The sequence below is a fragment of the Uloborus diversus genome, chromosome 1 (assembly GCF_026930045.1).
Source record: "Uloborus diversus isolate 005 chromosome 1, Udiv.v.3.1, whole genome shotgun sequence".
In the NCBI taxonomy this organism is placed as follows: Eukaryota; Metazoa; Arthropoda; class Arachnida; order Araneae; family Uloboridae; genus Uloborus; species Uloborus diversus.
Window position 1 is genome coordinate 29,944,043 of NC_072731.1, and position 144,179 is coordinate 30,088,221.

The 144,179-nt window shown below is 33.7% G+C and overlaps 2 protein-coding genes across 2 annotated transcripts in view; both read right to left on the reverse strand.

Moving 5' to 3' along the window:
* Positions 1–8,833: 8,833 nt before the first annotated feature.
* LOC129234513 (cGMP-inhibited 3',5'-cyclic phosphodiesterase 3A-like) lies at positions 8,834–112,018 on the reverse strand. The gene is made up of 15 exons (XM_054868518.1): positions 111,973–112,018; positions 70,504–70,883; positions 65,516–65,751; positions 63,354–63,540; positions 63,222–63,323; positions 55,188–55,436; positions 52,637–52,801; positions 49,885–49,996; positions 42,803–42,925; positions 39,129–39,376; positions 36,578–36,781; positions 30,882–31,043; positions 19,284–19,458; positions 11,417–11,479; positions 8,834–9,103 (listed from the first exon to the last, which is right to left on the reverse strand). The coding sequence occupies exons 1-15, from the start codon at positions 112,016–112,018 to the stop codon at positions 8,952–8,954; spliced, it is 2,604 nt and encodes an 867-aa protein (XP_054724493.1). The 3' UTR covers positions 8,834–8,951.
* A 10,200-nt stretch (positions 112,019–122,218) lies between these two features.
* LOC129234336 (uncharacterized) overlaps positions 122,219–144,179 on the reverse strand; it is a 23,328-nt gene continuing 1,367 nt past the window's right edge. Inside the window, exons 2-5 of the mRNA XM_054868328.1 lie at positions 142,825–143,028; positions 137,852–138,082; positions 136,814–136,933; positions 122,219–122,579 (exon numbers count right to left, since the gene is read on the reverse strand). Of these exons, the coding sequence (XP_054724303.1) occupies positions 122,219–122,579; positions 136,814–136,933; positions 137,852–138,082; positions 142,825–143,028 (916 nt within the window). The remainder of the gene's footprint in view (positions 122,580–136,813; positions 136,934–137,851; positions 138,083–142,824; positions 143,029–144,179) is intronic.

The following is a 144,179-nucleotide window of genomic DNA, read 5'->3' on the forward strand; positions in this document are numbered from 1 at the left end:
ATTACACTGAAAGCTTGAAACTCCTCCATTTTATAACATTGTCAATCCCTTTATACGATTCAACGATTCAAAATAAAATTCTTTGATTTTTTTGTTTGAACTACTCTATTACTGGAATTTATTATAAACGACTAAAATTTTGAACTAATAGTTAGAAATAGTGGATGAAGAAAGTACAATAATTTACGGGGGAAACTTTTCAGCTTCAGGGCAACTGTAAGCGCTTATTATTTATCTTGCATAGTTTGTAGCAGTGAAATTTTGAAACTCTACCATTTTATTATGTTGTCATTCTTTTATGCGACTTGAACGATTCCGAGGAAAACTGAATTTCTTAACGAACCATTAACAAAGAATAATTTGCAAAAAAAAAAGTTTCTGGTCAAAGATAACCGTTTGCTATTTATTTTGCATACTTATATTGTAGAAAAATTTACAAATCCGTCATTTTATCATGTAGTCATTTCATTTAGATGACTTCAACGATTCTAAAGAAGAAACTTTCATGACTTTCTAACTGAACCATTCCATTACTGGAACTCATTACCACTGATAATATTTTCAAAATAGTAGTATAAATAGTAGAGATTGTGAGTGCATAATCTGCATAAAAAAAAAAAAAAAAAATCAAATGTACTCACTTTTTTTTATAACGTAAAAAAAAGGTTATTGTGACTGCAATTACTTACGAGAGAAAAAAACATTTTGTGAATTATTTTTCCTTGATGCAAACCCAATGGGTGACTTCTATAAAACATCACATTATGGAACAAGAGGTCCTTTTGGGCTTCAGTCGCTAGTTTCTGCATCATGAGCAATTTTATATGTACAAGAACAACATACATCTGATTTTAATTTGCTAAGTGCCTTTCTTTTATAGGTGCAGAACTGATTTTACGCGTTTCTAAATATTTTAAAATCATTTTATAAGCACTAAATGAGCATACTCTTTCAAAAATTAAAACTCCTGTAAAATTTGCTATACATATTCATCCTCATATCACACGCTAAAAATGTCCTTAAAATAGTTTTGGAAGTTCTTTAAAAATATTGTTAAAATTCGTGCGGTTGATTGCACAAGTATTCTCTCATAGCGTTTAAGTTACAATATCATGCATAGGTACTCACTGAAATCAAACACTCTATTTCGTCGTACAGTATTAAAAGTACTCATTACAACAAAGCTACCTGATACCTTCCTCGTTTAAATATGCATGCGTATAAATTTCTAAAATATGGTGCGTGTAGTTATTTATAAAAACATTTGCCAGTAAAAGAGTTGAATTAAAAGTTCATAATGATGACTTGAAATTCTTTAAACGTGACTCTTGGGGAAAAAAACATCTTAAGCATCGTTTAAAATTTTAAACAAATTGTACTCCTTTGAACTTTAAAACAGTTCATGGCAGCGCTCTAATGCAGGGCGTGGAATTTTAGATCAGAAGAAAAAGCCCTAAGTTAAAAATCGTACATCTTAAAGAACCAGTTAAAAGTTTTTACATGATTTGTGAAAGTAATTTGTATTTTTAACTTCTGATGCAAAAAGGAAGAGAGTAATAAGTTTGGCTTGTATTTGTGTATGTCTGTATGTGGCATCGTAGTTCCTAAATGGATGAACAGATTTTGATATATTTTTATAAAATGGTTTTTAATTATCTGTTAACCTTATTTATTTACTTTCTGTAAGCTCAAACATATTTTTGTCATTATTTACTCAAGGTTTTCTTAATTAATTCTTATACAGTCGAACCCCGCTCTAGCGAACCTGGAATGTAACGATACCGCGGTTATAGCGAACCCTTCAGCCTATAAATGGTCCCAATTGGATCCCTATCAAGTCAATGTATTTTGTAATGCTTGTATGGATCACTAAACGCTGGATAATCGGCTTTAGCTATACAAAAATTTCTAAAATTTTCGGCTTTTCAAAGCACTTGTCTCCTGCTACTTTTTCCATAAGCAACCTCTTTTTCACGAGAAGGACACGATCCAAATCACACTCCTTACCTATTGTTCTTCTGATAATACTGTGAATTAGGCAAGCCAATTTTTTTTTCTGCAGGGGATAAAGTTAAAGCTCTTTTGAAATTGAAAAACACAGCAAAAACCCATTCTCAATTTGCAAGGAATGTTTCGTTTCTAAATTTACTGTAGCCACTAGGTGGTAGAATTTTAATTCTAAGGTAGCTGTTAGGGTTTTGAGCAATTTTTTTATGACAGACACTAGATAAACAAAGTGTAAATTTGTTTACAACAGATGACAGAAAAAGGAACGAACTTTACATAAAATGTAAAAGCTTGCAACCGAAAATAGCATCTTTCGTCCCATATATTAGAGATAAATAAAAAGATGCATTTCTACAGTTTGTAAATTACTGAGTACAATAATTTAATGCTAATATTTTGCATAATTTTATCTTAATTACGAAAAGAAATATCATGTAATATAGACTATTCAAGTGTATTAACAAGTGTGTGTGTGTTTTTTTTTTTTTTGAATTTCTTCGGTTATAGCGAGCTTTTAAGCCAATCCGCTGAGGGTTCGTTATAGCTGGGATTGACTGTATATTCAGTTACCATGTTCTACATCAACGTTCAGAAGAAATGTATTGAACGCAATATATATACTGATGCAAATTTTATTTTCATAAGAAGATACAAAATTTAATAATATTTAGTTTAATTATATATAAAAAAAATATCCTGTCTTAATTGGCAAGGAAAAAAGGTTAGAGAAAAAGTAGTAGATAAATTTACAAAAAAAAAAAAAGCTTAAATAAACTATAAAAGCGGAGCATGAATTAGGATGAAAGTCCAAAATCTGGTAAATGTCAGCATTCGCCGGTGAATATCAACGTACACAGACCAAATGCATCTGCGAAAAAGTGAATATTTCCGCTGAATCACCGGTGAAAGTCGACAGTCTCCAATTTTGGTCTTTAATGGTAAAAGACATATATTAAATTGAATTACAATAGCTGTAATAAGTTGTATGTCTTGCATGCCGCTGCGTTGCATTTGTTCATTAGTTCAATTTCTAACGATGCTAAACCAAAAATTTCACGTCCTGCTCTAATAAAGACTCAAAGTTTTGTTTTAGGTAAAGGGAGATCTCATAAATGTAAAATAGATGCAGAAGTTCATCCATTTAAGAGGTTTTTTCAAAAATTTAAATATAGGAAAAGTTATAATGAATTTCTGATAAAAGCTTGGTCGTCACAAGCGCAGTCTGTCTAAAAAGGCATCATCTGTTCCCGACAGATGTAAAGATATGTGTCATTTCCATTCTACCCACTCACATTTATGTAAGACAGCGAAAATATAGGTTTGGGGGAGATGCTTCAATCCGAGAAGGGAACGAAGAAAAGATAGATGATCCAACAATTTGTACAAAGAACACGCAACATGGAAACTTATCTCGGAAACCCGTAGATACAAAGAGGGGCATAGATTCAGCGATCTGGCGCCTTCCAGTGACCGATCGTAGGTCGGTCAACAGGGCCGCTGTTTTCCAAGACTTCCACCAGACCAATTCTTATACTTCTTGTAACCTCTGTGAGCGTTGCATCTTTCTTGAAAGTTCTTGAAGCTGTGGTAACGTTCTCTGCGAGTGACATAAACAGGAACAGGGTACGTTATTTAACGTTACTCATTCTGAAAGGAATGTGGCCAGAACAGTGAAAATCATGACCGAATATGGCGAATTAAGAGTCTTAATTTTCGGAAACAAGTCCCTTTATATGTGTTAAATTAATTTTTCTCACTTAATTAAAAGTACGCGTTTTAGCGTTCATAATCCAACAACGTCTTTTATTATCAAGAATTTTAATGTTAGCGAGAGAGATAGAATCAAAGTGGGAAGAACATCTGTTACCGTTAAAGTATGAAATCCGTTATTTTATACAATACCTAGTTATTTCATGAAATAACTGATCGTGTCCGTTAAAGTGTAAAACTCTCTTGTATTTCATAGTTTAACTTGTTATTTCATAGAGTAACGATCGGCAGCCCGTTAAAGTGTAAAATAATCTATATTATGTATCTTGTACGACAAACGCATTTACCTTCCACCATTGTGTTACCCCCAAAATGTTCGTGCAAAACCCAGTGTGTCAAGAAAAATGTTTCTGTTTTAGAAATAATGTTATTTGTAATTCCAAGTGTCAATTTAGTAGTCCTTGCTCTAACAAAAGAATTTATGCTACGTTTCTATAAATACCATTTATACGCTGCATAAATTAGATAAATTGCTTCTTTTTCGTTTTAACTGTCTATCACTAGTTTACTTATACAATACCTATATATAAGTATTTCATTTTAGATAAATTGTTTATTTTACACTTTAACTGTCTCTCATTAGTTAATTTATAGAATACCTAGTTATTTCATAGAATAACAAGTTAAAGTATCAAATTAATAACATATTACACATTTTAACGAACACGCTCTGTTATTTCATGGAATAACTAGGTATTCTATAAAATAACTGCATTATATACTTTAACGGTAACATATCCATTAAAGTCGTTGCCAATCAACCCCCTTCGTTACCAATCACCCCAAAAATTCAGATGAAGTAATATTTTTTTAAATACGACTTTTTAAATCATAACTGACCTGCGTTTCTTCTGATTTAGCATATTTTGTTTCAGGACTCGATTCTACTGAAATCCCCCCTTCTTGTCAGAGGTATATGCGACAAGTCGAAGTTTCCAAATCAAAACTAGTAACGTTAAATACCGCATCGTGTATGATAAACAGAAGGTCGATTATCCAATTTTAAACGAATGTAAAGTATCTGATACAAGAAACTTAGTTTTCTGCACAAAGCTTTCTACTGATGGGATGTGTGAAGACCAGTTTTATGACCGAATGAGTTGTTTTTTTTTCTTACTAAAAAAATGCTTATCCTGATTTATAAATTTCATTAAAAAATATTTGAGTAGTTAAAACTACGAAATGTTCCTGGAAAGGAATCCCCATTGCTGCTATTGTTTAATATTCTTTCATTTCTTACGAGGGGGGACCCAAAAGAAACAGGACTAATGGTGCGATGCCAATCCTAGATGTAGTAGAGTGTTCTCCAGCTAGATGGCTCAAGTAGAGACCTTCACAAACCAGCTGTGCAAGTGGCGTCAGTTTAATTGATAAAGTCTGATCGTAGGGTTGGTTTTCTCAGGTGCTGTTTCTTTCCGCCTGCGAACTCATTACATGGCAGATTTAAAAGAATAAGAAAAAATTTGGCTTCTCCTGCTTGAAAAGTCGGCAACGAATTAGCTTACCAAATGTTTCAAAAAGCTTTCAAGACCGATGCTATGAGCCGTACACAAGTTTTCGAGTGGTTTGGGCGCTTTAAACGCGGGTAGCATGAATGTTAAAGATCATGCTCGCTCTGAGCGCCCTTCAACGTCTCGAAATGATGAAAACGTTGAAAAAATTTGCCAAAAATTCAACGAGAGTGGTCGTTTTACGATCGACGAAAATTTAGAAGAAACAAGAATGAGTTGGAACTCGCTAGAGCGATTGGAAGGATGGTTCCTTCACAATGATAACGCTCCCGTACACACAACCTTTACTATTAACCGTTAATTGGCCTCTCAGGGGTGGCCAGTCGTTCTTCGACCCCCGTATTCGCCAGACCTAGCCCCCTGTGATCTTTTTCTGTTCCCGAGGATGAAAAAAAATCTGAAAATGAAGCGTTTTGATGATGTAGAGGCTCTAAAAACTACTTCGCAACGGGCACTGAACATGGTCAAAGTTAGAGAGTTCCAGGGGAGCTTCTAACAGTGGAAAAAATGAATTAACAAGTGTATTGCATCTAAGGGTGAACACTTTAAAAGACAAAAGAAATTTTGTGAATAAACTAATATATAAATATTTTAGAACAAAAATCCGGTTATTTTTGGGTCCCCCCTCGTATGTGTGTTTCCGAATTAAGGTTTTCAGAAAAAAATCAGCATTTCTGGCCAAGGGGATTATCTAACCGTTTTCAAATTGATCTGGATAATCGACATTCTATTTTCCCATTGCTCACGAGTCTTTCGATCAATGGTTTATGTACGCAAACATTTAGACTCTCAAAAGTCCGGAAAGTAAAAGTTCTAAAAAGGACATGTAATAGTATCTGTGTTTCGGATAACATATATAGTTAAGCATCGACCCTTTTTGGATTATCCGGTAACTGAAGATGGATGAGACACTGGGAACTAGGAATCTGATTGCACTGACGGTCTAGCTGCAAATGTTCGGTATCATCATTTTGTTGGAAGACCCTGATGACAAGCGAACCTGGATACGACACTTGGGCGCCACCTCTGCAGGGTTTTGGGTGGGATATCACAGAAAGAATCGAAGAGTTGCTTGGAAATGGATTTTCGGCGAAGTAAGCTCTGGATTGCCTCGCGGAAAGAATTCGGGCGCTCGTGCGCACACTGTCGAGTTCTTTGCTCCCTTGCGCCCGCGCAAATGTCTCGACTGCAAGAATGTCCTCGCAGAAGGGGCTTCACCTCCAAAAGTAGTTTGTTTTAGATATTTACAAGTTGTCTGGTCCCTCAGCAAGATGCCTGAAAGAATAACATTTCAAGTTATGTTAAAAGGAAGGTGTAAAGCTATAGGTATTATTATTACTGATGTTGTTGTTAGTATTACTTTGCTACTTTAAATATCCCACTATTCGACTATTTTTTTAACCTTTTAGTACCTGAACTTGCGTTTTTCGGGCACGGCGAAAGATATTTTGGTCATTGCAATAGCACTGGTTCAATCAACTATTACGAAATCCTTGGTTCATCAGCAGCATTCACAAGGTACTTTTATATCTCACCTATCCCTGCTCCTCGCAAGAAAAAAACCGTTTGCGAATTTTCCGGTTCACATAATGAAATGCGGCGGTGTCTCGGAAAGTGGTTTTACCCTGAGCTATAAACAAGCTTGTAAACTGCATTCTAAGTAGAAACAAGGAAAACTCCAGCTGAAAGCAAGAAACAAGCAGATCCACTAATACGGATAAAAACTGAAATGCGTCATGAGCAGGTTATACTCGGGATGAAAGAGCGTCATATGAAGGTAGCTTTTCGTCATGTAAGATAAAGGTTATTACAGTTCTTTCCATACACAATATTTGCAGTAGATCGACACCTTAAAATGTTCAAAAAATTTTCCCGAGAGTGGGGGAATGTAGCTGTTATGGCTGAGTAATGCTGGTTCGGTAAACAGTTAACTAATTTAAAAAAGTGTTTTCTCATTTTAATTGAGAAAGTTGATTCTAGGCAGAAGTGTCCTCGTTTAATAAAAACAACAGTAAATCCGTATCTGAAGACATCAGATCACAAAATATTAACGATCATTGAGATTCTGAAAAAACGTGGCCGAAAGTTTGGTTAACTATATGGCAGCAATTGAGATTCAATTTTTCCGGACTCTTTCTAGCAAGGGTCCATTTCCTGAAGGCGATCTATGAGAGCAATGAATTGTACATCGGCCAACAATAACCCGAAGACCAATATTACGATTCAACCTTAGCAACCTTGAACATCGAACAGCTGCTAAAAATTGCTTATATTGTACCTTCCCAAGAAGTTGACTACAATTATTGTTATTATGTGTCTAAAATCATGTGATTTGTTGTGTAATCAAAGAATTACGTCATTTATGGCGTAGTTACGTACTTGCGTCACACAGCTTCAGAAGTTCTGAAGTCAGGCTTGCACCCGTACGGAATAATTTTACTTCTGATTGACGTCTCATAACTCCTCCTTCCAAAATATAAAATTCGAAAAATAATTTTGCAAAGGGAGATAGTTGTAAAGCAAATCCGAAATGGAATGTCATCTACTTTTTTCACGAATAGGGGCCTTTGTCTTGGTTCTTGACGTTGCAACCATTGTTGTGAGAAGCGAAAGGATTAAGGTGCAAACATTGTTTGGAGAAGCATAGAAATTTAGAATTGCCTCACACACACACACACACATTTACACACACACCCAGTCACCCAACAAATTTTATTTTACTGAACCTCACTGACATACATCGGAAATGTTCTGATGTTTTCATGTGTAAAGTGTTTTACGAAAGAACAACAAAAGAACAATAATAATAAATAATTGTATTATTATATTAATAGATTTTTTTTCAAAAAAAAAAAAAAGAAGCTATTTTTGAACACGGATTGCTTCCCGACTGCTGTCAAAGGGAATAGTGATAAACCAATAAATAAATATTGAGATTGAGTATCAGGGGTTGAATATCGAGTCTGAATATTTCTGCTTCTTGATTGTTTTTTTGAAAATGAATGTTTATTATCTTCTTTAATAAAAACACAAAAAAGTTTTTCTTCGCCTTATAATGCTCATTCTAATAGTAATCGGGTTCAAATTGCACATTGAATAATGAACTCTAGGGTCTGAGCACTGTAAAAAGTAGAAACCAGTCGAGCTAAAAGTTGGATTTATTATTATTATTATTATTATTATTATTATTATTATTACTACTATTCCGTGACAAATCTAGATTGACGACTACTAGTCTTCCACATGGAACATTTCTTAAGAAAGATTTTTATCGAAATAGCTCCTTTCATTTGAAGCAGTAATCTGCATTCTTCACAACCCACCCGGCGAAAATAAGCATCACAAACGATAAATGTTTTATTCAAGTATCATATGTCTACAAATTCAGTTTCATTCAATTATCCAGTTATCGTTTAAGTTTACTTTTAAATACATCTTCAATACATAGCATCTACTTCAAATTAGATCTTCTCGATAATTCGATAAAGGGCAGCCCAGACTTTGCAATGTGCTTTAAAATGTTTTTCAAAAAACGTTTTCCGCGTCTAATAGATTCACTCGGGAATCGAAAATTTCATTTTCTCTTCGATCAATCAAATTTCATTTCATTCTTTTTCGTTTCAACAATGCTTCGTTTCAATAAAGCTCTTATTTTCTTTATGGTTAAAAGAATTGGGGATATTTTTTTACCTTTTCTTGTTGCTCTTCTTCTCTTCTTAGTACAGCTATCCAGTAGTCGTAATTATCTTGCAAGTTTTTGGTTTGCTGACATAAAACAGCTTTCCGCCGTCTCTGACCTTTTCTTTCTTTACCTTCTGAAAAAGAAAGAGCGATATAAAATACGACGTTTCGTGAACAGGTCGTGAAGCGATGGAAGTTAGCGAAAATTTGGTGAGGGTCATTTTGATCTCTTTTGAGTTCTCCAATCGACACTTTTTTTCTTTCTTTTCTTTTCTGTTTTTTTTTTTTTTTTTTGATTTTTTAAAGTTATAATTTTATACATGAAAATAGAATAAAACTGTTAGTCTAACTATTAAGAGTGCTAAGAGTCCCAACTAAGCTGAGAAACTTAGTTTTTGATTTTCTGCTCTGCATTTGGAAACGATCCTGGGTTTTAAAATAAATATTTACCCATTGTTCGTTCACTTTCTTCAGGGCTTAACTTCTAGCAAAAGAAGTGCAGGATCCTTATGGTCGTCAGAACTTGTTTTCGTTTGGGAATACTCTAAACTTCATCTAATTTGTAAAAACTTTTAAAAATGTGAAAAGAAGGGTTGAGCTCCCCTGAGCTGTCATAAAATTAAGCGTGGGCTGTGTGTACTTATAATGTATGTAACTGACATTTGAAAAGTAAAAGACGCATTGATTCGCTTTTATTTAAAAACAGTCACTGTGTCTAGCTTTCTAAGACTGATACTTTCCTATGCTTACAGTACAAAAAAAGATTATCAGCTTAAAATGTCACCACAATGTTATTTAGATAGCAGTTCAGTGCGTTGTAGCTGCATTAATACAACTACTATTCTAAATGATATTTTATCATATTATTCATTGTTCATTCAGTCGAAACTTTAGAGTTAAATGATTAAATAAGTCTCTTTTAAGCATAGGAAAGCAACATTTTCTTTGTAAACAAATAAGTGACTATCAGGGATTCGCTATCTGGTGTACCTGGGCTTTGTCGAGCTATGCATCCTTGAAATACTTGAAGGATGAAGATAGTTTTAACACAAATGGGGGGATGTCGGATTTTCATCCTTTTATAAAAAAATAATTTTATCACTAATCTGAAATATTTTTAGGAAATGTCTAAGGCCAAATTTCTAGATAGTATAGATGCTGCACTTTTTTCTTGGTTTGCTATCCGCTACTGATGAAAAATGATCGTTGTATTCTGGAGAGTGTATTCTCCACTAGTTTGAGTGATGAAAAAATAGTGGAACATAGAAATATCTTACAGAAATAAATAAGGTGCCTAGGGGCGGATACAAGGAGAGGGTCATGGGAGTTATGACCCCTTCGAGTCAGCCGTCAATATTATCCGTCCACATTGTGCTCAAACAGTTAATAAATAAAATGTGAACGATTTCAGTAACATTTTCAGTTCAATAAATATTTTTAAAAGTAAGTATTTGAAATGCTATTTCTTTTCATTGGTTAGGAAATTCATTAGTACCGTTTATGTTCTATTAGGTGCGCTATTCCTAGCCGATTTCGTGCTTTTTATTGACACCCGTGCAGTTTCAGAAATATTTCGGAGGAAGGGGGCGTTCTTCAGCATGACTCAACACACACACAAAAAAAAAATGTATTCTGCATCAGCCCTTGCCTATATTACGTGTTATCAAATTTCATTGCGTTTTTACGTGGTTTCAATGCAATTTCTGACTTGTGTGAATTCGATGAATAAATTTGTTTAATTAAAAACATCATGTATAATCTCTGGCTTTAAACATGTCCATTTTGTACAAATAAACATGTTTAAAGTCAGAGTTAGGTTTTTGCTGTATAGGACAGTCATTTTTCAGTGTCTTTTATCCGGAATTTCCGATTTACCAAACAAGGTCCGGTCCCAATCACTTCGGTTAGTCGAGTGTTCTACTGTTTTCAGATGCCGAATAGAGCTTGTTTGTTTCAGGTATCACATTCAGGTACACTTGTGAATAGGTAAGTCAAAATCAGTGGCATTTTGACAGAAGAAAGAAATATCAAGACCACAAATAAATTACCGACACGTTGCCATGTCTGTCACCACGGACTGACACTAAATTTCCCACTCAGGTTTCGTCTGTCACCGGTGACTAACGCTAAACTTTCCGTTCGAACAGCGGGTTTCACCAGTTAGTTACATTATAAAATGCGATACTAAGAAAAATAATTTTAAAAAAATGCGTAGTCAGTCACTTCATGATCATTTCATTAATTTACTTAAATATTTTTCATGACTCACTCATAAAACTTAAACTAGTATTGTTAAAACAGTTTTTAAAAAAATAATAAGTGCCGGGATTTTCTCATAAACGTACGTGGCAGCTAACATGTAAATCATGAGTTTGAAACATGTACATAACGTTGTGAAGAAATAATTTAAACATTATAATATTTTTCATTCATTTTTTTATTCTTACCTGTTCTAATTTCTTCCACTCGACGAGGCAAATCCAAATCATCCTCTGATAGCTCTTCCGCACCTGTTTGAGGATTATTAATTCAATGAATATCCTTTTTACATTAAAATTATAGCCTTAAAAACATAAGCAACGTAAAGATGCACAAATAAAAATAAGAATTTCAGGGCTAAAAAGAATCCTTTTATCAGTGCGGAAGAAATGAGCCCATAGACCTTATATATATATATATATATATATATATATATATATATATATATATATATATATATATATATATATATATATATATATATATATATATATATCTTTTATATTGAGAATGGGGCGCTCTTTTAATCCGAAACACGTGCCCGCAATTCTTATTGCTTGTGTACTTTTACGTTACTCTTTTGTTTTTAAATATTTCACACAAAAACCAGCTTAGAATGAAACTTTTGCCCTTCAACTGTTTTTTAACATTAATGTTGCTTGCATTTATTATCAAATACCGATTAAATTAGCTGTCTCTAAGAAATTTACATAAATTATGAATAAAGTTAGGCATATCAATTAGATATAGATATGCACACACACACACACATGTAGACACACACAGATATATCTTAATATATAAAAATCTTCTGTGATGACGTTTGTACCATAAGGATTTTAAACGGCTGGACCGATTTCGATCAAATTGTTTGTGTGTAATTAAGTTGTGGCAAGCATAGTTTCGAAACGCTATGGATCGAATCCAAAGCGTTTTTTTAAATTAATTAATTAATTTAAACATTGGATGATTATATCTCCCAAATGTTTAATATTTATTTAGACCTATTGGTGAGCGAGAACTGAAGTAAATATTTAACCCGTTGCCAAAGGACAATAAGAAATCCAGCTCTGCTTTTTTAATGAAATTTCCTACTGAGTCCAATATGTCAAATGAGAATAGATAAAACACAGAGAGAGTGAAGCTTTCACACACACACACACACACACAAACACATTTCTTGAAAGCAGCGATTTTAGATTTCGTAATATGTTTTGGAGTAAAGCACTGGAAGGTTCACGCAAAACGTGTGTTCTGTCGTCGTAGTTGAACCATGTGCCCGGATCGGTGTTTTGGTTTTCCTAACCAAATGATCAGAAAGTACCGTACCTAGCAACATTTGTTTCTCGGCTGAAATCCATCTAAGTTTTGGCACCAATGTCAAAAATACTTTAAGGATTATCTAACTAGTCAGTACATTATGATTAAGGTGAAAAAGCAACGTAAATAAAGCACAAAAATTCGAGAAAATGCAGCATATAGCTATTTCAAGGCTACAGTGGAGCCTCTTCATCAGTGCAAAAAGCTCACCAACACAACCAGAAGTTGCGAGAGAACTGACAAAAAAAAAAAAAAAAAAAAAAACCAGGTGGATACCGGTATTTATACCAAAGAGAGCCAACCAATAAGAATACAGGAACATGACAACAAACAACCAATCAGCAAACAGCATGTACGCTCCGGACTCAAAGCAAGGCAAGAGACAACCAATCAGAAGCCAGGAGACAAAAAGAGTGCGAGACACCAAAGAAACAGGAAAGGCAATTATAGAAATTGCTTCCAAATATCATGAAAAAATGGAGTGCTGGAAAAATCATTGACAAGAGAATGAGAATTTTTCCAAATATGGTAAGCTTCCCAGAAATCGAGGTCATAAACCGAAGAACATTTGCAAATAATCTTTGCAGATGAAAAATCAAAACAGTGACCAGAAGTCCAGCAATGCTGAGCGATGAAAGAACGAGAGAATTTTTTTTTTTTTTTTTGTCAGTTCTCTCGCAACTTCTGGTTGTGTTGGTGAGCTTTTTGCACTGATGAAGAGGCTCCATTGTAGCCTTGAAATAGCTATATGCTGCATTTTCTCGAATTTTTGTGCTTTATTTACGTTGGTTTTTCACCTTAATCATATTGTAGCACAAAGCTTATATGATAATTTTTCATTTAACTTCGGCTTAAACGGGCCTTTGATTATATTTTTTTGCATTTATTATGTCTGATGTGAATAGGTTTTGTAGTCTTAGACTGAAGAAGTATAGGTTTTTGGATCATTTGTCCTTTCTTTGTTGTTGTAAACGAAAGAGAATTATTCCCAAGTTTATTTCTTTGAAATGTAATCTTTCTTCATCTCCTAAAATTAGCAAAGTGCTTTTCCTCTCCAAGTTAGCTCTGTTAAGAGCTCTTATTCAGGAAACTCGTAGGAAAATTTCTATTATTGAAAATGAGTTGTTTAATTTACATCTCAAGCTTTCTAATTCCATCTCTAATTTTGATTTGATTGACAGTAAAAGTTGGAACAGGGTTCTTCAGTCTACTTCTAAGCATAGGTCTATTCATCGTAAGAAGTTGGAATCTCTTTTCGCAAATTATGCTGATAATGCTTCTGATGTTTTCCCTCAGGTGAATCAGAATGCTGTTCTTAATCTTTCTTCCAAACACTTGACTTCAGATCAGCTTAATGCTCTCAAACTTAATAACAATTTTGCTTCTGGTTCAAAACCTTCTTTTCCTAAGTTGGTTGCTCCAATTGAGAAAGCCTTTAGATTTAGTGCTCTCACTGCTTCTCAAAAGGACTCTATTAGGCATATCATTGCCAATACTGTGGATTTCAATTCCAAATGGACTTCAAATACTTTTAGCAAGCATGCTAATTCTTCCATCAAAGTTTTGTGTTCTGATCCTGATCTTGTTGTTACTAAGGCTGATAAAGGTGGCCAAATTGTTATTCTTGACAAAAGTTCATATTTAGATAAATGTAATGAGCTCATTGCGGTTGGACCTTATGTGACACTTCACAAAGACCCTAGTATTAGAGAGTTTAATCTTATTAAAAATGTTGTGAAATCTTCTCCTATCATCAGTGAGTCTTCAAAAAGGTCTTTAACTCCTTCTGTTGCACATTGTGCCAGATTTTATGCTCTACCAAAGGTCCATAAACCCGACATTCCGCTTAGGCCTATTGTTTCAAACATTGGTACTGCTTCATATAAACTTGCTAAGTATTTAGTTTCCATCTTCTCTTCTCTTTTGGTTAGCAACTCTTTTACTGTCAGAAATTCTGTTCATTTTGTTCAGAAGTTACGTTATTTTAAGCCTCATGGTTTAACGATGGCTTCTTTTGACGTGAAATCACTTTTCACTAATGTACCGGTTATTGGGGCATTGGATTGTTTTAAATTGAGACTCCAAGAGCATCATTTTTCTAGTTTTGAGATTGAGGAACTCGTTTCACTTACTCGTGTTTGTCTTGAATAGAATACTTTTGTGTTCAATGGTACTTACTTTCGAATGTCTGAAGGTTTAGCAATGGGTAATCCTTTGAGTCCTATTTTAAGTGACATTTATATGCACTATTTTGAGACTAAACTTTTTGAAACCATAACGTTTCCGTTCTATGTTCGGTACGTTGACGATTGCTTTGTTTTGCTTAACCAAAACCATGTTGCTAATGAATTTTTACTTTCTACTTTAAATTCTATCGATCCTTGCATCCAATTCACTATTGAAATGGAAACTGATAGTTCTCTTTCATTTTTGGACATCTTTATTACTAAAAGTAATGATGAATTTATGACTTCGGTGTTTCGTAAGCCTTTTGCTGTTACACTACCTCCTCACAAATGTTCTTCTCATCCTCCAAACCAAAAGTTGGCCTCATTCAAGGCTTTTGTGTTCCGTGCTTTGAACATCTGTTCTTCCTCCAATTCTTTAAATGCTGAGCTTTCTTATCTTAAAGCAGTGGCTTTCGATCGTGGTTATTCTCCTAGCATCATTGATTCAATTTATAATAAGTTAATTAAGCCCCCTCATTCTGAAAAGTTTTCTGCTTCTAGTGCTTCGTATACTATAGTTTTGCCTTATTATCCAAAAGTTAGTCATCAAGTTGCAAAGATTTTGAAGAAATTTGGTTTCGATACAGCTTTTTCTCCAGTTAACAAGATAAATTTTACAAACTTAAAGGACCCCATTGATTGCCATAGCAACTGGGGCATTTATAGCATCTCCTGCAAGTGTGGACTTGGCTACGTTGGACAGACTAAACGTGCTCTCAAGCACCGTCTGAAAGAGCACGAAAACTATGTTAAGCATAAAGAACTTGCTCGTTCTTCCATCGCTCAGCATTACTGGACTTCTGGTCACTGTTTTGATTTTTCATCTGCAAAGATTATTTGTAAATGTTCTTCGGTTTATGACCTCGATTTCTGGGAAGCTTACCATATTTGGAAAAATTCTCATTCTCTTGTCAATGATTTTTCCTGCACTCCATTTTTTCATGATATTTGGAAGCAATTTCTATAATTGCCTTTCCTGTTTCTTTGGTGTCTCGCACTCTTTTTGTCTCCTGGCTTCTGATTGGTTGTCTCTTGCCTTGCTTTGAGCCCGGAGCATACATGCTGTTCGCTGATTGGTTGTTTGTTGTCATGTTCCTGTATTCTTATTGGTTGGCTCTCTTTGGTATAAATACCGGTGTCCACCTGTTTTTTTTTTTTTTTTTTGTTTTTTTTTTGTCAGTTCTCTCGCAACTTCTGGTTGTGTTGGTGAGCTTTTTGCACTGATGAAGAGGCTCCACTGTAGCCTTGAAATAGCTATATGCTGCATTTTCTCGAATTTTTGTGCTTTATTTACGTTGTTTTTTCATCTTAATCATATTGTAGCACAAAGCTTATATGATAATTTTTCCTTTAGTCAGTACATTATTAAAGGAAAAGATGATGGAATTTAAAGACGAAACGAATTTTATTTTCGTCCAGATAAATTACAACAGGGTAGTTCTGTAAACAAAAGATCAGTGCAGTGGAAGATCTTTATCTTTGGTGGAAAGAACAAATTAGGCAATATATGAAGTTTTAAAAGTTTTCGTTTAAAAGATCGGACTGCTAATCAGTCGGAGTTGGCTTCGCTCACTAATCGGCTGGATTGCAGTAACTTGGTGGCTTGGCGACTTTGGCTATAAATAATAGAGTTGCGTGATCATTTGTTTACATTTTAAAGCTACTATTAATGTAATATATATATATATATATATATATATATATATATATATATATATATATATATATATATATATATATATATATATATATATATATATATATGTGTGTGTGTGTGTGTGTGTGTGTGTTCCACAGATGTCCTTTAATGTTTAGGAATTAACATGGGGGATTTGACTCCTAGACGGAGGGCGAAAACCTCCACCAGAAAATTCATGAAACGGAATGTTTGTGCCTATTATTAACAATGACTGAATTTTTGGGGGAAAAAATCCAAAGAGGCCTAAATTTAAATTTTAAGTCATAAAATTGCTCTTTATTGCTCATAAACGGGAAATTGAACATTTTTTCTCTTCTTGTATTTTAGTCTAATTGATGAACATGCGTCAATTAAGACAACTTTCATTTTCGATACACTATGGAACGCCAAGCAACGCAGATAGTAAGCAATAAAAATTACTTATGGCTATTTCCATGCCAAAGTACACCCATATGGTCAAATTTAAAACAAAGCTTTTTTTTAAATGTTTCTTCATTTTTTCATACTAAATAGATTGAATTTCATATTATCAATGCAAAAATTGCTTTTTCATGTTTTGCATGTGGCAACAAACTAGCATCAAAAAGACATTTGTAAACACGTGTTGCTGCACGCAAAATTGATCATTTTCACATACATGATAAGTTGATGTGTATCATATTAGTATTTTTTAAAAGTGTTTTTGCAGTACTTTAAGGATCCATACCAGTTTTTTCCAATAATAGCTTAAAGATAGTCAAATTTTGCATTTTTGAATAAGCCTAATGCATGTAGTGTGAGTCACATAAAACATAGAAATTTTATTTTTATTACATAATGCTTATAGTTTCAGCTCTAATATTTTTTATTTTCTTTCTGTAACTTAATCTCAATACTTTTTTACAATTCATTTGATATAATTTTAAATACTGTTAGAAATATAAATATAAATGTGTGTTTAGTGTGAGTCACAGTTTTAGTTTTGTTTTGCGAGTTTTTACACTTTGATGACGAAATCCGTTATCAAAATTATAAAATTCAAACGAACTAATAATTTAAGCGTATTTGCTATAGATACTATGGCTGAAACTCCATCTCAGAGTAAAGCAGAGCAAAGAAAAAGTCTAAAGGAATCCGGAAAATATTTAGATTTTCGCAAAGCTGAGACAGAACGTCAACGAATAAACTTTATTTGGATACCCCAATAGAAGGAAAGTTTTCTGCCATTAGCCATGGCAATGTGCAGTCGATGGCTTAGGTGGTACTCTGAAGCGGCGAGTGAGGAAGGTCACCTTATCTAGAGAAATTTACCCCCATTCTGCTAAAGAGTTCACGTAAATGGCAGCAGAGATTTTTTCGAATATTTATTCCATATATGTTCCACAGGTGTTGATAACATCCAAAATGTCTGAATATGCTGTGAGCACCAAATGGGATTGAATTCAAGCCGATCCCTGAAACAAGGAGGCTGCATTGTTTTGAGAAAGCATCCCCGTATAAGCTAAAAATTTCGTTAATATCAAGGGAGATGAATAAAAATATATTCAATTTCGCAAATGGGTGCATTGAAGAACCAGACGACGTTGAAAACATATATGAAGAATCTTCAAATTTTAATGTTGGAGACTGGATTATTGTTCCTTTTTCTAGCTAAAGACTAGTAAAATATTTTGTTGCTCAAATTATTGACAAGCCAAGCTTAGGTGTCGTGACCGTAAAATTTTTATTGTTGGATGAGGACACCAAACGTTCCTTTTGGCCTAAAGTTGATCACATATCTGATATACATATAACTTTTTCTGATAGTGCTACAAAGGAACTTCCAAAGCCATTTAATCAGCGCATGCATTACATATTTCAATTTTTTTGCTTTAATAATTATGTCGTGGGTTAATTTATATCTTGTAATTCTGCTTTAAAACATGTTTTTTGAGATTTATGTTGTCTAAAATATGTCAATGTTGAAAAATAAATGTGTAGGATTTGTTTTGTGTTTCGAAATTGGTATATGTAGTGGGAGTTACAATCTATACGTAGTGAGAGTCACATATGGAAAAGCCCCCTAATATTTTAAAATAGTATGTTTCAATAAATATTGCATATATATTTTCCTTAATTTTGAACCTTCTGGATACATAAATAGAACAAGTGTTATTTTGAATTTTGCCAAAGAGGAAGATATCCAAAGATACAAACATCACTAAAATATCACTTTCTTTTTCATGTAGTGTGAGTCACATTTGTATTTTAACACTTCCAAATGTCATGTAAAGCTTTTAGTGAGTAATAATAGGTTGAATAGTTTGTTTTAATGCTAATTAGTAATCCTGAGAAAAAAAATAGGAAATACTACTTCAATAAGTTTGAGATAAACAAAGATTTGTATCTTAAAATTCTCAATTTGTAGTGTGAGTCACGCATGGAATTTACCTTCTTTAGATATTTACCCGCCCAGTGAGGACTTCATGGATTCTTTATCAATTGCAATTCTGATCTCCCAGTTGCTGAATTTGGTAGGGAACTATTTCGCACTGAAATACATTTTAAACAAGTGATTAAATCAAGTGAGGGAACAATGAACAAATTCAGTGATAGAATCACCATCCTTAGTCCTTGGGTTTTTGTGTTTTCTTCACACACCCCATGAAAAACATGATGATCAAAATTTGAATTAGTATTTTCTAATTACAAATGTATTTTTGTTTTGCCAAACTCTTTTTATTGTGTCTTCACTGATTTACGTCTGTTAAAACAAACCCTTCAATATAGGGGCAAATAGAGTAACTTTAATTATGAGCCTTGTGTGCTGTTGGTACATTTATTACTCACTGGGATCATCGGCCAGTCTGACCCAAACTCCTGGCAGAAGTGCTGCTTCAGCGTAGGTCCTGCAAAGTGGCGCTACCAGGTGATTTATGAAAGATTCCTGCAATTTGGCTAGTTGAGGACGACTCCGGTCCATGAAAGGAGATATTGGGAGACCCAAGGAACGCTCTTCATCACCCTGCAGGAGAAAAATTTAATGTCAGTTACAACCTACGATGATACTGCATATTTTGAACGAATGCTGTCTTTGTGGATGATATTTTACAATTTAGTGTAGACTTTTCATTCCTATTAAAATTTTTTGTCTTCAAAAATGAAAGTGTAAAACCGTGAAATTCCTATCCAAATGTAAATGATTATGTTGTGATACTGGGTGGGATTCAAAAGTAATGAGCCTTCGCTAAAAAAGACGTATATTTTAAGCTGATCCGTTCAATTGTCTAAAAGTTTTCAAAATAGGCACCTCCAACATCAATGCACTTCTGTAGGCGGCTTTTTCAGGACTCAAAGGCATCCCCGAAGTCCTGTTCCGGGATTTCTGCAAAGGCAGCCTTGACATGTGTTTGGATATCCTCGATGGAGTTGAAACGTTGTCTTTTCAGCGCTGATTTTAATCATTGAAACAAGAAGTCAGGACCTTCTTCAGTCAGAACTCCCGGCAAAAGTTTCGCGCAGACTTTCCTTCGTGTGCAACTGCTCGGTAACACTGAGTTGAACCGCTGCGTCCGATACGGCCAGGGTTTCTGCTACTTGGTAGCGACTCAAACGCCGGACCAGGCTCAAAATTTCACGCACTCGTTGCACATTCACATCAGTACGGGCTGACGACGGGCGTCCAGACTGGGATTCGGCAACCACCTCTTTTTGACCCTCAAAAGGCCTCGTGCCCCTTTTTGATTTGTGAATAGGACAGACACTCAATTCCAAACGCCTGTTGAAGCATTGCGAATGTTTCAGAAGGAGACCGGAAACAAAACTTGATCGCTTTGAGTTGCTCTAACGAACTTTCCATACTGCCGTGTCACGCACCTCCGTATAGGATCTACTGTTAAGGCCGATGCTACCGCTCCGAATGCTGGGAGGCAACAGACCTGCGTTGCACTGTAAAGCCAACCCCCTCCTCCTCCTTCGCTGTCAAGCGCAGCGCGATGCAGGGTACGCACGCGTTAGTATAAAGTAAGGTTACTTTTAGTAACGTTACTTTTGAATCCTTCCTTGTATTTCTCGACATTTATATTTGTACAGAAAACTACCCAACTTAGTAATAGGGTGGGGGATACCCTCAACACTCTTTTATCTCTCTGATGAAGTGTTGATTGAAATTTGATGGCAAATACTTTAAGAGAGGTAACGCAATCGGACGTTTTCCACGTTATTTGTGACTGCTATATCTCAAGAAATAATGAAAGAATTCAAAAGAAATTCAATTAAAAATTATAAACTATCATGCATTTCGAAAATCTTGTGGTGAAAATATTCTCGGAAAAAATTTTGATAACAATGAAAAGAATAAATTTTCCTACGTGAGGTTTAATTTGTTCGGATCTTATAGTGAAGGTTGATTTGACTGTTTGTACAACACTTTACGTCTGAAAGTGCTACATAAGTCCAATATATAATTCTTGAAACAATATATTATTTTTATAACACAACACCTGTTTATGTGAATGCTTATGCGTTTGAAACTATTTTTAACCGACTTCAAAAAGGAGGCGGTTATCAGTTCATACCATATGTATGTTTTTTTTTTGTTGTTTGTCCACTCACAGCGTCTCACCTAGTCAACCGATTTTGATTATTCTTTTTTTAATGGATAGGGGATGGCTCAACTTAGGTCCCATTTCTTTGCTTGACCATATTTGTCCTTTAGAAAAAAAGTTATGCGCAAAAAACAACAAATTTAATGCAATTTCCCTATTAAATGATTAAATATAAAACCCATTGTTATGAAAGTTTGGTGCCATACGACAGTAACATTAATAGTAATTGTAGTGATAATTTTGAATGAAGGCTTCTCTGAAGCAAGCATCAAATTTCTTCAGGGGGATATTTCAATAATCGGGAATCTGGCGCTGACGTCTCATTTTCGGCAAAAATAACTTGATTTTGGTAATCCTGCTGATTTATAGTAAGCCTATGTGAATTATCGAAATCTTCCCTTCTTCAGTGCTATTGCGCCATAGTGGGGGTAAACCTAACCTGGAAGCGAGGTGATGCAGTGATTAGGATCTGCTTAGCCTTCACAATGCTACCATTTGGTTTGCCTCAACTACACAGTAGTATTTTTATCGTTATCATCTACGCCAATAACAGATGATCAGGGATAAATAAGAAAATACAGGATTGCATAACAAGCAACTTGTATGCTGTGAAATGGAAACTAGTTAGGGAAAACGTAATACTTAAATGGTTATAATTAATTTAACTACACATGAATTCCAGAGAGGAACAAAGATAAGTTTTTAGTGCCAATCGCCTAAAGTTTAATGCGTGTTTATAGTTTTTTTTTAGTATGGAATTTTTATGAAAAAAATAAGGCGAAGTTTCGTGATGATAACTTCTTACTATTTCTGAAATACCTACATTTACACTAAAAAGAATGAAATAAAAAAAATTTGAAAAAAAAAAATAGAACCGACTTCAAAATTGCTCTAAAAAGTGAAAAATAATTTTATTCTTTAAACACCATCAATAATGCTTTTGAACACAATTTTTGAATTCCTTTCTGGAGAATTTTGGGGGAAGAAAAATAATTATTTTCCTCAAAATTCAAATTCTACATAGCAATTCAATTGATTAAATTTAATCACATTTTAAAAATTTAAATACATATTGATCGTAAATTTTTTAGAAGACAAACCAATAATGATGATTTGTGAAAATTATTTTTTTTTTTTTGTAAACACATTGATCTCTAATACAGTGTTGAAGAAACAAATAAAATTAAAAAACAAAGTTACCTATGTCGTACTATAAAGTTAAGAGCTGTACCAGGGTTTGGTAATAATCGTGGTGCGAGAAGTATAGATTGTGCTGGCTGAATAAGAAACAAAACGAGCTAATGTGTACCTCACATGACTTCCTTTTTACACTAATTTAATGATAATAGCACCTTAGAGTAAGCAAGGAAACACTTTAAATTCCAAACAAACTAGCCAGTTTGTTTGCCAAGAGTGCCAAACAAACTGGTAGCTAGTACAAGAAATAGCACTGACGAGACGAGTGACCGAAGCAATGGTTCGGTTCAACTCGAAGATTGAAGGCAAGGCAGGTATATTTAGTAAGTTACAACCCTATAGCCAGGGAAAGAACCTCTCTCTCTCATCCTTAAGAGGTTTTCCACCTCCAGCTCAGTCATTCCTATGCCGGGCTGATGAGTGCTAATAAGCACGAAACTGCAGACCTCGGCTGGAATTGACTGAGTTGGCGGTGTATTTCATGTATTTCTGCCTTAGCCCTGGCTATAGGGCTGTAACTTACTGAAAATAAACATTAGTTTATTCTATAATGTTTATAATGATAGGTAAACAACAAACAAAATATTAATAGTTAAACTCAAATTTGCGTAACACCTCGTAATTAAAAAAAAAAAACAGTTTGAAAAATTGCAAGACACGTGGAAGTATTATTATAAATCATTGTTGTCTTTTGAAATTCAATTGCTACAACAATAACATTTTTGCAATGTTACAATATTGAAAACCCTCAAACGTAACAATTAATTTTTATTAGCCACAACAGTTGAAGTCTTCTCATTATTGACAAATTCGTTTCATTTGTTTTAAAGCTGTATAGATTAAAGCTTAAAAAGATTGCTTTCTTTTGAATTGCTGTTTGAATTGTGATTTATTTTAGAACTATTAAAGTCTAGCTACCTCTAAGATGACGAGGATGGTTAGTCTATTTCTTACTCTTGCTCTTTATATCTATTTCGGAGCTAAACTCACCGACTACCTTGGTTATCACGATGTGTCGGGATTCTTATACAGCGTCTCGGCTTTACTATTACTTCATGCATTGGATTGCTTGAGGAAACACCTCAACGTGCTTCTCACGAAGCCTGTCATCAACAAAACAAATGTGGCTACGCAAATAAGTGGACACAAACTCCACGTTATATTTATAATTTGCAAACCTATTTACAACAAAAATACTGTGGCTACTCAAACTCCGCCACCAAAACCGCCAAGAAAACCTGCGGTTAACAAAAAATTACCTTAAAATGGATGGATATTAACTTATTGTGACTGTATATAGTGTAAATAGAATTTTGTACATATTTATTTTTAAATTAGTTGACGCCTTTGAATATGAATTTCTTGAAAAGTGATTATTTTGAAAAACCTATGTAATTATTAAAGTTGATTTGAAAAAGATGAAATGTTTGCTTACTATGGAGATAGTGACACTGTGACTGTTATGTAAATGTTTGATCGATCACCAAACTATTGACTATATGAATATTTGATTACCAAATTATTGACTATGTTCAAGTTTGATAGATTTCAAAACTGTTTTCTATGTGAATATTTGATCGATCACCAAACTATTGACTATGAATATTTGATTAATCACCAAACAATTGACTATGTGAATATTTGATTGATCACCAAACTATTGACTATGTGAATGTTTGATCAATCGCAGAAACTACTGACTATGTGAATGTTTGATCCATCACCAAACTATTGACTGTGTGAATACTTGATCAATCACCAAAGGTCCAATGGGCCGTGAATACTGACAATGACTTATTACGGAACTGAATTGATGACTTTACTGACTGATAGCGACAAGGCAACTACAACGACTATTCTCTGATGTTGATGACTTTCAAGTGACGAAAATGACGACTATTCACTTGTAGTGCCTGGTGATGTTTATTCATGATGATGATTACTGCTGACTACCGGTCGAATGACTCGGAATTTGCTGCTTCTTCGCCTCTTCAAAGCTCGTTCTCTGGTCTAGTTTTCCATTTCTTGCTGCCTTTTCCACAATAAACACACGTTTCGACGACAAAAATAGATCAATTAAAATCAAGATAGACTTTTTTTAGAACGATTTGTAGTGCATCCTATCAGAAATGTGATTGCATAACCGATAAAACTCAAAAAATGTAATACAATGAATTGCTCCAAATAAATTAGTTTTTTGGTCTAAGATTTGTCTCTGTTTTTGTTATAATGTTGTAATATGTGACTTAATAACGATGAAATAAAGTTAATAACTCTGTTTTAGTGTAGAATTAGAAAGGTACATAAGAATTTCTCTTGATAATTTCGTGAATGTTTTCAGTTCTTCAGCATGAAGAGGTTAATTAATCAAGTCTCTTTTTAAACACTTGTTTTATATTTCTTTTTAATCACAAAACATTTCATATTCAAAAGTGGTTTACTTTGTTTAACTTTTATTCTGCAGAATAAACATTAACCCTAATACAGTAATAAACCAGAAGTTCTTGCAAAATGCGAAGAGGCTTCTTTCCCATTCACCAACATTGAATGTGTAAAAATAGCCTTTATATGATTCTAGTCAGTGACCAGGGGGGGGGGGGAGGGCACGCGGACACGTGTCCCCCTGTTATAATTTCGCTTACAGACAAAATCACATACTTCAGCCAAAACACACACACACACACATACAAATTCTTGCTTTCGAGATTCTAAGTTCTCGATTTCAAGTCGATCTATCTGTTTTGGAACATTACTTTTTATCTCAAACATTTTTTGACTGCTGAACCCTATACTATTTAAGAATAGGATAGGTGAATGCATTTTCTAACATCTATTCTAATGCATATTCTAGAAAATGCTGTCTAGCATTTTCTAGTATATTCTCATTGTGGTCAACTACAGGCAGAGCGTAAACCAATACTGTGATTCTCCAAATTACAAAAATTGAAGATGGGGTTTACTGGTAGAAAAAGCTTCAAAAATGAAAATGAAATGACAAAACTACAGTATGTTCCAAGATAAGTAACAAGCAATGCAGTATTGACATCAATTTGCACAAAAATAAAAAAGAAAAAAGCCAAAAAATGAAAAACAATATGTAACGTGTGAACCGATAACAATAAGAAGCAGTACCGATCAGTTTATTTACAGCATCTAATTCGCTCTTAGTTTGGGCTCATCAGTCTGGACTAGTTATATTGGAGCTGCAGGAAATAAGAAACAAGCTCTTATAAACGCTGAGTATGTTTTCAGTAGTGTAGCTGAAATTACTTTAGAAAACCAGCGGAGGTGTCAGTAAAGTAGGTTCGGCTTCACCTTGAAAAAATAAGGATCAAAGCCACGGTTTAGACAGAAATTTGTATGACTTCTGCTAAAAGTATGAAGATGCATTCAGCGTTTATATGAGGTTAATTGCCTTCATCAAGGTTATGGCTATTGTTCCACAATGATGAGCCCCAAATAAGAACGAAACTGCAGTCTCTGGATGCTGTAACTTTAGTCGGGAAAGCCTAACCTTGCAGCGCTGTGAAGGCTACGCAGATCCTGATTACACTATTACGACGTTGCAAGATTAGGTTTGCCCCCACTTTTCGCAGTTCGTAGTTGCTTCCAATTATATCTTAGCTCTGACAACGGGACAATAATTTGTAGCTTTACATAACAATAAGCATCAACTAAAATGACAATGGGGTTGTTTCCTTCAGTCAAAAGTAGTACTTTTTGTCACTGAAATTGATAGAATAAGCAAAAATAAAATAAAAATAACATGAACTCAGAAAATACTTTCATTTTCCCGACAGTTATTTTTTAATTAATTTTTTAAAATGTCCGATTCTTCAAACAAGGCGTGGTCTTTATGACGTCACAAATGATGCACTAAGGCGCATCTTTCTACCGCATTTCCACGTTATGATAATTAAGAAGGGAATTATAATTGCGCTCTACGCTTGCTATCAACCATATCGATGCCAATAGACGTGAGTAAAGATGCGAATTAAATATTTTAGACAGTGAATGGCAACACTGAGTGGCATTTCATCGTTTGTGATGTCATCGGCCGAAGCGTTAAACGATGAAAAAGCGCCGATTTATGTAATTTTTTTAAAAATATTAAACTTAAAGAAATTATTTAAAAATGGTCAGATTCTATGTTTTTAAGCATGCTCGTTCAGAAAAAAATACCTTTAAAATTTTGGAAACGACCCCATTAATAGAAAACATTTTATGACACGTTATTCAAAACATTACGCTCCAATTTGCAATAGAAAAAAGAATGAAATAAAAAAATTTTGGAAAAAGAATAGAACCAACTTCAAAATTGCTCTAAAAAGTGAAAAATAATTTTATTCTGTAAACACCAATGATAATACTTTTAAACATAATTTTTGAAGTTGGCGCAAAAACTGAAAGTGAAATCCAATGTAACCATGCTTCGTTCATATTTTTTTCGGAAAATCATCCAAAGTTAGGAACGAAGCATTTATATAGTTACTCACATATGCATAATGTATGTGGTAGTGAAGAAACTGAGCCCGGTTAAATTTATAATTGCGTTATATAGCTCGCTTTTGCGCCAACTTCAAAAATTATGCTTAAAAGTATTATCGCTGGTGTTTAAAGAATAAAATTATTTTTCACTTTTTAGAGCAATTTTGAAGTCGGTTCTATTTTTTTTCCAAAATTTTTTTATGAACATTAAATATCTAAGTAGGGCTCTTTAATTTCAAATTTTCTACGGAGAAAGGAGAGGATAATAATATTTACTTAACTTTTAATTTTTCAAAATAACTCCATTTATAATATTTCAAAAATTTTATGATAATAATAGAGAAAATAAATACATAACTAAATAAAATAAATTGTATACACACATACAGTGGCTCCCAAAAGTCTTCGTACACCTACGACTTTCAACGAAATAGGCCCCAAATCCATTAGTTAGAACTAATATTTCGGAATAGGTATTTAATTATTAGATCTATGATCAATTTTTAACAAAACTACATGAAAAGTTTTTAAAAAATATTAAAATTTATTATTTTTTTTAAAATCAAAAACCAAAAAGTGCCGAAAATTTTATCTCACAAAAGTCTTCGTACACTTTATAAAATGTCAATAAATTATTGAATAATCTAACTTTTGATTAAGATATTAATTAGTAGAATATCATACTGTATTCACAACAGCTTTTAAACGTCTGAGAAAAGATTTCATTCTTTTTTTTCTTTTTTTTTGCGTAATTTTTTAGTAAGTATTCAACCATACTTCAAGTCTTACTGTTTCTCGTTCTATTTTCGTTTTAAAGCCCTATTTTCGTAATCTAGCCTCCAAATATCTAAATACGTTACATTAAGTTAAAATCTGGAGATTGAAGGTTATTTTCTAAACTTTAGGACAATTTTCGAGGCACTAGACGCAAAAGTTGAAAACCGTGTGCTTCTTATCGTTATCTTGATAAAAAAAACAGAGTTGTTTCCAATAACCAAATTTTTGGCTAATAGTTCAAAATTGGTTCTTAAAACATTTAAAGAAACAGCATGATTAATTTTTTCATCAAAAAATTACGAACTACCAAGTCCTGATGCTGATATGCACCCTCACACTAGAACACCTACACCGTCCTGATTAACTGATTCAAATAAGTTCTTAAGATTAAGTTCCTAATTTTTTCTTCTACTTACAGTTATACAACTATTTAACCAAAAATGTTGAATTAATTTTTATCTGTGAGTAAGACGTGATTCTAAAACATTTTTAGCTTATTTATCATTGATTTTGCGACGAATAGTGTAAGCTTTCTGTTTTTCGCACGACCAAGCAAATTTCTGCGGGAAGAGGTCCCATTTTATCCAGCTAATCAGAGAACTTGGAGAACAATTTTAGGTGAAAATTAAATGTAAAATGTTTCATTTGACTCTGCAGAAACTTTTACAGCACTCAAATGTGTATTTTTCATAAATTTTTTAACTTTAAATCTCCGATCACGTTTTGTCAACTTTGCCGGTTGACCTTTTCTTACCTTGTTTTCGGTCCGATTCTTTTCTTTAAAGCATTTTATCAAGCACTTTACTATAGAATAGAATAAATTAACTAATTTAGAGACATTTCAAACCAATTTACCGCTACTGTGATGAAAAAATTCAAATTTCGAATGGTGTTTGTGGTTTTTTACGAATACCAGCCATTTTACAGTAATAAGTACAATATTAAGAAATAAATAAACAAAAAATAAAGCCAAATGACTTATAAGGGTCAACACAATGCAAAAATATTAATAAAACGGCATATGATAATTTTAATCATGAATTTATTCGAAAATATTTGAGTTTACAATGCCTTTTGTGGCGTGTTATTTCTCTGTCTCTTCGTTTTCTGACCCATTTCAAAAAGAAGATCCGTCAATATTTTGAAAAAATTAATGGGTTGTATTTAGAATGACATAGGAATGATGTGAAAAAATATTGGACTTCATATTCGAATTCAGTTTCGAGTTATTTTGGTTTTACTAAAACATTTCAAAGTGTACGAACACTTTTGGGAGCCACTGCGTAAATGCATTACGTTGGTTTCGCTGCTTTAAACTCATGTTATGTCAATTTTGCGATAACGTCTAAATTAGAAATTCCGCCAAATCAGCTAATTGCGCCAACCTAGAAGTAGTAAAAGACAAATTTGAAATGCATCGAAAACAGTAAAACGAAAGCCAAGTTCTAGCATTCGCAGAACAAAAAAGAAAGCTTGGGCATCGCATCCGTGGCCGAATAAATGACCGTGCTGCCAGTACGCAGCATAGGAGGTTTTAGTTCGATTTTTACCAGTGCCTTGGGTGGAATTTATTGTCTGTGTGCTCTAAATCATTCTTGTTTTGTCTTCTCTTTAAGTAAAATTTGGGACATTGATGTAACTATTTATAAAGAGCAGAGGCAAGGCGCATAGTACGCAGTCCTCTCTTAATTGCATGAATGAATGTCCCGATTGATATAAGAAAGTCGTGTGATAGCTACAGCCCTACTAGTATTTGTTTTATCACTCCAGATATGACTCCAGTTATGGAGAGTAGGGACCCAGTTTCTATTCCTCTAAGCTGAACACTGCGCCTAGTGTGCCCAATAAAAGGAAATATCACTGCTGTGCAACAAAATAAAACTAAAAATGCGATTCGGCCAAAGGGGGCACTGTTCATTTTCCTTCTGCTGATTCTCAATAGTATCCCAGAAAATTGCCTTAAATGCTTCCCAAAGGGACCTTTTGAACTGTAAGAAGCGGGACTGCTAGAATCTCGGTTCATCCTGTCCCATGAGAAAAGTTTTGCTTTTATTTGTGTATTTTTCAAAAAGTATGGTAGAAAAGATAACTATTTATTTATTAAATTTTCAGCTTCAAGCACAAACAGCTATTGTTGGATGCTAGATCAAAAATATAAAAATAGATCATTTAAATGCTGTAATGTAAATCATGTTGTAATTCACACAAAAAATGAAAAATTCCTCAAAATATTATTTTTGTAGTAATAAATTCAATATTTTTTATATGATTTTATACGTTAACATGTCAAAATACAAAAAAGTTTCTATTTTTTTAATTATCGAGCTTGCAAAAGAGTGGTATCGTTTGAAGTTGAATAATTAACGCATTAAGTTTTTTTCCATTGCTTCATTACCTCTATTTGTACTGAACCAGACAATGCAAGAGAACTTTAAATTAAAAATTTCTCAATAAACTTGGAACACATCTTGGGGGGAGGGGCATCTTAGTTGTTTAATAATCATAAATGAAACTTTTTTTTTGCAAATTAAATGAAAACTCTCTGCTCCACATAATGTTGCATTTTAACCGTCGACCTACCTTGATCTTGCACAAAGAGAGTTCTACTGAAGTAGTGATGGAAATTTATTGCAAGCTCAAACTTAACTGTGAATGGTTGCGCTTTGAAGCTGACTTGACCTTCCGTCGAACTTTTCATCGACTTGCGCGCTGCGACTTAATCGTGATATGAAATATTATATTTTTCAAAGGAACACTTAGAGTTCCTTTTTAGCTAATTTAGCAAGATTCCAACAAGTTGTGGTAAGATTAACAGAACTACTGACTTTAAGATTAAAAGCTAACAAATTTGTCCCCAGCAATCTTTATTTTGAACGATAGTGAACATATCCTGATTTAATCTTATTGAGCGAAAAACTTTTTTCTCAAAAAAGCGCATGCCCAAATCTCCTAATTCAAATTCACTAGTTTAGGTTCAAATACTTCCATATCAAGATATGAGGTGGTGATATATTAGGGTTTTGAAATTGGAGTTCTCAGAATATAGAATTCGCTCAAAAAGGCACATATCCAAAACTGAAATGGCAATATCTCCTTGATTTTTTATACGAAAATTTCAAACTCAGGAACAACATTTTTTATGCCTTTGTGATCTATTCTGTACCCAAAAAATATGATGAAACTGTTTTGCTGTTAGTCTAGTTCGTTTTTTCACCTCCTGCACAGTTTTGGAAAATGGGTGGATGGGATGGGGAGGAGGAATTTTTTACCCAAGGGAACATCCATTTTCTGAAGGGCTGTTTCCTTTTGACAAATTAGCCCTCATACTATCAACTTAATAGGCAATGAAAGAGTATGATTAAAAAATTGCAGTAGCCACCTGTTCGTAGAATTCTTCAGCTATCCTGTGCGTCCACTGCACATGTAGCTGCCGGCACTTGCATGGTCCATTGATATCGGCCAACTTGATAGCCATCTGCATCACTAGCAGTCGATCTGCTTCACTGCTCCAATCTAGCATAGGAGACTCCTCGTCTGTGATCTGAAGAAGCAATCACACAAAATAAAACGCTGGCAAAAAATAAAAGGAAGTTTAGTTTTTAAAGAAAATTGATGTTTCAGGAGACAAAAAGTTCTTTCGTCGACAATATAGAGGGTTAGCACAACAGAAGGACCGGATTTTGAGATTTAACTTTTCGAAATTATTGTACATATTAAAATGATTGATAAACGCAATTAGAGAAAAGTACAACAAGCTTTGTTTTCTCTGTTACATACGAGGCAGTGGAGAAGCAAAGGGATGTAAGTGGAAAAATCAAAAATTTGGAGATAATCAGTACAAATAGTAAGGGTACCTCTTCTCTGTCTTGGGGCAAGAGATAGTACTAGTAGCCTGTAGCCCTGGCAGATGCTGCTGTACAGCATGATTTATATAAAAAAAAATCAATGAAAGCGTAGCTAGGAATTTATCTTTAAACGCGTTTTACTCAAAATTTGAAAATTTCCACTTATACATCACTTTGCTTCTCACTGCCTCACATGTTCAATGTACGAACCTTTTGTTACTCGACAGACTTCCGGTCTAATTAAAACTAAGGCTTTAAAAATATGATTTCTTATGTTTTTTTTTACTCCCTTGCAAGAAGTTACTAGGTAAAAAACGAATGGCATTCATGAAAACTTTCCCACTCAAATTTCAACCTGAGTATGATTGGTGAGTATGATTTCATGTCTGTTTGGACATGAGGGCAGAATGTCCATTTTTTCTCGCCCCCTAAATTAACGAGTTTCTTCGTAACATCCGCACGAAATGTATATGCATTGTACAAACATGTATTGCAAACACACCCTTCAATTTTGACCATCTGTGAATCTATTTTTGAGAAGTTTTTTCTTTGAGGGCAGATACACACGAATGTACGTATGTATTTGATTTACCCCAAAAACGGTTAATCGTACAAGTTTAATATTTTTTTGTTAAGGACCTTTCTAGCATCTTAACTTTTGTGTCGCTTATTGTAAAAGTGGTTTATCTCCATATTTTTAAATGCGTATTTGTTTGCTAAATGGGCTCACATTTAGTTGTATCTTTTAGTATAAAAGCAAAGCACTTTTCAAAAGTTAAATATCTAATAACTATTAGTAGCCTAACACTATTCTTTTCCTACGGAAACAGTTGCACGGGGCTTCATATAATAAGGCACAGTAAAATCATTTGCAAAGGTATTCACTATTCTTAAAACCCTTTTTGCACGGTGCTCTTTATTCTGGTTTTGTGGAAAATCAATATGTGTTCCAAGTCATTTTCCGTATCTAAGTATTTTCTCCAAGACCTAAATCAATACATTTCTATAGTTAACACTAAATATTACTGTTCAAAAGAGCGGTCATGAACTCTCGCATTAAAAGCGAGATATTAGAAGAGAATAGCATTAATATATGATATAGAAGATCATATTACCGCTTTTCCGCATTTGACTTCGAGATTTTTTCTAATAATTGTGTACAGTTAACACTTTATTGCTTTCTTAAATTCGTAGTTTGTTTATTTTGAGTAATACTTGCCGCTTACCGTTATCTTCCACAAACAGTTTGATAACGATGCACGCCAACCGGGTTATCTACCACAAGAGGGTATACCAGCTATGTTAGAAATAGGTGTGCATACGTTAGAAATAGGTTGGTGAATTTAATATCAAGTGAGTGCAATTTCTGGAGTTAAATGTTTCCCGCTACCATTTTGCTATTTTATTATATGCAGTTAAGCAAAATTTATAATCGTAAGAAACCGTTTCTCAGATTTTAACGGCAATCTATTTTGATTATTTCGGTAGAAAATAGTTTTAATAAAAATGTAATTAAGAAGTAAACATAAAAACTTCGTTGGTAGCAAAACAATTCGACAGAACATGTTTTAAAAATAATGCTCCGATAGACAAATAAAAAATAACACACATCGCGCTCTATTTTTGATGGTGACCGTGATTAATGATTTTACATTGTAAACAGTTGAACTTACGACCGTATTCACGAGCCGAATTGAACTTCAGTCACAGACTCGAAACGTCAATCGAAGCCTTCTCCAACCGATCAGAAGGCTCCAATTGGGGCAATTCAGGTGTCTGGCTGAGGTTCAAATTGGCTGGTGATTACGGTCGTTATTCCTGTTCGAATCAGTGTTTCTTTCAGACTTTTTGCTGGGGGGGGGAGCACTTTGAAAGTTTGGGGGAGGGGCAAGGCACTTGAAGATTTTGGAGGCGGCAAGGGCGTTTTTCCGGAGAGGACTCCCCCCCCCCCCAGAGGTAAATTCAAAAATTACAAACTCTGAATATTTTATAACTTCAATTTCTTTAGTTACTCTCATGTTTGGCTTGCCCGCGACTCCTCAAATAAATCCTTGCTTGCGTCCGTGGGCGAAACAATATGAAATTTAAAGAACATTCCTATTTCATTATATCGTTCTCATAAAAAGGTAACAGATCAAAAGACTGACAGTACTACAATATTGTGAGAAACAAAAATTTTTATTGAAAAATACAAAAAAAAGTAATGAAAACATTTCTTAATCATTAAAATATACACAAAATTACTCTAAGCGAGAAAAATACTATCTAGTTTCATATTGACGATCCTCTGTGACACTGCAAATGCATAAGAAACTTTTAAATTCATAAAAAAACGCAAGTAAGCATGAATATCGTGTAATAAAATTATTTAAAACTAAGCACAATTACAGAAACAAATTTCCTTGAATTGTTCCTTTTTGAAGTCAACTTTGGTTTCATTAAATTGTCTTACAATGGGGTTGTTTCCTTCAGTCAAAAGTAGTACTTTTAGTCACTAAAATTGATAGAATAAGCAAAAAAAAAAAAAAAAACATGGACCCAGAAAATTCTTTCATTTTCCCAACAGTTATTTTTTAATTAATTTTTTAAACTGTCCGATTTTTCAAACAGGGCGTGGTCTTGATGACGTCACAAATGATGCTCTTCGGTGCATCTTTCTATCACGTTTCCACGTTATGATAATCAAGAAGCGAATTAAAATTGCGCTCCATGCTTGTTATCAACCATATCTTTGCCAATACACATGAGTAAATATGCGAATTAAATATTTTGCTCTGTGAATGGCAACACTGAATGGCATTTCATCATTTGTGATGTCATCGGTAAGAAATGTAAACAATGAAAGCGCACCGATTTAAGTATTTTTTTTTGTAAGTACAACTTAACAAAACAAATAACAAAAACTAAAACAAATTATTTAAAAAATAGTTAGATCCTATCTTTTTCAGTACGTTCTTTCAGAAAAAAATATTTTTAAAGTTTTGGAAACGACCCCATTCCTAAAACTGATAATAACATGTAATAAAATAGAAACTGCAAATAGTGCAGAAAAATAACTCTCACAAAGTTTCACAGGAAAAAAAAGGAGAAGGAAAATAATTAGAGCCCGGATTATGTACACTGAAAAATCATAAAAAAATGCACGCATATTTATGCATTAAAAATACTTGAAATATTCACTAAAAACTAAAAAATATGCGCTAAGAACGAATTTTTTTTTTAAACTTTCGTGAAGAAAGAAGTGAAAAACAATCTTGTGAAAAACGCAGTAAAATGCATTTTTCAAATAAAAATTACCGTTTTTATGCATTTAATGCACTAAAGTCAAAAAGGGGCAAAATACGCGATTACATATGATCGTCACCTCAGAGCAACACTAAGACGTCTTATCCCAGAAATAACACTAAGATATCTTACTATTGCTCTGAGGTGACGATATGCAAAAGACGATTTTGTAAGTGTGCAAAAGTAAATAACTAGTGAAATAAATAAATAAAACTAAAGTAAAAAAAAAATAGGGTTTTTAAAGAAATATTTCTAATTTTTCAAATTGAAAAAATGGGTAATATTACTAAATTTGAACTAAGTTATGAATTGTCAAATAAACACGCATGAGAAACTTTCAAAGAATTATTTCTTTCACTTAAAATTAAAAAAAAAATGGTATGAGGGTAATGTAATGGGACCCCAAATTAGTTTATGCACTATTTCGACTGCATCGTAAACAGAGTTGTACATGTAAGGACTATATTCTCAAGTAGATAGAATTTTTTATTAAAAAAAGCCATACTATGTATATGTATGGAAGTTTATTGTTTTTTAAATAACTACATTTAAATTAGTTTTTATAAATCTGTTAAGCTAAGAAAGCTTGAAGAATGATTTCCGGATACCCTAGTAACTTAAATATTGGAGTTCATTCTTTTATACAATTTTTAAAGCGAACATATTATCACGCTTGAAAATTGTAAATAAATTTTTTAACTAAAGGAAAAAATGTAATAAAAAACAAAAACTTCCCTCAAAATAATTTGTTTTTCCCTCTGATTGCCAAGCTGATCGCTAAAAACAGTAAAGACTTCTGTAGGGACCCTTAAACAAGTTTACACGTTAGAGGGCTTCAAGTTCTAGATGGATTATGAAAGAAAATTGTTCTCTAGAGAAAATCCTCTTAACATTTTCTGAAAGTCTTTTCTGCCTGAAAACTGCGGGATGACGTAAAGGGGGGAGTAGAGTAAAATATGCCGAATTTTTAGACATTTCTTTCGAAAAGAAGACGTTGATGATACCATGTTATTTTTCATATAAAAGAAAAGCGAACTTAGGCATTGTAAGCATTTCCAAAGCCTGCCAAAGATAACTCACAGCCCACTATCCCTTCCCCTCTATACAACGATCCTAATCCAGGAAACTTTTGATTTCCAACGAGATGTACCATGAATGCCCACAGATTACATGTCCTAAGGTTCCGATACAAATCTCAGCAATATATTGTGTGACTTAACAACTAGGGTAACATAGTTCTCCAACCCCATAGGTAACATAGTAATAAACGGACAACAAATGAAAGAGGATAAAAAGGGGGAAGTATACCACAGAGTCCACTTCCTCCCCTCCGCCCCCCCCCCCCCCCGGATGATACAGTTCTTAATTTTCTATAATTTCCTTTTTTTCTCTTTTTAATCTTTACATAGTAAAACAAGTGTAAAACAAATTTTTCTTGGAAGGGGGCAATTGACCTACTCCGGGGGGGGGGGGCACTGCCTGGAGTAGGCCAATTGACCTTGAAAGAAACACTGGTTCGAATGGGTTCGTTCAAGCTTTCGAATTGACTACCAGTAGTAAGTAAAACCATTAAAGATTATTTTCTTCCTTAAGACAAAGAAAGGGCCGTGGTAGCCCGATCGGTAGAGTGTCGGATTCGGGGCCGGAGGGTCCTGAGTTCGAACCTCGATGGTCGAAGACCCACCGTTAATATGCTCGTGGTCTCAATGTCCTCCAAGTGAAACGATACCTTTGGGGGTGCTAGCACCAGGTAGCTATTAGCTCCTGGACTAGTTCTAAATTCTCATTTACTGTTCGATCCGGTGATGGTGCTGCCATCTATCGGTATATAAAAAATAATGGAGGCAAGGCACTTAGTATGCAGTCCTCGACATAAATACAGTTGTAGTCAGTTGTGACTCTGAATAGGAATAGGAAGACAAAGAAATGTTCGACGATTAGTTACCTTGGCACTGAATTCGGCGAGTATATCGAAATGTCTTTTGAGATCGGTGGCCAGGATGCACTCGATGACTAGGAAGCGGAATCGTTTGAACTCTGCCGCATCCAAGTGGCGCAACCAGTTGTACTGCTGGTCGGACAGGAAGATGCTCCACGCTGCTGCCGCGTGGTGGTTCTCCAGCACCGAGCGGTCGTTATACAGCACGGCCTGGCGATGAAACAAACAGTTATGTTACTTGAAAATATTGTGTAAATGTACAAGTTGAACCGCGTCATGGCTGCAAACTTTCGCTGGTGAGATAAATATGCTTTATCTAACAGCTTGTAGGCAGTCTCAGTTTCAATGAAATGACATCTACTTCCAGCCCGGATATTCACTATGACAGACTGATGAATCCACAACAAGGACGAAACTGCAGTCTCTAGATGCGATAACCGGGATGTCGGTACATTACATGTAGTTCTGCCTTAGCCCTGACTTAAAAGCAATAACGCAATGCTGATGGCTTAGTAGGTAACGCATCTGCATTTCAAATAAGTAGGAAACTCATATTTCTTCTTTAATAAGAATGAGAGATAATGTGTTGTGAGCGAAAAAAAATCATTAAGTGATATAAATTAAACAGAGATATGTCAGAAATTAATTTAGGAAAGTGTCTCCTAATACATTTTTTTCTCCCGATAAATATTTTTACAAATTACACTACCGCTCACTAATTTCAATAACACTTGCAAAAATTCACATTTTTATAAATTTCTTGAGAGACCAATTTCTTCGCAACTTTGTTACATAAAATGTATGCTCCAGCTGTCATTTTCCAATAAAAGTTGTGCCAACCTTGCATTTGGGACACCAGTGACAAATTGAAGAAAACGAAACGTTTTTTGATCACCATTCATCGTAAATAGCATGGAATAAGTTGTAAATTTCAGAAATTTTTTTGCTTACTATGAAAATATTTTTTAGATTTCCGTGACAGTATCACTAATGTTCACAAAGATATAAGCATTTCGTTCAAAAATATCAATTTTGTTCGCAAGTTTTTGGCTCATAGTACGCAGAGTGTTCCGTCCTGGCTTACCAAACTTTCAGAAAACTTGAAAGCAGACAAGAGAAACATTATAAGGAAATTTAAAATTTTTTTTTTTTAATTTGATGAAATACGAACATTAAACGCAGTTACATTGTTACTGTGCATGCGCGAAAGAGAGCAAAAAACCCTTTTAACATCTTGTTACCAAAAAAAATTTGGCAACTTATTAAAAAAAATAATTGCATTTCTTGAAAATTTAGAAAGACATCGGTGATTTAATGAACCTCATTTCAATTATTCTCATAGAGCAGACGAATCGCACGAGATGACTGAGGGTGTAAAATTCTAAGAGTAAGAAATTCTGACAAGACCTGCTTCCGTTACCCCTTGCAGCTGGCAAAGCCACTTCTGAGCTCATCTTCTCACCTCCTGGTAAGTGGTAGATCAAAATTTCTACCTCCAATGTCCCCCTCTTTTTTTTTTTTTTTTTTTGTCTCTAGTAGGGGAGTTTTCTTATCCCGGTTTGAAAACAACTCCAATGATTCGACTTTTTGGTTAATGTAAACAGGCTCTTAAAGTTAGCAAAACAGTAGCGTTATCTTTTCCTCGACGCCGCAACTAGACAGAGTCTGTGTCACCCAAAGACGGATCAAGAAAGTTTTAATAGAAGGGGTGGTTGCGTTTTTAATTGACCTCTTACTACATATCTGATTTATACATGTTAGGAGGGAGGGCTGCCACAACATTTTTTTCAAAACAACGAAAATATAGAGAATTAACCAAGGAGATACCCCAATTTATTCCTTTCCTTTGACTTTGAAAAAAGTATCCTAAAATTACGGATCAGAATTTTAGTTTTGTAATAATTCCGCGGAAGCGTTTCGAAACCCTCTTTCTCTACCATTATGGAACGTCGTCGAAAATTGCGCTTTCTAAAACTTCAGTTTCGAAAAATTACCAGACGATAGTCACTAAAACTCATTATTTCTATCTACTATTATTTCTACCACTATCCGAGATGTCTACAATCACTTCATTAAGACGTAAATTTTGCAAAATGACCGGAGGAAGTCTTTCAAATTTTTCCTCCTAACACCACCAAAGATCGTCTCAAATTTCCTTTTTGGAACTTCCGAAATGCTTCCGGAAGGGAAATTCGAACCCTAATTCCTTTCTAAACGTCATGATAAAAGACCTACACTTCCATTTTAGGACTTCAATTCGGGAAAATTGCCAGTACAGGGCTCCTCAAGGGAGGGGTGATCTCTCCCATCACACCTCCCTTGTATCCGGCCTTGGTGTCACTCAAATAGGAGTAACTTGAACGTGCTACCGGAGTATTTGCCGACAGGCGGAGAAACGAGAGACGAAAGATCGACGCCACATAGTTTTTTTTTTTTCGAACACTCGATAGTTTTAATTTAAATGATAGTCACTCTTGTAACGAATAAGGAAAGTGTGCTGGTTCTATTTATGTATCTAAAAGGTTTATGTTCAGAAAGAAGTCAGTGTCATAACTACCTGGGGTGAAAACGTTGCGACGAGGAAAGCGTTCGTCCTTCCTGGATGATCGTAGTCGTGCATAGCCGCAGCTGCATACAGGGCCATGATCTCTAAGGCCGGGAAGTTGGCACCCATGACGCCATAGACGTCCCGTTCCTCCTCGTCGTCGTCCTCGTCGTCATCGTCGTCATCGTCGATGAACGACCGCACCTGGTCGACAGTGCCCTGCCTCGACTGAGGCCACCTCTCCTGAGCTTCGCGACCACCTGCAAAAATGTAAATGTTGAGAAAAGGCGCCAATGCACTGACTTTCGTTTGCTTGCTTATTTTAGGAATGGTTCTCCAGGACACAGATTTTTCAGTCAATGAAGTGGAAAAGCGGGTAGATCGACCAGTGAATAAACACTTCCCAGTGAATGAACTGCTCCTAATATTTTCAGAAACAAGTAACTAAAATTAAAAATTAAAAAATAAAACGACTGAGTCGCAATTGTAGAATTAAGAGGAAAAATCGAAAATCCTTTTAAAAGCCTTATATTATTAAAAATCCATTTCAAGTATTTTATTTACTAACAAATAGAAACTGGCTACAGATAAAAATTTTAAATCATTGCGCTTAATTTCCTTGTCTCCCACCAATGACTTCGGTTATCAATCGCTTGAATAAAGGCTTAGCCAATATTAAAATATGATTAAAAAAACGTTATAATTCGAATTCTATGTAACATGGAAGTTCTAAACACATTCTATCAGACGCGGAAAAAAAATACTTTTTATTTTAATATTAAATTTTTAAGTTTTTAGTATGTTTTCACTGCAAAAATCGCGAAAACCTTTTAGAGGTTTTAAATGAATATATTCGGTAATTAATGTCATCCAAAGAAGCAACCTAGCTAAGAACACTCTCGATCAATTCTCCTTTTGAAAAAAATCTTTTTTCAAATTCGGTCCATCCGTTTAGGTGCTAGAGTGCCACAGACATACAGATACACAGACACATCAAACTTATAACCCCTTTCCTTTGTGTGTCGGGGTTCAAAATAACGTTTTAAACGATTTTTCTTAGATGAATGGACAGTAGTAACATCCTCCCGATCATTTCCAAAACGAAAACCATTAGGAAATGTTGTGTTTGCCCACTGGTTGGAGGCGTTCATTCACTGTGTTGAGGAACCTTTTTTTTTCATTTCATCCCCCCCCCAAAAGAAAAGAAAAGAAAAAGAAGAAGAAAAGGTTCTCATGCTAAAGTGCTCGTAACAAAAGCGTGTTTTGTAATTTTCAAAAGTTTTTGCAGGCAAGTTTTTAATACTAGTACACTTGTGACTTGAACATTGATGTTAATCATAACATACACCTAAGAAAGCATACATTTGGGGCAGTGAAAAACAAAGGGATGTAAGTGGACATATTCAAGTTTCAAGTTTGAACGCGTTTTAAAGATAAGGTCCTGGGTAGACTTTCATTGATTTTTTTTAAATCATGCTGTATAGCAACATCTACCAGAGCTACTAGTACAATCTCTTGCCCCGAGAAAGAGAAGAGGTTCACTTACCATTTGTACTGGTTACCTCCAAATTTTTAATTTTGTCACTTACAACACTTTGCTTCCCACTGCCTCATTTGTCAGAGTCAAGGTCGTACTTTAGTTAACAATGTTTTGATTATCAGCTTAAATATTCATTTTCCAATATAGCGAGTAAGGTATACTAAAACTGTACTAGTGGAGTAATAGATATTCCCTAATCTTCAAGTCCTTATGCAATTGGCCCTGATGAGTCTAAGTCAACAAATGTTGTTTTATCCATCCATATACCACTTTCTCCAAATATACAGAAGACAAAAAGGCGAGAAATCTGCATCTTCTTTTTTACAGCTTAATTCTATAGAATGAACAAAAAGCTTCAAAAAAAAAAGAAAGAAACAAAAAAAAAGAGAGAGAGAGGGAGAGAAAAAAAAATCTGGCTCTCGAAGTTTTTCAATGTTTTAAACTACGGGTTTCACATATACTGCTTTACTCTTTCTTACTAACCTACATTTATAACTGTTATCTTTTTTTTTTTTTTTTTTGACAAAAAGTTAGTAGTTTTTTTGCAAGTGAAAATTCATTGAAATGGGTTATTGTATGAGCTCATGGTGATTAGGGAAGTTTTATCCAAAAACCTGTTAAGTTATTTATATAAACGTATTCCATAATACTATCTCCTCATCTATTTTTATTTCTCCACATATGAAATTTTAAGCCAGCTTCTCTTTTGAAATAATTTTCAGTCATTTCAAAAGTATGTGTATACTATCCTAGAAGATCAGGCTTTAAGGAATGAGCACTGAAAACGCGATTCCATACTACCAACCACAATTTGTGAATGAATGCAGCAAAATCAATCAATACGGCAAAGTCTTTAAAAGTTCAATTTTGTTGTCAGTTACTGATCAAAAAAGACTAATGAATTTCTTATTTAAGGGTTCACATTTAAGAAATTTCATAATAATAAAACAACATTAAAAAATGCCACTGCTTAGCAAGAAAAGTGACTTATTCATGCGCATTATGTCTGTTTGACCCGAAACAACTTAGTTGAATCAGCTTTCTTGCTAGCGGTTATTAAGTTTAACCAGGTAGGAAAATGAAGGAATAGCCTCTCATCCTTCACACAACAATCAACTGTGCCGCTACGATTCTTATCTTAATGAGTTGAACAAACTTTTGTTGTTTCAGTTCATTGGTACATTACTAAGCGTTTGCTCTACGCGTTGGTAACTAGTTGAATCAATTCGTGTCAGTAAACTCGTTTCCTCCTCGAATAAAATCGGTTTATTAGAAGAAAATATTATTCAACTAATTTGACTCATGTGAAGATAACGAAAACGCCAGTCAACTATTTGACAGGCAACTTTTTCGAGAAGTTGATTCCTCTAACCGCCTCGTGTGTAGAAAGCCTCTTTATAGTAAATTAGTAGGTAAACATTTGCCCAGCAATGCAACTTACTACGTAGTTCGATAAAAAATGTCGGTGAAAAGTTATATAAAATCATACCTTGTATAGTTCACATCACCGAAGCTCGTCTACCTTCAAAATAGTCACCTTGAGCGACTACGCACTTCTGCCAACGCTCGTATAACTTTAGGAAGCACTCCTGGAAGCCATTTTGCCTCTTGCGATGCAGTTTTCACTTCAACGTGGCTAAGCAAGCGACTTCCATGTTGAGAATGCACGCTTCGATTGGATGTCAAACAAATAACACCACGTTTCGTCGGACTTAGTCCCGTGTGACTTTTACCTATTCTCAGCAGTCAAAAAACATCTGCTGGAACGCCGCTTTCTTTCGTCAGATGAAATTAAGCTGCGTCACAGGAAGCTTTAGAGGAGGTTGCGAAAAATGACTTCTAGAAGTGCTTCCTAAAGTTATACGAACGTTGGCAGAAGTGCCTAGTCGTTCAAGGTGACTATTTAGAATGTGGATGTGCTTTGGTCACGTGAACTATTCAGAATACGGTTTTATAGAACCTGTCCCCGAACTTTTCGATCGTACTACGTATAACTACATAAAAATAAGCTCAAGACTTTCACTTCAATTGTATACTATAAACAGTTTTAGTGAAATGATTCTTACACTTGAGGCTTAACTTCTTCATTTTAGTAAATACGCAGGTTCTTTAATTAACTAAATTGAAAAAAGGAATGCATACTTACTGAGTGTTCTGTGCAATGGCGAATCGGTTGATTCCGATGATACTTGGCAAAATCCTGGTATGGGTTGAGAAATTAGAAAATATACTCCATGTAAGACATCGCTGGCATGCATACGATTGTGATCTGTAACAAAATGTTATTCAAATATAAATGTATAAGAAATACTAGAGACCCGACAGATGTTATTCTGTTTAAACTTTGTAAATTGAAAAGTTAAAAAATTTCAATGAACTATCAAGCGTTTGAAGAGTTTTGTTGAAAAAAATAAGTAAAAAGAAAATGTTTTAAGCTGCTTGCTGTCAGAATGCGTATATTTATTACAACTTGATTTATATAATGCCCACTGAGCAGTTGTTTTATCAACTATTTTTTCTCCCGTACTTGATGGTTTCTTCCTTCAGACATACTCAAAGGATAAAAAGCGTCCTCAGATGTTAAGCGTAACAAACTAACTATCCATTTAGAACAATCGGGAAATCCCGCTGCAACATCCCCATATAAAAAAGAATAAAACAATCGATAGGATATCGTTTAAAAAAAATGATAAAGGTAAAAACAGTTCTCTGAATAAGCGAAAATAACTCATTCCTCCCCCCTCCCGATGTAAAATTAACACATTCTTCAACTAAAATGACTAAAAAATCTTTAAAAATGAAAAACAATTTTTTGCAATTTGAAATATTTCGCCAAATAAACAAAAAGTACAGTAAATTACATTATTAGCAGCTTTAAAATGTAAACAAATGATCACGCAACTTTATTGTTTATAGCCAAAGCCGCCAAGCCACCAGTTACTGTACCAACGTACCACCAGCGTTACTGTAATCCAGCTGATCAGTGAGCGAAACTAACTTCGACCGATTAGCGATCCGATCCTTTTAACGAAAACTTTTAAAACTTCATATATTGCCTAATTTCTTATTTCCACCAAAGATAAAGATCTTTCACTGCATTGATCTTTTGTGTACAGAACTACCCTGTTGTAATTTATCTGGACGAAAATAAAATTTGCTTCGTCTTTGAATTCCATCATCTTTTCCTTAAAAATGTACTGATTAGTTTGATAATACTTAAAGTATTCTTGCCATTGACGTCAAAACTCAGATGGATTTGAGCCGAGAAACAAATATTACTAGGTACGGTACTTTCTGATCATTTGCTTAGGCAAACCTAAAGCACCGTTCCGGTCACGTGGTTCAACTACAACGACAGAAGACACGTTTTGCGTGAACCTACAGAAAGAAACCCGATTTCTTCCAGTACTTTATTTTAAAAAGTATCACGGGACCTACAATCGCTGCTTTCAAAAATGAAGGATTCACTCTCTCTCTACGTTTTATCTGTTCTCAATTGACATATCACAGTAGGAAATTTCATTACAAAAAGTAGAGCTGACTTTCTTATTGTCCTTTGGCAACGGGTTAAATATTTTTTTCAGTTCTCGCTTAACAATAGGTTAAAATAAGTATAAATCATTTGGGAGATCCATCCAATGTTTGAATAAATTAATTAATTAACAAAAACGTTTCCGATTCGATCCATCGCACTTCAAAACCATGCTTGTCACAATTTAATTGCTCACAAAAAATTTAAACAAAATCGGTTCAGCCGTTTGAAAGCCTTAAACGTCAGCACAGAAGATTTTTATATATTAAGATATTCAAATATATAAACATGACATTTATTGCACCTTCTGCTGTTGGTTACTGTGAACCAACTCAGTGTATTGATTACTGTGAACAGGTGAGAAATGATACCCGTTGGTCACTGAATCGGTAGAATTACGGTAACCGGGTCGCGGCGATAAATATTTCAATCTTGCAACCCGCTACCTTACTTTGGCGACGGAGCAATTTCAGCAACCCAATATCAAAGCTTATTTGCTATTCGTTTGGCCAATCATAACCATTTCAGAGCTCACAACACAAAATTGTAATTTACTTGTATACTAAATATTTTTATTTTAATTCCATAGAACAATATTTTTGATTTTCTCAAAGGTGATTCTTTTCTGAAAACTGGCAACATATATTGTGTTTCTTCAATTTTTGCATCTTAAGAAACATTTTATAAAATTTTACATCGCGGAATGTTTTTCACTTTTAACTGTTTTTAGTTATAGATTTAAAAACTAGTTATTCATATCTTTGGATACTTTTTTGGAATATGTATGCAGTAAGTAACTTCCTTCGTATTCCTTCATCTTCAATTTAAAATTCATTACTTATCGTAATTCGCAACTCCAGCGCTCGAATACGCTACTTTGCTTTAATTTACAAAACTGCCGAAAAAACTAAAACATTGCCACAATGCGTTCCACGTATGTCTGTTGACTTAAAAATAGGCAGTTTGTTCTGAGTATTTATTAACGCATTCGATGTGTCTTGGATTGCTTTCAGCAATAGAAAGTGTTCGAGCTCCTCAAAATAATGTTAGTTTTCATTATTTCCCTCTAAAAAGTGATTTGATTGAGAAATGGCGAAAGCGCGTTAACACCAGAAAACTCTGGATTAGCAAACTTGGATAACGTTATACCAAGTAAAAAATTTTTGTGTGAATTTGTAAGAATATGGGTTTTTTTTAAAACTTAAATTAATTTAACAAACCATATTTTACAGCAGCATTTAGTTGGAATAGACAGTATGCAAAATTTTTTCTTGAACATATTATCGTAGAACGAAATGAAAAATGTTTAACCGAGAAAGAATTTATTTTGTTGCTTTTATTCTCAGCTGAAAGGTTTCGCCAAATTTGTTTAGGGTTATAGTTTTAGTATTGTGCGAGCTAAGTATCCTTGGCGAGATTCCGCCCATGTTAGTTAAACCATTTTTATTTTTTATCATGAGTGGAATAAAATGGTAGAAAGATTACGGAATTCGATAAGTAAAAAGAATAATGGTAGATCAATTGAAAAGAAAACTACCACCATATATCCGTGAGAATTTTGTTGATGATTTGTATGGCATGACATAATTAAATCATAACTCAGAAATTAGAAACATACCAAACAGAAAAATTTAAAATGAACCGATTCGGCAATTTGAGAAAAATAACTCAGCTGCAAATGCAAAACAATTAGCACTAGCCAAGCAAGGCAAAGAAGTATAATATTCTTTTGACAATAATTCGTAATGTCATATAATTAAATTTTCTAGCATTAATTGTTATTCTTGCCAGGTTACAATTATTATTTAGTTTTATCAAGAATTGAGAAATATCGAATTCAACATCGTGGAAATGGCTGCTTAGAACTACGAACTGCGTATTTTGCATTAATTTCTAACGTTTAGTAATGCTTCTTGAATTCTCATTTCTTTCTACGTGGGCCAGAATATCAACAAGACTTTGAAAATTAATTTCAAAAGAATAAAGCGAAAAAACCATGCATACGAACAAAATTTACTAGACTTATTAGCATTTTCTTCGTTACCACATGCGTTTGTTTTAGTTTTTTCGTCCGCCATTAGACAGTGACTGCAGTGCCCCCTATAGTTAGTTGGAGTTGCGAATAACTTATTCAGTAAGTTTGAATTAAAATTTTAGTTCTAACGTTCTCTGGATGGATCTTTTGATGTGATTTAATTTATTTAGTTGATCGTTTTAAGTTTTAATTGAACATTGCATTTACTTAAGGGCTCTTTCTATTTATTGACGAATTATTTCTGACTAATGTTATTTTCTATCCAACTTTTAATGTTGTTAATTTGCTAGAAATGTATGTTTCATCTTTATGTTCCTAAGCAAATCAAACATAAAAAGTGTAACATCATTTATATCATGAACCTTTTCGTTTTATTCACTTTATCTCCCAAGCAGATTATGTTAACATCTTGAAAAAAGTTAACTCTTACTTATCTATTCTGCAAACTTAAGTTTAAACTAAGAAAATTAATAAAGTTCTATAAAAAATATTAGGCTTTATGATATGTTTCTGCATATTTTGCTATATTTTCATCACTTAAAAATGAAAAAATAATTTTATCACTTTTTTTTTTTTTTTTGCTTCTTTACGATTATGATCAGAAAAAGAAAAAGATTAATGAACAGTTCTAGTTTCCAAGGCGATAGTTTGAGCCATCCTAAGCTCCGCCCCTTTTCTTTGGGTGTCTCTCATTGGAAGATTTCCTTTGTTTACAATGTAGTACTTTGTTTACATTAAGTCGTAGGTGCCAAATTTGGCTGTCTTTGAAAACATACGCCAACGCGACAAGGTTACCGTAATTCTACCACTGAATCATTTTTTTAAAACCTCTAACCACCTTCGGCGACTATATGGTATCTTTTTTTTTCGCAATTCGCATTTAATACAATTTAAGCAAAGACTGCCACCATGGATGGCTGCTTATATAAATTTAACGGCAGTATGAAAACTATTTCACTAAATATTTGTAGCTCTGTATATCTATTTACATCTATCTATCTAGCTATGTATCTACTAGTCTTTATATTTTTGTATCTAAGTGTATATGTATCTCTATCTAGGCAGCCATGTGCTATATTTATCACTCTACATATTCTCATAATTTCAAGAAATTATTTCCATATCTATCCATCCACTTATCTCTATCAATTTATTTTTTCTGAATTTTTATATTTATCAAACTGCATAGATATTAATTTTCACAAAATATTTCTCCGATAAAAATCTCTAACAATTTCTCTGTGTACATCTATCTCTAAATGCCTGCATAGTTATCCATTTTTATTTACCTGTGATTCGCATCTATCCACGCAACTCTCTAGTTTTTTTTTTTCTTTAAATCTTTGAGTCCACAGGTATTATTTTTAAGCACTTTAATTATACTTGTCCTGATTGTAACGGAGAAATCTGAGACTTGGTTTTGCTTATATCTCTGCAACTAGACCACTAAGAGATTTCGGGATTTTATTAAATGATTTGCTTAGTCTTAAGGTACAACTTAGCTCTGAAAAATTAAAATTCTAAAATAAAATTATTATTTCAGTTAGGATAGAAAACAGCAATTTTCATGTAATTTCCCTATTAAAGGTTTAAATATAAAACCCATTGTTTCAAATTTTTTTGCCTTGCAACTGTAATGTTAAAAGCAATCATAATGAAAATTTTGAATCAAGGCTTCTCTGAAGCAAGTATGAAATTAACAAGCATAAATCCTAGAGAGGAACAAGGATTAAATTTTAGTGCCAACAACTTAAAGTTTTAGACACATATATAGGTTTTTTCCCTTTTAGTACCGAGTATTTATATGAAAAATAAGATGAAGTTTTGTGATGGTAAAATTATTCATTTTTTGAAATACATTTACACTAAAAAGAACAAAATAACAGAATTTTGTGAAAAAAATTCTAAGCACTTTTCATAATGCACTCAAAAGGACAAAATAACTTTTCTGGGTCATAAGGAATCTATTTAAAAATCATAAGGTCTATTTAAAAATTCCTGTAGTTTTCAAAAATTCCAAGAAAATGACACCACAAACGAAGAAAAGTGCGGTTCAAGTCATTTCGAACCAAACTTTCTCAATAAGAAAAATATGCATGTTTCAACACTCAAAGTTATGATTGAAAGCTATATAATGCTAAGAGAGAAATTCTCTTCATGACTTGAGCCGCACTATTCTTTGTTTGTGGTGTCATTTTCTTGGAATTTTCGAAAACTACGGGAATTCTTAAATTGTCCTTTCTGACCCAGAAAAGTTATTTTGTTCTTTTGAGTGCATTATGAAAAGTGCTTAGTATTTTTTTAAAAATTCTATTATTCTTTCTGCAACTGGAGCACCACATTAAGTATTTTTTTTTAAAATTAGAAAGCAAAACATTTTTTTTTCTTTTGGCATAGAAAACGATTCACTAGTTTTTCATGTTTTGTTATATAAAATGGCATTAACTAATGTTTTTCAAAGTTAAGTTAAATAAATAACGTGGTCTAATCTTAAAAACAAGCACCCTCAGGGAATCGATCGAGCATTTCCCCCCTATTTCTATAATTTATCCAATTTCAGCAATAATACTGCTACTGCTTATCATTCCTAAAAAAAAAAATAAAAAAAACTAAGATGTTATTTTCCACAATGCTAATCGTCACGACTGATAAAATTTGATTCTATAACAACCATGCGTCATTGAAATGTCACCATCAAAATCAGTTGAAAAATTGCCAATTCCTAGTGCGTCTAGAGTAAGTAAAGTAACTAAGAACTGCGTAGTGTTTATTCAAAACATAGAGTACACATTGACAATGGCAGCCAGAACTTTTACTCACAAAGTCCGCAAGAACTTTAGCACTCACCCTATCCTTATATAATAATAGGGGCATTCCACGGTATTTTTGACATTATGTAGAGTCCGTAACGTGACCTTTTTTTGCCATAACTTTTTAATTTATCCTTTTTTATTTGCAAATTATTTTAATTTGAGCTGGTGTGTTGGTAGGAAAAGATCAAAATAAAATAATATGCTAATCAAACAGTAAATTAAAAAGTTATGGCAAAAAAGGTCACGTTACGGACTCTACATAAATGTCCAAAATACCGTGGAATGCCCCAATAGCGAATGATCGAGTAACGTTCCTTACGTCACCAACAATGAAACTCGCGCCACCGCATGATAATTTTATTGTATTTTTTGGTAACGTTTGACATGCAGGAAAATGCTTTATTGTGACAAGGCTGAACTGGACCAGGTAACTTAACAGTTTACTGCTAAGACAGTAATTTTATGGGAACGAAGAATCGAAAAAGTGGTCAAAATGACCGCTATCCACTGGAGTTTAAAGTAAATCTACTGGTGTGAGGGTTAAAATTTCAACTCTAAAAATATCACCAAACAGGCAATTGCTTCGTTCAAATGGGAAGCAATTTTCACCCATCATCTCTTGACGGGCGATTTTCTAGTACTAAATATAAACAAAAATATTGCACCTTTTCGTCTATCAAAGAGAACGTCTGCTGATCGTACTTATGTTATCAAATCTGTTAAGTAGTTTGAAAAATATATCTAAATCTGGTAAATTTTTGGTCCTAGCTAGAAATGATAAAAGAATTCAAGCGTTTTTAACCCTGTCTTTATGTTTCGATAATATATTACCTAAAGAGAGAACTTACATGGCTTGTCTCTGTACCCTTTCTCAACCTCATGGAAATAGGCAAAGAAAGGGTTCAACGGGATTCGAAAAGACTCGAACAGTCCCGTCGCTAGGAACACACGGTAGCACATCTGGGGAAAAAAGAAAAAAAGAAAACATACATTAGGTCACTTGATATGAAGACGACTCATACTACAGTACTTCATAGATGCAATTCTACTTCAATTACAGTATTTCAATTGAATGTATTATTTTAAATTGAACTTTTCTTAAACTATGCCTCTTATAAAAAAAACTAACACCCCTGTGGAGTACTAGATGCATCCATTTTCCGCCTATGACACGGATATTTGCCTTTCCATATTATCGATGGTCAGACTACATAGTTTTCCTTCAAATGTTTGTATTAAATAGGGCAGGGTCCTCAAACTTGGTGCCGCGGCACCCTGGAGTGCCGTAGGAAGAGGCAAGGGGTGCCGCGAAGTGTCCATGGTATCCATATGTATGGGTGGATAAATAAATGCACATGGATACCATGTATCCACAAAGATACATGGTATCCTTATGTGGTAGTGGATGTGCCAAATAAGGCCATATGGACCAAAAAAGCTATCCCACTATTTTTTGATGTAGCAAAATAAAAATTCGCTGTATCGTGTCTTCATAATCATCATAAAGTCTGACTGATGACTAAACTTTTCAACAAGTAGTTTTTGATTACCAGGCAACAATATAGCAAAAGTCATTACAAAAGAGAGATGACAAACCTATCTTATCTTACGGTAGGTTTTGTTTCTCCGTAGTTCACTGCAGTTTATTAGCATAAAACGAGCTGAAGTGTATATCACATGACTTCCTTTTACGCCAGTTTAATGATAATAGTGCCTTGGAGTAAGCAAAAAAAACTAAATATTTTTACACCAAGTTTGTTGCGAACTGTAGCAAAAAAAAAAAAAAAAAAAAAAAAAAAACGTTTTATACAGATTAATTTTCCCAATATTGAACTTTTTTATGTGATTCAATGGTTAACTCTCTAAATATCGCCAATAGTGACCAAATTGAAACCGGATTTTTTTTTTAAACCGCCAAATTTGTCACTAAGTTGGCAAAAAAAAAAAATAAAAAAAAATGCCGACCAAAAGCTTGGCAAAATATAGCCAAGTGTTTCCCAAATTATAACACCACTTGAGTTTGCATTGGAATTAATAATGATTTCCCCCCAAAAGAGGTGTAAAAGACCCTTTTTGGAACATCTGAATGCAACCAAAAGAGGAGGTGCACAACTAGACCCCACATGGAGCCTACGTACCAAATTTCAACTTTCTAGGACATACTGTTTTCGAGTTATGCGACATATGTACGCACATACACACATACGCACATACGTACATACGCACATACATACGTCACGAGAAAACTCGTTGCTATTAATTCTGGGATCGTCAAAATGGATATTTCGGGTGTTTATATGTTCTTAGGTATATATCCACGTGTAGTAGGGCTGTAAAAAAAAATCAACATTCATTCGGGGACGAGCAAAATGGAAATTAAGGCCGATTTTTGGATGAATTTTTTTTCGCGAATACAATACGTCCTTTGCTTTGTAAAAGGAAGTAAAAGGTTTTTTATTGTTCTTGAAGCCTAATTTATGTAGTTGACAAAGTCAAAAAGAAACATGTCTTTGTGTCCGTCATTTTTTCCAATTATTTGAAATCCTCGAAAAGTAGATTGTAGCACAATAAACCATGTGATGAATGTGCGAAAACTGGTGCCGATACAGTCAAAAATGAACTTGATACTTGGTTATGAACATTATGGCCATATTTAGTGCATTTACCTTATTTACTAAAGATTAACTAGGGTGCCGTGAGAAAATTCTATTTCGTCAAAGGGTGCCGTGAGTGGAAAATGTTTAAAAACCCCCAGAATAGGGTATATTTCGTATTGAATATTTCATTTAACTCAAGTAACAATGTAATAAATCATTTTGAATTAAGTTAAAAAAAATCAGATATAACTGAATCGGTTTGGAACTACCGATCAAAGTACTGCTTGCTCAATCCTACTATGGGATATTTTCACGAGTGCTTAAAAAAAACGAGTTGATATGTGCATCACATGACTTCCTTTTACTCCAATTTAATGTCATTTCCCCATTATTGGCAATTTTAATGTGATTCAATAGTTTACTCTCTAAATATTACCATCAGTGGTCAAATTAAAACCAAATTAAAAATAAAAATCGCCAAATTTGTCGCCGAGTTGACGTCAAAACTTGGCGACCAAAAGACTGGCGACATATTGCCAAGTGTCCGCCAAATTATAACACCACTTGAGTTTTCATCGAAATTAACAATTATTTCCCCCCAAAAAGGGACAAAAGACCACTTTGGAAATGCAATCAAAAGGGGAGGTGCAAAACTAGACCCTACTAGGAGTCTAGGTAGCATTCAACTTTCTAGGACATACCGTTTTTGAGTTAAGCGACATACATACGCACGTCCGCACATCTGCACATAAGCACATCCGCACATACAGACGTCACGAGAAAACTCGTTGTAATTAACTCAGGAGTGGTCAAAATGAATATTTCGCGTGTCTATACGATCTTAGGCATTTATCCACGTGTGGTCGAGTCGGAAAAAAAACTCAACAATCATTCGGGGGTGAGAAAAAATGGAAATTAAGGTCGATTTTTGGGTGAAAATTTTTTCGCGAATACAATACTTCCTTTTTGTAAAAGGAAGTAAAAAAAGGAATAAGAAGTTTACTTGGCTGAGGATGAGTGTGCCGGCCTGCCGCTCCATATCGAAGACTGGAAAATCCCAAATATCGATAAGGCCCAACAAAGGATCGTTTGCTAACATTTCCAGATCGTAGGTAGCGCCAGGCAGCCGTATCACGTTACCTTCGTCTTCTATCTCTTCCGGTGTTTCCTGAAATAAGTTTTACTTTAATCTCTCCCTATTATTCATCAAAAGATATATCATTCAGAACAGTAATAGTAAATCCTATTCTGAAATCACAAAATATTTTTAAAAATGTAACACTTAAATCTATTCGGATTATTCGGATTTAATTCAGAAATTTTAGTAAGGAGCCAAACATTTTAAGAGCAGGAATCTGAGAAACTCTCTCAGATTCTTGCTCTTAAGCATTTTCAATTTTATTTTGCTTCTACAGCCTGGCTCTGGTAAGAAGTTGCGTAGTTGTTTTGAAAAAGGAGGAATTCTTAGATTGGCACAGCGAAAATAAGCATTATCGACAACGCTAAGTCGTAGCACGAAAGAAAAGAAAAAAAAAAACGAGCTGATGTGTGTACCACATGACTTCTTTTTACGCCAATTTCTTGATTTTTAATCATTACTTTTACAAAAACACCAACACCATAACCTTACCCTGATTCGGGAGCATCACTCCCATTAAAGAGTCTAAAAACATATCAAATATTAACTAGTTTGTCGCGAACCGATGCAAAAAAGAGTCAGAGGAGCGTTCCCGCTGATCCTGTCTAGTGCAAAATGACAAACAACATACTACAGTTGATATAAATGATGTTTCGCGTCAAAGTCATACGCCATCCCCTCGTGGTCAAACCGGTCAAACTTTAATCGGAAACTCGTTGTTGTAAGATTGCCGCCCCCCCCCCCCCCTCCTTCTCATATTGCCTTCTTCTCTGCTTAGCTTCCTTAACTCAAGTACAAGTTATTTTTGTGTAAGTAAGTAAACTTTGTAATTTTTTCCATTCTTGATGACAGTTGACGTGATTGATACGTAAGCAATGTATAGAGCAAACAAGATTAGAACCGCTATATACAGGGTGTCCCAAAAGGTCGTTTACAAACTTAACATGCTGGTTTGTCATATCATGATGAACAAGATTTACATAGGAACATGTGTTCCCAAATGCAATGCTGGCGCACTACATGCACACAAAGTCAGACACTAACAGATGCACAACATGTCGCATATCTATTACAAAAAGACAGTTTTGCACAACATTTTAATTTTTAAGGAAAGCTTAAAGTAGTTGATAAAATTTCCGTCCTGTCAGCTCTCATAATCACGTTACAACGACAACGCAGCGATCGGTGAAATCTTGTCCGAATGGATCGTTATTACAACGGTCGGTACTTTGTCGTTGCGACGCGTGTATGACAGCTAAAGGCAGCAAATTTCAACAACAGCTATAAGCCTTCCTTGAAAACTAAAATGTTGCGTAACATCGTCTTTGTGTAATAAATATGCGACATGTTGTGCATCCTTTAGTGTCTGACTTTGTGTGTATGTAGTGTGCCAGCATTGTATTTTCGAACTTATGTTACTATGTAAATCTTGTTCATCATGATATGACAGACCAGCATGTTAAGTTTGTAAACGACCTTTTGGGACACCCTGTATACAGGCCGACGCACCAGCTTAAGTTTAGCCATTTTGGATCGGATTTAGCATTGTTGCTGAGCTAGGGCTACTAGAGCAAAGTTTCGGGTTTTGAGAAAAATAATACTTTATTTAATAAACAATTCACGTGTCGCTAATTATTGCTCCCAGTGTGAAATCATCAAACGCGATAACGAGCCAGAAAAGACAACCACTCAAACACGCGTTCCGATCCAAAATGGCTGAACTTAAGCTGATGCGTCGACTCGTATATAAGGGACTTAAACAGGATGATAGCTACACCTAAGGCCTCAGAGCCGACGGATTAGCTTAAGATCAGTTATCTTGGATTGGAGCGCGTGTTTGAGTGGTTGTCTTTTCTGGCAAATTATCGAATCGGCAAGTATCGAAGTTACAGCGACTACTGTTTGACCACAGATTGTATGGAATTGGCAAACGTCCAGTTAAGGTGACTCCATCTGAATGAGGTAAAAAATAAAAATTTTATGCGCGTATTCCTCTCAGTTGAATGAGACTCTGCTTATTTTAGAGGCTAACATACAGCTGCAAAATCTGACATCCCTGAAAACTAATAGATGCTTCCATTTCCACGTGTAAACCGGATGTTTGTCTTTCCATACAATCCGTGGTTAGACAGTAATTAACTATCTGTTTCTAGCTAAATTTGGCACCTTTCTTTAAATATCACCCAAATTTAAGACCTCTTATTTCAATGACGGGGGACGAGGGCAAATGATTTATGCGTCATGAAACATGTTTCACTATGCTGTAACTTTTTAGAAAATCATTGTTACGATAATGTGTGGTTTCCTGGTTATAAGTAGGGTGGGGGGGGGGGGATCTCCACCTGAGGAATGAACTCTCGTCACGAAATGAATCTCTTAACGGTAGTGAACTTTAAGATAACCCTATGAAACTTACAACTTTCTGGCTAACAGGTGGTGCGATAGTGAGTGGCGAAGGCGTGAGGGGCGCTGTCCTTCCACACAGGGCGCAAGGATCTTTTCCCGCCCACATTGAGGTCTGCACCGAGGCATGCGCCCTGAGCACCCGCGCCCCGGCTTCTTCAGACCCGCTAGGGGGCGAGTCGTTGCTACTCTCGTAGTCGGAGGTCATGACGGTGGAGCGTCGGAAGGAGGGCAGCGGGGGTAATTCCTCCTCCTCTTCCTCCTAAAATGCAGAGAACAAAATTATTTTCAAAATAAAAACTTTAAATCGTTTGTGACGAGTGGAAATTTTCACGTGTAAGAACCACAGCAAAATGATTACTCCCTACTTTTAAGAGTCATAATTTTTAATGAATTTTAGCTTACTTTTTCATATTTGTTCTTCAGTCCTATATTTGTCGATGTTACCTGTTCAAAGATTGGCATAAGCCTTGGTATATCTGCAGAAGTTTGTAAAAATAATATGACGCCGGTTCTTTTGATTGCGTGAACTGTATCTCTATAGGGTAAGTGCTCCAGTAGTCGGCCACAAGGACAAAAAACTGCTTATAAATATTATATGCATGACTCAAAATCGGATATGACGCTTTCCCACATTCAAGTACCTATCCCCATTTATCATCCAAAAACAGTTAAGGAGTTGGTACTTTTTCTTAAGTAGTAACGAGTCATTTTATTTTAAACTAGGGACTTCCGCTTCCTACTCGCTTCGCTCGCCAATCCCCTACGTGGACTGTGTAGTAAAAGCTATCGGAACGAAATTGTATTCCGCTTACTTCTTCTGTCAAAATTTTAACTCAAGTTTCATTAGTTGCTTTATTTGGAACTAGCAGTACCCGCACGGCTTTGCCCCCGTAGTAGAAAAATTAAAAAGTCATTTGGTTTGGCTGTATATTTACAAATAATGGATGATGAATTTCTCGCCAATTTGTTATATTAATTTGCTCGCTCATGTTACGGTAGCTTGCTCGTCCACATTATGGTAATTTGCTCGTCTACGTTATACTAATATGCTTATCCATGTTGTGATAATTTGCTCGGTTAAATATTCTTAAAATTGGAACAGAAAAAGAACAAAATTAAATTTCCGAAAAATCGCTTCGAGGTGCACACCTTCATGCTACAAACTAATTTTGTGCCAAATTTCATGAAAATCGGCAGAACGGTCTAGGCGCTATGCGCGTCACAGAGATCCAGACATCTAGACAGAGATCCAGACTTACAGCTTTATTATTAGTAAAGATAATGTGCCCGTCATCCTAGTTTGCCATTCTGCTTATTTCTTTGTTAAGAAGATACATTTTCTTTAAATTTTAAGTACTCTTCTTTTATTAATGAAACTGCAAATTTGATTTTACTTTTGTGTTAATGGATTGTATAACATAATGTTTGAATGAAAAAACGAACTCCTTCTTAGACTCAATTGTTTTTAAAGGAGTGGCTGACGACTGGGAATGGAATTCTATTGCACTTCCTTTTCAGCCACCAAGGCGCTTTTGGTTCTACCACTGGTTTTATGCTGTTTGGTTGATCTACCAAGGAGTCGGTCTCGTTCTAAATATAGATTTTTTAAAATTTACCAAAAAGTAATTTAAAAAATTTGTTTTTCCAATGTTCATTTAAAATTAGAATTCTCGAAAACAAGTTTTGTAAATTCAGTTCATTGTTGCGTTTAGAATAAAAGTTCCGATACTCAGCATGTCATTACCAAATGGTGATTAATCATTTTTCTTTACAAACCATCTTACGTTGATGAAATTGATAAAACAAATGATTTGATTTCAATCGGCATTCATTCGGCAAATGATAAACATCTAAATGTAAAGAATTAAGATGTGATACTTAAATAGTTACGTTAGCTTAAGTTATTTGAATGAGTTAAACCTGTGGTTATTCTTTCTATTGCTCATTATGCTAAACTATTTGCTTCACCAAAGGTTCAAAAAGTTTGTATTTTACTAAGGCTAATTATTTCAAATGTTGATGCCACTTCTTACTACAGCTTTCTATAACCAAGTATTTAATTCCTTGGGTTTTCTTCCCTATAAAATCAAAAAAAAAAAAAAAATTCTTGTTCAAAATAATGCTGACTTTAATTCGAAATTGCATTACGTAACTTCAAATTCCATTTTAGTTTACTCATCGTTTACTAATATTCTTGTTGAAAGCTGCAGGATTATTTTCATGATACCCCCATTTTTGAATTTCAAGTCTCCTACACACAGAATTTAGGCAATTGGGAGGAGGGGGGCAATTATATATGTATTTTTGAAACATAGTGCAAATATTTATTTTGCTTGCATTTTGATGCTTTTTTCCTATAAAATACATTGAGTTCATAGCCTTTGCCCCCGTCCCCCCTGAAAAACTTTGAAAATACGTACCTGCCTACACAATTTAAGTTTATTCAGTTTGTTCACAACGAAGTGCCTTAAATTTTCATGATAAATTTTGCTTTACATGCGACTTTCATTTATAATCTTTTAGTATAGTAGAAAACTGGAACTGATAGGGATAGCTGAAAAATAGTAATTAAGAAAAAATCCTGATAGTTTTACACACAAAATTTAACTCAACTGTTCAAAACTTGATTTTTAACAATTTATTACTAAAACCTTATGAAATCCATGATGAAAAGAAGTAAATACAATTTTTTGAGGTAATATAGGATCCAGGTGAGGTTGACGCGCACAATAGTCACTTTCACAACATTAATGAGAGGGCCGACACTGTTATTTAATATTCACATGTGAACACACAATCGAATGTCAATGTTTGTTTTAATTTTTATTTTATCAGATATACCCTCATGCCCCCCTTGATATTCTTCTGCGAACCCTAGACTCCCTCCCTGCCTCTCCCTTAGGTTGAGGACCGTAGATGTAGAAGATAAATGATAAAAAAAATGTATAGCTTGTTTTGCATATTTAAACTGGTTTCAGTTTGGAAGGTAATATAAAGAAAAACGTAACGAAGACATCAAGAATGTACAATTCTTTCGTAATTACTGGAACAATTAATTAAGTACACTGCTATGCTGTAAGATTCGCATTCAGTTTTGTTTAAATTAATGCACTCGCACCCCATAAGAGCAATGAAAATGAAACGGCAGACTACTAGGCTCATACACGGCCGAGCACTGGATATCTATGGCCGACCACTGGAGCATTTTCTTGCATTAACAATAGCTTGGTTTTAAAGATAAAGGTGTTTTTATTCCAGAAACAAGTTGGTAAATCATTATCAGAAAGGTATAACCAAAAGCTTTACAATGTTTCTGTTGCTGTATTAGTTACTGAAATTTATAGGTTAACAAAAATCAACAACCGATCTCTTAAATGGCCGACTATTTATGCTTTTACCCTATATTAAAAAAAAAAAAGTTACGTCAAAGAAATTATGAAATTCTGTCCATGGCGGACTTGCTTCCGCGAGACTCCATATTCCCCCTTTTTTTTAAACTTCGAATTAGGAGTTTTGTAATTAATTTTCCAAGCATCAATTTCACATAAATTGCCTGTTGAAGGGATGAAAATTTTCCCACACTCTTGCACATTTTATGTCATTCAAAAGAACTTTTTTTTTTCTGCATCATAATTTCAATACTTTTAACAATGTAAAAATGATGCTAAGTTTAATGATTTAGCATAATCTGAGCTATGTATCTATTTTGTATTGGTAAGCAAAAATATTTTTTTTAATTAAAAGCTTTTTTTATTTTTAATTTAAGTTGTACTTGGATGTCACAAAACACAGTGAAACTTTGGTAACACGCCGATAACTCGACTATCCCGGTAATTTGACATTTATTTTTCTTATGGTTGGCCCAATGCTAATATCAATGGGTGAAAACCTCTCCAACTTGACTCACATTTGCAGAAATCCCTATAGGTCGACATCCAATTGCTATAGTAATCCAATTTTCGCTACCAACATTCTTTCATATTGACCTCTTCTCAGAATTTCACGCTACGGTTTATGGTCAATCAATACTTTTCTGAAAAGCTCTTTTAGGGAGTCAGCCACCACACTCTACAACTTGTGCAATTCTAAAAGGCTAGGATAAATGTACCACATGCTGCTCAAATGTTGTGAGAAGGTTTTTTACTTCCTTTAACAAAAAAGGAAGTATTGTATTCGCGAAAAAATTTTCACTCGAAATTCGGTCTTAATTTCCATTTTGCTTACCGCCGAATTAATGTTGAGTTTTTTTTTTCAACCCGACCACACGCGGATAAGTGCCTTAGAACGTATAGACACCCGAAATATCCATTTTGATTCTCTGAGTTAATTACAACGATTTTTCTCGTGACGTCCGTATGTACGTATGTATGTACATACGTATGTATGTATATGCGTATGTGCGCGTATGTATATCGCATAACTCAAGAGCGGTATGTCTTAGAAAGTTGAAACTTGGTACGTAGACTCCTAATGGGGTCTAGTTGTGCACTTCCCTTTCTGGTTGCATTCGGATGTTCCACAGGGGATCTTTTACACCTTTTTGGGGGGGGGGGGAAATCAATGTTAATTTCAATGCAAACTCAAGTGGTTTTATAATTTATACAAACATTTGGCAATATATCGTCAAGCTTTTGGTCGCCAAGTTTTGTCGCCAACTTAGCGACAAATTTGGCGATTCTTTTAAAATTAAATTTAGTTTTAATTTCGCCATTGTTGGTGATATTTAGAGAGTTAACTATTGAATCACATTAAAATTGCCAATAATGGGGAAATAACTTTTAATTGGTGTAAAAGGAAGTCATGTGATGCACACATCAGCTCGTTTTATCTTTAACAGAGCTGACTGATTAGAAGCTTTTTCACCTCTTTTCAAAAATTATAAATGTATTCTTCACGAGGTATTCAAAAAATGTTAGTGATTTCATTATGCACTTTTTAAAAAAGGAAAACGGAAAGAATATTTATTTACTGGAAATAATTTTCATAATGTGGATGTTAACAATAGTAAGTGGGTGATACATATACTCTTTAGGAATTAAAATAATGGAGCCTCAGTAAGTTGACATCCGCTTACGTCGACATGTCTTCATGTTCCCTTGGGGTGTCGAGTTTTCGAGGTTCCACTGCATCTTAAAAGTTTAAAGTTGGTAATTTTACAAATGCAAAATCATGTCCAGTTTCAATTCTTTTTTTTTTAAATTGAATTGCAATTTACAATTTTTGAAAGATAAATGCTTTTTTCGTGCTCAAACTGAAAGTGTTTTACGTGAGCTCTTACATTTACAGCGTACCGTTAAAACTGTTTCGGAGAAAATATGTCGGGCTACATCTCTTGTATTCATAATTAAATGAGGCCGTACTTTGGTTCTAATAGAAAGCTAATTTTAGTTTCGCCCTGATGACAAACAGACCAAATTACGTGCACGTCATTGGTTTTGCATAAATCAATTAACTCGCTTCCGTGGTGTCAATCACTTTCTGATTGGCTGCTCTTTATTCAATCATTAGCATTATTTTCACTCAGAGGACATGATTTATTGACTGCGCTATTGCGTAAATTGAGGAAAGAAATCGCACTTGATTTGTATAATGCAACAACATTAGCCTCTAGTTATAGAGCTACAACATATTTTGAGTCTGTAATGGGCGCTGTGTAATAATTATTAACCGGGATGAGCATTGGAGGCAGCTTAGTAAATCCATGAACAAATTTAATCACGTTCATGATATACACTAAGAGAACAGTAGTTACAGCTAAAACTAGTCTACTTTTATAGAATAATAAATAAAATAAAATTATGAAACATGAAGGAAAGAAATAAGCATTATTCGATGTAAATGCTTCTTTTTTAGCTGAAATGTAACTGAAAAGTGGCGCAATCGCATCTTTATAGGCAGTCGTTTATGTTTAAACACTTGAAGTGGCTTCGCTATGGGAGGGGTACTTTCCGGGGTGTTGCGGAGGTAACACTCAGAATGAAATCACAAGTTTTTGAAAAACATGAAACTAAAATGCATATTTAAGACTACAAATTTGAAAAAAAAAATTTGGGGGGGGGGGCACTACAAATTATATCCCCGGGTCCCCGGGTGTCACCCATGCTAGGTACGTCACTGAACACTTGTAATCTTCGCCGCATGTTCAAATTTAAAAGTGCTTTGTTGAAAGCATGGCAATTTTTTATTAGCTGCTATTATTTCAAGTGAGGTAACTTTTTTTATTATATAGATTTACATTGAAAGCACTTTTTTCATTAGATAAAAGTAATTTTCGTTGTACTAAGCGAATCAAGACTGTACCAACGGTAAATAGCGGCACTAATCTTTCGACTTACTTACTGATAGAGCAGCATATTAATGTGGATCTTGGAGCTGCAGAATATCTAAATACGACTCAGTTAGGGTGTGAAAGATCTGCTTCAGTTAATATCGCATGGATGAATTACCTTAACTGAACAATTGTGTAAACTGATGTATCCTGCTGACGAACTGATATTCTGTTTGGTATTCTGTGATACAGACAAATACTCCAAGTCATTCGTAAATATCACTCTTAATTTCCCATTGAATTGGATGTTGTTGATAATAATAGGACTAATCTTCAGGCGCTAAAAATATCTGGATTTCTACAACCATGCAACTACTGGCTAGCTGCATATCGCCATTTGCAATAATTTTCGATTCGCAACCTTTACAATGGAAACAAAACGATTTGCTGGTAACAAACTTGCTATGTTTATGAAACTGGCATTGAACAATTACCTGTTCATAATGACGTCCTAACGCTGTCAGTAAGTTATGGTTTTCTGAGTATAAATGTAATTTTTAACCCTGGAATAAAAGAAGCGAATGTCATCGGTTGGCAATAAGCTTGTTAATAAAATTATGTAGAACTGATGCGCAGAAAAGCTACGACTAACTTTTTATCGCTGTGGCAATTGGTCCCCATAAGAAGTTTCAGCCATATCGATGGAGTCTTCATTTTAGTGATTTTTAATACTTAAAAATAGAAGAGATGAATAATGCTACACGGTCTGGCTGCCTGATGAATGGATCGAAGTTTTTTGGATGCACATCAAACACTCTTTCTTCCACTACATTGTGTCAATTCTTGAGTTTGGTATTTGTAGTGTTAGAATGAGGTCGGGAAGGGCAGTTACACGTGCTTAGTTATTTTCTGTAGCTTGGAGAGCATAAAATATGAAATCTAAGGAGCATTAAAACATTCAATCTATGTTGCTCTCTAAACAAAGTAGATTTTTCTTCTATTACAAAGTTATCGACCATGGAGTAGACACTGACATAGCTTCATTTGATATGTGTTAAAAACTTCATCCGACCTATAATGTCTAACAATTCTTGTGACTTTTTATTAAAAAACTGGTAAAAAGTCATTCAATTCGTCTAAAGTTGACAGCTGACATCATGGCTTTCCTCCTACAGCTCCAGGACGGTGGTAATTCGGGCTCTTGACAGCATAGGTATTATCAGGAAACAGTCTATTCAATGACTATTACACCATCACCGATTCCCACAGTCTAAAATAACAAATATTAAGCATCTTCAAGATGCTCATGTGGTACATAAAACTTATGCAGGCTATTATAGTATGAAAATTTTTACTTTCTTGCTAGAAATATAGAGTCATATGTGTATTTCAGAGACAGTAACAGCACTAATAAAGAAGCTAAATAAAAATTTTTGAAAACTTTTCCTCCTATTTGTAATATGCGTGCGTGCCCTAGAGTGTCCTTTATGAATGAGATTTTCTCTCGATCGCATTCATGTCTTGACATTCTTTCGCACCGTTTTCTGATGTTCAGACGAAAACTAACTTGCATATTCTCTTTGTACACCTAAATGAAGCCTTCCATTACGTAATCGATGTCCGCCTTTCGCTATTCTCTTTCAGGAAACGTCGAGAAATGAGAATATGAAAATTCCCCGAGTTTTTCACGAGTCTCATTATCTGCATGCGGATGTTCACGGCCAGATGGAAAAGCAGCTCCGCTCTTAACAATTTATGGAAAGGTGCGATAATTACCTCCTCCTCTTCCTCCTTGATGGTGGGTGCCTGGGGCTGCTCCTCGGGAGGAGAGACTTCTTCTTCTTCCTCCTCCTCTTCCTCCTGCTCCTCGTCTCCGTCCTGTGCCTTCTCGTCCTCCTTGGTGGCGACCTTGTGCAAGGAGGTGAGGCACTGGACGTCGTGTGGCGTCAGGGGATGGAGAGAGGCCACTGTCTTCCGCTCGCGAGAGTTCCGACGCTGGGGGTGGTCAGAGGGCAGGGCTGTGGTCGAGAAGGAACGCTGCCCTTTCGTCGGCGGCAGGTGGCGTTCTGGGAGGGCTGAGATCAACGATTCCAGGCTGTTAGGGAAGAGACATTTATGTTACACAATGTTCGAGATTAATTATCAAAAATTCTATCGAAAAAAAATGAAATGAGGGAAAAATCTTGAAAACTGTAGAATTCCCAGAGCTAGAATTTAACTCGAGCACCCGCTAAGGTTATATTTTGGCTCTACACATGAAAGCGGTTTTGATCACTTCTTCTTGAGCGAGCATAACGTCTAAAAAGCGAAATCTTAGTTAAACTCATACTTTCACTTCGCCTCTTGGCGAAGTGAAAGTATGAGTTTAACTAAGATTTCGACCAAAAAACCAATGGTCGAAACCAATGGATGTGACCAAACAAAGGCCAAATATAGAACATCCCCCTCTCCCCCACTTATTTTACCGCTACTTTCTCCTCATTTTGATAGCCAGTTAATACCATTTGTATAACGAAGTACCGTGGTAAAAATATAAATACGAAACCTTAGGCGCACATAAACAAAGGAAAAGATAAAGTAATTAAAAAACACAGTACATCTAAGACAAAAAGCAAATTCCGTAACCCGTGTGAAAAAGAATTTATCTATAGATAAGATATCGTTTGAAAAAAGAGGAAAAAATCTAATTTGAATTCTGAAATTCTGAATTCAAATTATGTTTTTCGCAATCACGAGTTTCAGTAGTACCCTACTCATTGGAGTTATTGTTTCTACAAACGGCTTCTGTCCCTTCAAGCCTGCCCCTCCTCCTGGGCGGTTGCGTGTGTATAGTTGTGTGTGTGTGTGTGCGCAGACGTGTGTGTAAGTGTGCGTGCATGTGTAGGCTAGGCTTGTGTGTGTGCGTAGACCCGAATGGTATGCACAAAGGCGTGAGTGTATGTTTGTAAAAGCGGGTGTGTGTGTAAAGGCGCTCGCGTGTGTGAAGGACATGCTCGCCACCGGATTCCGGGGGACAGTGGTCAGGACCAGAGGAGGCGCGCACGCAGAGGCCGGTGGGTGGTGGCGCTGCAGAGGCCGCGATCCAATCTGAAAAAGGAACCGGAACGTCAAGGACGGTCAAGCGAAAACAATTAACAATCGTGATTGCTCAAAAAGAGACGTTTAGTAACAAACTTAGGTCAATCCACTAAAAAAATATATATATAAGGAGAGATGAAAGAGATTTACAGATATGGCATTTACTCAAAGAAAACCGATTTTTGACAGCAAACTTCGACCTGATTGAGCTAAAGCCCTAAATCGTAGTTTAAGTAGCGACACGTCCGCCATCTAGGAGCTAACCGCCATTTTCTTCCCATGTCTACTATGATGACTAGTGTGCTTTACTTCTTAATGGCAGCCATGGCAGATTGTGAATTCGGAGTTGAAATGATCAACTCCAAGGTCGGCTCTTGTAATTTAAAAGTCTCTGACACCTGACTCCAACCCCCTTTACCAAAAATCTATTTCATAACTCCACAATCCCGACTACGACTCTGACAGCCATAACAGATTGTGGACCCGGAGGAAAAATGAACTACTACGGCTCTTAGAATTTTGAATTCTTTTACTCCAGATTCTGACTTCTTTACCCCAAATCAGTCTGAATCCGACTCCGAATCCACAGCTCTGTACACAGGAGTTAACCGGCCGATATTTATCACAGGAAGATGGCTGCGCATGGCTAAAACGCGTGTTCGACAAAGCACTGAGAAAGTGCAGTCCCGTTTTCGTAAGGGCCGCTTTTTTTTTTTTTTTTTTTTTTTGAAGGTTACGGAGTACAACTATTATAAAGCTCAGATGAATAGTTCGGCATTTTTTTAAAATTAAATACGCCATCTTTTTGTGCATATTCAACAACATTAAATTTAACTCACTATTTGATGACGTACATGAAAATTTACAGACAACCCACATGGGTAGCATTCAATTTTGGTAAATAAAGAAGAAAATAATTTTCTGCAATAAGAAAAATATGTATAAATAAATAAAAAAAAACTGTTGGCCACTTTCAGCTTTCCAAGCCTTACCCGGGTGAAAACTGTCTCTCCTGTTCGGGTTCGGGTATCTGCTGCTCCTGCTGAAACAGCTGCTGTTCTTCCTGAGTCGCTGTCGGTGGTGGAGACTGCAGATTCCTGAAGCTGGTGCTTCTTTTCCGGAGAGGTTCAGGCTCTAGTGTAGGCATCCCCGTTGCCGATGTCGTGGTCGTCCACGTGGCTGTAGACATGCGCCTCAACAGGCTCGGGGGGAGATTTTTGCGCAGTCGCTGAAAAAGAACAGAACCGGTATTAGAAAATCTCTAGGCATTGTACTGTTTAGAAAAACATATCAGAGTGAATTAAAACAGGGTTTGCATAGACTGAGAAGTGAATGATCCCCCAGCTTCCGGGTTGAACAGCTTTTTTTTTTTTTTAGTAAGGTTTCAAATATGTTTTCATATGAGAATTGGGTTGTTTCTGAAATTTTAAAAGTATTTTATTCTGAAAGAGCATGTTTAAAAACATAAGATTTAACCTTTTTTTTAAAAAATTATATAAAGTTTGATGTTTTTCAACAATTTTTTAATGGGCGTGTTGATTGTAATTCATTTTTTACGCTTCTGCACCTGACATTACAAGTGTTGAAATGTTTCACTGATACCATTAGCGCACAGCGCAAAGTATCGTGTCCTGGCAACGCGGTCTGACAGCAAAGCTCAAACATTTTGCGCGCCAAAGTACACCATTTGTGACGTCATAAAGACCACGCCTTATTTCCAAAATCGGACATTTAAAACAATTAAATAAAAAACAACTTTTGAGAAAATAAGTTTTTTCTGGTTCCATGTTATTTTTTTCGTTCATTCTATTAATTTCAGTGACTAAAAGTAGTACTTTTGACTGAAAGAAACAACCCCGTTGGCAGTAGTAGCTCCCTTCTTTTTTCTATGCATTTCCAAAAAAAAAGAGAAAGATATTTTTGTGTTTCTTCACTGGTTGAGAGTGCTCATTCAATGTTTTGATGAACTCTTTTCCATTTCAACTCCTCAAAAAAAAAAAAAAAACATACTGTTTGACCACGGATTGTATGTAATTTGGCAATCGGCCAAGTTAAGACGATTCCATCTGAATGAGTCTAGCAGGGGAAAAAGGAACATAGCGACCTGATTTTAATGCACGTGTTTCATAATATCAAAAGAGTCTTATTTATTTATTGTCTTAATTGAGGTGAAAATTAGTGGAAACAAAATGAGTTTCCATGGAAACAACAAAAAGAAAATAAAACGTTTTCGTTTCGTTCGGAAATTTGAAAGTAAAATCGTCAGCCCAAAATTATGTTGTCAACAAAATAAATCAATAAAATTTTGAGTAAGTATATACAGTGGCTCCCAAAAGTGTTCGTACACCTTGAAGTTTTGTAATAAAACCAAAATATCGCAAAACTGAATTCGAATATGAAGTCCAATTTTTTTTCACACCATTCCTATGCCATTCTGAATAAAACCCAGCAGTGTTTTTTTAAAATATTGCCAGAATTTATTTTTGAAATTTGTCAAAAAACGAAGATAAAGAGAAAAAATACGCCACGAAAGTCATCGTACACTGAAATATTTTCGAATAAATTCATAATTAAAATTATCATATGTGGGTTTTTTATTATTTTTGCATCGTAATGACACTGTAAAGTCATTTGCCGTTAATTTTTTGTCTATTTATTCCCTAATATTCTGCTTATTATTTTAAAATTGCTGGTATGTGTAAAAAACAACAAACACGATTCGAAATTTGATTTTTTTCCCTCACAGTAGCCATAAATTGGTTTCAAATGTCTCTAAATTATGTAATTTATACCATTCTATAGTGAAGTGCTTGGCAAAATGCTTTAAAGACAAGAATCGGATCGAAAACACGGTAAGAAAAGGTCAACTGGCAAAGTTAACAATACGTGATCAGAGGTTTGCAGTTAAAAAAATTATAAAAAATACACATTTGAGTGCTGAAAAAGTGTCTGCAGAATTGAATGAAACATTTTAAGTTTAATTTTCACCTAAAATTGTTTGCCAAGTTCTCTGATTAGCTGGATTAAATGGGACCTCTTCCCGCAGAAATTTTCTTGTTCGTGCGAAAAACAGTAAGCTAACGCTTTCCGTCGTAATATCAATGATAAATAAGCTCAAAACGTTTTGGAACAACGTCTTACTTATAGTTGAGAATAAATTCAGCATTTTGGGTTAAATTGTTGCATAATTGTAAATAGAAGAAAAAATGAGGAATTTAATCTTAAGAACTTGGTTGGATCAATTAATCAGGACGGTGAAGGTGTTCTAGTGTGAGGGTGCATTACAGCATCAGGACTTGGAAATTTGGAATTTTTTGATGAAATAATGAATTATGCTGTTCACTTAAATATTTTTAAAAACAATTTATAACTATTAGCCCAAAATTTGGTAATCGGAAACAACTTTGTTTTTTATCAAGATAACGATAAGAAGCACACGTTTGCGTTTGGTGCCTCAAAAATTGTGCTTAAGCTTAGAAATATCTTCTCAATCGCCAGATTCAAACTTAATGGAACATATTTGGAGATATCTGGTAGTTAGATTACGAAAATACACCATTGAAACGAAAAGCGAACTAGAAACAGTAAGACTCGAAATGAGGCTGAACACCTACTCAGAAATTGAACAAAAAAAGAAAGAAAAAACAATGAAATCTATTCCCAGACGTTTAAAAGCTGTTGTTGATACTGCATGACATTCCACTAAATAATAACTTTGTAAAATGTTAGATTATTTACTAATTTTTTGACATTTTTTCAAAGTGTACGAAGACTTGTGTGAGATAAAATTTCTGGCAATTTTTGGTTTTTGATTTTTAAAAAAATATGTTTTAATGTTTTATTAAAAATTTTCATGCAGTTTTGTTAAAAATAAATCATAGCTCTTATAATAAAATACCTATTCCGAAATATTAATTCTAACCAATGGATAATGGCCAATTTCATTGAGAGTCGTAGGTGTACGAACACTTTTGGGAGCCACTGTAGATTAAATACTGTTTTGATTAAAAATTATTGCAGTGAATAAACAGTCATTTTTAAATACTGAGTCGAAATAATTAATAGGCAAACGCGCGTATCTGTATCAAAAACCTACTATCCCTGAAAGCTAATTGACGCGTCCATTTCCGCTTATAAACCGGATATTAGCCTTTCCATATAATCGGTGGTCTGACAGTACATCACTTTAAAATGCTTTATTGCCGTGTGCCAAATGCTACAGTTTTAAAAAATGTTACAAATTTTTCGAAATGAAATTGCACTCAAATATCCATTCAACGGTCGGCTAACCAGATTGATTACATACTTAAAAGTGCGATATTCGTGCAGAGTACGCGTAAAAATTACTTAGGAGAGCTGTTGCTTCTATTCTAAATATTCTTTTGAAGCAATAATGTTCGTATGGTCTTAATTAGGTTTTTTTATTTGTATTTATTTATTTATTATTATTTTTTTTTGCAAAAAAAGGCATTTATTTTTTTAGGTTGCTCATTATAGAGGATTTTGCCTTGGTGCATAATCAACTTTTGTTAAAACAGCTAAACTTTATTAATTTTACTTTGAAAGTCTTTAAATTGCTCTGTTTAACTAAAATTATCGCAAACATGCTACTTCATCTATACAACGGTCAGAAATATGCTTCGCTTTCTAGAAGCATATGTCTAACGACCAGAAATATGTTTCGTTATCCAGAAACAAATTTCTGATAATCAGATAAGTTTCGTAATCCAAAAACAAATTTCTGATAATCAAATATGTTTCTTTAAAAAAAAAAAAAATCAGAAATATATTTCGTTTTCCATTTCAAGAACATACATTCAAACCTGTTCTTGTACGACCTTTCCTTTCTTCTTCTTCTTCTTTTTTTTTTTTTTTTGTGTGTGGCACATGAAAATTTCAACCAGATTGAACCTCAATTGACGAAATTATTTATAAGTGCGAGGTAGGGTGTGTTCAAGTGACGAAAATAGGGGCTCTCCAATGGAATGTCACTGTGACCTCCCAAAAATTTCCTTACTCGGCAAATTTTGTCTGACGGTTCGGCAAAATTATCATCCTTCGGCAGAATTTGAGTTCTATTAGGCAAAATTATCATCATTCGGCGAAATTTGGAGTTAATTCGGCGAAATTTCCGGCAAAATTGGCATCATTCGGCAAAATTTGAAGTTCTTTTCGGCATAATTTGGAGCTCTATTCAGCAAAATTATCGTGATTCGGCGAAATTTGTAGTCCGTTCGCAAAAATTAGCATCATTCGGCGAAATTTCAAGTTTTATTCGGCAACATTTGGAGTTAGTATTTTTGGAGTTTATATTATTGGTGTATATAGTTGGATAATATTGGAGTTTATAATATTCTATTCGGTGAAAATATAATCATTCGGTGAAATTTGGGCTTCCATTTGGCAAAACTATCATCATTCGGCGAAATTTGGAGTTCCATTTGGAAAATTGAAACGTTCCATTAGGCAAATTGAAACTTGCCACAACACATGCAAATAAAAAATTTTAAAATGTGTATTTAATAAACCAGATTATAAAAGGTTTGGCGAGATTCCAAGTAGTGTTGTCTTGAACTCGTTTTAAAAAAGTAATTCCTAGTTATTTCGTAAGTTCTTGCGTTATTTTCTACGTAAGACTTTTTTTATGCGAACCCAATCCACCTCATTAAATATTTATATGTATAGTAGCGAAAGCAATTTTTATAGTTACTTAAACGATTTTTATTAATGCGATTATTTTCATGTGGTCCCTATTCACCGAACCAAAACAGTTTTGATTGTATTTCGATTAATCAAAAGTATGTTTCGTTGTTCAGAAACATATTATAATTATCTGCCGTAAATCTGGCATCAGCAACTGAGAGCCATAGTCCAGAAAATATGTTCCACAACATATTTCTGGAGAATGGTTTCACATCTTCTGCACAGCTCCAATCTCTTGCGCTGAAGACAACATAAAATCTGCTAATGTGTGCCTTACCTTGGGCAAGGCCGAGGGCCTTTCCCCCGTGAAGGGAATCTCCTCGTTGTCCGAGGTCGACCGGAAGTAGGGCAGAATGAGGCTCCCTTTCCGGCGCTGGGGCGACCGCCGGTGGTGGAGACGGGGTGGGGCGCAGCACGACGACGAGGAGGAGGAGGAGGCGGCGGGGGTGGGCGAGAGGAGGGAAGAGAGGGTGCGCAGCCCCGAGATGATGTGGGGCGGCAACTCGGGGTCGGCCAGCATGTCCGACACGAGACCGTGGGCTTCGGTCACAGCGGCCAGGTCCACTGACGACTCTCGGCGACCCCTGCCGCTGCGCTGCTGCTGAGGCTGCTGCTGATGCTGTAGTTGCTGTTGCTGTTGGTGATGATGATGATGGTCTTTGGCCTGCAATAAAATAGATAGTTTTATTATTTACCTGTATATGGTTTATAGTCCACCTCATCATTGTTGGCACTCGAAAGACTGCAAAAATTCGACGACGTGTAATTATTTTACTTAAACGTCGTAATTGTAAGAAAACAGAGATTCTTTTTGAAGAAAACTTGTTTAGACAATAATTGAGTTAAGTCACCATGCGACTGTTGTTTACAGTTGATTTTGAAACATACTTTTCCGTAGAGAAATGCCAACGTTCATGAGGAGGACTACAACGCAATTGATTGCAGTAATAAACAGAGTGCGTTATTCTAGAAAACCAACATAGCAGAAAGTATTTAACGTTTTAGCTCTTTTTACAGCAACTCGATCTACTATTTTCCATAGTTAACTGGAGGTGACAAAAGTGATCTGTAAAAAGTTACTTGCAACAAATGCTATAACTTACACCTTACACCCCTCCTCGAAATAAAAAAAAGAAACCATGCGAGCGTTAAAAAAATGACTCGAGTTTATAATAAAACAACACACGTTAGAAATGCAAGATTGCTTTAAAATAAATAAATAAGTAAGTGAAAAAAATGCTTAATTGAATGAAAATTTGTTCTGGATTTTTTTTTTTTTAATGTGATGGAATTTTAAAAACGTTTTCATAAAACATGATGGATGTTTTAAAAGGAACTTTAAAACCTGCTTCGGTGTGTGTGATAACGTTCACACGGTTTGGAGGGGGAGGAACTATATCCTTTGTGATCTGCATCTATGTATTATCCTTTCGTTGTGATTTGAATCACGGTTTTAATTCTGAGAAGAGTTTCAACATATATCCCGATTTTAGTACATCAAATTCAAGAACCCTGAATATTTTTAAAAGAAATAATTGTCTCTTCGTGAACATGAGTGATATTTTCACGAAAATCCATAGAATAATTGTATATAGTACACAAATTTGCTTCTGAAGTTCATAGCTTTTTCATAGCTATTGACGGGAAAGGGTGATCAAAAACTATTTTTTTTTTCTTTAATTTGTTACCGATTCCCTAAATGAATGGGTGTTTTTTTTTTAAATTGGAAAATGACAGCTGGAGCGTACCTTTTACGTGGCAAAACTTACAGAAAAGTTGGTCTATTTTTCTCCAGAAATTTGCAAAAATGCACATTTTTACCAATACTTTGGTTTCATAGTGTGTATATTTGTAAAATAACTACTAAATGGGATATTTTTAACAATAATACTATATAACCAATAAGCTTTTTTAAAAAAAGCATCGATTGAGTCAGAAAGTGCAATGTAAATTTAATGATATATGATATAGTAAGCTTTAATCGTTATTGTGTAAACAAAAAACAGTTTATTTCATTTTCTGTTCTTTTATTTTGAACATAATTAAGTAATAAGGAAGTTATTATTTAATACAGCAATACTTTAGTATACCAACCCAATTCAACACCATTTTAAAAATAAAATTATTTACCTCGTTTAAGAAATTTCAGGACGGAATTGGGGAGGGGATGCTATAGAAGTGCACAAATATAAATCGGTTCTTATAATAGAAGCGGATGCCTTCAAAGTAATATTGTTTACCTACCGAAATTTAAAATTCAAGAAAATTGATTTTCTATTTAAACGAGCTTTGAGTTTAAAAAGTTTCGAGTAATAAAGTTCCTACAACAGAGATGGATCATTAACTGAAAGGAGAGTGAGTTCTATTATTTTTTTTCTTCATTGGGATTAATTTTTAAATCTTTCAAATTGTAAATGTGTCCATACTGTAAGGGTTTTTTTTTGGGGGGGGGGGGGAGAAGCAATTACCATAGTGTAAAAAGAAAAGAGAAAGAGAGTTTTCAATTCACACAGAACTGGGAAAATTACTTTTAAATTTTCTTAATTAAAAAAAAACATCTTTTTTATAGATTTTATTTTTGTAATGTGTTTTTTCAAAATCAAGTTTATCAACAGGAAAATAAAAAGAAGTGCTCCATTATGCTACTGAACAAATAGTTTCCGGCACCACAGACGATAGGTTTCCTTGCCGAGTAACTCTGGTTGCAGAGAAAAGCCATTTACAGAAAAGCAACCCACTAACTTTCTGCGCTTGCGACATAAATTCGACTGGACAAAAAATTCCAGATTATCAAGATCGTTTTCTTTTATCCATTCAAGGAAATGAACGGTTTAACGATAATTTTCCTAATTTAGGGAATATTCTTAACATTTTTATTCATTGTGGTTTTTAGCCTACTTTCCCAGTAAAAGTCAGAAAAAGAAGAAAAAAGCATGAAAGAAGGCTTAATGCATCTTAAAAATATCGCGAAAAACAAAAAAAAAAGTCAAAAATAAATAAAATAATTAAATAAATATCGAAAAATTAAAAATTGGAAAGTAGGTTATTGAGATGGGGAAAAATGCCTGTCGGTCTGTTTGTCGGTCTGTCCCCCCCTAATAACTTTTGAATGAATAGTCCGATTCGAAAAAACTTTTTTTTTTGTTCGAAAGATCTCGGCAAGGACACCTCATTCCCATATTTTACTTTTTGATTTGAACTACTTTTTGTTCAATTTTGAACAGTTCAAAAAAATTAATATTAGCGCCTACGGGGAAATTCAAGGCAATGCCGAACTGTGAGGCGAATTTGCTTAAAACAAACTTTGTAGGAAAAAGCTTTTGATAAAAAACTTGTATATAAAATATCTTTTTGATTTGAACAATTTTCCGTTCAATTTTGAACAGTTCAAATCCCTTAACAATAGCGCCTACGGGGAAACTGAAAGTCAATGTAGATTCCGTATTTGAAGGCGGATTTACTTCAAACAAATTTTGTTGGAAATAACTCTTGACGCCAAACTCCAGATTTCGACTCCGAGAATTTAGGGACACTTGACTCCGAATCTTGTTCCCGACAATTAATCGGACTCCGACTCCCCTACTTCGACTCTTACTTCGTAGCTTTGGCAAAAATTTATACACGGAGGACAAATGACTGACTCAAGTTCCTAAATATTCGGCTCCGACTCCTTTATCTCAAAATGAGATTGACTTCGACTCCGACTCCGCAGCTATGGTTTTAACTGTGAAATAATTATTGTTGATGTGACTTGTTTTTATTTTTACGCTAAAGTTTTAATTTAAGTACTCCGTTTTTGGCGAATAAACTCGAAGTCATTTATGTTTCTACATAAAGATATGCGCAAACGATTTTTTTTTTCGACAATGAAAATTATTTCTTTAAGTTGACATTTTATTGTTTTTTTTTTTTTTTGGTAAGGGAATTAATTTATTCAAAAAAAAAATGTTTTTGGCAACAGGGGAAAAAGAAACGATTTTTTTTTCATATGATGTATTTATTTTAATGAGCTTATTAATTTTAATTATTATTTTTTCGTTTTGAAAGCTGTTAAAGATTTTTTTATGGAAAAAAGTGTATTAGTTGCTTTGTTTAAAAGTTGCTGCTATTTTATTAGTTCGTTTTTTTTTTATTTTTTTTTTTAATTTTTATTTTTTTTATTTTTTTTTTTTTTTACAGATGTAATTTTTTTTAGATGAATGAGGAATATTTTATTCCTAGAAATCAGCTTAAAGTATTTTTAAAATATGTTTGAAAAAATTTGCGATTTTAGCTAATTTTGAGAATATTGATCAGGTACTAGAAAGTAGTATGGGTATACGGGAAAGTAGGCTCGTCCAGTTCTAGACAGAACTTCTTGTATTTACTTGGTTTAATATTATGGTTTATTGGTATTACTTATGGTTTATTACGTTGAGAACTTTTCTTCATCAAAGTTATTGATTTCATTTGCCTCTTTAACCGAAGGCTTCATATTTTTAAATAACTAGTACTGTAAAATGCTTGAAAACAAATCAAGTTATATTAAAATTTATGAACTAACTGCAGAATAGACTTTCGTGATATTTTCGTTCTATTTTCAAAAACCTAGGTTATTTATTTTTTTATCGTGACAATAAGAATTTCTCGATTTGAAGATTACTTCGATTTTTCAAATATTTTTAAGACTGTTGATTTTTTTAAACTCATATTTTTACGCTAGTTCTAATTGCTACACAAATTATTTTGCTAACTATAACCAGTAATAACGTTCGCCACTGCAAAGGAGCAATTTTTAGAAATCGCTACAAAAACGATGCCAATAAAGCACAAGTCTGGAAAAAAAAAAAGGTTCGGGCAGTGGTGTACATAGCACCTCCGCATCCACCGTGGCGCGGGGGGGGGGGGGAGGGCGCTCAAGAGGTATGAGGGCGTACGCAATGAAAAAATAACACTATGCTAAAATTCAAAAAGAAAAAAAAAACAATTACGGGGGGGGGAGACGCACTTTTAAATCTTGCGTGAGGGGATTCACCAAAGGTCTATGTATTCTATTCGGTTGTGGTTTACAAACGAACCTTCATGAGGGCATTAAAATGAGCTTCGTGAAAAAAACCACCCTAAAATTATTTCGTATTTTGAGTAATCACGATTGCTTATTGCTTTCACTTGACTGTTTTTGGCGTTCTATCATTTTATTTTCCCACCGCCACCCTCCGCACCATCACCGTCGACCGGCTCCTCACGATGCTGCTCCTATAGACAAAGCCGTCTCCAGGTTGCATCCATGTCCTACACACACGCGCATACATAGACAACTATACACACACGCACACACACACAAACACATATACACACATACACCTACACACACATACACAAACACATACAGACACCTACACATACACACACAAAAACATACACACATAAAAACAACTACTCACACATTCATGCCTGCACACAGACACAAGCACATTTGACTACACACACATACACATAGTCCCCCCCACACACACAAATTCATACACACAATTACCCACACACTTACGCCAGCACACAGACACAAACACACATGCTTACACACATATACACATACCCCTACACACATACACATACCCCCTGCACACAAACACACATATCCCCTACACACAAACTCACACGCCTACATACACACACTCGTGATTGCGAAAAACATAATTTGAATTCAAGATGTCAAAATTCAAATTATTTTTTTTTTTATTTTCATTTTTAAAGATATAATTACTATATCAGACGTTTATACATGCAAATTATTCAATTTAAAGCCATGTACATATCTGTACTTTATTCCGTATTTTATGTCTTCAAATTCCCATTAATCGGTTTATTAGAAATATGTATAAAAACAATAAAAACAACGTCAATAAAGAACAAGTTATGATAAAATGTTATGATTCAGGTTTGCAAGGGATCCCTTAATGAGTTCATAAAAATGAGCGCGGAGAAAAAAACGTCCGAAGCGTTACCATATTTTTTATTAACACGCTTTATTAGCTTCACCTGTATGTATGTATGTATGTATGTATGTATATTGTAAAGGAATCTTGCAACTGAAATTTTGCCCACTTCCCGTGATCGGATTCTTTTGAAATTTGGCACGCGACCTCAAACCCGATGACAATGTAATATTTTATAATCAAATTAATTAACTGTTAATGGTTAGTTTGTTCTAATTTTAGTAAATATTCTAGCATAAACCCAACAATATGAAGAAGAAAAAATTTAAAAAATATGTTAAAAAATGCTCGCAAAAATTACTTAAAAATATCTATAAAAACCTTAGAATTTTTCAGACAAAGTTTGTTTCAATGTTCCAAGGTATAATTTTTTTTAACTAATTTCATTCCAAAATTTAGGTGAGCCTTCAATTGGCAATTCATTGTTAATCAGACCATTATTGAACAAAATTTTTATTAAACTGTATCTCAAATTTTCAAAGTAACATAAACATGATTTCCGCACACATGCATCGATGACTGAGATGGATTAGCTGGATTAGACAATTACTCGATTAGACAGTTCAATGTTTTTAGAGCTCGACTGTTACGCTATGCAAAAATGTAAATAGACAGCAACCCACGCTTTTTTATTACATTAAAATTAAGTGTTTGGTCAATTGTTTTACATACTTATCATCCAAACATTATTTTTTACCTTTTAGTTCATTTTGCTAAAAGCGTGTTTTTTTTTTTTTAAAAATTCTTACACTATAATTTCCTTTTTACAGGGGTAAAACAAACTCGCACGTTAATGCATGCAAATTATTCAATGTAAAGTCATATAGAAGTTTGTACTTTTTTCTACCTTTTTTTTTCAAAGTCCTATTTATCGGTTTATTTTCTCTCGTCAAAGAATGATGAAACTTAGTACAAGTGGTGTGAAAGTTTACGGAATATTTTCATTAACATTGCAGAGAGAATGCAGACTGTCAACTTGATCAACGACCGGGATTAAAAATAGATTGCGGGTGATTTTAAAGTAATATGAAGCGCAAACATAATGAAGACATTTAAAATTGCTTTAGACGATCGAAATAACAACGTTGGCATTTATTTGAAGGACAAAATTGGTTCAGTTTAATATACTCTGAATCTACATCTCGATATTTCAAACTTTCATTTGCGTAGAAGTTTTCCGCGCTACGTAATTTATAATGTCAGAACTTTTACCTGTTGCCTTAGTTTGAGATTTATTTCCGCAAAAGTTTTTTTTTTTTTGGGGGGGGAGAGATTTTAATAAGTACAATACGAAAGGTCTTTTCTTGTAACAATATTATACTGAAGTAATTTCTCGATTCCGTTCAATCAGGACTCATCCATAAATAACGTCACGGCTTTGGGGTGGTAAGGAGATTTTTGGATTTGGGACACTTTATGACAAAAGGTGGGGAGGGAGTTTCAATGTGGCATCAAAAATCTCGGTTGAAAGAAAAACATTTAAAATCAGCAGATAAAATAGGTTTATACTATTTATATTTTATATCATTTTTATTACTTTTATTTTAATAAGATAATAATACGGCTTTCTCCTGTTTTTTTTCAATGACTTTAATTTTCGGTGAAACATATCGATTTTATTTGAAGTTTAAACTTAAACAAAGCTGAAAGCTCAAATTTAAAAGGAAATTTGTTTGACGTTTAAGATAAAACAGATTTTTAAGATAAAATTCATAGGCCTTTATGATAAAAGAGTCATTTCACTCAATTTGAAAAATCTTAAGAAAAATAAAAACAAAACGAGGTAGTTTCAAAAAGAAAAAAAATAATAACATCAGCCCAACTCCCCTATTTTGATAAAATTTGCATGGACGGAAGCGCGCGGAGCCTAACTATTATTGTAAGACTAACTATATGGCCCAACAATGTTATTACATCGCATAATAATATTTTCAAATTTGAACTACACTCGCTGAAGTTTAAAAACCAAAATTTTGATTTTGTCTTCAGCATTACAAATAAAAAAAATCCTTTCGTAATAAAATTTTCTCAAATAAAATTCTTTTTATACAGACAGGTATGCAAATTATGCCATCACAGACCCTTACTAGATTCGTTACTGCTTGAAAAACGAGGAAGATACCTATGCATTAAAGTAAATGAAATGTGTTAGCAATAACTACAAAGAAATCCAAAATAGGAAGATTGTTTTGCCTCGGCCTATGCCAAATTAAGCATTTCTTTCTCATCCAAGCACATCTTTTCAGGCATAACGACGATTATATATTTTAGTATTGGATATTAATTACAAATTCAGCACCACATTGACGGAAGCTACATTCAGTTACTAAACATTTATAAATCACGAACAAAACCCCTATTTATAATACAACATTTAAATTACAATTGGTGTGAATGTGAATAAAGGTGTATTATTTGGCGGTATGAAATATTCATATCGCAATTAAAATAAGCTCATTATAAAGTACTGGTACTTTGCAAAAGAAATCGACTCACAAAGTTTCTAAACTGCTGTTAAAATCAAGGTCTTTCCCTACTTTCCTCAAGCACTTTGGCTGGCGGCTTGAGAGTTGAATCTCCCCAGAGACGTTTGGTTTTGCTTATAGTAGCCACAAAAGTCAATTTGTTCCTATGGTAACGGAGTGATCTCAGTGGGTTTGCGTTAAAATACGGATAATTTTTGAAATTAAGAATACTTTTTCAAAATGAAATCAGTGTCACACTCATGTAAGGAAATGCTATGCATGATAATCAGAAAACATTTCATTGCTGTCTACGCATATGTAAGCAAATGTAGTGAGATTTTAAGTTAGCGTGTTCCATATTATGGTTTACTGAGGATTGAAAGGAAACGTTCTTAATTAATTCATTCATGTATCGATCTAAAACGGCATATTAAACAATAAACTTGCAATAAAAGGAAGAAATAAGTTTCGAAATTGAAAGCAACATTTTTTCAGTACTTAAGAGTAATTTTTTTTTTAAGCTGGTCATTTATAATAGTTGAAGTCTTCAATTTTCGTAAAAATTTCAGGATGTGTTAATAGTACTACGATAAGAAAAAGTGAAGTTTCTTTTGTTTAAAAACTGATTTGTTTGTCCTTGAGGGGGGGGGGAGGCTCAAAGTTTAAGGTCGTGGGAAAAAAAGAGCTAAATATGTGACTGATTTGCTTCAAAAGCAATGAGTGAACCAAGCCAATTCTTTTAAATGTGGATACTACTTGATACTAGATACATTCTAGCATAAATATTTTGGTAACTCACTCATGGCTTTGACGGCAAAAGTCAATAGAAAAAGCAACTCTTTTTAGTTTTTTCGGCCCGGATTTTATGTTTTTTGTTTTTGTTTAATGGATAGAAGTGATCTAACTTAGATCCAAAGCTTTTCCTCACCATATTTGTTCCTTAGAAAAAAGTTATGGGAAAAAAACAATAAACTTCATTTAATTTCAACATTAAACGATTAAATATAAAATTCATTGTTAAGGAAAGTGCCATAAAACAAAGGTACTTTCTTTACACATAGTTAAAGAAAGAACCATAAAACATTTATATTAATTAGGAGTGCCCCCTTAAGGGCGGGAGGGGGTTTTTGAGGGGCATTTTTCCTTTTTAGGAGGGCTCTTGCTTTGGGGGAGTACCCCCCTATAAATATTTCCCCTGTATCAATCATTAGTAATTATATCGCAAATTTTGAATAAAGATCCTCCGAAGCAAACAGGAAATTCATTTGGTGTCATTGCTCTAGTGGTATTTTGATTTTCATATATACAACATCATAGTGGATACTCTGTTTCTAGTGTGGTGTTGATCTATAACGGGGCCTATTAAAAAGAAGTGGGACTTTTTTCACGAGTTACGTGACACATATCATTGTGAAATATAAAACAGATAGGAAAACCATTAACATTTAGATGGTTCTAATTAAATTAGTGCACAAATAAATCCTGGAGAGGAACAAAGATCGGGTTTTAGTGCCATTCGTATAAAATGTTATGCGCATTAAGATTTTTTCTCATTTTAATCGACTTCAAAAAAAGACGTTTTCAATTCGTCGGAATCTTTTTATGTATGTTACCCGTAAACTCAAACACGCATAGACCAATTTGGAAAATTATTTTTTTTTTCTCTCGTTTGAAAAGGTATATACTTCCCAGGTGATCCTATGGAAATCAGGGCAGTATCTGAAGATGGGATCCTTGAAAAATCAAGAACACTCTTCAAATTCTATGAGCAAAGTTAAAGCGATTTCTGTTGTTTTTTAGTGACTCGTGAATTTTTTTCGGAAAGCATACTTTGATAAAGCCAAACTGATGATGAAGACAATTTTCTTTGCAAATAATTGCGCATTTGCAAAAGCCTTTCTTTACAGTCTTCGGAAGTCTCTGAGACGCTGTGCTCTATTTCTTTCTTTATTTTGCTCATCTTAGCTGTTTTCAGACTCCTGTGCTCGACGCTTTCTCACTCGAGATGTACGTAAGAAGTGTACCAGATACTCTACCATACGTACTTATTTTATATTTACAGCACTAAAAAACAAAAAATAAATTATTTTCAAATAAAAAAAAAAGAATCGACTTCAAAAAAAAAAAAAAAAAAACAAAGAGGAATTTAAAAGGAAAAAATAATTGGCCATACTTACATACGATTTCCTACCAAACGTATAAATCAAATTTATTTTACAATTCCAGTACAAAAATCAACTAAACTACTAACTCCCAATTTTAAAATAAACACTGATTTTAATTGCTATACGATGAAGTATTTTAATACCTAAATAATTATATATGATCTCTTAATTTTCAATAACCATTTGAAGTTGGGGCCTCCTAACTGACAACCTACCAAATTCTGAGTTAAACACTAATTTAACAAAACGCGAAAGTCTTAAAACTAAACCTACTCAGTTACGTTACGTATTAGTTTATATTATTATTAGGTAGTAGTTTTCAAATGCCGTACCAATAAATTGGTACGGCATTTGAAAAAAAATAAATTTTAAATAATAAGAAAAGAAAATATGATAATGCCGTACATTTAAAAATCACCGAAAACGACTGCTAAATAATTCTATAAACAAAAAATCTGGACCTCTACAGACCCATTTTTTCTGTACGGCAATAAGTAAAAAATGGCTTTTAAATGACCATCTTTAAAATTAACAATATGCTGTACTGTATCATTTGATCCAAAAATACCCTATTCCGATATGGTACTTCCTGCTCCGGTGTAATCACATGTACCACACAAAATGTACGGCAAGGTGCTTAAACGCTTTTCCACGATTTACACTACAGCTTACAATTCAGCTTTAGGTGTATCAAATGACCCCCCACTCCCCTTTTTTGGACTTGACTTGCGTACTATAAGTACATTTCACGGTTATGGTTTCTATCGTCTGTCCGATAAAACTTTTTGTGTGACAAGAAACTCAAATTCATTTCCACAATACATTTGTACAATGGAGTTACGATCTTCTGTTAATAGTTCCTGTAGACAGCGTTCATTGTTGACCACTTTTTCATTTCTTCATTCTCCTAAAATGACGGTTTAAAGCAGTTTAGTTACCAGATCCAGTTTAGCGTTGTTAAAATAAAGCATTCCCCTGCATGAAACATAAACTTGCCAGAAAATATTATCAAATTATCATGCTATGGCGCTAGTTTCATTGTTGGTGAGGTCAGAGCGTTACTCGATCAGTGATGTTCGCTATTATATAAATGAGGATGTTATAAAAAAAACCTTAAACCAGTGAAGTATTCTGATGTAAAAAGTATATTCATACAATTGGCTGCTTTTTAAATGTGTCAAAAGACTTTGCGGCACCAATATGACATTGAAAGAGATTTTATGCATATAAAGTAAATCTGAATTTTTTTGACGCAACAATTTAATCCACGCATATCCTGCAGTACCACTGAAGTTTTTCTCAATTTAACACAAAATAATATGTTTTACTTAGCATCTAAATCTCGTTTTCTAAATACAGTCAACGCTCTATAGAACGACCTCTTATTATTGCGACCCTTCCGTTATAGCGACCGATGCATGAAGTCCCATCTCCTTTTCCATAGATGCAAAGTTATTTTTCTGTCCATGAGAGCGACCGAACTGAACCGTTCATTCTAATATAACATCCAAAACAAAGCTTCATTTTTTTTAAACCAAAACTAAGCTTCATTTTATTATTATCCTCAGGACTAACTATTCAAAAACTAATGCTTAAACATTTTATGTTTTTAAAGGTAAAATATTTCCATTGAAGAGAATTATTTGTTGGTATAGGGTCAAAGAAGTGATGAAAACCGCAAATAAATGGTAGACATTACGAATTATATGTTTCTTAAAAACTCAAACAGACGGAAAGCTTCTGCAATTGCAGCATAACAATTTTAAAAAAGAAAGAAACTAACAATTTTTTTTTTAAATTACATTGTTATTTTGTTAGTTTCTTGATTCTCTTTTTAAAAAGAAGCATAATTATGAGAAACCATTCGTGCATTTAAATAAAGATGAATAAATAACATGCAATACGTTATAACCACCTCTCGTTATAGCGACCTATTTCGTTTGGACGACAGGTATCGTTATAAGGAGCGTCGACTGCACTGTACATTACGACAAAGCAAAAATAATTATTTTCGCTGTTTTACTCTGATCAATCTAAAATAAGAAAGAAATATCGATCAGCTTTTCTAAATGAAGCACCCTTTCTGAAGCTTAGAGCTCTTAATTAAACCAATGAGAATTTAAATAGATCGCAAATGCTGCCACGCGCGGCACAGGTGTCCTTCGAAAAGACGGAACCGTGGACGGTTCTTAACGGTTCCTGTTCAGCTCAACCCATGGAAAGTGGAGAGATCGATGTTGGGCTGGAGGATAATTATGATTTTCGCTTATTTATAAAAGTTCCGAACGGGAACATAGGACTAAACAGCACAGAAGCTTCAGTTTGCAGTCGTCTCATTGAATGGCAGAGGATAAATTTAGATGGAATTAAAAAGCATCATCTGGTGCTCCTCTTTCATAGTTTAGATTAGTATATGTTCTTTGAAAACGACACTGAGTCACACTGAAAGTTAAGACTAAGAAACTTACTTTGGCTCTAATTAGGAAACATAAAATGCAATCTAGTAGTGTGCCGGATTCGTAAGAGATCAGATTTATCCGGTTTTAGCCTATTTGTACATGAAAGTTCGAATATCTGTTCTAAACAATTTGTGCATGAGTGTCTGTTTTCCAAAGCTAGTTTCTACTTTAGCTATTCATATAAATAGTCTATAATAAAAAAAATTAAGGCTCGTATTATCTTGTGGGATTGGCATTAAAAACTAATCGACATTGGCTCCCTTCTTGGAAATATTTGTATACTAACTCAATTAATACCGCAACTTAATCAATCATCTTAAAAACGTGATCAAATGAAGCCAATTGTAATTTATCGTCTGCTCATTGTGAACTACTATTTTATTGCGTCTAATTTTTTAATTTACTTCACAGCTATGTATGTTGAATAGAAATACTTCTTTTTTTTTATCGTTTGGAACATCAACTAAAATCTGATGACACATACACAACACAAAAATGTCTTTAATCTTCTTTAAACACACAAATCAAGTTGCAGCTATCTGTAATAGCTGGTTTTGTTTTTCGAAATAACATATTTCATAGTATTGTTCCCAAACTATAGCTGGGGAAAACTAACCTGGCACTGCAGTAGTGCTGAAATTAGAGTCTACGTAGCCTTCACAATGCTGCTAGGTCAGGTTTGCCTCAACTATAATTTATGTTTTATAACAATATAAGTTGTTTGATTTGAAGGGTCTTCATACTTGACTCCATAATTCCCGATTATTGACAAGGATAAAGACAAAAATACCAATAAGCCAAAGTTTTGTTTTTTGATATTGCTTTTAATATTACAGTTTTATAGAAGTTTGGATTCGAAGCCTCTCCCTCTGAATTTTTTCGGAATTGAAGTTCCAAAAACTGAATTTTAGACGAATTTTAATGATGCAGGCAAAGAGAGGATTGTGGGCATTACTCCCAATGAAATTTTTCGAAATTTTAAGTTCAAAGATCAGAATAATAGATTATATTTGATGACAAGGGGCAATGCTTGGACACCCTCATCCGGAATGTCTTTGTAATTTATGCCCTAAAAACGAAATTTTATATTATCCTTAAGTATGTGAAGAGGACAAGAAGGAACTCACCTGGATTTTTTTTCAAAATTAAAATTCTAAAAACCCATTTTTTGGTTATTTTTGATGAATTTAGGAGACGGGATGGGATTCGGGGCTCTTCCCCGGTATATTTTCAAAACTAAGTCTTAAAATGGAACTACAGGACGTTTTTCAGGATAAGGGTTGAGGTTTAGAGAATCTCTCAGAGAAATTATTTGAAATTGAAGTTCCCAAAACGAAATTTTAGACAATTTTGGATGATGTTAGAGGGGATGAATTCGGAACTTTTCGTGAAATGTTTTTAGAGATTAAATTTGCTACACCAAAGTTTGAGATAATCTTATAAGACATTGGAAGATCAGGTAATCTAGCATGAGAGGGGGGGGGGGCTGGGGCTGTAACCCCATAAGCCTAGATTCACCATTGCACTCAGGTATTGATGATGCACTAAAATGATGCTATTTGTCCATAATGTATTTCAATTTTTTAATTATTCGATGATATATTTTTAAATGTAGAGATACGCGACCCACAGGTCCTGAACTAGACTGTTCGTGTGGTAGGTATGCTTTAAAAAGTGGGGCTGAATAAAATAATTGTGGTGCTAGATCAAGGGTTGCTCTGATCCTGGTCTGTATCCAGAAACAGAGCTGTCTATTGTCCTATTAAATCACGTGTAATGGTTGGATTGGGAGACCCTGGGATGTAGTATAGTTTAGCTGTTAAGGGCACTGTTATATACCTCTGTTTCAAAGCATTAATTCTCTGATTTTTCCACAGCGCTTGATCGTACCTTAAAAGTAAATACATGTTTACCATTGGGTTCACGGTGTTAAGTCCAATTCACTAAGTTAATGGACGATTTAACAAATATATAGACTTGTTTTTGAATAAACTTGCAGTTTTCATTGGAACGGCGTCATCCATAAGATCATTTTCCAAGTTAAGGAAACCCCTCAACAATATTAAACTCAATTGCTGCAAAGAATGCATGTAATTTCTTCTTTCAACATTATTAAATTTTAGTGATAAAGCATTTCAGAATTTCATCTTAACGCTTGATCCTTTTATATGATACTTTTGGACGATACTGCGGCTGATAAAACCAATCCGCTAAAATATATTGAAAATTTGATCGAAATAATTTCTAAAAGAGCTCCAGTTACAGGCTCAGTTCCATCTCTGTAATAATTGTATCGAAATTCCAATGCGAACCAGAAAATTACTTCTAATATATCAAACATAATTCAAACAAGATATATTCTGAAACAGGGAGGTAATTCAACAAACAGAATTAAACCCAAAGTCTCGCAAAATCAGATTTCCGAGGAAACTATAATTGCGATTCTTCCAATTAGTTTATTAAATAGCACAATTAGTTTGTCTTAATACCTTAATTAGAGGAAGCTTCAATTCAGCGAGCTCATCTTAAACTCCTCTCATTCCACGTTTGTTTAAGCTTCTGTTTCAACTTCAGGAAGGTGATATAGATAATTCAATATTGACGACAACGCAAATTAGAAAATAGTTTATCGTCTCCGAGTACAGCATCTTTTAACGTGTACGCAATTGCAGTGACATTTTAAAGAAAGTTTTTAAAGTATTTCATTACAGGGAAGTGAAAAATAATAACTTACTGCATGAATTTGGACTTGTAAAACAGCATAAATAAAAAGACATGAAAAGATGTGCAAAGTCTTTGTGTATGAATTAAGAACATTGATTCTCAACCTGTTTCTTTATCGTCGCATTGCTTTGTTAGCATTTGAAAAATATGAACTGGCGGGGAATTCTACACGTTTTTCTTCTTTTATTTAAGTCTGATTGTTGAACAAGTGTCACTTAACACAACTCTTATTTACGAGGTAGACCGTGTAACGCCGGGAGACCCAGCTAGTAAAACATAATTAAAATGTGTCTTACCCTTAGAGCAGAAATTAAAATGGAGGGAGCAAGTCTAATCATTGGCTTAGCAAAAGCTGATCCAAACACCCCCAAGTCACGTGACTCAATAACGACGAATGGCTGGCATGTTTTTATGAAACAAGCGAAAGAAACCTTATTTCTTCCAATGCTTTGCCTTAAAATCGATCACGTGACTTGGGGTCTTGGTTTCATGAATGAAAGTCTTCACTCCCTCCATTTTATCTCTTCTCAATGGTCTTACCAGGTGATAGAGGCATCTATAGATCTGCGAAAAATGAAAATTAATTTGTTAATCTGTGATTTCGGCTATAATTTGACTGCTTACAAAGATTGAAGAATAGTGCTGCTGAATGACATATGAAAATCTTTTGCCGTAACAGAAGTTATCGATAAATCCAAGAAAACCAACGCATTATTCTTCATCATATCAGAAAATCAATAATATTTATGATTAACGATCCTGCACAGTGTGGCATAGTGGAAAAAAATCGAGTACAGTTGTATAAATCTTCTGACACATTCAAATTTAAAATATTTAATGGCTTTTTTTTTTTTTTTGCTCGGTGATAACATGCGTTATTTCGTCTTTTTAATGAACTTTTAAACAAAACTAGGTATTAAACAAGACAAAGACTTCCATCAAGTGAACGATAAATAACCAAACAATTAAAATTATCCTATAAAACGTAAAATAATCCACGATTTAAGAAAAAAAATCATTAAGTTAATAAAAAGGGAAAAGCTAGATTAAAATAGCCCGCAAGTCGTAAAACATTTAAAGAAACCTTCATAAAAATGTTGAATAATCCGTCAAATAAAGAAACTAATAGAATTTATTGCGAAGTTGTAAAATACTCGAAAACAATATAATTTAAAATATAGTATTTCATTATCCAAGAAGTTTTCTTTGCAACAGAGAGAATACAAGGATTGAGATAAAATTCAAACGGCCCAATTCTCGCAAAACGAACATAGAATCTTAATGGTCAGGAAATAACTTGACGTAAAATTAGGTTTGCCATTATTGTTCCTTAAAAACACAAAACAGCGTTGTTTCAGTTGAAAATGTCCTGACTTGTTCAGTTCTCAGTCTGACTTTGTCTGTTCTCAATTGTAGAAATAGACAAAGTAATAATATCAATGCAAAAAGATGTGATATCTCATCAAAAACTACCCTGTTGTAAAAATTTCCCCGCCAAGAAAACCTTTAACTTTTCCGCACAAAAAAGAATGCCTTCATCCTAAACCCAAAAACCCTCACCCTTAAAAAGTCATGATATCTAGTTTGCCCGCCAGGTATCTGCCCAAACTATCATCCTCCTTCTCCTCTGTCATCACACCTACTTCCATTAGAACCTCCTCCCACCTTCAACTTCTCAGAAATATGGATGGAATTAGATGCGCAAAAAAAAAAAAAAAAGCAGCACCTTTTAAACAAAGCAGTTAATACTCTTTTTTTCCTTAAAAAACTTCTTTAACAGTTTTCAAAACGAAAAAATAATAATTAAAATTAATAAGCTTATTAAAATAAATACATCATATCAAAAAAAATCGTTTCTTTTTCCCCTGCTGCCAAAAATATTTTTTTAAATGAATTAATGCACTTACCAAAATAAAAAAAAACAATAAAATGTCAACTTAAAGAAATACTTTTCATTGTCAAAAAAAAAAGAAAAAAATAAAAAATCGTCTGCGCATATCGTTATGTAGAAACATAAATGACTTCTAGTTTATTCGCCGAAAACTGAATACCTAAATTAAAACTTTAGCGTGAAAATAAAAACAAATCATATCAAGAATAATAATTTCACAGTAAAAAGCATAGCTGTTGAGTCGGAGTCAATCTTATTTTGGGATAAAAGAGTGGGAAACGAATATCCAAGAATCGGAGTCAGTCATTTGTCCTCCGTGTATAAATTTTTGCCGAAGCTACGAAGTCAGAGTCGAAGTCGGGGAGTCGGAGTCCGATTAATTGTCGGGCACAGGAGTCGAAGTCCGATTAATTGTTAGGCACAGGAGTCGGAGTCAAGTGCCCCTAAATTCTCGGAGTCAAAATCTGGAGTTTGGCGTCAAGAGTTATTTCCAACAAAATTTGTTTGAAGTAAATCCGCTTGCAAATACGGAATCTACATTGACTTTCAGTTTCCCCGTACGCGCTATTATTAAGGGATTTGAACTATTCAAAATTGAACAAAAAATAGTTCAAATCAAAAAGTAAAATATGGGAATGAGGTGTCCTTGCCGAGATCTTTCGAACAAAAAAACGTTTGTTCGAATCGGACTATTCATTCAAAAGTTATTAGGGGGAGGGGGGTGGCAGACAGAGACAGACCGACGGAACGACAGACCGACAGATATTTTTCCCCATCTCAATACCCTACATTCCAATTTTTGATTTTTCGATATTTATTTAATTATTTTGTTTATTTTAGATTTTATTTATTTATTTATTTATTTATTTTTTTTGAGCAATCACGATTGCTTATTGTTCTAACTTGACGGTTTTGATGTTCTTTGATCTTATTTTCCCACCACTACCCTCTGCAGCATCACCGTCAACCGAGTCCTCACGATGCTGCTCCTATAGCGAAAGCCGTCTCCAGGTTGCATCCATGTCCTACATACATGCGCATACATACACAACTACACACAGAAGCACACATACACACACACACAAACACATACACACACATACACCTACACACATACACAAACATATACACACAACTACCCACACATTCATGCGTGCACACAGACACAAACACATATGCCTACACACACATACACATACCCCCCCCCACACACACACATTCATATACACAACTACCCACAAACTTATGCCAGCACAAAGACACAAACACACTTGCCTGCACACACATACACATACCCCCTACACACAAACACACATACCCCTCACACACAAACACACATACCCCTCACACACAAACACACACGCCTACATACACACACTCGTGATTGCGAAAAACATAATTTGAACTCAAGATGTCAAAATTCAAATTTCTTTTTTCTTTTTTTTGAGCAATCACGATTGCTTATTGCTTTCATTTGACTGTTTTTGGCGTTCCTTTGATTTGATTTTCCCACCGCCGCCCTCTGCAGCATCACCGTCGACCGGGTCCTCACGATGCTGCTCTTATAGCGAAAGCCGTCTCCAGGTTGCATCCATGTCCTACACACACACGCGCATACGTACACAACTACACGCACACACGCACGCACACACACACACACACACACACACATACACACACATACACCTACACACACATACACATACACACACGCATACATACAGACACCTACACATACACACACACAAAAACATACACACATACATACACACAACTACTCACACATTCATGCATACATACAGACACATACACACACACACAAAAACATACACACACATTCATGCCTGCACAGACACAAACACATATGCCTACACATACATGCACAACCCCCCCCCCCCCCCACACACACATATTCATACACACAACTACCCACACACTTATGCCAGCACACAGACACAAACACACATGCCTACACACACATACACATACCCTCTACACACAAACACACATACCCCCCACACACAAACATACACGCCTTTATACACACCCTCGTGATTGCGAAAAACATAATTTGAATTTAAGATGTCAAAATTCAATTTTTTTTTTTTTTTTGTTTTGTTTTTGTTTTTCGCGACATGTTTAAGATGCATTAAGCCTTCTTTCATGCTTTTTTCTTCTTTTTCTGACTTTTACTGGGAAAGTAGGCTAAAAATGGGGCAAATCGTTAAGTCTCAGGTCAGCCAGATCTTGTGCATGCATAATGTGCCGCAAAAGAGGAGAAGATGTAATTAATTAAAATCATGAAGTTACCATTAAAGTATGTTTAACATCACGGCACGGAACTAATATAGCATTCTGTTTCTACCAGAAGAGTTTTTCACATCATCATGTTTTGGGCACAGTACGATGGCATTTTACATTTATTATTATTATTATTATTATTATTATTATTTAAGATTCACAAAAAACTCCTCATGCTCCACACAGTATATCATGAAGCGAACAGATGTAAGTGATAAACAGCAGTTTCAACATTGTAAAAACATAAGTTAAAAGTTGACTGAAACAGACATAAGCAGTTTACAAATTTAAGTAATTACAAACTAGCGAAAATAATAGATTTACGGCTTTTAAAATATCTCCAAATATGAGAAACCAGGAGGTACCAGCACACGTAAACGAAAGCAATATAAAGAAAACATTTTGACATATTGTTTGTCTAATACGAGTACAAAACCTTCTAATCGTGAGAGAATAAATACTGACATAAACTAAAAACCACTTAAAGATGCGACTGTAATAATTTCTTTCATTTGAAGCTCTGTTAAAACGAGCTGATGTGTGCATCACATGACTTCCTTTTACTCCAATTTAATGTCATTTAACCCATTATTCGCTATTTTAATGTGATTCAATATTTATTCTCTAAATATCACCAACAATGGCCAAATTGAAACCCAAAAAAAAAAAAAAAAAAAAACTCCGCCAAATTTGTCGCCAAGTTGGCGACAAAACTTGGCGACCAAAAGACTGGCGATATATCGCCAAGTGTCCGACAAATTATAACGCCACTTGAGTTTACATCGAAATTAACAATGATTTCCCCCCAAAAAGGTGCAAAAGACCCCCTTAGGAACATCCGAAAGCAACCAAAAGGGGAGGTGCACAACTAGACCCCACTACGAGTCTATGTACCAAATTTCAACTTTCTAGGACATACCATTTTTGAGTTATGCGAGATACATACGCACATACGCACATACGCACATACGCACATACGCACATACGCACATACGCACATACACACATACGCACATACATACAGACGTCACGAGAAAAGTCGTTGTAATTACCTCGGTGATGGTCAAAATGGATATTTCGCGTGTCTATACATTCTTAGGCACTTTTCCGCATGTGGTCGAATCGAAAAAAAAACTCAACATTCATTTGGGGGTGAGCAAAATGGAAATTAAGGGCGATTTTTGAGTGAAAATTTTTTCGCGAATACAATACTTCCTTTTTTGTAAAAGGAAGTAAAAAGTTTTGAATGGATAATTTCTCAATTGAACTCTAATAATCCTACACTGATTTTTAGCATATTTCAACCAATTTTAGAAGACAGTCACTTTTGCTAACTATTTTATTTATTTTAGAAGATGAATGGAAGCTATCAGTTGTTACATAATCGGGCTACTTTAATTTTTATTTTAAAAACATTCGTGTAAATTAGAGCTACAACGCGAGACATGTTCATGTTTACTATAACTCTGAGTCGTTGACAACATAGTAATTGAGATATAAAATTCAAATTGCGAATCGATTCAAGTTATGGGCCTTTATAGGTTTTTTTTTTTTTTTTTTTATAAGAAAACAAATTGAAAAAAAAAAACACAGTTTCAAAAACAACTTTTTATTTTGTTTTACGTCTCTCAAAAATCCAAGTTTGTCCTAAAATTGTACTTCGCAAAATAAGTTCGCAATTGTTTCCTCAGAAAGTTTTTTTTTTTTTTTCAAATTTTTTAACAGAAAAAATCTAGCTAAAACGTTCATTATATAAATCAAACCATAACAAACTCGTGATTTATTTCTTTGCTCAGAAATAAATACATTTATATTAGCTGCGACGTAGATTCCTTTTTGAGTGCTATTTGAAATTCCACAAGAAAAACTGACTCAGTTTATTTCATTGTCGACAGGAGATACTGCATTTTAACACCTGCCCTTAACTAGTTCCTTAGCAGAAATTGTGTTAACAAATTTTTACTGTAAATAGGCTTTGCCTGATCAAGTCTAATACCTTAAAATATTTTATTAAAAATGAAACTAAATTTTGAAAGTGAAAACATATCTTTAAAAAAAATAGTACGTTTTATTTATAGATTCTTTTTTAAATTATATATTTCATATGTTCACATTTTTAACTGCAAATTCAGCCGATTAACGTCCTGGAGTCACATTTTTTTGCAGTCGTGTAAAAAATCTCATGGTGCACATAAAATAAGATGAATCATGCTCTATTGTTTAATGCTTATTATATAACTAGTGGTACCCACACGGCTTTGTCCGTAGTAGAAAATTAAAAGGTCATTTGGTTTGCCTGTATATTTACAAATAATGGATGATGAATTTCGCGCCAATTGGTTATGTTCTTTCGCTCTCCCATTCCACGTCATGATAATTTCGAAATTTACTCGTCCATCCTATGATAATTTTGCTCCGGAAAACGTTCTTAAAATTGAAATAAAAAAAGAACAAAATCGAATTTTCGAAAAATTGCTCCGATGCTACAAACTAACTTTGTGCCAAATTTCATGAAAATCGGTAGTACGGTCTAGGCGCTATGCGCGTCACAGAGGTCCAGACATCCTGACAGAGAGACTTTGAGCTTTGTTATTAGTAAAGAAGATATGTGTTAGTTGATAAAAGTCATTAATGTGTTTAAAGTTTTTTTTTTTCATAAACCCTTACACTTCGGCGCGTCTACCGCATGGAGTCATGCCGAGCCTGGCATACGATCGGAGTGAAACAATCTACACCTGATTGATTTAAACAACAAATAACGGAAGTATTATTTACTATACTAAGAAAAAACAACTCAATGATTGTAGTATAAGGAACTTGATAATGTTTGAACATTCATTAATAAATGATGATCATTCTGGTTCTCATGTCATTGAAAATTGAATCCTTCTTACTTTTTTGTAATTTGTTTAAAATTTTATTTTTGGAATCATTCCCCTGAGTTTGATTTATTCGCAGTTCATTTATCTTGTAAGAACTCTGGGTGTTGCTAATTTCTTCACTACGTGCTATACAATCTCGGAATGAAATATTTTGTTTTGGCTCTTAGTTGATGATGATGATTTTAAAGCTTGACCATGGGGGGGGGGAGAGATGGCGGATGACCTTGAAGTGGAAACATCATTCGCATCATTTGTAATAGGTTAATTGTTATTGTTGTGTAATAGATAGGATCAGCGAAGATCCACCGTTTGCAATTCCGTGTTTTCTGGTTGCGTCTACCTATTTTTGCTTCAAGGTCATCCGCCATCTCTTCGTGGTCAAGCTTTACCCTGCTAGTTCCAGATTCTGCATGCAGTAATTTTCTTAGAGGTACGTTGTTTAGTACTTTACTTCATGAATTTGCCTTCGCTTTAGCAGCACTTAACTGTTCACTATTCTCCACACCAAATGTGGCAGTGAGAAGAAAAGGAATGAAAGTTGACTTTTTGAATTTCCAAGCAAAACACATTTTAAATTCAGATCCCAGTAGGCATTTATTGATTTTATTTTTCCTAAATCATGCTGCATAGCAGAACCTACCAGCGCTACTTGCAGTATCCCTTGCGCCAACGCAGAGGACCATTCGTATAGGTTATCCAGAAATTTTTAATTTTGGCTCTTGCATCCCTTTGCTTCTCACTGCCCCAAATGATCTCGAAAATCGCTGTTGCTGTGAAAAAGGTTCATAACATTAATCAAACCCTCGAAGACCGCGCTAGTAATTTAAAATCCAAGTACTTGGACGACCGAGCCTCGCTCGGCTTTAAAAGAATTATTTTTTTGTCAAACTGTGTTTTTTTTAAGGTTCAATACTTTTCCAAATATACTTGAAAAGCTTCACGTTAACGAAATATTATGTACTCGACCTTCTTATAACACTAAAGTACCAAACAAAGAAGATTCTAAATCTAATTAAGTCAACATTTTGCTTTAAACTATCTGTTACATTTGTTTCCACTATACAATTTTCTTGTCGGTTATTAAAATATTTTGACCTTAGTTTTGCTATGGTGAAATCGGTTTTTAACCGAATACTTCCTTTCATACTATGATGCGTTTCACGATTTTATCCCAATTGAGATTTTCTTTTTGAATAAGTACTTTTAGTTTTTACGCCAGAAAATGCTACATACAGCATGATATCCATCAAAACTGATGATCCACAAACCATTCCAACAAATTATAACAACTGTCTTAACAAAACATTAACAATCTCAAGACATACACTTCTTCGAAATAAAATTTAGATGCGTGATTTAAAAAACATGTTAAACTATTTGAAGTGTAAAAAGAAAATAAATAAATAAAATAAAATAAAACAGGATGGTCAAGCAATAGTTTCACTTAAAAAAGAAAAAAAGCCTTACATCGACTTAAATAATGCTTTTGAATTTGTTTTCAGCCAAGTGTGTTTGAAATTAGCCAAAGTGGCCAATATCAGCCAAGCCTGGCAACCCTAAGCAAGTATAAAATTTTAAAGCGAGAAGAGACAAATTTTCATTGTTATGGTTGCAAATCGTCTGCCTGATGCGTCAACTCATAGTTTACTTCAAGGCTTAACTCAATTTGACTTTATATTAAAAAACTTTTTTGTAAAAAAATCGCGTTTTTACAGAAAAAACACTGATGTAGATGAACTTAGAATGCAAAACTACAATTAAATCCAAAATTTCATCCAAATCGTTAGAGCCGTTTCCGAGATAAGAAATATATACATACCCACAAGAATTGCTCGTTTAAAGATATAAGATAAGATAAAATAGTAAAATGAGACATGTTTAGATTTAGTTCAGTCTTAAAAGTAGCTTTATCTCGTAAAGAGAAGCTGTGGCATGCATATTGGAACACAGTGTGGCATGAATCGCATATTGTACGGGTTCAGAAGCCGCATACCATGTGGTTGCCTGCCCTTGTAAAGGAGAATGGCACAGTCGTGCACAAAGTACTCTATACAAACTTTATTACTCTTAGTTTTGACTTTAAAACCATGCATAGTTACGATATTTAGTGAGCTAAAACTATTTTAGCATAAGGTAATAACGTTTCGGTAGAGAAATTTAACTTGAAATTAGGATTGTACAGCTAAAACTAATCATCGAATGACTGCGTTCTATCAATGATTTCAAAAAGTACAAGGGGTGAAACACAAAATAAATTTAACAAGTTTAATGGGAGAGGGGTCCTAGGCGACTAAACTGACAAGGAGCCCGTCTTGGCTCTCGGCAGCCTTGGTGCAGCATCTATCTCGGTAGGGGGGAGGGGTGATTTAGCCTGATTTACTGTAATATGAATTACAATTTTTCATCGCATCATAGAAAAAATAGAAAAAATTAATCCATTAATACACTTTTTAACACATCTTTCATATTAAAACTTACGCACTATTGAATATTCATTCTTTGTAATAAAAGTTCAGTTCGGATGTGATTCAAGCATTAAGGCCATTTGTATAGTTGTTGTTATCAAATTGAGATATAGTCGCTCGACCGATTCACCATCTTAACTTATATAGAGCGGAAAATGGAATCATAAATTCAACTGAGTAGTGAAATAAAAACAAAACTAGAAGCTTAATATTCAAATAAGAGGCAAAAATAATTAATATGCCTGAATGACTTAAGAGGAAAGAAGGAATGCCGAAGTTTACGTGACATTTAACTTCTAGTTTTTTTTTTTTTTTTTTTTTTTTTTTTTTTTTTTGCCGTATTTCGTTCGAAGAAAATTGCAATCAAAAGTTTTTCTCGCTCCTTCTTTATCCATTCTATTCGCAAAGTTGTTTGAAGAAATTTTGCTGAGAGTGTAAGAGAATGTGAAGGACGTAGAGAGAGATAGAAACTTCGCTCCGAAAGTGCGTTGTAAGTTTCTAATTAAGATACAAACTTTTAACAATTAATTAACATTTAAACTACTTCCTTGCGCTCGTCTAATTTACTGCTCATTAGAGGTTCAGTTTTTCATAAGCATCAGTTTGGGAAAAAAATATAAACGCACTTTTTCTCATTAACGGAATCTGAATCGCAGCAGCTCCCTTTCCTTATGCTTTAGCTCAGCGTCGAGATCTTATTAAACTGAAAAGTTCAATGATTTTTAAGAGCGAAATTTGGGAAGTCAAACATGAGACGATTATGGCAACTCATGTAAATAAAGCAGAGTGCATGTTAGAGACCAAAAATAAACTAGACTGAGCATTGGGGGTGCTTTTAGACTGTCCAGTGTCCACGTGTGAAAAATATTGTATACAATCAAGTGACTACTTTAAAACTAGAAAGTCGCCCGTCAAAGTATGACGGGTGAAAATTGTTTCTACGTTTGAACGAAGCCATTGCCTGTATGGTGATATTTTGATAGTTGAAATTGTAACCCTAACTCCAGTAGATTAACCCTAAACTCCTGTAGGTAGCGTTCATTGTTGACCATTCTTTCGTTTCTTCATCCGCCTGAAATAACACACAGTCTTACCAGTAAAACAGTTAAGTTACTGGATCCAGTTCATCCTTGTCAAGATAAAGCCTTTCCCTGCAGGTTAAACATTACCAAAACATACTATCAAATTATCATGCGGTGGCGCGAGTTTCATTGTTGAAACACACGGGTTACTCGATCATCGGCTATTATACATAAGAGGATAATGAAAGATTTACCTTTCAATCAAGTAGTTTTTCAACAGTGGTGTTTTTCGCAAGTTTACACTCACAAATAACCTAGGGAACTTCGAGATTCTATATACGACACAAAATTTTTTAGTAGAGGAATGTGGAGCAGAGTGAAATAGTTAAGATAGCTTACTTTTTTCAAAATGAACGAGAAGGAAACGTGTTCTGAAAGTTACGGTTCATAAAGAAAAAACAAAATATTTTATAATAAAACTTGCATTGAAACATTATTTCTTATTTCTGGCAATTGATTTCTACCTCCAAAATAAGGAAGAAACTTTTTACTTCTTTTTTTTATGGAGCAAAGTGAAAATTAAATATTTTTTTCATGAAATACAGTGGCTCCCAAAAGTGTTCGTACACCTTGAAATTTTGTAGTAAAACCAAAATAACGCAAAACTGAATTCAAATATGAAGTCCATTTTTTTTTCACGTCATTCCTATGCCATTCTGAATAAAACTCATCAGTTTTTTTTTCAAAATATTGCCAGATTTTATTTTTGAAATTTGTCAAAAAACGAAGAGACAGAGAAAAAATACGACACATAAGTCATCGTACACTGAAATATTTTCAAATAAATTCATGATTAAAATTATCATATGTAGTTTTTTATTGTTTTTGCATTGTAATGACACTTTAAAGTCATTTGAATTCAATTTTTTGTTTATTTATTCCCTACTAGTGGTACCCGCACGGCTTCGCCCGTAATAGAAAAATTAAAAGGTCTTTTGGTTCGCCTGTATTTACAAATAATGTATTGTGAATTTTCTCGTCAATTGGCTTGTACTCATGTTACGGTTACACGTTATGATAATTTCGTATCTCGCCAATTGGCTTGTGCCCATGTTACGGTTCCACGTTATGATGATTTCGTAATTTATGATAGTTTTTTTCTTAAAAATGGAATAAAAAAAGAACCACATCGAATTTTCGAAAAATCGCTTCGAGGTGCACACCCCCATGCTACATACTAACTTTGTGCCAAATTTCATGAAAATCGGCCGAACGGTCTAGGCGCTATGCGCGTCACAGACATCCTACAGATATCCTACAGACATCCTACAGACATCCAGACATCCTCCGGACAGAGAGACTTTCTGCTTTATTATTAGTAAAGAATATTCTGCTTATTATTTTAAAATGGCAGGTATGCGTAGAGAACAACAAACATGATTTGAAATTTGATTTTTTCCCCTCACAGTAGCCATAAATTGGTTTGAAGTGTCTCTAAATTAGTTAATTTATACCATTCCATAGTGAAGTGCTTAATAAAATGCTTTAAAGACAACAATCGGATCGAAAACAAGGTAAGAAAAGATCAACTGGCAAAGTTAACAAAGCGTGATCGGAGGTTTACAGTTAAAAAAATTATGAAAAATACACATTTGAGTTTCTGCAGAATTGAATGAAACATTTTACGTTTAGTTTTCACATAAAATTGTTCGCCAAGTTCTCTGATTAGCAGGATTAAAGGGGACCTGTTCCCGCAGAAATTTTCTTGTTCGTGAGAAAAACAGTAAGCTTACACTTTCCGTCGTAAAATCAATGATAAATAAGCTCAAAATGTTTTGGAACACCGTCTTACTTATAGATGAAAATAAATTTAATATTTTAGGTTAAATTGTTGTATAATTGTCAAGAGAAGAAAAAAAAATGAGGAATTTAATCGTAAGAACTTAGTTGGATCAGATAATCAGGACGGTGAAGGTGTTTTAGTCTGAGGGTGCATAACAGCATCAGGACTTGGAAATTTGGAATTTTTTGATGAAATAATGAATCACGCTGTTCATCAAAATATTTTTAAAAATAATTTTAAACTATTAGCCCAAAATTTGGTAATCGGAAACAACTTCGTTTTTTATCAAGATAACGATAAGAAGAACACGTTTGCTTTTGGTACCTCAAAAATTGCCCTTAAGCTTAGAAAAATCTTCTCAATCGTCAGATTTAAACTTAATGGAACATATTTGGAAATACCTGGTAGCTAGATTACGAAAATACACCATTGAAACGAAAAGCGAACTAGAAACAGTAAGACTAGAAGTGCGGCTGAACACTTACTCAGAAATTGCACAAAAAAAGAAAGAAAAAACAATGAAATCTATTCCCAGATGTTTAAAAGCTGTTTTAGATACTGCATGATATTCAAATAAATAATAACTTTGTAAAAAGTTAGATTATTTACCAATTTTTTGACATTTTTTCAAAGTGTACGAAGACTTTTGTGAGATAAAATTTCCGGCAATTTTTGGTGTTTGATTTTTTAAAAATTATTTTTTAATGTTTTATTAAATATTTTCATGTAGTTTTGTTAAAAATAGAACATAGATCTTATAATAAAATACCTTTTCCGAAATATTAATTCTAACCAATGGATAATGGCCAATTTCATTGAAAATCGCAGGTGCACGAACACTTTTGGGAGCCACTGTATTTTCTACTCGAATTTTAAAGATATTTTTGATCAAATAATTGAGTAAATGTAAGAATGAATGAATAAATAAAAAGGAAATGAAACATTTAACGAATGAGTAAATAAATAAATAAGTTTATTTATGAGGAAAAGTAAATGAGTGAATAAAATGATGAATGAATAAGACAATACGCGACTGCATGCAAATCGACCAATTTTTCTGTTTTTTATGATCATTTGAAACATTGGACTCTAAACTTTAATGACACATACCTCCTTCGAAAGACGTTTGGGATCCTTATTTTTGACATGATATTGTTTATCCTGATATGTACTATCACCCATTAAAGTTTTGCCCAAGAGTTCTGAAACACCCTGTATAAATATATGGCTCTAAGTATGTATGCTCCTTATACAAATCCTCAGTTTACTTTAGATCTTAGCCGAATTTGGCCATCACTACCTACAATAAAGCTTAATCAGTGGTTACCTGAAATGAGCGATGACGTACTGGAAAACGGCCGAGTCAAATCCTTATTTGTCTGTTTAGAGCTCTCAGCACTCGCCAACGCGAGCGCCAATCTCAAATTAAGCTCGAGTTCTTCGCCGTTTTTTTACTGATGCTATTGTACAGCAGAGTTCACTCTGGATTTAGTAAAACTCCTTTTTATTGGTAAAAATTAATTATGCAAATTTTAAAGCATTTTAGTAAGATTACACTGTAATGAAGAATAAAAAAGAAAGAAAATACTTTAACTTTAATAATCTATAATGGACAGTATTTACAACATAAAACAGGTAAGAAATGTTGTTTTCTTTTTCAAGCCATCAATGGCTCGTTCTCTCTCGCAAATTGCATTTTTGCAATGAAATATTTACATAACTTTAACATTTTAGATATTTTTTACATTTTGCATAAAAAAATTTCTGATCACTACATTTTTTGTCATCATTTCAATAATTTTCATAGAATGCAGCTACTAACTTCACGAAAATTTGCAAGAATAAAGCTAAAAACTTGTTTCAATTGATTGGGAAAGATGAAGTATGTAGCCAAGGAAAGCAAACAAAAAGAAAATATTTCACTCACAACTGACATTTTTTAAATATTGCTTTCTGTTTCGCAAAATATTCATTTGATTACTTTGTGTTGCAGATAGTGACGCATGATTTATATATTTCCCATGTATATTTTCATATTTATGCAGAACGCATTTCATATTCAATCATACATTTTTTAGAGTACTTTATTTTGATAGTCATTCGCAACTCCAGAGCTCGAATACGCTACCTTGCGGATATTTACAAAACTGCCGAAAAAACTAAAACATTGAGTTCTACGTGTTCATTTTGGGCAAAACAGACAGTTTGTTATGTGTATTTTTTTTTTTTTTATTTGCGTAATTCATTTGGAATCGTCATTCGCAACAGCGTAACATCAAAAATATCTGATATAAACTGTGTGTACACAATTTATTTATCTTGTTCTGAGTGAATTTGAATAAATATCAGTTTTTCAATTCGATGAAAAAAAGCGGACTTTACAACATTGAACTGGACACTAGGGCTATGCTGAAAAATTACTCTTTTCCTTAACCTAATTCCACATAAACGATTTAAATAACCTTTGTTACTACAGCATCCAACTGAAATGGACAGTATGCAAATAAATTTTCTTGAAAATATTTATCGCAGAACAGATTCAAAAATCCAGAAAGAACGTTAAGAATTTGAACAATAAAAAATAAAAGTTTGGAATTTTTATCGCTAAAATATCGCTCCAACTTTACTTTATTAACTTTATTGCTCTGCAAAAGCTGTCATTATCGGTGGAAGAGTTTCGCTAAAAATCTGTTTACAGGGTTATGGTTTTAAAATTGTGTGAAAGAATAATGTATCTTGACAAGATTTCGCATATCAGTTAAATCATTTCCATGACGAATGAATTAAATGCATGATGATTTCTTTTGATATTCAATCATATAGTCATAGAAATAAATTATCTAGTGTTAAATGTTACTCTTGACAGTCTGTCACGTATGTGCACTATGTGAGAAAAATGTCAACAAGTGTCGGAAATGTCACGAAACTGGACATAATATGTACTAATGTATAGAAAAAACGGTACAAAATGTAAATGCTTACGAAGCGAACCAAAAATTTATGAATTCCGAATTCCACATCGTGAAAATGGCTGCTTCAGAACAACTTACTGTGCGTTCTGCATTATTTTTTTTACTTTCGTAATATTTTTTGATTTCTAATCTCTTTCTACATGGGTCAGAATAACCAAAAGACTTTGAAAAATCTTTTCAAATGAATGAAGAACAAAAAATCATGCATGCGAACAAAAATTTCTCTCATTTCCTAAGTTTAGAAGCAACTTATACGTTACAGCGTGCGTTTTGTTTTAGTTTTTTCATCCGCTATTAGATAGTGACTGCAGCGCCCCCTATAGTTTGTTGGAGTTGCGAATTATTATTGCGTTACTAAGTACGTGAACGCTTCTACGATAGCGTATGGGAAAATTTAAAGTATGTCGTTCTTGTTTAAATATGAGCCTATGATAGCTAAAATTTAAATTTTTAATTTATGTTTACTTTCTTATGATATTAATAATTAAGACATTATTTTTCGAAACTAATAAGAATCATGCAGATATTGTTTGGTTCTATTTTTATTTTAATTACTTCTACTTTAATTCATAACTTCTACTTTAAGTTATACAGGGCGTAGTTTTTGTCTTGTTCCATGGAACGATAGTAAAAATGGCAGTTTTTGGCTGGAAAGCTCAATGATGTTGTGTGGCTTATTTTTACACTTTTAGAATCGCGTTTAGTTTTTGTGTACATGGAAATTTTCCCTCTGGCACAACGTGCAGATATGATACAATGTATTGAAAATTTTGAGTACTGTCATCTTGTTATTTCTTACGTTCTTTCTTATATATTTGCCCTATTTAAAGAAAAAAAAAGAGCGTTAACTTAGAAAATAAACTTTCGATTTCTCCTTTGATCAATGTTTTTTGTTTGGTGAACTACTGTTCTCAAAATAATAGCTTTAGTATGTTCAGAAACATAAATTAAAACGATTTTCATCAGGAAATTTCCTCTAAGTAATGAGTTGTCTTGTCAGATGCAGATCTTGAATTCGTGCCGTACCTACCATTTTTGAACAAAACTCGCTAAATTTGGCGACTTAACTTAAAATTTCGGCAAACTTTAAGACCTCATATTTCGATAACGGTGTCGCAAGGGCACGTAATTTTTGTGCTATAAACATGTCTTACGATGCTCTTTCAAATGCTACCAATGTCGATTTTTTTTCGAATTTCCTTGATCTTGATGTTTCCTGGTAAGGAGAATTGCAAATTTTGTAAATAGTAACTTTTATACCATTAAAATTATTTTGTAACAAAGTAATAATTTAAATATAAAGTGGTACTTTAAACATAGAAGCATTTGAGCTCTATTTATTTTACTAAAACTTATGTTTTTGAAAGCTTATCCGTCTCTTCACCTTGTTTTTCTTTTTCTATAATTCATTATATGTGTACAAGATGTATTTCATAAGAGGTTCCCATGATTTAAAACTATTACATACGAGAAAATCGCCCGTCAGGGCATGACGATTGAAAATTGCTTTTACATTTGAACGAAGTCATTGCCTGTTTGGTAATATTTTGATAGTTGAAATTTCAACCCTAATTCCAGTGGATTAACATTAAACTCCAGTGCGTAGATCGCGTTCATTGATGACCCCTTTTTCGTTTCTTCATTTTCCTAAAATGACAGTTTGCCGGTAAAACAGTTAAGTTAAAGGATCCAGTTCAGCCTCGTCAAAATAAAGCATTTCTCTGCAAGTCAAACATTACCAAAAATTATTATCAAATTATCATACCGTATAGCGAGTTTCATTGTTGGTGAACTCAGGAGTGATCAGTGAATTTGCTATTATGTATGTGAGGATGTGTAGTATTCTTGTTAGAAATTTTAACACACAGTAAAACTGTAACATAAAAAATGTTTAATGCACATTGTTTCTGAGTTGAACACATTGTGTACAGTAAAAATTTCGGCACAACTTTTGGGAGCATTACTTGAACTCAATCTTTATTAATTAAAAATCAACATTTTAATTGATCTCGCCCTTCAAAACACGCCTATTGGCAAACGTTTAAAAGTGAATGTTCCAAAGGTCTTTTCGTAATATTTCCATACAAATCTTTTAACCTGAATAAAAAAGCTCGTCCCTTTTTTGTTTTGAAGTACCTGCCCGAAGCAAGTTTTCCATTCGAAAAGAAAAGCTGAGTAAAAATAAGTGGTGTGTGATAGCTTTGACAGCATCAAAAAAAAAAAAAAAAACTGGCACCAAAATTGTTTCTCTCAAAGACAAAGGCTGGAAAAACTCATAGTTTACAAACATAAAAGGTTTTATTTTTTTCGTTTTGCTTTTCAATGTCCATCTGATCTGTTAAAAACATCTTGCATTTTTCATTTTATGGTGAAAGCGTTTTGTACTTTCAGAAAAGAAAGTTATGGAAAAAAATGTAATAACCTGTGCAGTGTCCCGTTTAGTGACAGTGATTGAGAAGAATAAAAGGTAATTATTTATAGATAGGACGCTTATCTTAGAAAATTTTGAAGACTAGGGTTAAAGTTGATTTTTAAAAGCTTTTTTTTTAAAAAATGATAATCTGTTATATAAAATGTTTTGAAAATTGATCAAAGTTTTTTTTTTTTTTTTTTTGAGCAATCACAAATTGTTTATTGTCATTTGAATTGGAAAATCGAAAATAAAATTGATTTGACACGAAGAAAGGAAGCTAAAGAGCCTTTTTGGAACATCCGATTGCAATTACATTTCAATTTGAAAAATCTATTGATTTTCAAGCAAAATAAATGAATGTGCAAAACATATTCTAAATGGATTTCTTCAACAACCATTGGTGATAAAATATCTTAAGTTAGACATGATTCAAAAATAATCATCAATAGTTTCAGTACCCAAGCGTTTCAAATTCATTCGGTATGGTGTACGTTCTTAAGAATGTAAAAAAAGAGATCGAACACCACCGCCACGGCGTAACGTAGCCTTACTTATAATTAAGGTTCACTTACCACGTAAAGAAATAAGATCACAATCGCTATTCAACAACCACAAAGCGAATAAAACTAGCACCAAGCCTCGACCAAGTGAAATCAATAAGCAGTTTTTTGCATAAAAGAATTTTTACACATGGGTCATTCCATAGAAATGTCAATTTCAAGCTCAGAAATTTTTTTTCCACAAAGCCTTAATTGTGACCTATCATTTCATTCAGCTTACTTTCTAGTACATACGTAAATCCAGTAACAGCTTGCAAAAAAATCATTCGGGTGTTTTTCTTCTGGCTCTAAAAGTGCGAGGTTGTAGAAAAGGCTTAGCATACGCAAAAAACATACGTCTAAGTTTTCTTGTGTAATATAAAATTTTTTGAAAATCTTTAAAAGAACTATGTTTATTCTAAATGATTAGATGTTAGCCCAATAAAATTGACTGTTCTTTTTGCATACATTATAAGATAAGTATTTTAATTAGTTTGGTTATTTCACTGAAAATATTTACGTTACGTTAGTCACGAAAATGTACTATTTTCTGCTTAAAAACTAAACCAGATGATTGAACCCAACAGCACTTTTTATTTTATTACATCTGTGTCATATCTACTTAAAAAGTGCAAAATATTTATTTTAGTATAAGTAGATATAAAATAATTAGTGTGACTAACGTAACATTTGAGCTGCGACTAACGTAACAGTTTGCATGTGACTAACGTAACATATTAAAAAGGACTGCTAATATTTAAAACTTATTTAATTTAATGTAAATTTTCATGAACAATTTTGAATATGTAGGCATTCTATATTGAATAAAAATATAAAGGGTAAAAAATACTAATAATATTACATTGTAGACCTAATAGTAGATACTAATAGTATTACATTGTAAAGTTTACTTAGAAAAATACTTTTTTTAAAGGTCTTTATAAAGATACTTCCAGTTTAAGGAATTATTAAAGAAAGAAAAAAGGTGAGTAAAGCAAAATGAATACTCTGCTGAATGTGCATTTAACACAAGCATTCAAGCTTAAGAATTAAGATATTAGAAATACAGTCTTAACAAAGAAGATCGTCTCTATTTTTTAGAAAATACATCTCCACCTATTATTAAAATGAAGTAATGGCTGCTCGTTGGAAAACATTTGAAGATGTTACAACACAGTGACAATAAGCGCTGCTGCCATATATTTCAGAAAATGCAAGAATGATCATTTAGAAATTCAAACATTTGCGGTGATATCTGGAATTAAAATGCATTCTCCAAAAACGTTCGGATATATATATATATATTTTAATATTACATTTTAATTCAAAAGGATGCATAACACTATTCGTTCGATGAATCAGTAAACCTTAAAATATAATATGCCATTGAAAAGTACTACGGAGTTTCTTATGACGATAACTAGTATATCGGAAAAATACTAGAATTCGGTGAAACTATCAACTTGCATAAAGTTAATTTTTTTAAAAGAGAAATATTTGGGTTTTATTAGCCCAAGAATGATATTATTTAGTTTGTAAAAGTTTTTTCGCACATTCAAATTGAGTTAATTGAACTGAATCTTTCCATTTAATTTCTTACACTAATATAGAAAAAAAAGGAAAAAAAGAACCATAATGCAACGCAAAGAAGATTCCTAAAAAGTGTAAAAGTAATATAAGAGCAAGAAATTAATTGTAAAAAGTTTTTAATATGCATTCGTTGCTTGTTATTCGATGGTTACGTTAGTCACGTTACGTTAGTCACACACAGTTTTTCGTAAAAGTACCATTAAGGGCCAAAAAAGATTCATCTGTAACAAATCTGAAGTACATTTTTGAAAATAGATTGTTTACCTCTTACAAATTTATCGGCCAGTTTTAAATGTCTGCGTAAGTTTCAGAAAAATTTTCCTCGTAACATAAGCATTGTTTCTCAGGGTTGCAAAAATGTTACGTTAGTCACGATGCCATTTTTGGTGAAAAAAAACCTGCCAGCGCTTATTTTGCTTCAAATTCTTGGTAGAAATGAAAAATAGTCATCTTGTACATTTGAAATCTGCATACTAAACCAAAACACATTTATTTTTACTCCCGGTGTAAGTAAAAAGAGTTTGAAAATCAGCTGCGAATGTTACGTTAGTCACTATGGAATGACCCTCATTATTATTATTATTGTTTTTCTCTCACAATAAAGGTAAACAGTAATGGATACTGATTTTTGAAGAGTCAAAATACAAAATTATATAGTACTAGCAGTACCTGCACAGCGATGCCCGTGCTAAAAATTTAAGGGAAGTCCTTTTGAATAAAAAAAAAATTGACGCCTCCTCCCCTCTGATGTGAAATGATCGTTTTTCTTTGTATAAAAGGCGTACAAACCTTTTCAAAAAAACAAAAAAACTATTAATGTTTCTTTGGAATTTAAAACTTGTCATCAAATCATGAAATTAGATTTACAGTTGCTTTAAAACTCTATTTAGCGAGTGAAGCGGTTTTTAAAAGCGTAATTGAGGAAGAAAGAAATAAAATAAGCTTAAAAAATTGAATGGAAAATAAGGAAAGAAATATTGAATTCAAAAAGCGTAACCGTGGAAACGCGAAAATAAAATGGTTGACAACCTGAATCAAAATGACATTTTTCAAATTTGATTTAAAAACGTTTGTAACTTTTTTTCCTTTGAAGATAGTAGCTAAGTTTTTCGACCATACGTCGACAGAGATTTGGAGTAAAAACTATCGCTTTTTCCAACGGTGTCAAAAAGAAAACTGTGGGACAGTTCTTTCACTTTTTATTGATAGATTTAATGAAGAAAGTAGTGCCTAAATTTCAGTTAAGCCTAAAAAAGTTCGAGCTAAAAACGCAAATTGCTCCCGCCGTAATGAAGTTAGAGCAATGAAACAAATTGTTTAAAACGCGGAAAATTCTATCCTTTTTAACGATATATAATATTAATATGTGCAAGTAATTTTTCACTCCAATATTCGGGAATTTATGTGAAATTTGGGCCTAGATTGGAATAAAAAAAGAACTATTTATCGAATATTTTCGAATTATAGCCTATGTCACTCAGTAAGAAAGCACCTTTCATATAGTGAAGGAATTTTTCAAATAGGTGCGGTGGTTTCGGAGATTACCTCGAACATGTAAACACACAAAAATCTGCCCTCTCTATTTATAATATTAGTATAGATTATAAGCTGAAAAACTCGTACCTTACGTATAAGGTATCGGTATAAAATTTATACCAATAGGTGTTTAAAGGTTAGCAAAACTTTATAGCATAAAATATTCTATGACTATTACTAATTATTAAAAAATAATTTTGTTCAAATTAGAATGGTACACGGCACTCTACTAGTGTCTAGTAATGGCTTTTCTAAAGCACATTTCATACTTTCAACGACTAATTTTCTTTAATAAAAAGTGCGGAAAAATTATGAGAGATCCTGCAACGTTTAAAACGTGTATTTTAAGTTAATTTTTCACTTTTATAAAAAGCTGACTTCTGTTACTAAAATTCTGTAGTTCAAAGAATATTATTCATTTTTTCCGTAAAAAAGCAAAATAAGATCTACGAATAAGATCTAAAGATCTACGAATTATGCTCAGTAATTAGTGCAGCGTATATCGTATCTAGTTATTCATGTGATAAAATAAATACACCAACTGCAAACGCAAAACATTTTACTCAATTAAAACAAGAAACTGCGTTTTCACCGTAAGAAAGAAGGGAGAAAACGAAAAGATAAGGTGTAGGAATTGATTTTTCTTTTTCTGGGTTCCACACCTTTTCAAATCGCCTTGCTTCTGCGTGCTTGTGAAATATTTTCTCCTGGTTGCCGCAGCTGAATCATAAGGCATCAGGAAACAAATCAAAACTCGAGTTCCGAAGGTAGACTCATATAATGTGAGGTTTTAAAAACAGCTAGTTTCAGTGGAACCACGATTTTACATTGTCCGTTTCATAAGCTGTCCCATTTCCAACGTCATTGTCTGTTGGACCGTGAAAACTGCTATACCGGTAATGTTGAAATATTGCGAGTTTTGCATTACCTTTTTTCAGAAAATCCAACTAAAAAAGCTTTTCTTAAAAAATATCTTACTCATATTTCTTTTTTCATATTTTTTTTCAAGATAAGTTCTTTTCTTAGCTGTTAAGAGCATAGAAGCTCTAGAACAAATTTTATTTGTGGATGCAAACCATGAAACATATTTGCAAAACAAATGCTAATTATCTATAGAAAGTGGCATAATGTGGCATGTCAGATGTCACATCTGACATAAACGCAAGTAACAAGGACGCAGATTCCTTCCAGCAATCCATTGGGAAAGTTTCAATATTAAAATAATGCATGGATTTTCATTCCCCTTCCCCGATTTTATGTTTACCCGCTAGGTACTTTTTTTTTTCACTTGTCCGGGGAAATACTAAGAATCGGTGCTCTACTGCATTTTCAAATTAACTGGAATGATGGCTTATTTAGTGAGGGTAAGGTATTACAGTTTCATTATAAACAGAAATCCAGAAGCAAATGTTATTATTCGTCAATAAGTAGAAAATAGAACCGTGATAATCCGATACACTTTTAACCGGAATATAACTCAACCGAAGTTGGTTAGCTCGAAATTTTATATTTATTCATTTTTGTAAGTAAACAATACCACTTCAAAGTTACTAACATAACATTTTTATAGTGAAATAAAAGAACAAAACGAATAATTTCATGAACATTACAATAAAGAATAAATTTGTTATATCGTGTGCTGATTACTTGTTACAACCTAGGTAACTACAAATTTTGAAAAAATTGAATGTTTCATTTTTGTTTCAAGTTTTTGTTTGAAAACAGACATAAATACTTCTAATTAAATAAAATTCTGAAATAATAGTTTAGTAGCAGTTAAATCAAATCTCCATGTGTCTCGAAAATGGTGAAAAGCATTACTTTACCTCCTCGAAGCAGTACAAAAAAAAAATGAATTGCAATTGCCTATTTGTAGTATTCATCCCCACATCCTTATGTCTTGTTAATTTTATTACATTCCATTTCCTGACTTAAGTGACATTTATTGAACATAGTTGTCGCTTATAATAATAGTAACGTATTAATAATTTATATAGAATTTATTTTGTAAATATTTACGCGTTTCAAATACGGCGTTGAATTTTCTGAGATCTCATGACAGTCAAGTTTTTAATTACCTTCGTTTATCCGGCATTTTTGATTTAACAAAAATATTCCTGTCCTAATCACTTCTGTTAATCGTAGTTCTAAACTAGTTCAACAGTACAGTACATTGTTATGAAAAGATTATTTAAAATCATGCATAACGTGCTATGAATGAAAATAGTTGTTTTGATTTTGGATTTCGATGTGTTTTTAGGGGGGGACTCAAAGAAAAGTTAAGAAAATTCCTTAAATTTGGGAAAATTGAAGTTGTAAGTCTAATTTATCGTAGGAAAATATTTTTCTTTGTATATAAAACTCCGATGTTGTGAATCTGAAACAAAAGTGTTGAATGTGAAACTGCAATTCAAAACACAGACGCGTTTAGAGGAAAGGAAGTTAGACTACTGTCAATTTAAAGAAAAATAGCTTGAAACTCAGTCTGTATAATCACTTTAAAGTGAAATTCTAACAGCGCATGAATCATTCAACACTTTTTTATGTTATTAACAACTTTTTAATTTTCAGTTGAATCAATGATGAAAAAATAATTTTAACTGTAACCACAATATCTTTAAAAATAAAAGGAAGAAGAAGAGAGATAAACCTTTTTTTTTTAAATTAAATGCAAGACAAAATAAGCATTACTACGAAGCATGTGAAAATGAATAATGGAATTACTCAATCCTCCACTGTGCGCAAATCAAAAATACTTTCAATCCATTGGAGTTAATGGGGTGTTTTTGATAAAATCACTGACTAACATATTTTACTATTTATTTGAAAAAAATGTTAAATAAATAGCATAAAAAAACATATCGTCAAAAAAAGCTTTCAACGGTACTTAAATTAATCATGCACTTAAAAACTTAAAAATTTCAATCAAACCCTATCTGTCTGATATTTTGATTACGCGGATGTTTTAATACCTTAAAAAAAATTTAAATCTTGTAAATATTTTTGCATTAGTATTCAAAAATATATTTCGCGTAATGAATCTGTCAAACTATTTATCCAAGTTAATTTTTGACACAAAAAAATAATAATAAAAGAAAAAGACGAAAAGCATATCTTCGGATTACTCTCTGAAAAGCTATGTTTAAGTTATTCTTTTTCACTAATCCTAGAAATTTAATAGAATACACTTAAATATAAACCAATAATTACAAAATGCGAAATGAGGCATAGATTTCATTGATCTAAATATAAGCGAAATAAACTATTAAATGTCTACACTGCGGTGCGCAGTATCTGTAGAAATGATTTTTTTTTAGATATTTGAAGAAACGCGTTTGGAATTTCTTACTAGTTTGACTTTTTTTTTTTTTTTTTTTGTTTCGTGCTTTATTTTTCACGAAAATTAAAGAAACAAGTTTGTACAATAAACCTTAAGTACAATAGATAAAAAAATATTTTTAAAAACAGAAAAAGTTGTACATACTGCGCTTTACCTTTCCGCGGTGGTACAGATGTATGTTTCAAAATATCAAAACTGGCCTTTAAAATATTACTTTGAAAATGAATGAAAAATTGCTTTTCATAGGGGATGAAAAAATAGTTTAAAGGAGTGGTATAGTTGCATTTGTTTTATAACAGAAGTAAATATATTTTAGACTGTTATTGCATTTTTGCCCTAATAAAAAGTTGTTTTTTTTTTTTTTTTTTGAAAGCAAAAAAAAAAAGTAATAATAATAATAATAATAAAATAAATAAATAAAAGACTGAAAAATCGGAACAAAATAATTGTTTCACTTTAAGTTAAAGTAAATGACTATAATTGCTAGAAAAAAACTCAGTTCTCTCCACAATAAATTGTTGAAAAAGAGAAACAATCAGTAAAGTTGATATGTTAGAGAGTATGAGTCATTAGAATACAACTCGCAGAGTTAAGTATTAAAAAAAATGTGTGGTGAAAAACTTTAAAATGTAGTAATTATATTTGCTTCAAATATGAATCCTGAGAGACTTAGAAGTTTCTCTGGAAAGTTAAACTGGAAAATGTGGAGATTTTAAGGCTGAGTAATTTTCAATGTTTATGCATTTACAATACATTTATCCTACTGAATTTTTTAGGACGCATAAACATTTTGGCTTTCCTCTACTTGTGAATCTTTTTAAGAATATCATTTATAAAATAGCATTGTTTGTAAATAAATTGCTATTTTGTGTTTTCTGTGTGCTAGGGAGTAGTAAGAAAAGAAACTGTAATGTTATACTCTAGTCCCCTGGATCACCCCGACGAAATGATAATTTAATTTTTTAACGTCAGAAAAGTCGAAAAGGTATGATTTTAATAATCACCCATTTCAACCTTTCAGTGGCTGTAATCGTCTGCGCTGTGACGTCAGCCCAGTTGACCGAGAAAGTGACTGATAATAAGTCATGTGTAGTTAACAACTCTCAGAATAAATCGACAAGTGGTTGGGGATGGAGGATTGAGCGAAACAAAGTGACTCCAAACTCACCCTAGGCTGAGCGTTCCCCATGTCGTCTGCCCAGGGCGGCATCACACGCCTCCCCTCCCCTCACGTCCTAGGCCGGGGGCGGGGAAGAGGGCACTGGGCGGCACGTGCAGGTGACCCAGGTAGCCGACAACATGGCTGCCGGTGATTGCTCCGGTCGCTCCCCGGGAAAGAAAGGAGTTTAATCCAGAGGATATCCGGATCCCGATCCGCTTATCCGGCAGGACAACAAGTCGGTGCTCGAAGTGCAGGGGCTGTTTTTTTTTTCTGAGGGTAAAATCCGGGATTTGAGAGGGTCCTCCGCTCCAGAAAGAGAGAGAGAGAAGCGTCGATGGCCGACCAAAAGAGAGCTTTTCCGGAGGGGTAGTGATGATGGCAGAGACCCCTAGTGGAGATTTTCGAGGAACGGAAGGAATTCTCCCGAGTACATTGCTCCCCACTAATGTGTACTAACAGTTACTTACTGAATATGATTACATTACAATTAAGAAAGCTTTTAGTTCTTGTCTCCAACACCATTTTGTTTGAGAGAGATTTTTCCGATAAAACCAATTGCTTGAGGCATGGATAAGACTTCACTTCCAGGCACTTTAGAAACATTTAAATGCACAAGAAAAAATTCCGAGTCCGGTACATACGTCGATTATCAAAATGTCGATTATCAAATCTCTTTCAAATAACTATAATTTATAATTTTGTCAAGAAATGCGCCGGAAATCTCTATTGGGAGCTTAACTCAGAAAAAATGCGTTTCTCATCCATTTTTAGGTGCATAAAATTTTAACGGAATATTATCTACTTAATAAATGGGATCCACTCCCCCTAATTAGTGTAATTTCTTTGATACACTGAGAATTTTCATCATTCATCGCACAATTGAGATTTATTGAACAGCAAAAAGGCCTATTGTGACATAAAATTAAGTATAAAAAATATTTATGAAAAGGAATTGCTATGCTCAACAAAATATTTTGTTTACCGATCAAATTTTTCAAGGCGTAAAACAGAAAAAAAAGTAAATATTTTTACTTTGGGTTCAAACGGGGGGGGGGGGGGAAGGGAGTTAGGTTTTACATTTAATGAACCAAGAATGCAGAATCAGCGTGTGACATTCCGGGTTTAAATTCAAAAAAAAAAAAAAAAAAATCCTTGAACAATACAGCGTCGAATATTAGAAATAATGGGGGCGGGGGGAGGGGTAGATGTCCGTGGCATAAGATTAATTTGAAGCAAAAAAAAGTGATATTCAACCCAAAACTGTTTTGTTTCTCAACTCTTACAATAAAACTAGCTAACTAAATTTAGTTCAGAGTGGTCTTTGAGTAGTCTTGCAAATTTGAATTCACTGACTGGGACACGTTGACTTAACATATATTTCGGTCCATTGCTATTCTTAGTTATATTTATTTTCCACTTCTTTTCTTCATATAAAATTTTTTTTGTTTTATTTATAAATGAAAAAATGTTAGAAAATACTTTGATGCTGGAATAAAAAAAAAAGTTTTTCCATCGCTTATTTAGTTTATTCTAAACTATGAATTATTGAAAAGTCTTTAAAACGTACTGATTTTTTTCCCTTTAAATTAAATCTTTAAATAATGTTTTCATCATAATTTTATACAATTTATTTTTGTAACTAATACGCTTAATATTTTGTTACTCCTTAGTAAAAGTGCTTTGTATTGCAAAAGATGCTTCTTAATTTGTTAGAAAAATATTGATTAAGTTCAATGTAAGCAATAGGTTTTCAAAGGTGTGGATTTGTTGACTGCATTTTTTAAATATAAGGCAGTAGAAGCAAAGAAAAGTAAGTGTCAACACTTAAAATTTGGAAATAACCAGTTCAAGTGCTAAAAAAAAACTCTCCTCTGTTTTGAGGCAAAAGATAGTGCTAGTAGCTCTGGTAGGTGGTGCTATACAGCATGATCTAAAAAAAGTTTTCACTGAAAGCTTATCTAGGATTGGAACTTTAATTGCGTTTTACTCGAAACGTTAAAACGCCCACTTACATCCCTTTGCTTCTCACTGCTTCATATATTGCTTCTTTGTATTTTAAATTAATAATTTAAAAAGTTATTTTTACTATCTTGTTATTATATTACATTAAGCTACAACATTTTAAAAATGTCAGTTATTGTTAAATATTATGTATTATAATATATCCTCTTCTGAATAAGGATTACTACTGAGTAAAAAGAGTAATAATATTAGAATATTATTAATGTAAGAGAGAAAACTAAATGTAAAATAAAGATGCTACAAGATTAGTATAATTGCACAGAACAAGAAATTATAAATTTAATTTAGGGTTAAATATTTGTGAGTTTTAAATGTGATTTAAACTGCTTTTTTATACAAATAAAAAACGTCCATTAAAAAAACTCGGCAATTATATATATATATATATATATATATATATATATATATATATATATATATATATATATATATATATATATATATATATATATATATATATATATATATATATATATATATAAACCCATAAGCCATCAATTATACATTTATTAGTAACGTTACAATTAATAACCTTTCCCTCAAGTAAAATAAACCACCTTTCACTTTTTCTTACTCAATTACTATTTAATGAATAAACTAGGGATACTCGTACGGCTTTGCCCGTAGTAGAAAAATTAAAAGGCCATTTGGTTCGCCTGTATGTACTTACAAATAATGTATAATGAATTTATCTTCAATTTGCTATGTTAATTTGCTCGCCCATGGTCCCATATGGTAGTTTGCTCGCCCACGTTATAGTAATTTGCTAGTTCACGTTATGGTAATTTGTTCGTCCACGTTATGGTAATTTGTTCGTCCACGCTATGACAATTTACTCGGTAAAATGTTCTTAAAATTGGAATAGAAAAAGAAACAAATCGATTTTTTGAAAAATCGCTTCGAAGTGCTCCTCCCTAAGCTACGAAACAATTTTGTGCTTAATTTCGTGAAAATCGGCCGAACGGTCTAGGCACTGTGTGAGTAACAAACATCCAGAGATCTGGGCGTAGACTTTCAGCTTCATTATTAGTAAAGATTTTCAAAGTTATCATGTTTTAAATCGAGCAAGTGTAGAACATTTTGTAATTTTGTGTCATGAAGGTCTAGTGGGTGCGTCGTAACACTGTGATCGATGATAAAAATTCAAGTGCAAGTCTTAGAGTGTAGCTCAGTTCAAATAATGTCTCGAAACATTTTATGTTTACATGATATTTATTAGTTAACAAAATCAAATGGCAGTACAGTATTGACATGATAGCAGTTTTGAATGTAGTACAAAGTATATCAAAAGAAATACAAGTTTGATAAGTAAACTACACAAACACACAAAAATAAATAGTTCGCAAAATAAGTTCAGTGTAAATCCGTTAAATGTTTAAAAATCAATGCAGGGACCTCACATAATAAAATTATAATTCTAATTGCCATTTTGTGCAAACCTTCTAAATTTAGTTTAGATAAACGATCCTTCCGTAAAATTTACAAGCGTCGCAAAGTTGAAATATGAAGTAATATTTTTGAATTTGACTATTATTTAACTGCAACTTTCAACATAATGTAAATAAAAGAATTAAAAGAGTCATTTAACATCGCGAACTTTGAGAAATATATTTTACTTATTTAAGGTATTTTCTGTTTTTATATATTTATAAATGTACTAAACACATTTAAGTATTTTTCAAACAAAAAAGCACTTGATAGAATTACCTTAAAACATTACTAAAAGAAAGATAATTTATTTGCGATATTTTCAATGAAGTGTAATGAAAGCAATTTTTTCTGTATTCGCAACTCCAGCGCTCGAATGCGCTACCTTGCGGTGATTTATAAAATTAAAGAAAAATGTAAAACATTGCGTTCCACGTGTGTCTGTTGGTAAACATAGGCAGTTTGTTATGAGCATGTATTAACGCATTCGATGTGCCTTAGATTGCTTTCAGAAACAGAAATCATTTCGTCCCTTAATGGTACTCTCGAGCTTCTCAAAAGAATATTAGTTTTCATTATTTTCCTCTAAAAAGGAGATGATTGTCGTAAATGGCGAAAGCGTAAACACAAGAAAAACTCTGGATTAATTTGTTTTTATTGTTTTGTGTGAATTTGTAAGAATATGTTTTTTGTTTGTTTTTTTTTTTTTTTTTAATCTTAAGTTCGAAAGAAGGATTTGATAACATTAGCAAAAGAATTAGGACTTTCATCTCCGCCTAGTTTAAAAATAACTAATTTAACTAACCTAATTTTACTGCAGCATTTAGTTGGAATGGACAGCTTGCAAAATATTTTCTTGAATATATTATCGTAGAATGAAAAGAAAAATGCTTAACGCTGAGAATTTTCACCGCCAAAATAGTGGGATTATAGTTTAGGGTTATAGTTTTATTATTGTGCGAGCAAAGAACCCTTGGCGAGATTTCGCATGTCAGTTGTAAACCATTTTTATTTTTTATCATGTGTGGGATAAAATGGTAGAAAGAATACAGAATTCGATAAGTTTAAAGAAATAATGGAAGATCAATTCGAAAGAAAACTACCACCATGTATCGGTGAGAATTTTATTGATGATGCATGACAGAATTAAATCATAATTCAGAAATTAGGAACATACGAAACCGAAAAAATTAAAATTAACCGATTCGGCAATTTGAGTAATAACTCAGTTACAAATGTAAAACAATTAGCGCTACCCAAACAATTCAAAAAGTATCATTTTCCTCTTTTTATAACACTGGTAAACAAAGGTTTTGTTACCTGAAATATTTATAGTGTTCTTATGGCCACAATGAAAATGCAGTTCCATCAAGAACTGATAAATATCGAATTCAACAGCATGGAAATGGCTGCTTTAGAACAACAAACTACATGTTTTGCATTAATTTCTAAGGTTTACTAATGCTTCTCGAGTTCTCATTTCTTTCTACGTGGACCAGAACATCCACAAGACTTTAAAAATACATTTAAAAAGAATAAAACAAAAAAGTCATGCATACAAACAAAAATTACTGGGCTTATTAGCATTTTCTACTCTACGGCGTGCATTTGTTTTACCTTTTCCATCCGCCATTAGACGGTGGCTGCAGTGCCCCCTATAGTTCGTTGGAGTTGCGAATAATGCATCGTAGTCATTTGGTAATATTTATTACAATTTTGTATTTAAAAATAATGCAATAGTACTCGGGTAAGAATGTTCTAAGGGTAAGCGTTGACTTTGTTTTTGGTTATGAATAACGTTAAACAAAATTCTTAAAAAAATAATTATAAACAATAAAAAAAAAATTCGAAAATAATTTAGCCATTTGTATAAACTTCAATTGTTTTTAAATATATAGGCAAAAGTTGAATAGCCATTTTTTAAATTATTTTCCCTGTTACTTATGCAGTGGGGTCGTTTCCAAAATTTTAGAAGTATTTTTTTCTGAAAGAACATGCTCAAAAACATAGGATCTTACTATTTTTTAAATAATTTGTTTAAGTTTAATATTTTTAAGAAATTACTTTTATCGGTGCACTTCCATTGTTTACATTTCTTGCCGATGACATCACAAATTATGAAATGACATTCTCTGTTGCCATTCACAGAGCAAAATATTTAATTCGCATCTTTACTCACGTGTATTGGCAACGATATGGTTGATAGCAAGCGAAGAGTGCAATTTTAATTCGCTTCTTGATTATCATAACGTGGAAACGCAGTACAAAATGCGCCAAAGAGCATCATTTGTGACGTCATCAAGACCACGCTTTGTTTGCAAAATCAGACATTTTTAAAAAATTAATTAAAAAATAACTGTTGGGAAAATCGAAGAATTTTCTGGGTCCATGTTTTTTTTTTTTTTTTTTTTTTGAGCAATCACGATTGCTTATTATTCTCATTTGACCGTTTTTGGTGTCCGTGCCTTTTTCAACTTGGACCAGAAGCCTTTGCAGCACCACCGCCCACCGTCCTCTGCTGGCGGCGCGGGGCCGGCTGCTCCGGTTTTGAGCTATCCGCTTCTCCTGGTTGGAGGCGTCCATGTCCTACACACACGCACGTTCACACACACACACATACTTACACACGACTTCACACACATACACACACACGACTTCACACACATACACTCACACACACCTACGTGCATACACACAGGTCTACGCACACACACAACTATGCACAAGTAACCGCCCAGGAGGAGAGGCAGACTTCGGGGGAACAGGAACCGTTTCTAGAAACAATAACTCCAATGAGTAGGGTCCTGTCTCAGTTCGTGATTGCGAAAAACATAATTTGAATTCAAAATTTCAGAATTCAAATTAATTTTTTTATTTTTTTATTTATTTATTTATTTATTTATTTTTATTTTTTTTATTTTTTTGCTTATTCTATCAATTTCAGTGACAAAAAGTACTACTTTTGACTGAAGGAAACAACCCCGTTATAAGACTCATGTAAATTTTCTTATGTGAAAAAAAATCATGAAGTTAATTTCGATGATTGAGTTTTAAAATATTTTTAATTATTGAGTGGGCTTTGACATTCAGTTTTAGAATTCAATCCTCGAAAGCAGTTTTGTTGTTTCAATTTATTAGTTTATTTCTAATTATGGTTTCAAAATGGTTTTTCATAATTTATAAGTATATTTATTATTTTATAATTATTGTAAGTACATTCATATTATTTATGAAAATTGTTATTACATTTACTGTACAGAGTGTTTATTAAAATTATAAAGACAATTTATTTGAAAAAAAATTGTGCATGATTGTATTTTTATTTCGATTTTTATCTCATCAAGCCTCCCCCCCCCCCTCAATTCGTACAATATTAGCTGAAGGCATGTAGATGGCACTAACATCGAAAGCGTCCATGAAAGAAAAAACTCCCAGGGAAAAAACTCCAGAATCAACCACCTAGAACCTTTGGCTTTAATATATAATTGCCAATCCTAATGTATCAGTTTATATTCATATAAAGTCTGTTATGACTAAGTCCTCACTACCAGAAGGTAAAATCAGGCTGCTCTAGTACCTGCCGCGAAGTTGAAAATTGCCTGAATCTTTACAAGACTAGGCAAGACGCACACGTAAATGTGTATTAATCTCTTTATAGTAAATAAAAGTAAAGTTTCAAAGAAGTAGTAAATAAAAGTAAGGTTTCAAAGAAATTCTGGAAGGAATTCTGTGGCGGACCTGCGTACAGGAGACCCCATAGCACCTGTTGCCTTGAAATTTTGTACAAAATTACTTCAAGCCCCGGGGGTGTGCACCTGGGGTTTTATTTTTTTAAATTAGATTTTTTTTTTTTTTTTTGAATAATTTTTTAAGCTCAAATTTAGCGTAAATTGCCTATTATTGCCTATTAAATGGGTCAAAAATTACTTGCACATATTAATATTATATATCGTTGCAAAGGGTAGAATTTTCCGCGTTTTACGACTTTTGTTTCAAAGCTCTAACTTTAATAATTCTTAAAAACGGCGGGAGTTATTTGCGTTTTTAGCTCGAATTTTTCAGGCTTAGCTAAAAATTAGGCACTACTTTCTTCATTAAATCTATCAGTAAAAAGCGAAGGAATTGTCCTACAGTTTTCTTTGACACCACTGAAAAGAGTGAATTTTTTTCACTCCAGATCTAACTCGACCTATGGTCGAAAATTTAAGCTTCTATCTCCAAAGGGAAAAAAAGTTACAAGCCGTTAAAAACCAAGTTCGAATAATTTCATCTCCATTAAAATTATTGATGTTTTATTTGGTGTTGCCATAGTTACGTCTTTTCGATTCGCTTGATTCTTCTTTCTTATTCACAAACTTTAAGGGTTCCGATTTTAACGGAAAATCTTAGGTTCAAATCAATTTAAGCATCGAGCTAAAGAGCAAAATATATTACTGGAGTCCACGAATATGAAAGCGACTTTTCAAACGTACAAAATTACAGTTTTGTAATGCTCAGGAGTCTCAGGAGCCCTTAGCCCTTATCGCTCTGCAAGTTGGTACACACTATTTTGAAACTAGGGTGCTTTTTGTTCCAAAGGGAGCTTAATGCGTTTTTAATCTGTTTCTTTTTCATTGACGATTTAAATCTTTGCGAATCAAATAAGATTGCGAAGCAATTTTCGGGGGTTTTTTGTTCGTTAGCGAGTAGGGAACAGAGTCCCCTAGTGTTGTAAAGAAAAATCTCTTGAGATAAGAATCAAAATAAAAAATATATATATGTTTAAATCTGAAGTATTCTCTTTTTTAATGAACTTTCTTCGTCAATGCAAGACGTTAAAAAAAACTGTACATTTATTTCCTTCTATCATTTCAATATTTTAAAAAATGTTTTCAACTTGTGTCGGTTCACGCAACAGTCAAAAACCAGTCTCCAGAAAAGAAAATGAAATAGATGTCATCTATCAGGTTTCTTTTTATTTCTAGGATAAATGACGTAGTAATATCAAATTGCCCCTCAAAATATGTCACCACACAACTGACGTCAGTAAGAATGCGAATAGAAAAGTGAAATTTGAAGAACTTACACTTCGTGCACGCAGCTAAAAGAAATTTTATATGGGGGGGGGGGGGGTCTTTAAATAATCAAACTCTTTTTTACATCACGATTTATCTATTTTTAGAAATATTTTCCCAATTCGTCACTTTAATTTTCTGATAATTGGATTTTTTCTTTCAGTATTCAATTTTACGAAGCTTTTAATGTTCCTTTAAAAGAATAGTTACTTGAAAATAGTGAACAACTGCTAGTGAGCCGCAAAATTATCATAAGAGTGAAACGTGAACAATATGCATCATTATTTCTTTCGTAAGGTTTTGATTGTCATGACTTTATCATAAGGGCCTGATGTTAATTATTTTCATTCATCTAATGCTTTTAATGAGTTGATGAACTAAAATATGTTTCGATAAGTATTAAATCATTAAAGACAAGTAAAATTTGATGTACATTTCCAAAGCACAAGATAAGTTCAACCAAATGTTAATACTTTTAAAGGGAGTTTTTATCGTTTTTTGAGAGACCTTTTGAACTTTTTTTCGTTATTTTTAAAGCAAATAATATTGGCCTTTAAATACAACCAGCACTCTTTATTACTAGCGTAACCAGAATTGAACTTCTGAGTCAGAGTCCTCAAATGTGTATAAATTACTATGATCGAGTTAAACTTAATGGTTCTCTCTCTGGGGATTTTATCCCTTGCTGCTCGCCTGCTCTTGATCGTTGCATGGTTTTTTGAGCAATCACGATTGCTTATTGCTTTCATTTGGCTGTTTTGATGTGCTATCATTTTATTTTCCCGCCAGCACCCTCTGCAGCATCACCGTCGACCGGCTCCTCACGATGCTGCTCCTATAGCGAAAGCCATCTCCAGATTGCGTCAATATCCTACACACACGGGCATACATACACAATTACACACACACACACACACACACAAATACATACACCTACACACACATACACAAACACACACACACGCACACACAAATACATACACCTACACACACATACACAAACACATACACACACTCAAACACATACATACACACATACGTATACATACAGACACCTACACATACATGCAGACACCACAACTACCCACACATTCATCGCACTCATGCCTACACACAACTACCCACACATTCATGCCTGCACACAGACACAAACACATGTGCCTACACACATAAACATTCCCCACCACACACAAACACTCATACACACAACATACACATACCCCGTACACACAAACGCACATATCCCCCACACACACATAAAAAGACATGCCTTCGTACACACACACACACACCCTCACACACTCGTGATTGCGAAAAACATAATTTGAATTCAAGAGGTCAAAATTCAAATTAATTTTTTTGTTTTTGTTTTCGAAAATATAATTTTTCATGCTGATTAATTTCATGCTAAGAATTAGAAATCTTTCATTTAGTTTTAGTGATGCTCTAAATAGAGAAAATAATAATAATTCAAAATATTTCGCAAAAAATATTTTTCATAATTTCATTTTAGAAATCAGTAATTGAATCTTCATAGTTAATTAATCTTGAGTTATGATACGTTTGTTGATTACATAATTACCATAATTTAAAATGCAAATTGCTCTTATTTATACTATGTGAATGGCATTATGCATTAAGTGAAAAGGAAAGGTTCCTTTCCGCTGAAGTTCCATGAGGAACTAAGTCATAGAATGATTATGGGACAGTTCACTATCTACAAGCACATTCTTATTCCTTTTAATCAATCTAGGGGTCCCCTTGGCCCCCACGTTACTGTCACATTTGGAACCAGGTAGAGTTCTCGAACAGCCGATACAGCGTCACCGTGGAAAGCGGCAAAAGCGGGGTCGATTTTTTTCCTTCTAGAATCCGCTGTACCTGTTGGGAGGAAGCATTCGTTGGAGTAGCTCTGGAAGTAAATGGAGTAAATTTCGTTCCGTTCCAGAAAAAGAGGCTCCAGAAACACGAGACTCGCCTCTGCCCAAGACTCGGGGGGAGCGTTGGGGCTGGTTCTTCGTAGAGCACATCGAGTCCAGCCAATCCGCTGTCTTCGAAGTTCAGATCCGTCAGTCTCACGGAATAGTCTCACGTAAGCTTCGATCCTTTAAGAATGAAAATAAAAGTGAAAGTTAAGGAAGGAGAAAAATGAATAAAAAGAGTAATGGGGAAAATAAGGCAATTTAATAGTGAACAAGTTTTATTAATAGTTTTATGTCTTAAAAATTTATATGTGAAAAATACTTCATTTTGATTTTTTTTAGAAGCATAGGGTACCGGGGCACGTTTACGCAGTGTCCTTTTTTCAAACCGAGTTATAAATGGAGAGCCAACAGTCATAATAGATTGATGCTGCTTCCTAGCAAATATTCTCACAAGTTTTTAAGAGTCTTTTTTTTTTTAAAGCTGGACACTTTTGATAGTTGATGTCTTCAATTTTCGTAAAAATTTCAGGATGTGTTAGTGGTACTGTGGTAAGAAAAAGTGAAGTTTATTTTTCTAAAACACTGATTTGTTTGTCCTTGAGTAGGGGTCAAAGTTTAAAGTTGTGAAAAAAAAGAGCTAAATATATGATTGCTTTGCTTCAAAAGCAATGAGTGAACCAAGCCAATTCTTTTAAATGTGGATACTACTTGATACTAGTACGTGCTAGCATAAATACATTGGCGGCTCACTCATGGCATCTAACTTTCCCGTAAAGCCTATATTGTTAGGTTTCCTGAACTATTAAAAATTGAAGGAAAGTTTATTCAAATGAAGAAAAAAAAAAACATCAGAGAGAAGTGTCTTGCTCAAAATATTTGAGGCAAAAAGTTTTGCTTGAGTTGGACAATTCCTTCAAAAGTTGTTAGGGAAGAGGGATCAGACAAAAACATAGATTCGCAGAACAAGACATATTTTCTACGGAATATTTCCTATAGATTAATTATTACTTCCTCAAAATTTGTTATTCGAGATCATAAGTATAGCAAGACTTTGGAGCTTGCACTATAGTTTTAGAGTCCATCTTATGCACTTTTCTATGACTTGCGAAAATGATGAAAAATTTTAAAATATGCCACAATTTCTTCTACTCTAAACTAAAATGCTTGTTTGAAAATTCTGGTAAAATTTGAAAAAAAATTCAAGTAATCGAGTCTTAAAACTCCGAAGCATTTTTGTACTAAATTCATAAAAATCGACACCATAGCCTTGACAGATATACGCAGACGTACTCTATTAAATTATTATCTCTGAAGTACTACTCAAAGAGCTAGAATTTTATTTGTATACTAGCTCTGTGGTCCAGACTAAAGAGATACTAGTTATATGTCTACAAGTTATCTTCTTTTTGACATTCTTGAATTTATCGTAGTATTATTGTAAGCTTAATTTGTATTTCTTTAAGTATTATTTTCATCGAAGAAGTATCCTTTGGAATTGTCAAGTTAAAATTTATAGCAAAAATTCTTTTCAACGAAGAATATTCTAAACGAAAAAAGAACGATTAACCGAGAGTGAACACGTGTAATAAATAGTATTTATAATTAAAAATATTTCATGACTTAAATCAGTAATTAGCAAATATATTCTTTTTAAAGAGTTTTTATTGTGAGCTCACAATAGAAGTTGAGAGTAACTATTTGACTTTAAAACCGTTTTTGAAATATGCTTGCCAAAAAAAAAAAAAAAAAACTTTGACCTCATAATTGAAACGCTGTCATTTTAATCATTTATTTACAAAGAAAAAAAATGAAGCAATAAATATTAAGTCTAATTATCAAACTTTTATCTATTTTGCGCATTTAGAATGGTATGTAATTACACAAGTTAGAACGCTTAAAAGAATCAATGCGAATTTTAAACTAAACGGCCCTTCCACGGAAAATGGTCATTTTGTCCGTAGCACCTACAGCCTTGAAATTTTGTACAAAATTACTTCGAGCCCCGGGTGTGTGCACCTGGGGTTTTATTTTTTTTAGTTCGAATTAGTTGTTTTGTAATTAATTTTTTCAGCTCAAATTTTGCGTAAATTGCCTATTATTGCTTATTTAAGGGGTCAAAAATTACTTACACATATTAATATTATATATCGTTGCAAAGGGTAGAATTTTCCGCGTTCTACACAATTTGTTTCAATGCTCTAACTTAGATACGGCGGGAGTTATTTGTTTTTAGCTCGAACTTTTTTAGGCTTAGCTAAAAATTAGACAATACTTTCTTCATTAAATCTATCAGTAAAAACGAAGGAATTGTCCTACAGTTTTCTTTTTGACATCACTGAAGAGAGCGGTTTTTTTTTACTCCAGATCTAACTCAACCTATGGTCGAAAAACTGAGCTTCTATCTCCAAAGGGAAAAAAGTTACAAGCCGTAAAAAATCAAGTTCAAATAATCTTTATCTCCATTAAAATTATTGATGTTTTATTTAACGTTGCCATAGTTACGTCTTCTCGATTCGCATGTTTCTTCTTTCCCTTATTCACAAACTTTAACGGTTTCGATTTTAACGGAAAATCTTAGGCTCAACTCAATTCAATCCCCGAGCTAAAGAGCATCATATATTACTGTGACCATGAATATACAAAACTGCAGTTTTGCAATACTCAGGAGCCCCTTAGCCCTTACGGCTCTGCAAGTAGGTACAAGTTGTTTTTAAACTCAGGAAGGGGTGCTTTTTGATCCATAAGGAAGCTCATAATGTGTTTTTAGTCTGTTTCTTTTTAACCGACGATTTAAATCTTTGCGAATCAAATAAGATTGCGAAGCAATCTTCGGGGGGTTGTGAGCGTTAACCAGCAGGGGGCAGAGCCCCTAACTCTAATAAAATAAAATATTAAAAAAACATCATTGACGAATATTTACTGTAGTTAATGCGAATATCTCATTCCACGAGAAAAAAAAGGAAAAGGTAAAATAGGGAATTTTCAACGATTTCGTAACAAATCTCTTCGCAAGAAAATCGTAAATTACAGGATAATGTTTCTAAAACCAAAATATCTAATCATTTAAACCACTAATAAACAAAACAATGATAATCCTAACTTTTTCTTCCCCTCTCAAAATCGTACTTTCACCGGCCATCGAAATCAAATTTAGAATAATCAATACTAAAGCCTCATACGCAAAAACCGCCCAATAAAAGCAGACGGCGAGAATCCCCTAGAAGTGTTTTCCCTGCAGAAGGGACAATGTGGCCGGAAAGCGAGAGAAAGTCGGTCGCGCGCTGGGGGAAATGATTTCGTCAGGATAAATCTTGCTCTGGAGGGGAAAGGAATTGCATTCAAATAAAGCAGGCTAGTGGTTGGAAGCTTTTCCCTGATTAGGATTTGTTGTCGTGATTTGAGAGATATTCAACTTGTCTGGTTCGATTATTTGCGACAATATCGCAAATGTGTCTCTCAGTAAAAATTCAGTTTGAAGTTTTAGAAAAATTGTGCAATGAATATTCAATCAGTTCGATACAAAAGAATTGTGTAATGCATAGTTGCACAGGTATTCGATTTAAATATATAGGACTGATTTATTTATGGAAACAAGTTCTTTCGTTAGGGTCAAATTTCTAAATTCACACTCTTAAGTAAAACTACAACCTAGTTTGACTCTCTTCACCAAAACAGAAAAGGAATAGATAAAATAGGAAAATTGTTAACTATTTCGTAATAAAAATCTTCGCAAAAATATCCTGATCAATTATTGCTGTATATAAATATCACTCCAAATATGTATATGTAGGACAAAATCGAAAACTATCGGACCGATTTTGTTGAGATTTTCACTGTTTCTGTTGGTTAGTGCTGGAAATGTTTATAGATCATTTCGAAAAAAAAATTGATGAATAGTTCTTTTTTCATAAAATTTACCAGTCAGGTTATGGCTTAAATTTCCATTTTAAACCACATTTTAATCAGCTTCGAATACTTTCGATTAGTTATCGGTAATAATATTCTTAAGGGTAAAGACCCTAGGGTACGATCCTCCATTTTGAGAACTAAAACCAAATAAAATCTAATGCAGGACGTAACAAGCACTAGGTTGTATGAACTTAGCTCGGTTTCTAAATGATTACATAACAGTCAATACCAGTTTTTCCATACTTTTTTGAGCCTATCGCTCATAATTTCCTCTAGAGATAGGCACACATCTCCCCCTCCTCCTTTTTTCCTTGAAAAATATACAATCTGATCTAACGAACATCGATATTATTGGCAACATAATGCCTAATTTATATTTGAAGTAAAATCTTTTTGATAAAGCAATTTCATCCTATCACTCTAAAACATAAAATATACGTTTATATATATATATATATATATATATATATATATATATATATATATATATATATATATATATATATATATATATATATATATATATATATATATATATATATATATATATATATATATATATATATATATATATATATATAACAGAGCATTCTTTACGTCCCCCCCCCCTTTACTTTCTTTTCCAAAAGGAACTGATATTAACGTATTTGAAGGGAAATACGGGAGGGTGGCCCAAAGGACAGGTTTTCGAAGAACACTCGAAAATTGTAGCTTTTGGATTTTTATCTCAACAATTTCGGTTTTATTTCCTAGCAAGGTTTTTGAACTTCAAAATAAAAAGTGATTTTTATATTATTTCAAACCCAATATTTATTTATTATCAAATTTTACAAACCTTTGAAAAACCCGCTTTGCTCTACCAGGGAGCTCAAAGCGGGTAAGCTTAACTAATTGTGATTTGGTTCATTTACCAATCAAGTTTGAAGTTATAAATGATTAAAATAGTTGACTAGCTACCTGCCATTATATATATATATATATATATATATATATATATATATATATATATATATATATATATATATATATATATATATATATATATATATATATATATATATATATATATATATATATATATATATATATATATATGTGTGTGTGTGTGTGTGTGTGTGTGTGTGTGTGTGTGTGTGTGTGTGTGTGTGTGTGTGTGTATAACATTAAGAAATAACTGATTAAATTAATAGACTAATCATTTGCCATTTCAAATAAAATTAAAAAATTTTAAAAACCCCGACTTAATTGCAGCTGTAGAATCAAGAGGGAAAATTGAAACTTTTTTTAAACTCCTTATATTATTAAAAATCAATGTTCAGTATTTTATTTGCTATTAAATAGAAACCGGCAACAGATAAAAATCATTGCTATTGATTTCCTTGTCGCCCAACAATGAATTTGTTATCAATCGCGAGAATAAAGGCTTAGCCGTTATTGAAATCTGCTTTGAAAAAACATCATCATTCGAATTCTATGAAACATAAAAGTTCCAAACACATTCTATCAGACGCGGGAAAAAAATTTCTTTATTTTGGTATTAAATTTTAAAATCCTTAACTATGTTTTCACTGCAAAAATCGCGAAAAACATTTAAAGGTTTTTAATTAATATCTTCGTTAATTAATGTCATCCAAAGATGCAACCTAGCTAAGAAAACTCTCGATCAACTCTCTTTTTGAACATTTTTTTTTTCAAAGTCGGTCCATCCGTTTAGGCGCTGGAGTGCCACAGACAGACACACATATACACAGACACGTCAAACTTATAACCCCCTTCCATTGTGTGTCGGGGGTTAAAAATAACTTTTTAAAGTTATACTTATCCTATTGAAATAGGAAATCTAAGTCAGCACACGATTCAAGAAATTATAAATAAATATATGATTAAATCCTATACCCGCTTTTCCCGAATTCACATTTTTTATTTCAATAATTACACCTTTAAATTTAAAAAAGAAACAAACGAAATGACTATCGTAGTTTGTAGGTGGATTGTGTCAGAATAACGTAATATTATTGGCAATAAAAAAAAATAAAGAAATAAAAAAAAAGCTGGTCTTCTACTAATTACAAGTTACAAAACTTCATTTCTTTTTTTAGATGTATCATTTTTTTAATTATTATTTTAAGCCTGGTTGCGCTATGCCGTTTCACTGTTGCTTTGTTGGACTGATTAAAACTCGGGGGTGTCGTTTTTTTTTTTTTTTTTAACTTGTGATTCCTTGTCTAAGTTCTTAATAATTGGTTTTGCATACGTTTTCAATTTTGATATTCATCAAAATTGAAAACGTATTATTATCATTTTACTTTTTAAATACTTTCCTCCTCCAGTCGTCCCTCACGAATTTATCGCCCCCTTGAGGAAACAAATCACCTCTACAGGGGCGATCGCTTCCTAGTTGGGAACAACTGGTTTTAACAGAAGCTATCGCCACGTTGAAAAAACAAAACTTTCTATTTCCATTTCTCTTTTTATATACATAAAGAGCTGCAATATTTTAAACTACCCATTCAGGATGTTTTATTTTTAATTAAAAAAATACAATTGGATTGAATGCGTCTTTTATATTAGCTAAATCATTCTTTTGTTATTTAAATTGAAAAAAGATCCGAGCCTTTATTCCTTGCAAAAGAAGTTAAAATTTTATTTGATGACGTGCGCTTTTTGAGTATGAAAAAAAAAATTCATACTTTGACTTTAGATAACCCAGCTGATTTCATCGTCATCAATATTTAATTCCTCCTATCTTCTTAAAAGAACAAAAACAAACAATGACGCATTTGGAGGGTAATGTCTGGTGCACTTGAGATGAGTAGTTGTGTGTATACCCTCTAAACCCAATTCACTTCTGCCGCTGTCAACATCAATAATGCAGATAAAAAAAGTCACATGTTTGATTATTTTCCCGAAAAAAGCTGCGTGGATAACGACGAGATAAGGGGAGCGATTATATCTCTGCGTAATGTTCACTTTCGGTATTCGGATGCTGGAGATTTTGAGATAACAGTCATGATTGGAGGAATTCTTTTTTAAAGAGTTACTCTGTCGTGTGCAACCACTTTAAGAGTAAAAATAAAAGTAGTGGTCGCATTGAAGCTTCGATGAGATAGTGTTCAAATAAACTGCCTTCTCGTGTATCTAAAACACTTCCTTGCAATATTTTTACCAAATTTGTTTTTTTAGAATCGATTTTATCTTCTGGGCCATTCCATTTGGTGGAGCGGGACATTTTTCAGTATATTTCGTTTCATAAATATAAATAAAACATGCTAGGAATTTTATTTTTGATAGCAACAGTAAAGATTTGTCATAAGAATTTCGTAGAACACTAAACTTATCGTTTTTAAATAAAATAACTGATGAATACGCCATAAAATGCCCGTCGCGGGCATTTTATTGCATGTTGTTCAATTATGTTCTTCAAACTAACTAATGTTTGGTGTTCTACATAGTTCTTATGGCAAATCTTTACTGTTGCTATGAAAAATAAAATTTCTAGCTTGTATTATTTGTATTTATGAAACAAAATCTTGGGACAAAACTACTCAAAATGTCCCGTTCCGTCACATGGAACTTCCTTAATGTTTCTGCATAAAAGTAAATGTTTGACTTCTCGTTTTAGAGTTTTTACAGTTTACGGATTTCACATGGCCCAATTTGCGACCCAAAAGTTAAGCATTTGTTTCGAAGCTATAGTTGGGAAAAGCTAACTTGGAAGCATTGTTAAGGCTACTAAGAGCATAATCATACCATACATACACTACCAGTTTAGGTTTTCCCAAGTACAGAAGGTCTTGGATTCCAATCTTAGCTTTGAGAAAAAAGGAGGTGAGAGGGCTATTGCGACGCGTTTTTCATTCTCAAGAGTCGTCTGATAGTTTTCCTAGCTTTCCGTGGTTAAACTCACAAATGCTGGAAAATCACCCTTAGGAGTTCTCCAAGAAAGCAGCTTCGGAAGCGATGCAAACCGAATAAATCATGAAATAAAACACTTTCGACGCAGTTAAGTCCGTTGAGAGTAAAAGTACTCAAATGCGTACAAACATAAAATATATATCACATGCAGTAATAACAGAAGTATTAACAATGATATGATATCTTTGAAAATAAGCTTAAAGTTTATTCTTTTTTATATGTTGATTTATTTTTAAATGTCTAATTATTATGTGGCATCACAGAACCTTGTGGTCTGAAACTTTTCTGAAACATTTGGCATTAGTTCAAAAATCAATCTGGGGGAGAGACTTTATTATACGATATGCGTAAAACTCAAATAAAGGTACAATTAAAAGCAATTTAAAAAAGCTAAAAATACAGCAAACAGCTGTTTCGAGGCTATGAATGCAAGCCTTTTCAAGAGACAAAAAAGAATGGTTCACGAAAACCCAAGCACAGATCAAGTGAATGACAAACACAAGATGAGAAAGCGTAGTAGTGGCCAGAAACCAGAGATATTATGCCATCAAAAAAACGTAAGACAGCTGCACTCAAGTAAAAACATCATAGACACAAAAATGTAAAGCAAAGATTTTCAAACCGTGGCCATCTTTTATCTATTTTATACTCCGTACACTCGCATATCCAATCAACTTCGGAAGTGGGCTTTAGCAATCATCTCTTTCTTGGATGCTTCTGTTACACGTGAAGACAACACCTTCATTAAGACAATTTGTAGTCACTCCTCCCCCTAAAAAGTTTCATTTTCATCTTCCAAAACAAAAACTAGTATGTTGTGGCCATCTCGAAACTTTCTTCTGTATCTTTCTTATAATTCTGGTCCCTCCCTATGCTTGACGAGGAAGCAATATTCCCAACAAAAACAAAATTACACATGCAAAAACCATCCCACACTGTAAAATAAATTCGGAAACGTTTCTGAGTATATCGTGCAGCTGCGGTTCATGAAATTTTCAAAAACGTTTCTGAGTATTTCGGAATTCTCTTTCTGTAATGTCCGGAAACGTGTCTGAGTCTTTCGGAATCCTCTTTCTGTAATGTCCAGAAACGTGTCTGAGTATTTCGGAATCCTCTTTCTATAATTTCCAGAAATGTTTCTGAGTATTTTGGAATCCTCTTTCTGTAATTTTCAGAAACGTTTCTGAGTATTTCGGAATCCTCTTTCCGTAATTTCCAGAAATGTTTCTGAGTATTCTGTGCAGCTGTGGTTCATGAAAGTTTCGAAAACGTTTCCGAGTATTTCGGAATTCTCCAAACAATTTTCAAAAACGTTTCTGAGAATTTCGGAATCCTTTTTCCGTGATTTTTTCTAAAAAATAATTCGTTACTATAGTATTGCATGCCATATCAGTTTCAATTCTTTCATATCTAAGAGCAATGAAACAAGCAATTTTAGAATCATTCGTGGATTTTTTTTTTTTTTTTCTGAATTTCTAATGACAAATAGCATGGTTAACAGCATAACATATGCACAGTTATAAATTTTTGAAAATTTATGAAATAATATAGTAGTTTCATTCATAATCACAAAATCGTCGGGGGAGGGAAGGGGAGCACTTTCTCAAAAGTGGGATTGTTTGTTAAACAATATTAAACTTCAGTTTTTCTCTCAATATTTTCAAGACAAAATTATCAACATATTGTAATTTTAATGCAGAACTTAAAAACATATCTTGTATCAAACTTGATAGCTTTTATTTTCGGATAAAATTTGACAGAACTTACCTACACTTTGCGTTCCGAAATTCGTTCACGTCAAGTCAATTTCTTTGACGAACAAAGTGTACCGAAAAGTACCAACAGAGAAATTGATGAATTTAAATATGACACCAAAGTCCCCCTGCTGGAACCATTCGGGTTTATTCTTCTGTTCTTGCCCTTTTCCAGTTTATCACAAATATAGATACTTAATCAAAATAGGTTACTGATTTTATTTTTAGAGTGTGCGCAAAATGCATTATATATTTTATTTATTAAAACATTGAACTCTATTACATGATTATTCCATTTCATATATACGAGAGTCCCCCCCCCCCCACACCATAAGAGTGATGGTGCACCCATAAAATGATATAAAGCGTCCCCCACCTTAAAAAAAGCAACCCCTTGAAAATGTCAATGGCACAGTCTCTCACCATATGTGCATTGCATATTAATAACATAGTATTTAAAAACTGATCACTTTTAAAACGATGACATGAAAAAATATTACTTTTTATTTCAGCATGTAAATGCAGCTGTTCCATTTTTGCCACTGACTCATTCCTCCTGACTTTCCTACATTAAATTAGTATAACCACGAAGGAAATGTTATTTTCGGAACTAATGTCAAGGAATTTTTTTATTGTTAACCACATTTAACAAAATGAATAAGCAGATGAATTAATTTCATAACTATGTTCTTACTAATAGATAACATGGTCATTTTCTAATGGTATAAATATTTTTAAATGAATGAATAAATTATAATAAAAAAAGATAAATTATACCGGCACATTTTTTGTGAAGCATATTACAATACTAGAAAATATTTGCATTACCATATTTCTAATGAATTTAACAATTGATTTTTTTTTCTTTTTGAACCAAAATGTATGTTCATCCAAGTATTTCGAAATAACTTTTCTGTGATTGCTTCTCAAATATAAATCTTACTTCTTTTGCGTAATTAATCAGTTTCAGTTAGTTACAACAAATAGTACACCGCGCACATAGGTATATGTAGGATAACTTTAAATTAATTCGATAAACCCAAAAACAGTTACAATTGGAGCCTCATCAAATGCAAATCAACAAAAATATAAATGTATATAACAACATGTTTTAAAATATTCATTAATACTTACAAGTGAACATGAGCGGAAGAAAATCTAAGTACCTCCATTACAACTGAATAAGTAATCCAAAGGGTTTCGTTTCATTAAGTATAAACACGTGTGTTGAAACTATTCACGCTTGAACACACAATATATATCTAATTATGGTCGCATTGGAAATTGTAAAGAAGCAAATGGTTATTAACTAACTTAATAGCTGCGTACATCGTCTAAAAAATCAAGGGCAGTTCAAAATGCAAAGGCGTAAAATTAGTTTCGACGCATTTTACTACTCTCTAGACATGAAATAACAAGCAATCCAATGCAAAACAGTTGCTGACTGCAGCAACCATACATAAGAAAAAAAGAAGTTATCGTTATTTCCGACTCATTGGCGCCTGGTTGGAAGGATGAAATAGGTTTCGAAGCGTTGCGTCATCACTTCCGCTTCTAGATATCTTGAAATAACAAAAAGCTTTCTGAATATTGAGGAGTTCGCTATTGGATGAAGGATTCCTAGTATTTCGGAAACGTTTCTGATATATCCAGAAACGTTTCCGAAATTTGTTACAGTGCAATGTCTGAAGGTTTCCTTCAGTCTAAAGTACTACTTTTAGTTATTGAAATGGATAGAATGAGCAAAAAAAATTACATGGACCCAGAGAATACTTTCATTTTCCCAACAGTTTTTTAAATTAATTTTTTAAAATGTCCGATTTTTCAAACAAGGCGTGGTTTTTATGACGTCACAAATGATGCAATTTGGCGCATCTTTCTACTACGTTTCCATGTTATGATAATCAAGCAGCGAATTAAAATTGTGCTCTACGCTTGCTATCAATACTATGATTGCCAATACACGTGAGTGAAGATGCAAATTAAATATTTTGTTCTGTGAATGGCAACATTCACAGAACTTTAACGATATGGCAAATATATCACCATTCGGAAAGTTTTGTTTGACGATATGATAAAAATATCATTCGGCAAAATTTGGAGTTCCTTTAGGCGAAATATCAACATTCGGGGAAATTTGGAACTCGATTCGGCTCATTGAGAGTTTTCCCCCTGATAAAATTTGAAGTTCGGGGCGCACCTGAAAAGGCTCATCATTTGGGCAGTTAGGAGACTGGCTTTTAGCACCCCTCTCCCCTCCCTTTATTCCAAGATTTTAGAAGCAATGAAATTCTTAAATGAGTGCGGTATCAACCCAACTAAACACCAATTACTTTCCGTTTTTAATGAGCTCCCAAAGAAGATGTATACACTTTCAAACTCAGAAAGAAGTTACTACATCCGAACTATTTGATAAACTTAGAAATTGAAACAACCGCCAATTTAATTTTTTTTAACTCTAAATATTTTTAATTTTTGTAGTTGGGGGGGGGGGGGAGCTGCCCAACCTTGCCCCTCTGGACATGCCCATGCGTAGAGCTGGCTATTGCCATCCCTGTCGAACGAATATTGTAAAGCACAAACTCTTTCATTCTAAGCAATCCTTAACAGCTGGCAACCCCACTTGCGGCCATTTTTGCATAGGCAAACCTTAGTTTATCACGTTCAGAAAAAAATTAGCTTTAATTTGAGACATAAAAGATGACTATACTTTATGAGTGCATAAATGTGCACCAGTAGTACCCGTTTACTTGTGGCTGCGAATAGGTTGCGGCCAGTTGCGCAACGGCAACCATAACTTTTCAAATTCTTCAGGTATATTTCTTTGATATAGAGAAAAGTTTATTTCAATAACAAATGCGTCATTTTTACCTCAAAATGTCAAACAATATTAATTTGAAAAAAAAATACTTGCGGGCACTTCTTGCTAGGCAACCTAGCTAAAACAGATTGCCCCTTTCATAATGTAATATAAAAATTTGATTTTGACTTTATACTCGATGAGTGCAGAATTCTGCAGCCTGACCTTAGACTATTATTGTTGCATTAATAAAGCTATTTATTCGCAAAAAAAAATCGGCACCTCTTGGAGCGATTGACGCCAAAATTGAACCAACGCCTGTTTACATATGGATTCACATTTATTCCGAATTTTATCCAGAACGTAGCATTACTTCTTGAGATATGGCACTCACAATGGAAAAAAAAGAATGTTCGATTGCGCCACCCCCTTTTCAGCTGTTGACGCCAAAATAGAATCAACTCTTATACCCTCTAAGGGTTACTTGTCGATAAATTTTTGTTTGATTCCGCTCATTATTTCTTGAAATACAGCAGTCACAATTGACGAAAAAAAACGTTCTATAGCTCACTCCCGTTTGAGCTATTGACACCAAAATTGAATCAGCACCTACTCCTGTTAGGGGTAACGTGTGGACCAACTTTTGTTTGATTCCGCCAGTTACTTCCTGGGGAATAGCAGGCACGCATAACTCAAAAAAAAGTCCCGTTGCTCCACCCCCCTCCCCCTTGGAGGAATTCGCGCCAAAAACCAATGGGCACAAGTTTACATAGGGGCACATATGTGTACCGAATTTCGTTCGATTTCATGCGGTAGTTTTTGCTTCAGAGCGGCCACAAAAAACTGGTCACACATACGTGACACACACAGACATTTTCCAAAAATGGTCGAAATGGGCTCAGCACACCTCAAAACGTGCGAATCCGTCGAAATTCGAAAATTTGCACGGATCCAATACTTTCTTCTATATATTAGATATAGAAGAAAGTAAAATGGTCAAAATGGTCTCAGCACACCTCAAAACGTTCAAATCCGTCAAAATTCGAAAATTTGCACGAATCCAATACTTTTTTCAATATATTGGATATAGAAGAAAGTAATTAGCTATCTTTAGAACTTTTATTTTCCGAGCTCTATCAATTTGTTCTAATATCAGTTTATTGTTCTCGGAATAGATTATTTAAGAGTGATGGATTGGAGATTTTCGACTAGTGTTGTTGATTCCATTTACAAGAAATTGATTAATTCGACTACTAGAAATCAAACCTGGGCTCCCGAAAATTACAACAATATTGTTGCTTTACCTTTTGCCCCCAAAATCAATCATCAGATTTCAAAAACCCTAAAAAAAAAGTATAGTTTTCCCCCGGTTTATAAACTGCAATTTTCGAACCTTAAGCACCCCGTTTAAGGACTTGAGAGAATGGGGATTTTTAGTCTTTGTTGTCAATGTGGGTTGGTTAGCAATGGACAGACTAGACGTGCTCTCAAATACCGTTTTAAAAAAAAGATACTGAGTCAAAAACAGGATGTCACATGTTCTTACAACGCCCAACATTGCTGCTCTTGCATACATGTTTTTGAATATTCTTTTGCCAAAATTATTTATGGCTGCTCTTTTGTTTGTGACATCAATTTTTGGGAATCTTATTTCATTTGGAGGGATTTAGTAGTTAATGACTAGTCCAGCGCTTCTTTTTTTCCTGCGGTTTGTAAACTTTTCTTTCAATTACTGTCTGTCACGTTTTTTCTTGAATGCTGATGTCAGGCTCTGGGCTGAGGACGTACATTTCTGGGTTTTGATCTCTACTTGTTTGTATACGCTTTCACGACTTGCGTCTCTCGTTCACTTGATCTGTGTTTGGGTTTTCGTAAACCATTCTTTTATGCCCTGATGAAGAGCCTGTTTTGCTAGCCTCGGAACACCTATTTGCTGAGTTTTAAACTCTTTTTAAATGTTTTTGTTTTTTGCCTTCATTTGCTTTAAATGCTTTTATTCCAGTTGTCCTTTTTAACTCATTTGAAAGATTACTTACTGTTCGGAAGTCCCCACTTCGAGCATCATTCCGATGAGCAGTATATCCCGATCAAAGGATACTTGCAAGCAGAGATTTCCTTCGTCATTTCTCTTTGGCTCGAGAATATTATGCCAGGCGCTGCAGATGCGTAGATGACTGCAGTGGCTGAGAGAATCTTCTGGGCTAGTGTACCTTTTCCTTCCACATCGACAATTGTCGAAGCGGGAAAGCGCAACTTCTGGAATATGGTCTTGGTTTTTGATAGAAGACATCCTGTAAAACGAAAAAAGATTTCAGCTATCCGTCCGTAATCTTACCTTTTCCCCCTAGCAGGCCCTTAAGTAAAAAACGCACACGTAGCACATATTTATAGTCTCAGTTATCGAAAACTGTGTGTCGAAACTTCGAAGGGGATTAGAAAGGACGATATGAAACTAGAATCATATGGGAGCAATGGTCGCAAACGTTAATCAGACTCGCTACATGCACACAAAGTCACAGACTAAAGTGTGCAAAATAGGCAACAAATTTATTACGCAAAGGTTGCTTTACACAACCTTTAACTTTTAAAAGAGGTTTAAAGTTTCGTCCTGTAGCTCTAATACAGCGTCGCAAAGAATGTAACGTTCAATAAGAGCTTGTCAGATGGCTCGTTATTGCGACACATGCGTGCTCTTCTTCGCTGCTGAAAAAGAGCCTTGGAGAGCAAAAACATCAAGTTTCTACAACTCAATTAAACAAGTCAATTAAATACATAAACTTTTTCGTTATTCTAAATTAAAGCACAGTCACATACGCTTATAAAAGTTACAGAATGTGTTTCATACTCCACAGTGATAAATATGGTAATATGAGTATTTTATTTTAAACATATGTAATTACTTCTGAGGAAAGAAGAACAGTGTTTCTAAAACAGACGAAATTGTTCGAGTGGAGTAATTTTCTTTACAAAACTGAGGATTTTTAACTGTTTGTATTCTTGTTTCAGTACTTAAAATTTGGGACGTGGGCAGCTGTTTCATGACTTTTTGAAATAACCAGAGCAATTTCAAGTACCTTATGAGGACAATGAGCTCGTCCAGAAAAGTTGCTACAGATTCCTGTGTCAAAAGTCTGTTGCTTTTGCTGCACTGCATCCTACCCCAGCGCCAGATACCCCAAAACAAATAAGCTTCGTCCGGTACGTTGAGGCAGTCCGACTGTAACAGTCGGACCATAGTTTTTTTACTAAGCTCCAGAACGAGATCTGTACCAAATACTAGTAGAGCATGTCTTTGTATAAGCGATCTGAAAGAGAAAAAGAAAGCAATTATATTTTTCACAAGACTGGGCTGTTTGAAGTAAAGTACATTTTTTTTTATCTCAACAAAATCATCGTCAGACATCGCAAAGTTATTAGTATCATTAATATAACAACTTACGATACAATAATTGCATCCTAAATAACTGCAGCAGCCTAAAAAATATCGTCTGCTACAGTAAACTCCTGATTATCTGCGGTATTGGATGGCAGAAAGTGCCGCGGATAGTAAAAATCGCGGGTAAACCGCAAAAAGGCTAAAATGATGGGACAAAGGAGGTAAAAATTGTCCTACCTCAAAAACTTAGCTATATCGATGCATTATACTTTCTTCAAACAGTGAAAATCAGGGCCTAATTACTGAATAAGCCAACTAGGCCGTGGCCTAGGGCTCCCACTTTTTAGGAGCTCCTAAATGGCTATTTTTTAAAAAACCAATAGCTAAAACTGTTTTTGCCAATAGCTGAAAATGCAAGGGTTGAATATACAGGGGCCCTGAAAAAGCATATGGCCTAGGGCCCCCTGATATCTTAATCGAGCCCTGGTGAAAATACATACAGTACAGTAAAAATGTTTTGTATTTTTGCGCGACAAAACTTTACATTAATAAAGAATAAATGTATGTACTACAAAGAAAACACAATCTATATAAATAAAACAAAGAATATATGTTGTTTCTGTGTGTGTGTGTGTGTGTGTGTGTGTGCGTGTACACTACATGACCAAAAGTATTGAGACACTTTCAAAAATTCACAATTTTAAGAATTTCCTAAGAAATAAAAGCCCAATTGTTTTCTAACTTTTGTCACATAACATGTATGCTCCAGCTGTCAATTTCCAATAAAAATAATATCACCCTTGCGTTTCGGGGGTCAGTAACAAATTGAGGAAAACAAAAATGATTTTTGGTCATCATTCATCGCAAATAGCTGAGAATAAGCTGTAAGTTTCAGAAATTAGTTGGCTTACTGTGTACAATCATTTTTCGTACGTTTGTAAAGGTATCACTGATATTCACTAAAATATAAACATTTCTTTCAAAACTACATTTTTTTTTTTTTTTTTGAAGGTTTTTGGCTCATAACACGCAAAGTTTTTCATCAAAACATACGAAATTTTCAGAAAACTTGACAGCAAACAGGAGAAGAATAATACTAAAATTTGAAGTTAAAATGTTCAAAATTTGATAAAATATGAACATTTAAAGCAATTAATTTTTCACTGTGCATGCGCGAAAGATAGCAATTTATAACTTTCACCATCTAATATCCAACTAGATTCCTCAACTCATAAAAAAATTCCAATTCAATATCTCTAAAATTTAGAAAGTTATCAGCAAACTAATGAACCGAATTTGAGTAACTCTTGGATAGGATACGAATTGCGAGGGATCGTTCGCAAATAAGCTGTTTTTATCGTGAATCACACTAAACGATTGCAAGCAAATGTTACAAACTTGCGAACGACCCCTCACGATTCGTCGCCTACCCAAGAATTACTGAAATTCGGCTCATTAGATCGCTAATAACTTTCTGAATTTTTGAGGTATTGAACTGGATTTTTTTTATGCGTTGAAGAAGTTAATTGGGTTTTAGATTATGAAAGTCTTAAATTGCTATCTTTCGCGCATGCGCAGTTAACATTAATTGCTTTTAATGTCCATATTTTATCAAATTTTAAACATTTTAATTTCAAATTTTAGTATTATGCTTCTCTTGAATGCAGCCAAGTTTTTTGAAAGTTTCGTAAGCTTTGATGAAAACCTTTGCGTGTTATGAGCCAAAACCCTACAATACCCTTCAACTACAAATTTTATTATTTGTAGTTTCGAAAGAAATGCTTATATGTTTGTTAATATCAGTTATACCTTCTTAAAACTATGAAAAATGATTGTACATAGTAAGCTAACTAATTTCTGAAATTTACAGCTTATTCTCAGCCATTTACGATGAATGATGATCAAAAACCATTTTTGTTTTCCTCAATTTGTTACTGACCCCCGAAATTTAAGGATGATAAAAAAATTTCTGTAAAATGGTAGCTGGAGCATATTTTTTACGTGACAAAATTTTCAAAGTAATTGGTCTCTTATTTCTTAAGAAATCCTTAAAAATGTGAATTTTTGAAAGTGTCCCAATACTGTTGGTCATATAATGTACGTTCCCTATACAAATCCACAGTTTGCGTCGAATCTCCATCAAATTTGGCAAGGTGGTACTTGGGCACCCGAAAAGGAATGTAGGGGGTTTTCGAACGCCAAAAAAGTATCGAACCGTTCGAATTTTAATTTTAAAGCCCGAAAATGGCATTAAAGGGCTCTTTCTACACGAAATAATTATCCGATTTCTTTGATTCAGGTTCCATTGATCCAGGCCCACGAAAAACATCCATGAAGTACATTCACTCCCTTCGAATTAGAAAAAAAGGCTGTTAAATCACCAGGAAAAAATTTTAAAGCGTCATTAAGTCTAATGAAATTATTTTGTACCGGGAAAATTATCGTTTGCGCGATCTCATTTTAAATTAGCGTGAATAAAGTTTCAGAAGGTTGCCCCTTTTTTTTTCTCGACTGCGACGAAATAAAATTTTCTTTTTGTTTTGAGGTAAACATTTTTCCTTTTGGTTATTAATTGGCGATTTATCGTCTAGTTACACTGGGGTCGTTTCCAAAATTTTAAAAGTATTTTTTTCTGAAAGAGCATGTTTAAAAACACAGGATCTGACCATTTTTAAAATAATTTGTTTAAGTTTAATATTTTTAAAAAATTACTTAAATCGACGGGCTTTCAATGTTTGTGCTTCTGTCGTGTGACATTACAAATGATGAAATGCCATTCTGTGTTGCCATTCACAGAGCAAAATATTTAATTGGCATCTTTACTCAGTGTATTGGCAACGATATGGTTGATAGCAAGCGTAGAGCGCAATTTCAATTCGCTTCTTCTTTACTAATAATAAAGCTGAAAGTCTTTCTGTCCGAAGAATGTCTGGAGGATGTCTGTAGGATGTCTGTGACGCGCATAGCGCCTAGACCGTTTGGCCGATTTTCATGAAATTTGGCAAAGTTAGTTTGTAGCATGGGGGTGTGCACCTCGAAGCGATTTTTCGAAAATTCGATGTGGTTCTTTTTCTATTTCAATTTTAAGAACAAAAATATCGTAAGATGGACGAGTAAATTACGAAATTATCATAACGTGGAACCGTAACATGGGTACAAGCCAATTGGCGAGAAAATTCACCATACATAATTCGTAAATATACAGGCGAACCAAAAGACCTTTTAATTTTTCTATTACGGGCAAAGCCGTGCGGGTACTACTAGTGATTATCATAAAGTGGAATCGCGGTAGAAAGATGCGGCAAAGTGCATCATTTGTGACGTCATCTAGACCACGCCTTGTTTCAAAAATCGGGCATTTTAAAAAATTAATTAAAAAATAGCTGTTGGGAAAATGAAAGTATTTTCTGGGTCCATGTTATTTAGTTATTTATTTATTTTTGCTTATTCTATCAATTTCAGAGACAAAAAGTACTACTTTTGACTGAAGGAAACAACCCCATTTTCCGACAAAGAAACAAAAAATTGGTATTTGCTTTTTTCTGCGAAAATACATGTTCTTGATTGTTAAATGACTCGCGGATAATCGGGAGTTTACTGTACTTGTAATCAAAGTTATTTTTTAAAATATTAAATAGAACTATTCTATTTATATTTTTTATTCATTGTTAACTTAACTTTGTTTGCTTTATTTTCTGCGCGCAGTTCCAATAAAGAAGTCGCTACAGTCTCTGGATAATGGCTTCTGAAAAACTAAAACCAAGACTCACTCATTTGCATAGGATATGACATGTCCAATGAGACATCTGCCTTGTCCGAGCAAAATTGAAATGTTTTACCTCTTTTGCTAATTTCTTAAATTCCTGCAAGGTGGTATATTCAAGCTCTGGAACTGCGAATGAGTTTGCAAGAAATAGTTCAGTATCATTGTTTTTTACAACGAGAGTGCAAAAAAAAAAGAGAAAAGTTACATTAATTTGAATTTTTGCAATCTTGAATTCAAATTATGTTTTTCGCAATCACGAGCGTGTGTGTGTATGAATGCGCGTGTGTGTTTGTGTAGGCGCATGTGTGTGGGTGCGTGTGTGTGTGTATGTATGCATGTGTGTGCGTGTTGTGTATGTACGCGCGTGTGTGTAGGCGTACGTGTGTGTGTGTATGTAGGAGTGTGTGTTTGTGTCTGAGCGCGGGCATGAGCGTGTGTATGCGTGTGTGTGTAGGATATGGACGCAACCTGGAGGCGGTTTTCGCTAGAGGAGCAGCATCGTGAGGCCGGTCGACGCGATGGTAGTGCTGGCATAGGGAGGTGGTGGGAAAAAAAAGATAGGAATTCAAAACATTCAAGTGAGAATAATAAGCAATCGTGATTGCTCAAAAAAAAAACTTTAAAAAGTTCCATGTCTGATATTGCGAATTAGTTTTTTTCGTATTTATTAAAGTTTGGTTATCATTCTTAGCTTGGCGACGGAGAATCGTGTGCTACGTAATCAGATGATTACGTAGTACACGATTCTCCGTCGTTTGTAAACATCTCAGTAGATTTTGACGTACTAAATCAGTTATTAAGTCGCATTGGTCGGCAATTAGAAATTTCATCACCATTGTATACATTTAAACGCGGAAATTAACTTGATTGCAATGTTTCTAAAAAAAAAAAAAACTGATACTCACCTGCAGACGTCTCTAATTGAGCAATTCCCAACAGGTGTAACTCTTTGTTCCAGTTCCTCTAAAATTCTGCATGCCTGCGTTACACTTAGGTCTGGTAGTAATCGGTCTTCCAGAGTTTCTCTCAGATCGTGAAACCCGTACTTTTCTGAAGCTATAATTAAATCTGCACTCAGTTCTACAGGAATCTCGCTTGTGTAAACGTATCTGCAAATGGGTAAATTTATTTATCACTATAAAAACAGTGAATAAAAACTCCAAAATAGATCAAGTTTACGCCCATCTCTTAATAAAATATTAAAGATCGCCTTTAAAGCATCCCATTTTTTATACTTAAAATGAGACACATTTTCAAATCTTAATATATAAAAATCTTCTGTGCGGACGTTTGTCACCATAAGGCTTTTAAACGGCTGGACCGATTTTGGTCAAATTTATTGTGTGTAATTAAGTTGCGGCAAGCATGGTTTCGAAGCGCGATGGATCGAATCAGAAACGTTTTTGTTAATTAATTAATTAATTTAAACATTGGATGGTTATATTTCCCAAATGATTAATATTTATTTTAACTTATTGTTGAGCGAGAACGGAAATAAATATTTAACCCGTTGCCAAAGGACAATAAGAAAGCCAGCTCTGCTTTTTGTAAATAGATAAGACGTAGAGAAAGAGAGTGAAGCCTTCATTTCTTGAAAGCAACGATTTTAGGTCCTGTGATATATTTTAAAGTAAAGTACTGAAAGGTTCACGCAAAACGTGTGTTCTCTCGTCGTAGTTGAACCATGTGACCGGATCGGTGCTTTAGGTTTTCGTAACTAAATGATCATCAGAAAGTACCGTACCTAGCAACATTTGTTTCTCGGCCGAAATTCATCTGAGTTTTGGCACCAATGTCAAAAATACTTCAAGGATTATCAAACTAATCAGTACATTGTTAAAGGAAAAGATGATGGAATTTAAGGACGAAACGAATGTTATTTTTGTCCAGATAAATTACAACAAGGTAGTTCTGTACACAAAAGATCAGTGCAGTGGAAGATCTTTATATCTGATGGGAAGAACAAATTAGGCAATGTATTAAGTTTTAAAAGTTTTCGTTCAAAAGATCGGATTGCTAATCGGTCGGAGTTGGCTTCGCTCACTGATCGGCTGGATTACAGTAACGTGGTGGCTTGAGAACTTTGGCTATGAACAATAGAGCTGCGTCATCATTTGTTTAAATTTCAAAGCTACTGTTAATGTTATTTATTGTATTTTTTGATTATTTGGCGAAATAATTCAAATTGCAAAGGATTGTTTTTCGTTTTTAAAGAGTTTTTAGTCATTTTAATTGAAGAATGTGTTTATTTTACTTCGGG

What these genes read in the sequence shown, in the direction of transcription:
- LOC129234513 (XM_054868518.1), bottom strand. Translation starts at nt 112,018, where the DNA reads ATGCCGCCCTGGGCAGACGACATGGGGAACGCTCAGCCTAGGGTGA. An exon ending in AGGGTACAGAGACAAGCCAT is followed by an intron (nt 42,926 to 49,884) that starts GTAAGTTCTCTC and finishes ATTTTGTTACAG; the next exon opens with ATCACAATCGTATGCATGCC. An exon ending in GCCATTGCACAGAACACTCA is followed by an intron (nt 39,377 to 42,802) that starts GTAAGTATGCAT and finishes ACATTTTTGCAG; the next exon opens with GTGGTCGCGAAGCTCAGGAG.